The sequence below is a fragment of the Hemicordylus capensis genome, chromosome 4, assembly GCF_027244095.1.
Source record: "Hemicordylus capensis ecotype Gifberg chromosome 4, rHemCap1.1.pri, whole genome shotgun sequence".
NCBI lineage: Eukaryota > Metazoa > Chordata > Lepidosauria > Squamata > Cordylidae > Hemicordylus > Hemicordylus capensis.
In genome coordinates this window covers 141,907,782-142,049,975 of record NC_069660.1, presented here as the reverse complement: position 1 = coordinate 142,049,975, position 142,194 = coordinate 141,907,782, and the positions used below count along the sequence as shown (strand labels likewise).

General features: G+C 43.3%; 1 long non-coding RNA gene across 3 annotated transcripts; it reads left to right on the top strand.

The window, feature by feature from the left end:
• The first annotated feature begins 43,048 nt into the window (after positions 1 to 43,048).
• On the top strand, positions 43,049 to 134,853 carry LOC128324560 (uncharacterized). 3 transcript variants are annotated; one of them, XR_008306935.1, is made up of 8 exons: positions 43,049 to 43,152; positions 52,250 to 52,425; positions 55,386 to 55,468; positions 62,883 to 63,034; positions 68,230 to 68,691; positions 73,122 to 73,317; positions 106,100 to 106,407; positions 107,000 to 107,193. It is a non-coding gene; the product is annotated as an uncharacterized LOC128324560 (long non-coding RNA). The 3 variants fall into 3 exon arrangements; XR_008306934.1 differs by having other exon boundaries at positions 62,880 to 63,034; XR_008306936.1 differs by lacking the exons at positions 106,100 to 106,407; positions 107,000 to 107,193 and adding an exon at positions 134,782 to 134,853 and having other exon boundaries at positions 62,880 to 63,034.
• Positions 134,854 to 142,194: the final 7,341 nt, after the last annotated feature.

Sequence of the window (142,194 nt, the reverse complement as noted above, 5' to 3'; positions counted from 1 at the left end):
TGTTTCTTTCTTCAAGTTGCCATTCTTAAGCCATTGCCAGGTCTTGGTGATGTCTGATTTTCCTCTTCTATTGTGCAAATATTGACCATGCAGTGGCATATTTTTCCAGTTTTCTGCTCGGTTCTTGGCTTGTTCTTTCTTGTAGGCCTGCTTTGTTTCATTGGTGTTGAATACTTTCTCATTATTGACCATTTGAAGTGCATCTTCTTCACTGTCCTTGATATATTCTTCAAGGCCTCTTTTCTCCTCCTCTTCTGTTTGATGGACTTGCAGCATTCCCCTTCAACCTGAGCTGCGAGGGAGGTATAGCCTATCGACATCACTGCGGGGGTGCAGAGCATGATTGATGGTCATGATTGATGGTCATGATTTTCCTGGTCTTACGATATAGCGTCTCTAGCTCTGCCTGGGTCCAGTCTATTATTCCTGCAGTGTATCTGATAACAGGTATAGCCCAGGCGTTTATGGCTTGTATGGTGTTCCCGCCATTGAGTTTGGACTTGAGGATTTTTCTAACTCTCTTGATGTATTCACTTCCAATTTTTCTTTTAACTTCAGTGTGTGCAATGTTATCACCCTGGAGAATGCCCAAGTATTTGTAAGGTTCTTTCTCTTCCAGGTTCTTGATGTTGCTTCCATTGGGCAATTCTATTCCTTCTGTTTTTCTTATTTTCCCTCTGTTCATTATTAATGCAGCACACTTGTCTAGTCCAAACTCCATTGCTATATCGCTACTGAATATACGGACAGTGCTTAGCAGTGATTCGATTTCTGACTGGGACTTTCCATATAACTTCAGATCGTCCATGTACAACAGATGGTTGATTTTACTGGATGTTTTAGATGTTTGGTATCTGAGGCCTGTTTTGTTTAGTATTTGTGAAAGTGGGGTCATGGCGATTACAAACAACAGAGGGGATAGTGAGTCCCTTTGGAAAATGCCTCTTCTAATACTAACCTGTCCAAGTGTCTCGCCATTGATTGTTAACTGTGTACTCCACATGCTCATTGCTTTTTTTATAAATATCTGAATGTTTTTGCTGACACCAGTTGTTTCTAAACATTTTAGTATCCATGTGTGAGGCAATGAATCGAAGGCTTTCTTGTAGTCAATCCATGCAACACTTAGATTGGTTTTTCTTCTCTTGCAATTTTCTAAAATCATTTTGTCAATCAGCAGCTGGTCTTTTGTGCCTGTGGTGTTCGGGCAATTTCCTTTCTGTTCAGCTGGAAGCTGTTTGTTAGTTAATAAGTGTTGCATCACTTCATCTGCTATTACTCCAGTTAATAATTTGAACATGGTTGGCAGACAGGTGATCGGTCTATAATTACTTGGAACTGCACCTTTGGCTGGGTCTTTCATGATGAGATGAGTTTTCCCAGTTGTTAGCCATTGTTCAATATCACCTCCTTGCAAAATGTGATTGAACTGTTTTGATAGATGTTTATGAAGGCTTGTTAGGTGTTTAAGCCAAAAGCCATGCAGTTCATCATCACCTGGAGCAGTCCAATTTTTAATTTTCTTTCCTCTTTCACTTATTAATTCTGGTGTTATTATTAGATCTTGCATTTGTTGGTTACATTTTTTGACCTCTTTCACCCAGCCTGCTTTTTTATTATAATCTATTGGATTGTCCCATAATTTCCCCCAGAATTGCACTGTTTCTTCTTTATTTGGTGTTTCTAGGTTTCTTGCAGTTTCTCCTTCTATGCTTTGGTAGAAACGTCTCTGATTCGACTGGAATTGGACATTCTGCCTGTGTTGTGTAGTTCTGGCTTCATATCTGCTAATCTTCTTTGACACTGCTGTTATTTGCTGCTTTATTATTTCCAGGACTTCTCTAATTTTCCTTGAATCTAGGTGGTATTTTTGGATCAGATACTGTTTGGTGTTTTCATTCTTCAGCTTCTTGTCTTTCATATCTTTCAATTTACTAGCATCTGATCTAAGCCTGGAGATTTTATTTTCTAATCTAATCTTCCATCTAGGTGATGTACTACTTTCTTTTTTTACAGGTCCATTGATCTTATATCCGAGCTCTTGTGTTGTTATTGTTGCTGCACTGTACATTAGTTGGTTTGTTTCTTGCAAATTCTTGGTTGTTATTTCTGCAAGTGCAGCATTTATATCTTTTAATGCCTGAGCAAGTTGTTTTTTGGCAACTGTTTTTAGAGCTGGAAGTCGAACCCTGGTGGTTGTTTGGTTCATGTGCTCAGTTATTTTTTGCTTTAGTTCTTGTTGTTTTTCTGTTAAATGGCATTTGGGTTTTTGAGGTGAAGGCAAAGGGGCAGTTGCCTTGTTTTGATTTTGAAACAGTTCAGCATCAGTGGCATCCTCGATTTCCAACACCTCCTCCACCTGTGCCTGAGCAACTTCTTCGATTGGTGGTAATTCTTCTTCCATATCTTGAGCCTGTGTTGCTCTTTGCAGTTCTTCCTGCTCAACTCCTGTGAATACTTTATTTCTTATTATAAATCTTCTCTGGTCTGCTAGCCTTTGTTCTGTTATTTCTGTATCTGGATGCTTCTCTTTCCAAATTTGGTACATTCTTTTTAAATAACCTCTTCTAGTTGTACTAGACTTGTAAAAGCAGATCATTATTTCCTTGTTGGCATTTTTTGTATTTTTTTTCCGGTTAAGCGACATTTCTTCCAGTAACTTTGCTGTCTTTAGCCCTGGTTGCTCAACTGAAGATCCTGAGTCCTGTTGCCTACTTGCCACCAGATGTCCAGGGACTCCAGCACCTGGCGTGGTCCTTTTTGACCCGGGCGACGATCGATCCGGTATAGATTTATTAAAGTTACGTCTCACCATATTGTTGATGGGAGAGGCACTCTTTGTCTGGCTCCTCTGGTGAGACCTGTCCAGTATGGTTGGACCTCTGGCATAGCTCTCACCTTCCTCAGAGCATGCAAGCCCCACAACCACGCCAAGGTAGTGCCTCACTGGGGGATTTATTATTATTATTATTATTATTATCATTATTATTATTATTTAAGGATTAATGTAATAAACCAGGCTGCTTTTGCTTTCTGCCATACAGTGTATGCCTCAAATCACCTGTATGGAGAGTCAGCATATTGTAATACTTAGGCCACTTTTAGACATAATGCAAAACCGGAGGCAACTGTACCAGAGATTAACAATGTTGGTCATCTGAATGTGGGAACCTGCAGTTTCATCACTGACCCGTGGGTCAGTTTTAGCCCCCTTACCTGAACTTCAACCTTTTGGTTCCAACCTTCAACTTTTGGTTCCAATTAAGTTTCACCACCAAATCCTTGGGTCCAAAAGTGTCATCATGTCATCCAAATTCTGCCGGCGGGTCCAACTGGAATTGAGGGTAGGAAGCTCTTCTCTTCCTCCTACTCAATTGACTGCCACGGTTTTCCTTCCTATGTCAAAGGAAGCCCAGGTAGCTAATGCTTCCCTCTTTGCAGTCTCCCAGATTGCAAACCAAGCTCTTCTGGGAGCTCACAGGGGGAATGGAGGCAAACTGCGTCTCCATTGGACCTGCGGTTTCCCATGATGCCCGAAGGCAGATTCACTGTCTGATCTGAACTGGGGAGACCTGGGTTAAAATATCCAATTGGCTATGAAGCCCTCTGAGTAACCTTGGATGAATTACTATTACTTAGCCTAACCTCACATTGTTGTGGTAAACATAAAATGCAGGGGGGGGGCAGTAATTATGTATTCTACCCTAAGTTCCTTGAAGTAAGGGTGGGATCCAAAATGTACAGGGAGAGGCGTATGTAGCAGCTGGTGCCCCACAGAGCTTCATGTTTTCCAGTCAATGAACAAGCTTGCCCTTAGTGTAAGATGTTCTGTCTTAACATTATTGAATATTGTTGGCATAATATATGGCTTGCCTGAGGAAATTATCTGTAGTCCATAGTTTGACAAGATATTGGGTTTAAACACAACAATGTATGACACTGTCACTTCATTTCAGCTAGCACTCAATGGGCAATGGGACACTGGGAATGAATTATTAATAAGTCGATATAGCTAACGGCAACTAAGCAGGAACTTTGAATTTTATTCTTTGAGTAGTTACATTGTACTCCAACCTTTTCTTTCTTTCTTGCTATAAATATAGCTTGTGTTACAACAAATGAAACATCCTCTCAGTGATATTCTAAAGAAGGAATTAAAAAAAACTGTCACTGGAATTGTTTTTACTCAAATGGTGCCTGAACAGTGGCATCTTGGGACTGTTTCATACAATATGTGACAGCAAACCTGGATTTACTACTGAGGGAAACTCAATGAAAAACTGCTATCTATCCTGATTCTCTGTCTAATGTACCTGGTGTGAACATGTGTGCAGAGGTACATTCACTGCATCCATCTGTCATGCTTTTAGGTGGATATGTAAAATGTCTTAGCCATTCACCTACAAATTTAAATGTGTAAATCAAGCCTTGGGGAAGAGAATTTACTGAGATATTACTACTTGATATGGGCATTTTCTTCAAAATGACTATAGGCTTGTGAGTATAAGGGCCTCAAGACACACACCTGCCATGCCTGTATCAGCTATTTTCTTTTGTGTCAGTCTGTGGTGACAAATGGAGCATAAACATGAGGGCAAAGTAGGCCAGCAATTTGAGTGTGAGTAAGTGAACCAATCAATTTGACATGTCAACTCCTCATGAGCAGCTACCAGGTCTAGCACAGCAGTTAAGATAATTGGGTGTGATATGACTTATGTGCATACGCCTCTACATCTGTGTATTTGAGTGAAAATAAACTTGCTCCCACAGTTCTCCTAAAAATGTTCTTGGTGTTGAACCTCACTTGGAAATTCTCTGTATACTTGCCAGATAGTAGTTGTTGGCATGTGACATCCAGTGATATTTAATTTTAAATTATTGAGTTTGATATGAATCTGTGGAGAGCCTCATCTTGAGCTGCATCATCTAAGTCAGTATTGCCACACTGAATGGCAGCAGCATCGAGCATTTCAGACATTCCTTTTCATTATGAATTAGAATGATATTGGTGAAATCCTATTGGTGAACTGCCCAGAACCATCCAAGTGAGGCACTATAAAAATCTAATAATAAATATGAATGGGCCCCATTCACATTCATATCAAAATAAACACACCCTGGAAAAAGGGGGTATCTGTTTTTGAACCTCTGTTAACTTCTGTTTCTGTTTCGGTAAAAAATAACTAAATTCTTCTTAACAGTATTCCATGATGATGCTTCATCATGGGGAATATGCATTAAAAACATGGCCACCATGAGTAGCGGTGTACACGAACGATTTCGTGCCGAACTGGTACACCTCACACGGGGCCAGTTCAGAGGTCGAATTGAGGACTGAACCAGGGGCGTTTCAGTCCATGATTGAAGTGAACCAAGCCTGGTTTGGGCAGACCAGTTCCGTGCCAAATGAGCAGCCGGGGGTGGGGGGAGGGGGAGGAGGTGGCGAGAGAGGTAGTGAGAGTCTGCTTACCCACCCAAGCGCGTTGCCCATTAAGCTGAGATGCATTGGAAACTCTATTTCCCAAACTCTGTTGTTCATCTGGATTCCAAAAGAAACCAGCTATGTGTTGGCCTTACTGATGAGGCATATGCTGCTATTTCAAGCCCTCCATAGCATAATCTGAGTTTTGTTGATCAATGCTGATCAAAATACCATAAAAAGGTAGAGTATTTTCTGCATTTTCTGTTTCTCATGCTCTCTTTTAGCTCTTGTTTTGAGAAGTTGGAATGTATATGTAATCCATGGTAAGCCTCAATAGGTTGGGGGTAATAGGGTTGTTCTTTAATACACCCAAAGTGAAATATCCTGAACCACCCCTTTGGTATCACACAGAGGTGGCTGCTCCCTGCATGCCCATTTCCTCAGAGCCCCATACTGCCCCCTGGTAGGAAGTGTGCATGGGGAGCACTCAGAGGGGTAGACTTTTCTGCATCTAAAACATTCCCAAGTACTTTGTAGGCTCCCTGTGAAAGTACCTTGCATTCAGCTGTCCTCTAACAACCCACCCCACCCCACCCCACCCTACCCTAATATTTACAGAATATTTTATTGTTTGGCTATAAAGGGCTGGCAATAATTCAGCTGACTGATGCAGCTTCTGTGCCTTTACTTTGAGTAGGTCATAACCTGAAACTTAATAATCTGATGAAGATATAGAAACATAAGGGCAGAAGGACAGGGTTTCCGTTCATCCTACAAAGGAAGATATCAATACCTCCTGTCATTCTGCTTCTATGGTGCTTTTCAGTTTCTCTTCTCGTTGTACTTCATTTCTCACTCATAAAAATATTCTAAGAGATACTTCAGTTATTATATAATTCAGCAGCCAGGCTGGTCTCGGGAACAACTCAAGAGACCATATTACACCACTTTTTAAAATGCTGCACTGGCTCCCAATAAGCTTCTGGGCTATGTACAAGTAATTGCCTATGAAGCCCTAAACAGCTTATGCCCAGGGTACTTCAGAAAGCACCTCTTTCTGTATTGACCACAGTGCTTATTACAGGCATCTGAAGATTTCCGTTTACAGATGCTGCCAGCTTGGAAAATGGAGAACTGCATCAATATATTGCATTACACTTTGAAATACGGAGTCAGGCCTTTTCAGTAGTTGCTCTGGGTTTCAGAATGGGCTCCCTGCCTAGATACAAGGTTTGACTTGCTTATCTGTCTGCAGGAGAGTCTTAAATATACTTCTTTATTTGTTTAGACACCTATGCCTTTGGGTGTATTTAATTGTTCAATTTTATTTAAGTTATTAATTTTGGGAATTGCTGTTTGTTCATACACTGCCCAGAGACTAGGTATTTAAGTGGTATGAAATATAATAAATATTCTGCAAAGTAAAAGGTTTCACAATTTGACTAGAAGATGCAAGTTAGCACAAAGATACTTAGTTCAAATAATTTAGTTTTGACCACACACAGTGAAGTTTTTTTGGTGCCGACTTCTCCCTTGAATTCAAAATATGCCTAGCCACAGCTTTTTGCAGGTTCATAAAATAGACTTGGGCATGTGCATACAGACAGCATGTCAGTCACACTGAGCAGACCATGTCAACCTCTGCCATGGTGGTAAGAAGATAGAGGCTTATGGAAATAGCCTTATGAAACAGAGACTATGAAATAGATAGCGGTGTATGAAAATGACAAGGTCAGGCTCTTGCCAACAATGCCTTGCCAACTAGCTGGTACTCTGGAAAAGCCCCTTCATTATGATGGACAGGAGCAGTACTGACAAGTTCTCGGCACCCACAGTTGTGGGATACTTCATGATGCTGCATACAGCAAAAACTGTGCCAGTATATTGGATTACATTTTTATATACAGCGAAAAAGTGTCTGCAGCTCAAAAAGAAGAATCAGTTGTCTGGAAGCAAAGGTACATGTAATGAAAATGAACTTACTGACAAAAAGGACATATCCTGTTCAAGTGACCAAACATGCCCATGCTTCTTATAAGCGGTTTTAAAAACTTGGCATATGTGAACCAGCACTCTATTTCTTGTCTTACCAGATCAGAAGGAGTTGCAGGCTGACCCTGACATGGCTGCCAGTTTAGGCAAGCCCTGTACTCATGAGTCAGGCCTTGACAAATCTTATTTGGCTCTGGGAGTCAGTCCAAAAATTTAGGAGTCAGACAGTCCTCTGCATGGGGGAGATGGACTTGTTGGGGACAGGCCTATAGTTGCTCAACTCTGAGGAATCCAAGGGAAGCTTCTTCAGAAGTGGTCTAATAATTGCCTACTTAAGGCAACTAGGCATCCTGCCCTCTCTCAGAGAAGCATTTATGATCTCTACTAGGCCTTCTACAACAACCTCCCTGCCAGATAGTATTAGCCATTGTCGGGCAAGGGTCAAGAGAACAGGAGATAGGCCGCACTGCTCCAAGCAGCTTGTCTACATCCTCCTGAGTTACAAACTGAAACTGATTCAGCCTAACCACATAAGAGGAGTCACTGGAAACCTCCGATTCAGACACTGCAGTAATTGTGGGGTCTAAATCCAAGTCGGCCCGAATAAGAGACATTTCATCCAGACACACAAAAAATCAATAAACACACCACAGAGGGTAATAGATGGTTCCAAATTCTGATTCAAGGGAGGAGGGGCAGTCACTAGCCCTCTCACAACCCTGAACAACTCTGCTGGACGTGAAGTTACGGATGCAATATAGGCCAAAAAGAATAGCTTCTTTGCTGCCCATATTGCCAGAGCATAGAACTTTAAAAGTGCTCTATGTTGTAATGTGTCGGATTCTAGTCGAGTCTTCCTCCACTTGTGCTCCAGTTGTCTACCTTGCCACTGAAGCCCCCGTAGTTCTTCCTTATACCAAGGGGCCAATTTTGAAGCGGGTTGGAGAGGACACTTAAGTGCAATAATATCTGCTGCTCTGGTGAGCTTGCTGCTCCAGTTCTCCACCAGGGCATCAACAGGATCACCAGCAGAGCCAACACTAAATCCCTCCAAGGCTTCTTGGAATCCTATTGGATCCAATAACCTTCTCAGGCAGACCATTCTAATGGGCCCCTCACCCCTGCAAAGATGGGGTGTGACTGTGAGTCCAACCTTAAGCAGATGGTGGTTCATTCATGACAATGGGGAAATCACAGGAGTACCCACCCATGGAATACCACCCTGATCAGAGTGAAAGACCAGATCAAGCATGTGGCCTGCAATGTTTGTTGGTCCCGAGGCCCCTTGGGATAGGCCCATAGTCATCATGGCTGCTATGAACTCTTGAGCTGCCCCAGACAAATTGGTCCCAAAGTACACATTGAAGTCCCCCAGCACCACAAGCCTGGGAGTCTCCAACGCCAAACCCGAGACCAAGTCTGTCAGCTCAGTTAGGGACTCAATCGGGTAGCAGGGCAATTGGTACACCAACAGAAGTCCCAGTTTATTCCTGGTCCCCAAACTTAGGTACACACATTCAATATGGTCAGACACTTCCACAAGGATCCTGGCAAGGGAGAGGTTATCCTTACACATTGGTTAATCTTACACATTGAACCTTCCCTACCCTTGTACCTTCTCACTTGCTTCCCCTGCCCCCACATTGCTGATTTTAGATGCCAAAGCTTAAATGTCAATGGCCTGCCTGTATTTGGTATGTAAACTGGTATATCATTTGCAGGGAAATCCAACAATAAAGTTTTATTGTACATTGCTGGTTTTCAATCTGTGTTCTAAGTACCCTGCCATTTCTAAGTGAAATGGGGAATGTTGGACATTCTTCCCTGAGTTGCCCAGCAGGGGTGGTTACAACTGAACAATTATCTGCAAAAAAACATGGACTGCCATGGGGGGGGGGGGGGCGGCCTACAACAATTTCTGACAAATAATAATTTCCTCATAAGAATCAATGGGAAAGTCAACAATGTTAATAACTTGAATGGCTGAGCAGAAAGCTTTGAAATTTCACTAAGGGTGTGCACGAAGTGTTTCAGCAGGGCTGGGAGCAGGACCTTTAAGGACAAGTAAAGCAGGTCCCTACCTGCTCCTTGCCACTTTTCCTGCTGCGGTGCTGTGCCACTTAGGAGTCTCCGTGCATGGTGTTGTTGACCATTCACATGGCCATCACTCAGCGCGCAGGCTGCTGAGTCAGCACAGCAGTCATGCACACTCTTCTGAGCAGTGCAGCAGGAAAACAACAATAACAACAACCACAAAAGCAGTGGGGCAGTGCAGGAGCAGGTAAGAACCTTTACTTTGTTCTTAAAGGTTCTGCTCCCAGCCCTACAAAAATGCTTCGTGCACATCTCTAAATTTCAGATGGTGTTCCTACATAGTTGTTGGATTAAATGTGTGGATGTTAAAGGAGATCAGTCCACTCATTGATTAATGATTTATTTTTAAGCATTTAAACTGGTTGTTAAAATTTCATAAAACATCAACAGGTGGACTGATCTCCTTGAATGTCCACACAGTTAATGCTGCCATCATGTGCTACTGCCATATGAATTTTGAGAACTTTCTGTCCAGCCATTCTGGAAGTATAATATGGGCTGCCAAAAAGGGGGAGGGGGTACTGTTCCTTTTATATGAAGTGGGAAAGCATTTTCCTGCAAATGAGATTTGAATGGACAGAGTGCAGTATTCCATTCTAGATTTTTTTTAAAAAAAACATTCTGCCATGAAACAGTTATGACATTTTTAAAGAGTTATGACATTTTAAATCAATAATTAAAAATCAACAAATATCCTTGAAAGTCCACACAGTCTTCAGTGATTAGTCTGACAAGACCGGTGAGCTAAAAATGGAACCAAGCAGCCACTTCCATTAGCAAGAAATGACTTGCTTCTTAATGGTCTATTTCCATGTTCACATGTCCAGAATCAAAGCAACAGTTTTGATGTTCCTTACTTCACACCAAACTTATTTTGATGAGTTTGATGCTCTTTTAAGCTTGTGGGAAAGCACGAATTGCTTTGTCAGCCAATCCATTTCCTGCAAATAAAGATTTTTCCCCATCCAGTTCTCTGCACAAGTCTGTTCTCATGCAAAGTGTATTTTTACTTATCTTGGGAAAGTATCTTTTTCTCTTGAGAGAACAGATAGATTGCAATTCCTTGTAAACTGGAAAGTTACCTTTGAGTCTTTGTAACAGTAACCAAAATGTTCAGATTAAAGTTTAATCATGATAGATGTCTTCTGTGATTGGCTTGAAAAGACTAGTGGGCCAGAAAAGGAACCAAGTATCCATTTTTTTTGGTAAGAAAGGACTTAGCTCTTAAGAACTTACCTCCATGTTGGTGGTGATGTTAATGGAACTCAGGGACTGATGTTAATGGCTCCCAGGGACCTGGTCGGACTTTGAGCTACATTTTAGGCTTGTGCGGAGGAATTAGGGTAAAAGAACCAAAACCAGCCCACCTGGGAGAAGGCTGCTGCTGGGTCATCCCTCCCTGAGCCTCATGGGCAGGCTAGAAGAATCTCTAGTAACTTAACTAGAAGAATCTCCAGTAGATTGTATCACTGCCACCAACCACTCTGTAGTTAGCGGGGTTTCTCTGACTGAAAGGGAGCAATGAACCTTCTGTCCCCCTTTATATTGCTACCAAATAAATATAAAAACGTGGTTCCACTTATATATGTTTAAGTGGGGAAATAGCAGGCTTTGCAGTCCTGAAGCTTTCCCTCCTCTCCCAGACTAGGTCAAACACACTGAAAGAGCTTGTAAACCAAGACAACAATTTATTGATTCCAAGTGTACCTGTTGCAAATAAGATTAGCTTTTTAGTGGTTACAAGAGTTTTTCCTATCGCCCCAATGTTTATAGGTGGTACTTGAACATAATCATTACTAGGCTGTTGCAGTGAGGTAAATTATAAATTAGATAGAGGGTATTTGCAAAAAAACACACGCAAAAGAAAATAACTTCTAATGCAAGTCCTATTAAAACACTTTCCCCTAAGACTAACCTTTTGAAGCCATAAGCCTTGGCTTTCTTCCCTTGAGCAGGCTCTCGGGGTAACAGTGACCACCTGTGACTTTTTTTAATACTGTCTCCATCTTCAAAAAGTACAATGATTATATAATCTGATGCTTTGTTGTGCATTTGTTGCTTTCTTAAGCTGAAAAACATGTAACAAGCCAAGCCATTTTCTGCTAACTAAGCACATTGTGATGGTGTTGCCCTTCATTTTCTAGGAAAGAAACCAAATGGCTACTTTATCAATAAAGCATTTGCCTCTGTATTGGTGATGTTCATATCTGAAATTTTCTGCTTTCCTTTTTCTGAAACAGTATGACAAGCTACATTCCTTATTTTGTATCATTCCTTACCTTGCTTGATGATCTGTGTTATGATTTGGTGGAATCTATGATTTTTCAACTTTTCCAGATAATTCCCAAAATGAAGATTGTCTTGTTGTCCATTTGTCTGTAGTTTCCTGTTCAAATTGGTCTATTTCTAGGGTGAAGATTCTTCTCCAGGAAATATAGTATCTTTCCCCCTACTGTCTCTAGAATTAAGCCTTGGCAAAGGTTATTTACTGAGACAAACAAAGAAAGGAAAGATTTGGCATTTAGATATGCTGAAATACTTATGTCATCTGTTGGGTTGCTTGATTTTAAACTGCCTCCAGCTATTACAAATTTTTGTTCTAGAACAGAAAGATACTTCTAACCTGGCAGCTTTACCACTCATTTGTGTATTTAAAAGGAGCACAACTGCTTTGCCATGATTATTCCAACTATTCTTAGGATAGTAGGAGAAAAACCAGTCTGCCCCCATGTAATGCTTCTCCTGCATCCACCACACCCTGATGACCAAAGCTTGTTGTTGGAGCTTTAGCCATCACTAAGGAGACAATGAGTGCATCATAACAGAGACACCATAGGCAATATCATAATTGCCATCTGCAGAGGTGGGGGCAAAGCGGCATCCCTCAGCACTAGGGAGAGATGTAGCTTGTGGGTACCTGTTTACATTGCATGTTTTATACAAATTCTATTCTAGTTTGGAGAGAGTGCCGATAATTCTGAGTTATTTATCTTTGAAAAAGATTGCCCATTTATCCCTATGGGGAAATTATCTGATAAGGCCCATGTTCAGTTCTTGCACACAGGCCCCTTCAATGAGCATTGACCATTGAGCACAACCTATCTTGGGAATTAGGCCATAATTCAGTGGTAGAGCATCTAGTTTGCATGCAGAAGGTCACTGGTTCAGTCCCTGTGTCAGGTTGGCCAGGTCATCGGCAGTGATACCAGAGAACGTAGCTGCAGGAGCCAGGACTGGGCGTGACAGGAGCAGGGAGCTGGTGAGGTCAAGGAGTTGGGGCTGTGGGGCAAGACAATAATCTAGAGTCAGTCACATGCAAGGTCAAGCCAGGGAGTCCATCAGAAGGCAGGGGCAAAAGCAGGAAACAAGGTCAAGGAGCAGACAGGAGGATCCAGCTGAAATGAAAGTCCAATCAGCAGATTGAGACAGGAGTCAAAGTCGGAACCATACCAGAGGTCAGTGCTAGATCAGGAATCAGGAGTCATAGCAGGCTAAGGGACACACCAAGAAGTCAGGAGAATTATTCATTCATTCATTCATTCATTCAACACATATTTATACTGCCCCATACACAAGTCCCTGGGTGTTTCGCAATCTAATCTAAAAACACAATTAAAACATTAGCACAATTCAAGATGCAGAAAAACACTGAAATTAAGACTATAAACTAAAAGCCTGACTATTAATTAAGCAGAAGATGCATATCAGACCAGGTGATACTGAGGCAAGGCCTCCTTCATCCAGGAAGCCTCTTATATTTCCTGTTGCAGGGAAAGACCAATGAATGATCCCTTAGGGTGGGGCTTGTTCAGGGCTTCAATCAATGGTCTAAGCATCTGCTACAATATCACAGTTTACCACAGGGGGCAGCAATCACAGAGAGTAAACAGCTCATGACACCCTGGCATGTCCAGGTAAGGCAGGGAAAGTCTCCCTGAAACCTTGGAGAGCCACGGCAAGTTAGTGTAGATAAAACTTGAGCTAGGTTGACCAGTGGGGCCAGTGTTCCTTCTAACAAGGAATCCCAGCTGTTTCTGGGATTCTCTGTTAGAGAATGGATGAGTGTCCCCTCTAAGAGCTCCCATATTTCCCAGCCAAAGGCCATCACACCTGGGGATGCTGGGAGTCGTAGTCAACAACATCTGGAATTCCCTGTTAAGAGGGAATGCTGCAATGGACTTACTTTGCGTTAAGGAGCTTCCTATGTTCCTGTGTCCTCTCCTGAAAAGCAGATCTACGGGATAATGTTGGATGTGATTTAGAGCTCTTTCTTGGTCCATGTAAGATGACAGTAAGTCTCAAGAGACCTGTGTGCTCTGTAAACTGATTGTGAACATAATCCCTAAGACCCTCTCCTGAATCCCATACCGTGTGTTGAGGAGCAAGAAGATCTTGGTTAATAACTTGATATAGAAAAGAGTACCTTAAAGGTAGAAGTCTAAACACATCTGGTATAGGTGGGAGCGAGAGCATAGTAACATGTAATCATAAATCATCTCCATTAACAGACCCCAGGCTCCTTCTCCTTGGTTACATAACAAATTGCATTTTCTTCTAAAATCTCAAGATAAATTTTTCAATATTGTGGTCCACTCTAAACTGTAAAACCTACAAGCGGTGACAGAGTGAATTGAGGAGCGATTGGGAGGAGGAAGGGGATATACTTGCAGCACTATCTGAAAAGATGCTTTGCACCTGTGCAGAGTTATTGGCATGATTTCAAAAAATGTCTCCCCAGGACATAAACAGCATGGCAATGAAGATGGGCATTTCAGAAAGGATTTCATAACCATTGATAATCTTGGAAGGGCGTGGTAAGATCTAGTTTGCCTTCCCCCCAGATGAGCAAGGTCCACGTGTGGGGTGTGTGGTTCATGCACCCACATGATCCACACTGCACCAGGTAGTGTGGAGTTCTGGAGGCCGCGAAAATGTATCCTGGCCTCCAGGTATCCCACAACAAAGGGATGCATCCTGGCCTCCAGGTATCCCACTGCAACAAGCACAGTGCATTGGGGGACTCCCCCATCACTAGCCCTATGGTTGAGGGCACACTTGAGCCCTCAAAGCCCAGTTAAGGGCTGGGGTAAAAATTTGGGCTAGCAGGGGCAGAAGTGCTGGGGTTGGGAGCTCCACACAAGTAGCCCAACCCAGGCTAGGCTGCCCTAGCCTGGGTTGGGCTACTCATGTGAATAGCCATATTGAATGGTGATTCTTGTTAGAGTGTGTGCCAGGCATGTCCAATGCTCGCTGGAGCAGTTTGGGGTTGGGGGGGTTGGGAGGGAGGGAGAGTATGACTTTTAAAATTGCCAAAATTGGTGCCATTGCCCATCAGCATCCCACAGGCCCAACTTACTCCCTGCCCTGCCACTCAGCCGGCAGATGCGTATGCTGTTTTGGTTATTTTTTCAAGTCAAACTCTCCCACCTTCATAGCTCCCCACCTCAGCAACCACCAGCCATGTCTGGTGCGGACATATACTGTGATAATGCATTAGGGCGTGGCACAAGGGTAGTTGCTGCTTTGTAATGTAGTACATGTGTGTGCTGAAATGGTGGGCATTGTAATAGCAAATGCATTAGGGGGAGGTGGCATAGCTCACAAATGCTGCCAGAATAGACACTGGATAATGCTGACCTAGATGGACAAATGGTCTGACCCAACAGAAGACAGCGTCACACATGTTTCTTTGTCCATACATGCACACTGTGCTGACACATGGGGCTATGCGCCTCACTAAGACTGGAAGGTAGCTGGTGTCATTTTACTGAGTCCATTTGGCAAAGTTTGTTTGTCTATATCCCTCCACTGTGCAAGGAAACAGCAAAGTTGGGGCAGAACTCAAACCTCTTCTGCTCAGTGGCATGGTTGCCTGCCATCTCTCTGCAGATGATCCCTTGGGCAGCCCAGCATCTGTATGGTGTCTGCCAATGCTGGAAATTCAAAGCATTTTAGAAGTTTAATTTTGAGCATTTTAACTGTGTTTACTGCTGGCTTTTATCAGTTCTCTGTTTCTTTTTATATCAAATTGATTTTATGTTGTATGTAATTATACACTGCTTCAACATTTTTATCTTAATAGAAAGGCCCTTCGTAAAGGGGGGGAAACCCCTCTACACATACTCAGAGGCACTCTATCCTAACAATTTTTTTTTTTAAGCAAAATGTGGCAAATTTTCCCTAGGTGGTGTTAATTGGATGTATCTGGTCCCATTTCCATAATCTGAGCATCTGACCTATGGGCATTAACCAGGGCTTAGAAGGAATAATAATCAATGCATCCCATTCAGCAAGCAATCTGAAACTTGAACTGATGATCATGCATGGCACTTGTGCTGCAAGGAAAAAGTCTGTATATTTTATGCAGCTGATAAGGACAAATTGAGATTATTGTGTTTGACAGTCAAATATTATACCACTGCACTGCTCAAGATATCCCTTGTAGAGATGTTGATAACAGTTCAAGGGAGCAGTTTTATATCAAGGAAAAGTTATATTTGAGTTAAAAGTAGGCAGTATCCCTCTTCTCATATTTACTGAATATGGATTGCCCAGGGTCCTTGTTTATGTGGAGTATGCAGGTAGAGTCCCTTTCTCACCAAAGCTGGGTACTGGCAGTGTAGACAGCTGGTCTAACTCTGCTTCCCACATCCAATAACTGTTTTGGGGATTATATAAGAAGAAGGCTATTATTGTCCATGAATGTTTTCAACGGCCTCCCTTACTTCTGATTTCCCCCCCAATAATTGCTTCAAAAGACATTACTCCCTTGTAATGTAGTCTAAATTGAATGTAGCCCCTTACAGAGCATAAAAGTGGGTTTAATGAATGTGTGTGGGGAGCATTGGCAACAATGGCAGAAGGCACTCTACCCTCTACCTACATAGATTCATATAAATCTCCGGAGAGAGGGGCCTTGTTCACACAGTCATTTGAATCTAGATTTAATGTGGGTTACCACTTAATGTGGGTTACCACTTGATTGTGTGAACCCATATCAAGGTGGGAATCTCGTGTTATAATCCACCTTGGCAAAGGTTCACACATTCATTTCAATGTTAGTAACCCACATTAAACCTAGATTCAGATGATTGTGTGAACATAAGAGCAGCCCTGCTGGATCAGGCCCAAGGCCCATCTAGTCCAGCATCCTGTTTCTCACAGTGGCCCACCAGATGCTGCTGGAAGCCACAGGCAGGAGTTGAGGGCATGCAAGGCCAGAGAGTCCTGCATTTCCCTTTGATATTTTAAATGAATGTATACTGGTTGGGGCAGAGCCTGTTATTGCAATGCTCATCTCTCACACATGTTGGTTGTGTCAACTTTGAATATACATCTGTAAAGGGGATACAGCTTGCCCTCATCATGATGCTATAGTGAGCCTAATAACATCTCATTCGCTAAGGCATCTCTGATTGGCTGGGATCATTCATGTGAGTACAGGAAGGGGAGAAAACCTCATAAGAAAAAAGTAGCAGTGCTGCAAATAGAAAACCAATATCACGGAGTAGAATGGGGGTGGGGTGTGTGAAGGAGCATATTTATTTATTTTTTAAAATTTATTTAAAATATTTCTATACCACCCTAAACTTGCATCTCTGGGCAATTAGCAATTAAAATAATTTAAAACATTTATCAATTAACAATTAAAATAATTTAAAAGATTAAAAACATTTAAAACCCACTATTAAAATTATTTAAAACTATAAATCTAATTAAAAGCCTGGGTGAATAAATGTGTCTTCCATGAGCATAGCTAGGGGAGAGGGGGCCTGTGTTCACCCCCCTTCCCAGTGGACCCTCAGAGTGAAGAAGATAATGAAGAAAACAGGGAGGGGTGGAGTTGGGGGGCCCTCAGGAGCTTGGGGTCCCAGGTTCTTTGAACCCATCCACTCAATTATAGCTATGCTCCTGGTGTCTTCAGTGCCCTTTAAAAAGTTGCCAGAGATAGGGAGGCTCTTATTTCAACAGGGAGTGCATTCCAAAGTCCAGGGGCTGCAATGGAGAAGGCCTATTCTTGAGTAGCCACCAGGCAAGTTGGCGGGAGCCTCAGGCAAACCTCTCCAGATGATCTTAGCAGGTGGTGGGGCTCATGGTGAAACATATTCTCACTATTAAAGTGAGTTTAGGGAATAATTTCTACCCTGCTTCTTGAAATAGTTAATATCCGCTCAGCCTCTGAAGTGGGAGAATCTTTGGTGTGGAGTCCTAGTTAAAAGAGTGACCTCGGGCAACATCTATGACTTTGCAGTGCAGTACTAACAGACAGCAGGTCATGTTTCCTTTATTATGGAATTCTAAGGGTTTGTTTCAGGACTCCTTGCATAGAGACAACTTATTGAAGAGTTGAGCAGCTTTTTCCTTCACTCTGGTTTCCTTCTATAGAACACTGTGTGCTATTTAGCAGGAGCCCCTTTTTAACCGGCACACTGTGGGTTTTTCTGAAAGCTTTGAAAAGCCATAAATAATGAAGTTTGAAACATTTCCGATTTTAGTCTTAAGATTCATTATCTCTAACCTTTATAAAAATAAAAAAAAAGCTATACCAGTGTGGAATAGCACAGTGTGTTCTGGATCTAGGTCAAACGTTTGTCAGATTTATATGGTTGGGAGGTTAGACTGTGTCAGCTCTTTATGTTATTAAAAAATACAAATGAGGCCCCTTCACTGAATGGATGGTAGCAAATAAGGCCCTGGGAATGAAACATGGAAATATGAAAATGCTCCCACTGCACTGTAACATCTTCTTTTGTGTTATGGTTGAAAGGCTGCAGAGCAGCAATGCAAAGATGCTGGATGGATTATAAATGGCAAGCTTATAGAGCGCGAATGTGTTTCAAGCAGTCCTAGAAATGACCCTGATGCTTCAATACATTGATCTGGTTTTTCAGAAAGCAAAATGCTTAGCAGGCTCATTTTTAATAAGGCAAACTGCAGTTTACAAGGGCTGGAAAAATAACTAAGAAATATTAAGGAGATGAGAGTAATTCAGGATACGGTAATACCAAAGGAGAAAAGAGGAGTGGAGAAAATTAAGGTCTAAAGGCACATATTCCTCAACAGTTGTATGGAGTGTCTCTAGTTTGATTAGTGGCTTAATTAGTTAGGAGCATATGGTGATCTCTCTCTTTTTTAAAAAAAGCTCCTTGGTTTCTGAACTGTGAGATGTCATACATCAGGGTTTTTTCTCTCCCACAGCATTAAAAGGGAAGAAGTTAACTTCTGAAGTACCGGCAATATATTAAATATAGCAGTTGTATAAAACTCCCTAAGAAGTGTTTGCCAATCTTACAGATTTTTAATTTCCCTCAAAAATCCTACATGTATTTCTCCTCAGCAGGAGCCCTGAAATTCACTTTTGGTGGTATCTTGGGATTGGTTCACTCACATGTGCTTGAGCATAATTTGATTTCTCTGTACAATTACTATACACTTGTCTGGCATATGAATGTGTGAACAGACCTCAGTGAAATAAGTTGTTTGATATATCTGCATTGCTCCACTTGCACATGCATCCCATGAAGGGATGACTGTGAACCAATCCTTATGTGAACCAATATATGTGAACCAATATATGTGAACCAATCCTTAGAGCTGTGTGAAAGAAAATTGCTCAACAATTTCATTTACCTGAGTGTAGGGTGTTATTTTTTTAGTTTCCTCATCAAATTCTTTCAGATTCTTTGTGTTCATGATAATAGTAATAGCAATAATAATAGAGAGCCGGCGTGGTGTAGTGGTTAGAGTGCTGGACTAGGACCAGGGAGACCCAAGATCAAATCCCCATTCAGCCATGAAACTAGCTGGGTGACTCTGGGCCAGTCACTTCTCTCTCAGCCTAACCTACTTCACAGGGTTGTTGTGAGGAGAAACCTAAGTATGTAGTACACCACTCTGGGCTCCTTGGAGGAAGAGCGGGATATAAAATGTAAAATAATAATAACAACAATAATAATAAATATCCTGAAATTTACCTCAGTCTTCATCTTAGTAGCAACTTGATGCTCAGCTGAACATACTAGCAGTAGAGCATATGTTTAAACTTGGATACACCACATTATGAGGGAAATTGAGGAGCGGGTCCTAATTTTATGAGCAAATGGAACACATGGGTGACAAGTGCTGAACTTTCCCTTAGCCAGATGCTAATAAATATGTTAACCCACCTGGGAGAAAGGCATTTAGAGATGGGGGCAGCAGAGAGGTAAGTGGTGGAAGAAGGAAGCTTATGTACTCCCCAGCTGTACATACTTTTGCTTTTGACCCGCCCCACCCCCACCTCCTCCCCCTCGACAATACTTATAGGATCATAGCAGATCCAGGTTTAATCATACACACACTTTCCACTGTCATGTGGGTGGGTCCTGCCTTACCAGCTGGCAGTGCCAATGATGTAGACATTGGAGCTGTCATAACAGCACTATTGTCATCACCTCTGCAGCTGGAGGCTCACACACTGTTTGAATTAGTTTTCTCTTCCTCACATTTCCCAGTGTTAGTGTCACGAAGAGTGACACGAAGAGGTTGGGCATCATTTGTGAGAAAGGCTGGAGAAACCAACTGAAATGGCGTATGTGCTTCCAGCTGCATGGATGCTGCCACCACCCTCATCATTGCTGCTTTTACCACTGCCCAGTATGCCAGGAGCCACACTGGGAGCAGAGGGGCCCCCACTTAGATACCTCCTGGGGGCTGGACCTTCTATGTGCACTACCTATATCCCCATCCAACCCTCCCCATGCTGTCAGGCAAGGAATGCTAGCTCAGTGCATAAATCAGGAAGGGCTGGATGAGAATATGGGAGGTGTCCACAGACTTCCAACTCCCTGTAATGGCCTGGGATGCTGAATGCTTGGGCATGAGCATATGGGGTGGGGTGTGTGGACGGGTTAGGGCTCTTTTATCCCTCTGTGTGTGGAGATGCCATGCACCTGTGTGGGGAAGGATTTTGCCCAATGTTTCTTTTCTTTTCTTTTTTTAACAAGCAGGAATGTAGTTATTAGTAGTGGCCTTATCTTTCTGCCAGCAGATGACTTTACTTGTGTTTGAAATAAATTGGGACATGAAGAAAAAAATAGAATTCCATTATGAGGTGCCAGTGCTCACCTTAGAAGGTTATTTTAATACAGCAACTGCAGCCACATTTCAAGTCAAAACACAGCTTAATGAAATGCCAGCATTCATTTATTTCCCTTCAAAATTATAACCAGTAAATATGGATATATATTTTTTTGCCAAGAAAACAATGAAATGTTCATAGAACTAAAGAAAAAACAGTCAATTCAGGCCTAAATTTCTCATGCCCAGCCTAGGCAACATTTCCACCACATGTTCTCCAGCTTAGGTCTGTTTAGCTGAACTGCAGCCTGTTCTTTAGCTTTCCTGCTGACCTCAGCTCTGCCCAGCTGATGTCATCACCTCCCAGCTGGGCTTTGTTGGAAAGGGTGAAACACAGCTTTGGCTTCCATTTTGGCCTCTGCAATCTCAGGTGGCTGCCTCAGCCACCAGTTGAAATGTACTGTCTATTTGGTGGTTGTTTATGACCAAGCCACTCTTCTTGTTAAACTCTGCCTCTTGATGTCTGCCCTGCTGCCCAATTCTTCAACTTCTCATGCCTGCTGCCCTGACCTCTTTCTCAGCTTTTTGGTAGTTTCAGCATTGTGGTGCTCTCTCTTCCCCCAAACCCATTCCTGATCATTGCCTGCACCCACCCCCCTTCTCCTGTTCCTCTGGAACTGCTGCTTTCTCATCTAGAAAACTGTCACCATCCATGACCTTTTTCTTTTCTTGGTCATTCCAGTTATTTATCCTCAGTGAAACCACTGTCGCCTTTGACACTGCCACAGTTACAGCCCTCTTCTTTAGCGGTCTCTGTTTCTCACACTCAACTCTCCTGAAAGTTGTGGTTGCAGTGTTTTCATGCATTTTCAGATTCCACTGTTCCAGCTCCAGCCTACTCCTCCCTTCACACTGGTTCTTCTCTTCTGAAGATCATTCTGTTAGATGCTCTACCTTCTGCACCTCTGTGTTGCCATAGTATATCACTGTATTGGCTTCCTCTCCAGCTTAATTTCAGACCTAGATGCCTTGGCTTACCTTGTCCCCTCAGATAACGAGGCCCCTCTGCCTTGCTCCATGGCAATGTCAATATCTGTGTGGTGTGAACATGCCTTTTTGGAATGGCCCACCCATCCTCAGCAGGGAAAGGACATTTAAATCCCTTTAAATGCCATGCAAGCCCTTCATCTGACAGCTATTGAATCGCTGCCCTCATAAAAGCCCTGTCAAAACCAGTCTCACACAAGCACAATTTTTGGCAGCAGTGGGATGCTGAAGGGCACTATTTTTTCTGTTACTTAGCAAGGAGAAGGGAATATTATGACTTCCGTGGAGGAAGATATATATATATCTTATATATATATATATATATATATATATATATATATATATATATATATATATATGTAGAGAGAGAGAGAGAGAGAAGGGGAAAGGATCCTGGGGTCCATCCCAAAGATGCTCTTCCGATTGCTCACCCTGGCAAAACAGTCCACAGAACCGAACCACACTCCTGCCCCCCTGATGGCCGCTACAGGGCTAGCACTCTCATAAGAGGGTCTGTCTACTGGGGAGGACCTTGGGCTTGAAAACCTTCAGTCTTCCATTGGACTGCATGCTCATGAATTGAGCTAACAAAAAAAGAGGGGGGCTCTGATTGTGTGGGGCCCTCGTTCTTTCTGGTTAATGATAGAATGTTTGCACCATGACCCCCTCCTCTCCAGGAAAGCCTTTGATGCACCCAAAGGAGATTTTGATGTTCCATGTGTCTGAGTGTGGCTGGGTGGGCAGATTGGGGAAACACAGGGACCGGGGACAGATCTTTACTCTCATTCGAATTTCCTGGGTTTTGACTCGTGTTGCACCACATGCAGATCTGCCACCGCAGGGAATTATGAAAGAGGGCAGCCCCAGTTATCTGTGACCCCAGGAGTTACTGTTCTAGGCAAAAATAAAGATGGACATATTCGAATGGGTGGACAGGCTGGCAGAGACAACTTCTTTGACAACTTCTTCATGGCAGTCACCAAGGAAGGGAGAGCTATTGCTGGGGTACCTGTCCTTGTGGCTTGCTTATATAGGCCAACCAGGTTGACAGGCCTTGAAGCTTGGGATGTGACATGCCGACATCCCTGTTGCCGGGCAACGGCTTTCTTGGATCGGAGACAGGGGGTGGGGCATGTCCTCGGAGAGGCAACCAGTGAGAACCAGCACAGGGATGGAACAGGAGTGCTGCCAGGTGGGTCTGTGGTGCCCTCTCTATGATCACGGTTCCAGAAACTGCACAAAACTGCTGTTATGGCAGCATCCATGTTCAGACGTAACACTGCTACTGAAAAACCTTAGGTTGTAGTGGCAAAACTCACTACAAACAGAAGGTTCAAACTGGAGTTTAGCAAGGCAAACCGCAGGTCGCTTTTGCGGTTGCACACTTTCAGATGTTCACAAATTCAAATTTCTGCCCCTTTTAACTGGTTTTGCATTACATACAAATGAGGCCATTGTCTTTGTTCAAAGCCTTGTCTTCTCCTGTCTTCTTTGTTACCTCTACATACTTCTTAGACTCTGAAGTTTCCACCTTCAATTTTTCCCTGTCTTCGAACCTTGGCATTTTTGTCTCCCTCTCCACAGGGCCTAAAAGCCCCATTCATCTCCATGTCTGCCTTGTTTTCTCTGATATCTTTGTTTTATGCTTTCATGCAGCTAAATGCCTTTGGAAGAGATTTAAACAGTTAGCTAATAGAATCCGTTGTCAATTCATCCTCTCCTTCTCCTCACTTGCCATCCATCTGGCCAATCACTATTATGCTTTCCTGAGCCACACGAGCTCTAGGAATTCTCAGTGCCTCTTATTAACTTTACTGCCTTACGAATAGGCATCACTCTATCTTTGTCCTTTTCACTCACTGACTCGAAACTCTAATTTATGCAATGGTCATCTCTCATCTTGACTACTAGAACCAACTTGCTGGTCTTCCATTGGTTCATCTCAGTCCTTTCACTTCCTTCTAGCATGTTGTTGATAAAACAATTCACCACTTTTGTCTCTTTCTGACTGTCACTCATTGCCTTCATTGTATCCACACAAGTTTCTTGTCATTGGCTTCAAAGTCCTCCATGACCTTGCTTCTCCCTAGCTCTCAGCTCTCATATTCTGACTCTTGCTTCTTCAGCTCTATCACTCTCAACCATCCAAAGATCTCCTGCTCCTTCAAATGTCTCCACCCTTGCTGCCCCGTGCTTGAAACTGCCTCCTAGAACACTTGCACAATGCCTCCTCTCATATTTCCCTCTTAAAACCAACCTTTTCATGCAGCCTGTGGCCTACAGTTTGGACCCTAATCTCTGCTGTAATCAAGCTCAAGTACATGTAACAGAAACATTTACTTATTATTCTCTGCTTACTTCTGCCCATTTCCCTTCCCGTCACCTCTCTCTTTTTCCTCCCCAATATTTACTGTAGGTCAATATTTACTGTAGGTTATAAGCCCCATAGGGCAGGGACCTGTCTTTTCCTTCTGTATACAGCCTACCATGTGGATGGTTGGCAACAGATGAATAAAATATCACCATCATGATGGGAGCTGCTATTTTTAGTTATGGCTGCCACTGTGTCCCCCAGAATGCCCTGGAATGTCAGTTTGCTGGTGGTGGGAAAATGGCTCCTGGTTCTGGCTGCTGATGTACATTTTGTTGCAGCTGCTGTGACTGCAGGTGGTGGCCATGGCAAAAAAAAAAAAAACTAAAATACTCAGCCATCTCCCATCAAAAAAGTTGCTGCCATTGCCAGTAAGTCTCCCTGAACCTGTCAATGAAATTATCTTCCCCCACTGAAATTTCAGTAGGGAAAAATTTGCTTCCCCCCCCCCCCGCCCCCTAAAAAAAAATCTCAAGCAAAACTTCTTTCTTGACAACTTTTGGCTCAGCTGTAGTTTTTACAGCAAGCACTGCTGTTTAACTTGTCAAATTATGGACATTGTGCTATTAAAAGTCTGTGAAGGAAATTGAATATGGCATCAAGGGGGGTATTATAATTATTACAGATATAGCCACTCTCCTTTTTTTTTTTAAATTAAGGGAGAAAACTTTCCTAACTAACAGTGCTGCATGGAAGCAACATGAGGCTGACATTGGTATAGACTCTACACTATGCTGATAAAGGTCAACAAGTTTCAAAATTCTCCTTGGAAGGAACCCTGAAATTCAGAGAGAATTTCCATGTTTGAGAAATTTCTCCATAGCCATAAGAAATCACAAATTAATGGTGAATAGGCTGATAGATTTAGTCACAATAGTTACACAGAACCTCCATGTTCAGAGGTGGTATACCACTAGGAACAAACAAGGAATGACTACCCCCATCATCATACTCTGCTTGCAAGTCTCTGCAAGACTAATTGCCCTGCTGCATCAGAGCAAGCTTCCTAGTAGGCTTGTGCATTTCGATTCGGGTACAAAACGTATTGTGCCCCAAAATGGCAATTTTGGAGGTTTTGTAATCAAAACAAAATCAAGAATTAAAAAACAGAGATTTTTGTTTCCAAATCGAAATGACTGTGTTTCGGACAGAATGCTTTGTTCTTTGGGAAAGCATTGCAATTCAAATTGACTTCTCTGACTCTCTCCACTCCAGCTGAGGCACTGAGTGATTAGCAGAAGATAAGATATGCAAAAAGCTGTTGAGCTTGAATGGTTTAGTTAAGTATGTGTTGTATTCAGTGTGATTGAAATGCAAACTGACCTTGCAAAGGGATTTGGAAGACAGCATTTTGAGACAGAAATACCCAAATATCTTTGGGAGCTCAATGCAATTCCAAAGTTCTTGCTAAAAGCCATGGTATAAATTGTGTGGAGAAGCTTTTCGAGAAGCTGGTTAGGAAAGTTCTGCAATTACACAGGTTTTTCTTTCCAAAGGTTTAGAAAGAATCTCTTGACTTGTTCAGGGGTCTTTTGAAGAGCTATTTTGTTTTTCTTCTGATTTTTATGAATTACAGTGGTGTCTAAGTTTTGTTTCCCAAGTTGAGCAGTCTAATGTAATTTAGGCCACCATGAAATTTGGTGGGACATGATGTCTAAGCCAGTGGTTCACAACTTTTGCAATTACAGAGACAGGTAATCCACATGGGACTACAAGAGACAAAAGGGGGGGGGGATATCCCTGTCAATTTATTGACATCCCCAGGAATCTTAGTTTCTTCTCTCTTTCTTGTAACCATGATCCATGGTTTTGCACTTTCTTAAATGCAGTGATGATAAATCTCAACAATTCTGAACAGTAGGCTGATTTGTTTGGGCTATGGCTCACTCCACTTCAGTTAAATGAACATTTGAAGCTGTTCCATAGTACCAAGGCAGTTTTATTTTATTTTTATTTTTTACATGTTATATCCCGCCCTTCCTCCAAGGAGCCCAGAGCAGTGTACTACATACTTAGGTTTATCCCCACAACAACCCTTTGAAGTAGGTTAGGCTGAGAGAAGTGAATGGCCCAGAGTCACCCAGCTAGTATCATGGCTAAATGGTGATTAGTGTACATGGGTCTCCCTGGTCCTAGTCCAGCACTCTAAACACTACACCACGCTGGCTCATTGGTCTATCTTGCTATCTCAAATGACCTGTGATCACTGTTCCATGGCGAGGGAGTGTTTTTATTGAAAGATTGCTTGAATCCACAAATGGGTTGTGCTGCTGTGCTAGTGCCACAGGGACAGGCTCACACCTGCTGCAAAATTCTCAAATAACTGTGCCAAAAAATTAAGTGTCGTTGTTGTTCATCATTCTCTTCACTCTTTCAACTTGTTTATGTGGGGCTTCAGGGGCAAAACAGTGGGTTGGGTGGCAGTGCCCCAAGGGTGGTGCACCCAGATTACAAATAGGGCAAAGGGCTGATTTCTTAGGCATTTTTGAGGTTTACGTGTCTTTAAGATTTTTTCCCATAGGGAATAATGGAGGTTTCAGCAGCCCCATAACTCCACCTGGGGGTCACTGGGATGGCCCGAAGCGAGTGGTGGTGTAGTGCACAGAGGGTGCCAACCACCCCCCTAGATTGCTAACCCATTGGGGTACTAGACTTTGTTGTTTCTGAGGTGTTGAGTTTAGATTCTCTGGTAGCAAATGAGAATTTTAATGAAAAACCATGAATCTACTCTCATATGGTACCAGAGAATCTACTCTTAGAATGCCTCTATAACAACAAAACCTTGTACTTCATGGGTTGGCAACCCATGTGGGTGGGTGGCACCCTATGTGCAGTACACCGCCACTTGCTCTGGGCCTCTCCAGTGCCCCTCAAGTGGAGTTATGGGACTGCAGAAACCTCCATTATACCCTACGAGAAAAATCTGAAAGACCCGTAACTTCATTAATTCTTCAAAAATCAGCCCTTTGCCAAATTCCTCTTAAAAAATTGTGGTTGCTTCCTTGTATCAACTGGTCACTGCCACCAACCACACTCCACTCTGGGCCACCCCTCCCCCCTCCCCACGTGAAACTATACTTTTCCTCAAACCTCCATCATACCCTATGGGGAAAATCTGAAAGACGCTCAAACTTCAAAAATTCACCAAAAATCAGCAGTTTGCCCAATTCCTTTGAAATTTTTGTGGTAGCTTCCACTCATTGAGCACTATAACCCCCACCCACTCTTTTGACCATGTGACCCATTTTTAATCTGAATTAATTTGGATTCAGATTCAGATTAATTCAGATACAAAACAAAACTGGGGTGATTTGGAAGGCTTAATTTTGGCCAAAATACAAAATGGGGTTGATTCAGATTTGATACAAATCAAAACAAAAAGAATACAAAACGCGCAACCCTACTTCCTAGTTCTTATGACAGAAGGAATCATATTTTGATAGGTCTTTAAATTGAATTGACAACAGCACCTATAATTATGACAGGGCAGAAGGGAGAAAATTGCTCAAGGACTGGATAAAGGTGAATGTTACAGTATATATTATTGGAAACTTGTAGCTGTACATGTGCTTAACAGCATGTGGTAAGTGAGAAATCATTATTACACCCTATGCTCTCTAAGCTGAAAATCATATCACACATATGAACCCTAGCTGGCAAGCACGGTCTTTGTTGTTCGCTTTCACAGATCAATACTTCACTCAGGTGTTTGACGGTGGTTCAGGTTTATGAAGCTCCTTTTGCCAATGTTACTGAAATATTTAGTCATTTTTTTGTGAGTGCCTTCAGTTTTCCACCTCCCACCACCGCCATTCTCCTGAGGGAAGAAGACCTGCTAATTAGTTCAGATTTAGTTTGCATTGCCCTCTTGAAATCTTGATTAGAATGAAAAGGTAGACTTTCCAGCAAGTATTAGCACATGAAAGAGAAGTGTTGCACCCATTTTTAGCATCTACACCCTAAGCATATTTTTTGTCTTTCGGTATTCAAGGTTTAATTTGAGCTTAGATAACGATTCTTTTTAAAATGTATATATATAATTTGTAAGTTTTGTGTGTGTGTGTGTGTGTGTGTGTGTGTATTTTCTCACAAGCATACTAACAAAATAGATGCTATAATGAACTACAAAAATGTGTGGAATTATTTGAGATGACAGTTGGATGTATGGCAAAAAAAAAGATTCCTTCTGTTTTGGAGTCAAGATAAAATTGCATTTTTAATATACATTTTAAAAGAAGCATATTGCTCAATATTTAAGCAGATAATTGTTATATCCTCATAGAATATTCTGGAGCTCATGCTACTTCCATTGAAAATCTGACATGGGGTGATTTTCCTCCTCTAGTTGCTATATCCCAAATCTTCAATATGTGTTCTCTTACTTTTCCATTATTTTTTGTTTCTCAATTTGTATTCCATTTTCTTGCAGAAACCTCAAGACTGTGAAAAATAAACAGTGCAATAAAGAAAATAATAATCCATTTTTGTGAAAGGTTAGAGTTTCTGATAGTCAATAAGTGTGCTACAAGTTCTGTGTGGCTCTTACAGTGCTTTTCAAGGTCACCAGCATTCAATAACATCAGTACAGGGGTAAATACACTCCTTGCAATGTCTTTAGCTGTACTGCTTTTTTTTTTGGTTTTTTGGCTATTCTTGTTCATAACCGTGTGTGTGTGTGTGTGTGTCTTTCTCATATACATCTCTTCCAACATTAATCTATAAGACTAAGGCCTATTTTTTAAAAAAATCAGAGTGGTATAGAGTACTACCTATTTTAGTATCTTTAAAATATATGTGTCGAATGTCTGTTTTGGAGACTTCGGCCATGATGGCTCCAAGAAGAGTGAAAGTATCCTATCCTTACCTGACATGGAGAGGTTGGAATGGGAGGAGAATTGAGCAGACACCAGGGCAAGGGAAAATCCAGTGGGGAATCAGTGAAGAAACCAGAGGGGGTGGGGCCAAAAATCTGAGGAAACCCGTAGCAGTAACTCCCATGGGTGGATGGGGGACTCTTGAGAAGACTGCAGAGAGCTTTTCAGAGTAGAGCAAGGAAGAGATGAGGAAGCAGCAAATGAAGCCTATCATGATGGCTGGAACTCCCAGAGAAGTGTCTAGCAAAGGAATAGGCTCAGAGGAGGACTACTAAGGTGTTTGTTAAGCCCCTCCCTTCCCTGACTGAAACACTTCGTGGATAAGGAATGGTGCCAGATGATAACAGTCTGGTGAAGAAGTCTCTTTTACTAGGCTTTACTGGGAAGATAAGGGCCAGGTAAAATGTAAGGACAAAATTAATGACAACGGGCACAGCAACCAGCCTCAGAATTGATAATGAAGACATTGAAGAGGTGGATAGCTTCTGCCTTTTAGGATCGACAATCAACAGTAAAGAATCCAGAAGTCAAGAAATACGCCACAGACTAGCACTTGGTAGGGTTGTAATGAAGGCCTTGGAAAAGATATCTAGATGCCATGATGTGTCTGTACCTACAAAGATTAGAATAGTTCAGACAATGGTTTTTCCCATGGCACTCTATGGATGTGAAAGCTGGACTTTGAAGAAGCAAGATGGGAAAAGTATTGCCACTTTTGAACTTTGGTGCTGGAGAAGACTTTTGAAGATATCATGGACAGCCAGGAAAACAAACAAATGGATCATAGAACAAATCAATCCAGAATTTTCACTTGAGGCACAAATGACCAGGCTCGCCTCAAACTATCATACTTTGAACACATTATGTGAAAACCCAGCTCCCTTGAGAAGTCCATAATGCTGGGAAATGTTGAAGAATAGAGAAGAAGAGGACGACCAGCAGCAAGGTGGATGGACTCGATTATGAGAGCAATGGATGAAGCACTGAGAGACCTTAAAGGCCAAGTTGAAGACAGATTATCCTGGAGAGAATCAATCTATGTGGTTGCTAAGAATCGACACAGACTTAACGGCACTTAATCAATCAATCAACATCATATAGGCCCTCCATCACATAGATGTCAATAGAAATTGTAGACCTTTGTTCTTTGAACATGGGGAGGGGAGTAGGATCACTCGAATCCAACCTCCTTGAGTTTGGTATAAACTCTGGAAAAGCTTCTGCATGTATAGCTATGTGCAGAGTACTTCCTTCATACCACTGGGAATTGCATTCTCAGGATTCCTAAACAAATGGAGAAAGTTTTATATGCAGCGTCTTTTCCCGACTTTATACCACATGGGTGGAGACTGGATACCTGTGATCCTTCTCTCTTCCACATATTCAGATAACCTTGCAGTTGTTATGCCCAGGGATCAAGAAATGTTGACTTAGTTCACAAGCCAGACAAAAATCTTACTGGTCAGATGGTTCCTCAAGCTATGTCAGTACATGTGGGATGTTGGAAAGAAGATACACTAGCCTGCCATGTTGCACAAACACAATCATTTCTGTTTACCTGGGAGTAAGCCCTATTTAATTCAGTGGGACTTAATTCTGAGTAGAGATGCATAAGATTGCACTGTAATTTAAATACTATTTTTCAATGAGTCTGCTGTAAACAAGACGCACACACACACACACATATACCACTTCGAAGCAATCATGGTACAATCCTCCAATCAGTGATGCTGTTGTTGGTTTGTGTGGGGAATGTTGTCATTTTTTGTGGGGTTCATGCAGCCATGGAGGAAAGCAGAGGGAGAGAGGAGGTTGCCTCTGCCACAGGGCTCTGCCTACCTGGGAAGCCCAGTTGCCAAGGCAAGGGCCCACTCCGCAGACTGCTTTCTCTGTAGCACATAACCCCCATGGAGGAAAGGCAGTCAGATGCACTTGTCCTGGCAACGGGGAGGAACTGGCAGAGCCAACTGGCAGAGTCCAGTTACAGAGGCAGCCCCTCTCAGCCTCCATTTTGAGCTTGTTGCAGAGGCAGTTGCAGAGGCAGCCCCTTCTTTCCTGCTGCTTCCCTTTCTCACAGCTTGAATTTCTCCATTGTGGTTTGTATCCAATAAGGATGTGCAAACTGGCTCGAGGTTGAGCTGGTTCGCCATAGAACTGGGTCAGCTTGAGGGCTTGTACTCAAGCTGGACAAGGCTCGGTTTGGTTCAACCTTGAGTTGAACGCCACACCCCCCAACCTAGCTCAGAGCTGGTTCAGGGGTTCAAAGTTTTTTAAAAAATTAACCAGACTCACTGATGAGTCTGGGTCGGTGATGGCAGCCACTGGGGTGTGTGTGTCTTTGCCATCTCCCCCTCCCTCATTAGACATCTCCTGCTCGATAAAAGGCTCCCCCATTTTTGAGCTGTTCCAATCCTTCCTCCAGTGGTGGTGGCCATTTTGGAGGCCACTGTGCATGCCAAACCGACCACTGCATGGCCTGGGCCATGACCCGCTCATACAGATGCCCATTGGGCATGCACAGCAGCCTCCCAAATGTGACTGCCACCAAAAAAACGGCTCCAAAACGGGCCTAACCAGCCCTTTTTAGAACAGGAGAAGGCCGGCAGGGGAATGGGGAGATGGCAGGCCCCCACCCCACCCCATGGCTGCCACCACTGACCTAGACCCAGCAGTGAGCCTGGTTAAAAAAAAATTAACTTAGAACTCCCCAAACTGGCCCAATTTGAGCCAAGCCTGAGGCACAAAGCCAAACATGCCTGGTTCAGTTCAAGTCCAGTCCAGACCTGAACTGAACCAAACCAGACAACTAGTTATGTGCACACCCCTAGTATCCAAGCCATGGAAGAAAGCAGTGGGGCAGCTGCCTCTGTGAATAACTGGGCTCCCCACTCCCCATGATAGTAAGATGATTGAGGCTGTGAGGTAGTGGGGGGAAGGCTGCATTTACACTTATCTGACTTCATTTGCACTTGTCACTGATGAGCAGATGAGTGCACTTCCCAAGCCCTGGTTAGGTTATGACTAACCTGTCTGTGTTTCTGCCTGAAAAACACTCAGCTTACAGAGCTCCAGCTGTATGGTATGGGGGTTGTAAGTCAGTATTAGAGTGTAATTTGACATATAGATATTGGAGCATGATTTGGCATGTAGAGGGTTCCAGGTTCAGTCTCCAGCATCTCCAGGTACTGCTATGAAAAATCCCTGACCATTACCCTCAGCAGCTGCTGCCAGCCATTGCAGACAATACTCACCTAAATAGACTACCAGTAATCTGATTCTGTATAAGGCCAATTCATATATAATTTGTATTCATTTCACTGAGAGCTAATGTTTTGGAGATTAGGCTGCCTATATCTCCAATTCATGTTGGCTTTTGAATTTTATTTTAGGACATTTTTTTCTTGTTTTTAAAAAACTTTAAAAAAAATGTGCTGCCTTCTCATATGAAGCTTCCCCTCCCCCATTTGTTCCACATCTCTGTTGCCATAAGTGAATGCTTTGAGCTTGCATGCACAGATCTACTTAATTTAATGCAATCAGGAGTGTTCGATTATAGTTACTCTATTCTGAAGGCACTGAGGCAGTGCAAAAGAGTTATATGTTGAGAAGGTGAACTGTGCAATGATCTCTATAATGACAGTGACTGAAAGTAGGAAGCAAAGTGTAGCGAAGAAGTGACTGAAAGTAGGAAGCAAAGTGTAGTAAAGAAGCGGCTGTTGCTAGAGTAGCAGTTCAGGGGTAGACCCCATAAACATAGAGTCCTAGAGCAGCAGCCATTCCAGATATTGTACTGGGAGAGCTGCACAATTCCAGTAAACTGTGCTTACTCCAGGCCTAAATCTGCATCACTTACAAAACTTGCAGCAGCAAATATTATGGTCCCCTTCATTCCAGTGGTAACACAAAGCAGCTACCTGGGCTTTGGGGCTGGGGAGCGGCAACAGATGAAAGTCTTGACTCTCATGTAATACCTGCTTAGGGGAGGAAGAGAGGGTGGGTGAAGGAGAACTGGGGTCCAGAAAACAGATGGTGGATGGCAGCAAGAAGGTGAGAGCCAGCATAGCATAGTGGTTAGAGTGTTGTCCTAGGACCAGGAAGACCCGAGTTCAAATCCCCATTTAGCCATGATACTAGCTGGGTGACTCTAGGCCAGTCATGTATCTCTCAGTCTAACCTACCTCACAGGGTTGTTGTGAGGAAAAAAGTAAGCATGTACACCGCTCTGAGCTCCTCGGAGGAAGTGCGGGATATAATTTTTTTTAAAAAAGATATGAGCAAGGAGTCTTGCCTACCTGGCCTAGACGCAAGGTGTGCATAGATGAGCAGTCAATTATGACAGTTTCTCTCAAACCTTTTGAAGCAATGGGGGAAACACTTCAGTTCTAGCATTGAGGCCCCCTAAACCAAGTGCCAACCGTATGCCTGGTAGAGAGGGGTAGAGTTCATGGCTATGTTTGTGTCTGGCCTTAAAGATTACTATATAGACTTGGTCAAGTCACCAATTTGGATTCACCTACTTAACAAGGTTATTGTGATGCTATAATGTGTGGGAGAACCATGTACACTGCCCTGCGTTTCTTGGAGGAAGGAGGGAATAAAAACTTAATAAATAAATAGGTACTATAATATGTGTTTTATTATTTATTTGTTTGTCATATGTTTATACCGCCTGATATGTATATCTCTAGGCAGTGTACAAAATGTAAAACAATATTTAAAAATCAGCACAGATTAAAATACACGAAACAATTCAAACAGTAGCATAAAACAATTATTAAAACAAATTATTAAAAGTAATTCTAATTAAAAGCCTGTGAGAACAGGTGAGTCTTGAGGGTCTTGCCCATTGATACTTTTCTACACAGTTTGTCTATTAAACTTGCAGAAATTGAGATAGATATTTGACTGTCTAAAGGTCAAGCATGAGCTTTGGATCTGACTCCTGAGACCTGAATCGACTTCTACAGTGGGTATAGGAAAGAATCACCCCCTTTGATAGACCTTAAATTCTGGTTCCCTTACATCCTGAAATGAAAACACAAAGAAAATTCCCTTCACCAGCTGTACTTATCCAATGCAACCTATAACATCCAACTGAAAAACATCACAATTACAGTCCAGAAAAAGTGTCAGAAATAAAAAACAAGAATTACTGAGATTGAAAAAGGATCCCCCCCCCCACAATGTCAATATTTTGTTGAACCACCTTTTGCTTTAATAACAGCCTTGAGTCTGTTGGGATACTTCTCTATCAACCTTGCACATCTAGACGGAGCAATATTTGCCCACTCCTCCATACAGAACTGTTCAAGTTCGGTCACATTGGATGGTAGGTGTTGGTGGACTGCTATCTTCCTTGGATCCGGTCGCCCCTCCAAACTGGATGGAAGAGCAAGGAGGAAACTGGTAAGAGAGGTTACCAAGAGGCCAATGGCCACTCTGAAGGAGTTAAAGGACTTCATGGCAAAGGGTGGTTGTTCTGTGCATGTGACAACAATTTCACGAGCGCTCCACAGATGTGGCTTGTTCGGGAGGGTCGCAAGGAAAAAGCCACTTCTCAAGAAAGGCCACATTAAAGCTCGTTTGAGCTTTGCCAGAAGGCACCTTGAAGATTCTGCTGCCAAATGGAAAAAGGTCTTATGGTCAGATGAGACCAAGATTGAACTATTTGGCCTCAACAACACCAAACAGTACACCTGGCGTAAATCCAACGCAGCTCACCATCCACAACACACCATACCTACAGTGAAGCATGGAGGTGGCAGCATCCTGTTGTGGGGGTGTTTCTCTGCCTCAGGGACTGGGGCTCTCGTTAGGGTAGAAGGAAAAATGGATGGGGCAAAATACCATCAGATTCTGGAAGAAAACCTGCTACCCTCTGCCAGACAGTTGAGGATGGGCAGAAGATTCACCTTTCAATATGACAACGATCCGAAGCACACAGCAAAATTGACCACACAGTGGCTGAAGGAGAAAAAAGTGAACGTCCTCATGTGGCCCAGTCAGAGCCCAGACCTAAATCCCATAGGAAATCTGTGGAGAGATTTGAAGATAGCAGTCCACCAACACGTACCATCCAATGTGACCGAACTTGAACAGTTCTGTATGGAGGAGTGGGCAAATATTGCTCCGTCTAGATGTGCAAGGTTGATAGAGAAGTATCCCAACAGACTCAAGGCTGTTATTAAAGCAAAAGGTGGTTCAACAAAATATTGACATTGGGGGGGTGATCCTTTTTCAATCTCAGTAATTCTTGTTTTTTATTTCTGACACTTTTTCTGGACTGTAATTGTGATGTTTTTCAGTTGGATGTTATAGGTTGCATTGGATAAGTACAGCTGGTGAAGGGAATTTTCTTTGTGTTTTCATTTCAGGATGTAAGGGAACCAGAATTTAAGGTCTATCAAAGGGGGTGATTCTTTCCTATACCCACTGTATCTGCCTAGTACTCCCCTGAGAGAGGAAACAGCTGATAACTATTAGTAGCCACCATTCAAAGTACAGCTCTTCAGTTTACTGTCAAGTAACTGCTCTGGGAATAGCATAACAAGAATCTGATAGAGAATAGAGCACTGCTGCTTTAAAAAGAACGCCCAGCTGGCTTGAAGAAAAAGAAGCAAGACATTTAAAACAAGTAAAATCAAATTCATTTTTTAAAAGTGAAAGCTGATCCTATTTTTATAACAGACTATCAGTTCTTGTGTTAAAATTTAAACTGCTTCTAAATTAAGAACTAGATGTAGTTTCACTGCACTTGCAAATCCAGCAGCCATTCATTTTACAATACCGAAAAAACGTCCAAGGGATTGATATTGCAGTGGGGGGAAAGGAATGTGAGCATGTTCCAACCAAAATCCACCCTTTTCAAGTGTTCAGCAAGCTAAGACTAGAAGAAAGAGCCACTCAGTTCTATCTGAGTTGCCAGTCAAGTGGAGGAAGAACAGAAATCCAGTTCAGCTGCTATTGGTTAAAGAAAAACTGAGTCCAATGGGGATAATAACACTTTAAACAACACATGTAATTTTTGTCCTCAAGAAGCTTATTCAAACAGTAAGTGCCCAATGTATCTGAAGCACTGTTCTTCATCAGGGAAATCAATATGAAATCCTTCCATTTTCTAACTTGAGAAGAAGTATCCTCTAGCAGATCTATGAATAAAGTGATTCCCAACGTGTAGGTCATAGAAGCCCTCTTTAGTAATGCTGTTCCCAGTTATGCTATCCCTAGCAGGGACAGATCATGCATCTTTTTTCAGTATTTAGTATTCACATTACTTAGGGCTACTCTCATTCAACACACGTGTAGCTGCTCCATACACAGATGAGAGTTTGAATCCAACCATGTGTGACACTAAATGCATCACTGGCCCTGACATGCTACCAGGGGTGTAGCTTGGGGAGAGGGGGCCTGTGTTCACCCCTCTCCCCTACAGCCCCTTGGAGTGAGGGAGATAATGAAGAAAACAGGGAGGGGTGGAGCTGGGGGGCCATCAGGAAGTGGCGGCCCGGGTTCTCTGAACCCATCCGCTCAGTTATAGCTACACCCTTGGTCCCTAGGCAGATGACTAGTGGGAATGTACTGACTAGCCATGCCTCCACCGCAGCAATGCTATGCTCTGTGGCCATATATCCCTGAGTCTCCAGGTACAGCTTTTGTTTGAGGAGAGCAGTGCTGAAGCTCCCCATCAGGTTGGAGCTGAGAGAAGTTGGTAGTCTGCAAGTCTCTCATGTTGTGGCTGCCTCCTCCCACCTGCCTCTCTACTGGCAAATGGGAATGTCCCCAGAGATATTTGGTTCTCTGAATATAAGCAAAAGGTTCCAAGTTCCCTCCCTGGCTTCTCCAAGATAGGGCTGAGGGTTCCTGCCTGCAACCTTGGAGAAGCCGCTGCCAGTCTGTGAAGACAATACTGAGCTAGATAGACCAATGGTCTGACTCAGTATATGGCAGCTTCCTATGTTCCACTGTGCAGGGTGAGGTGGGGGGGGCAACAGTGCTGTGAGATGTACAGTACTGCTGCCTTATCCTGCTCCTCCCTTTGAAGGAAAGGGCCACTGCCCCCACCCCTGACCCCATGAGACCCCAAAGGGGGCTGTGGGAGCAAGATAAACTGTTGTCAAATCTTACAGTTGTTCCTTTTCCCTTTCACACCCACCTGGGTGCTTTCCAGATTACACCCTGCAATGGGGTCACGGTGAATCTCTGAAGTGTGCTTCCACACTTCCTGTGTGATGACACCACAGTCCCTATGCTGACAGCAGGCTGCCATACAGATTTCCAATGCCTTGTTTCAAATTTAATTGCTTCACTATAGTGCTATGACACTATATCTGGCATAAAGAGGTTGCTGTTTCTTCAGGTTGTCAGTTTTCATGAGACTGCTCCCCCTGCTGTTTATGCTTTGAAAGCGATTTGCCTGAACAGAAGCATTTCTGCTGTTGAGTGGCTAACTGGGAAGCACCCTGATGAATCAGCTTTCCTCCCATTGTCCCCTTTTGTGAATTGGAGGGGCACATTCAAAAGATTTGACATTTTCAGAACTTAACTAAATAATGAACACCACTGAAGTGTGGGGAAATTCACTGAAGTACGGGGAAAGTCATCTCATGAGACCCCCCTCCTGATGGTCACAGTGGCTGATTGCACTAGAAATGCTTAGGGATTACTTTCTTGAAACTATTACTATGGCATAGCCCTGCCTGTTTTGATGAATAATTTTGGCTTTGGTGGTAAGAGTCTCTAAATGAATGAGGGTATTTGGCTTCTAACTGTGCTACAACAATATACCGTGTTTCCCCGAAAATAAGACAGTGTCTTATATTAATTTTAGCCCCCAAAAATGCACTAGGGCAATTAGCAGTACATCAGAAATTACTGCTAGGTCTTACTTTCGGGGTAGGTCTTACTTTCGGGGAAACAGGGTAGCACAACAACATACAGCCATTTCATAAAAGTTTGGTTGATATGTGGTTGTGACAATACAGTGCAGACAATAAACTGAATCTTAGTTATTGAGATATTGGTGGAATTCTCATTGTTTGATTTCAAAAATACTGACCCTTGAGATAAAGATGCATCCAGAATCTGGCACCAGATGTGCTGGAGATTAGCTCTGGTAGCTAAGTGGCTGGATTCAATTGGAAGCTTTTGGTTCATGGGTGGAACCATTGTGAAGCTGGGAGATTATGGGTGGAGCCTGGCAGAATCTAGTTGATTATAATAGAGATGGAAAAAGAATGTCTCGCTTGCTGAAATTAGTGGTGGAATGCATGATTCTAGAGTTCTCCCAATCCCTAGAGGATCTGATTTTATAAAATATGGACCTGCAGGAAAATATGTAGTCAAGTGCATACTTTGAAATGTATTATTACACCAGCTGCTTGGGTAGGAAGTGCCTGAAAAAACTTTGGGGGGAAAAGTATTTCCCCCTCCCCGCCCCACCATGACAGAAACAAAAGTTTAAATAATTGTAGCAGAAATAATCGGGATAGAAATCAAAGGGAAATGGGTAACGTCACAACAAAATATAAATGGAGATATCTGCCCATCCCTAATTGTGAGCTAGTAATCAAGAGCAAAAAGGAAAAATCTTTGAGCTGGCTTCAAAGTTTATTGGCTTATCAGTTCCTGATACCAAATAGCTATCAAAGTGTTATTTTGCTAGGAGGTTTAATAAAATAATGGCTGTTGGTAATGCCAGTTACTATATGGGGCATGGTGTCCCCCATGGACTTTACCTCTAACTCTGCTGCAGAGAAGCATGAACTCTAGATAAGTTTGCATTGGTCTCTCTTTCCCCTCTGCTCATCTGTAGCTTCTTAGCTTTATGTATCACCTTTCTGCCAAAACTTACAACTCAAGACCATTAAAAATAAACAATTTAAAACACAGTATACAGGATTTTAAACCAAAAATACATAACTGACCACAACAGAAAATACATGAAGCACAACAAAAGCCCAGAAATATTTCCAGTTAAAAACACGAAATGGAACAGCAGCATCTTAACTTGTCTGTGAAAGGACAAAAGAATGTGAGGGCGAGGGCTGATGAAATGGTGAAGGAATTTCAAAGCATAGACACTACCACTGAAAAGGTCCTATCATAGGTCACTCCAAGTTGCACCTGAAGCAAGCTCTCCAGAAGATCTCAATGACTGGGCAAGGATATTTGAGAGGAGGTAGTACTGAAGGAACCCAGGTCCCAAGCTTTGTTCTGTCTCTTGGCATCAGTCCTTACTCTAGTATACTGGTTTCCAACTAGGGGTTGAGATCACAATCCTACCTTTTGATTATAAAAGGTAGGATAAAGTGTAGGGTTTTTTAAAAAAAGACCATTCTACAAACTTTTAAAAACATTGCTGAAAATGCACTACCTTCGAGGTTTCCTTCATCATCCAGCATGCAAATACAACGTGTAGGTGGGAAGGTTTCTTTTCTCAACAAAATGTGGGACAACATATGGCATTCTGTAAATACATAAACACTTTCCCCTGAAGCATCTCACTTTTAAAGGTCTGGATATTCTTCTATTTATGCTGCTCTTAATCATTCCAATGCAAATTTTAATTGCCTTGCAGAGAGGTTGTTGCTATGAAATCTCTATTTGTTCCGGAACAAATCTGTAATGCCACCCACAGAGGCTTAAACAAAAGTACTGCATGGTCTTTACCTCATCTCCAGAATGTAAATGCATAGATTTAGATCTGCATCTAACATCTTATCTCTAACCTAATTATGCTATTGGCATATTTTTGTGCTTTCTACTTAGAAATTTGTAGGGGACAATTATATGCATGGTCAGATCTATATTGGAGATAATTTTATTGCTATATATTGTAAAGAGCTGGGCACTGCCACATAACCTTATGACTGGGTAAGTTGCTTTCTTCTTTTGATTTTTCTCCTGATTTTCCTTTTGATTTTTGTGTTGTAATTAGTCATTTGGTGGGTGGACTTTTTATCTTTAAAAATATGCATATTATGTATGACTATGATTATTTGTACCCGAATCGAATCACCCCCAATTTGTTTTGGGTCCAAAACTGGCCAGCAAGCACAGGGGCGATTGGTTTTTCCACAAGTCTCCTGAAACAGGTAGATTTGGGTACAAATTGTATTGTACCCAAATCGATTTGCACAGACAACAGGCACAGGCAGTGATTCTCTCAGCAGCAGGAAGGGGATGAAAAAAAATTCTCTTCTCTTTTCTTCAATCAGGAAAGCAGGAACAAAAAGCAGAGGATCCACTCCAGGCAGCAGGCAGGCAAAGTTCCTTCCCCCCGCCCCATCTCCCATGAGGCAGAATGGCAAAATGGTGGCTGGCTGCCTCAGGTACATTTGAAAATACTCCTCCTACCCTTGCCCCTTCTTTTACCCTTCCCCTAGCCAATGCTGGGTCAGTCACCCCTGGCAACACAAGATTTGAATGGAAATGAGCCAAACTGAAACCAGGGTGGAATCGCCAGCCAGTCATTGCACGCTGTAAGTCACCAATCTGAAGCTTGGGAGGGTGAGATTTTCAAAACCTTCCTGACACAAAATGGAGACAACAAGCGAGATCACCACAAAATGGAGGTCTGAATCTATGAATTGTTCAGGTCCGAAATCTGGGCAGTTTGTTTTTGACCCAAATCTGGCCAGCTAGCACAGTGGCAATTTGTTTTGTCCACAAATTGCCCCAAACAGGTAGATTTGGGTACAAATAATTTTGTATCCTAATTGATTCGCACATCCTTAATTGTTTTCTCAAGGAGTAGAGCGGCGGGCAAAGCCTGTATCAGTGTCTCTGTCTTGGAACACAAGCTGTTTGTGACAACAAAGAACAACTCGAGTGTCAAGGCAACCTCAGAAATGAGTTTCCAGTCTGCACTGGGCAGGTCACACACATCCAAGCCATGCTGCCTTGCCAGGCTGTGGATGGCAGCCTCTTGCTCCTGCAGGCGCTGTACTTACCTAAGATTCCCTCCCACAAACTAAGCCCTATTTAAAAGAAAGAACTCTGACCTAACCAAGGATGTGTTTGTGTGTGTAGTTGTCAGGCTCACTAGTCTGAAGTTTTCTCCTTTTCCAGTTTTCACTTGGAGTCTCTGACCAGGAGCTGCAGGCAATCAGGCCAAAGAGCACACACTGGTACTCAACAGTTTGGGGGAGGGTAGCTGGGCACCATGGGGTGGGCACACACACACCCAAAATATTGGAAAATCAAAGGCTATGTGGGAGGGAACCAATAGATAAAGGAATTTTTTTAAATTAAAAAAAAACAGAACCCACAGCACCTAGTTAACTCACTAGGTGCTGGTAGTATTTAAAAAATTTTAAAGCAGTTGACACTGCAAAAGGGAGTGACAGGCAGGCACAGGCTCTCTGTTTCCAGCAGTCCATACAGACCTGGACAGGCACAGCAAGCACACAGGTAGTATGCTGCAGTGATCAACTCAGTGACTTAGCAGTGATTTCAGCTCAGTTCAGGCCGAAGAATCCTTAGACTGAGCAGGCAGCAGAATCTGGCGGCGGCGGCAGCAGCAGCAGTCCTCTCCCTCCTCCTCCGAGGCAGAATAGGCAATGCCAGGCTGCCTCAGAGAGTCCCCTTACACACATTTTGAAACCCCTTCCTTCTGTCTCCCCCTCTCTTGTCCCTCTCCCCAGCCAATGGGAGCATAGTTGCCCACTGATAACACTTGATTTGAATCACAACAAGCCAACCAAGAAGCAAGGAGATCATCAGCCAATTGTAAGTCAGCACCAAAAAACCAATCAGAATGTGATAATTGAGGCAAACAACATGGCAATGAAAATCTTCTGGTTGATTTGATTTTGAGTTGGGGTCAATTCAATTTGACCTGATATAGCACCATTGATTTCAATGGCAATTCAATTTGAAGTCAAATCACTCAGATCAATTCAATGTTGAGTCAAACTGCACATCCCTTCTTTCTTAGAGTGGTTCCTCCAATTGCTGCTGCTTCCTCCTTTTCAGTTCAGTGAAAATGACATTTACTATATTATGTAGTCAGTCAGATTTGCCATTGTGATGACATCAATGAGGGCAAGAAAAGGCAATATAAATGAATAAGTAACATTTTTGCAAGGAGTTGTGGGAATGGTGGGTTTTACCAGTTTTTCACAAACAACTATGAATCAATGAAGTACAGTACCTACCCTCTGTTTCCTGTCCTTCAATCCACACATGAACCTGTCTCCTTTTCCAATGACTGCTATGTTTTCTCAAGAGTTTTTGATTACGATGTGTGCTGAAAGCTTTTTGAAAGTCCAGGTATTCTATGTCAACAGAATTACTTTGATCCACATGACTGGTGACACTCTCAAAGAACTCCAAAAGGTTGGAGAGGCAAGATTTACCTTTGCAGAAGCCATGCTTGTTCTCCTTCACGTGTTCCTCTATATGCTTAACATTTTTAGCCTTGAGAATGCTTCCCATCAATTTGCCCAGAACAGACGTTAAGCTAACCAGCCTGTAATTTCCCAGATATCCCCTAGATCCCTTTTTGAAAACTGATGTTGCGTTGGCTACTTTCCAGTCCTCTGGTACAGAGCCTGATTGTAGAGATGTTATATATTTTTGCAAGGAGGTTGCCAATTTCACATTTGAGTTCTTTAAGGAGTTTTGGATGCCATCTGACCCTGGCAATTTGTTAATTTTTATTTTGTTTTAATTTTTAATTTTCCCAGACAGTTTAGAATGTCATCTCTCGTCACCTCTATCTGATTCAGTTCCTTAGCCTCTGTCCCTGAGAATAGGGATGTGCAACCTGGTTCGAATTCAAACTGGTTCAAATTCAGACCGGTCCAGTTTGAAGGTTCAAACTCAGACTGAGCAGGGCACTGAACTGGCAATGCCAGTCCGAGTTTGAACCAAGCAGAGCCTGGTTCTATTACAAACGGTTTATAGAGGCTCGAAGGCTTGAGCCTCCATTTTAAGTTCTGTTGGCCATTTTGTGACACTTATGTCACTTGCTGTGATTTGCCAAGCTCCTGCTTCCCTGATTGGACAGCTGTGTCTGGCCCTCTGGTAGGCTTTTAAGTGCTGCCAGTCCTGGAGAACTGGCACCCTATTGGCCCTGGGGGAGGGCAAGAGTGGGGGGCTCCAAGGAGTGAGATGCAACTTCTATATAAAGGCAAGCCCTGTGGCCTTGAAATCACTCTGCTATGCTGGGGTGGAGGGGGGGGGAGAGATGCCTGGCTGCTGCTGCTGCTGCTGCTGCTGCTGCTGCTTTTTTGGCTGTGGAATTGCTGCCTCTCTGTGACTCTGGTCTGGACTACGCTGCTGCCATGTTGGTGAGGTTTCTCCTGCCTGCCCTGCTTCATCTTCTTCTTTTGCTCCCCCCCCAACTCCCCTTCTTTTAAAAAGTAATTGTTCCTGCCTTTGTTTGGCGGCTGTGTGCTTTCCATTTTTCATATTTCTTTCTGCAGTGAATAAATGTCTCCTCCTGCTCTGCCAAGCTTGCCACTGCTGGGGTGGGGTGGGGGGCACAGGCCCTTGGCCTGAGGCCTCTAGCCTATTTTTGTATCACCCCCATGCCCACCTTTCATTTTTGCTGACTGACTGGCCGCTTTCATTTTTCTGGGCTGGATTGACTCTGTCCCCAACCTCAGCCCCTTCCCTTCATTCTAATTTGTTTGTTAGGGCTGGTGGGTAGCCCACAGATGCCCATCCACACACACACACACCTGCCACAGGTGATTGTGCTGCTCCCACTGGTCAGGTTCCCCCCCCCCGGCTTTTTATTAGGTTGCTTCTTGTTTTTGCAGGTTCCCCTTAGTTGCCCCCCCCCCATTTTATTGTGTAGTTGTTGTGGGTGGGTAGGTTTTTGGGGTAAGTTTTTTCAGTTAGGGTTTTTTAGCCCCCCCTTTAAAAAAATCTAGAAAAAATTAAAAGCCCCTGGGGATTGGGTAGATGTCTGAACGCTGTGTTGTGAGCAAGGCTCATAGCAGGGCGGTAGGCAGAGAAGGGAGGGGTCTCCTAGCTGGTGTGGGAGGGCAGGGGGGGAAGAGAAGATGGCACAGGGACCCACAGGTCCCCATTGGTGAATTCTTTGCCCCCAGCTAGGTGGTGGTTCGAAGGCTCTCCTATCCGGAGGAGCCTACTGCCACTGAGACAGGTCCGTGTGCACTGCCAGTGCTGCCGCCCTGCCGCATGGCAGTGTGGAGGCCCCTCCTGCCAGGGCAACTGCTTCTGTGGTGGGATGGAGGGCATGGGATTGATAGCTAGGAGTGCAGCCCGATTGTCCCTCTCTCTCGCAGGCCCCCCACCACTCCTCTCGCCACTCAGAGTATGCCCCTTTAATGATGCCTAGATCATGGCGGAATCCAGACTCTGAGAAGGAAAGTTCTACTGCGGAGGCAGAGATGCCCCTCAACTGAAGACAGGCATTTCTTCTGATAAGCAGGGTGGAAGGGGGGTGGGTGATGGTGGTGGGTGACCACCAGCATCTCCAGTACAGCTGCCTCCACCAAATGGCCCCAAACTGCATCCAGGACATCAGAGGCCACCCCCCCTTCTTTCTTCAGCCACACCATGTCACAGCATGCCACTAGTGTTGTGACATGACATCTGGACAAACACACCCACTGGCGTAACCCATGTTGCTGAGCATACCCTGATTCCACCTGACCACAGCACTCGGGGGTGGGACACACACATAAACACTAGGAGGTGTGTGTGTGTGTGTGTGTGTGTGTAAGTGTGGCATTGTGTATATTTGTAAATGTGTATATTTGTAAATATGTAAATTTTTGAATGTGTACATAGGTGACCTGGGGGTGGGTAGCATGGACTGTAAAAATGTGGATTTGTGAAAAATGTCAAACTGCACTACAAATGTATAAAAGTGTGAATATGTGAATATGCTTTGTAAATTAAGGATGTGCACGAATCAATTTTCGTTATTGGATTTGTGCCCAAATCAAATCACCCCTGATTTGTTTTGTGTCCAAATCTGTCCCTCCGAATCACTGCAGATTTGATTTTGATTTGATTCAGATTTGGATTGATTCAGAACACTTATAAAGGTCCTAGGGGCACCAAATTTGGGAGGTGGGTAGGTCCCCATGGGTGCCACCTGCCATCCAAATTTCAAGGCAGTGGGGAACTTGGATGATTTTTGATGGGGTTTTTTTAGTTTTTACTAAAAGAAAAAAACCCCTAAAACTAAAAAACTGTTTAAGAGAAGCAGGCAACATTTAGAACAGAAAAAATTTGTGTTACATACAGTGGAGCACCCCACCAACTGAAGGGTGGGGCAAGCATGTTCATTCTAGGCATCCCCAGACCACGTCCTACCATGCTTTCAGAGGCTCCATCATTATTAACCATTGTGTCATTGCTGCAATGATGAACTTCTCTTCACATTCAGAAAACAATAAAAGGAGGAGAAAAACTTATTTAATACAGTTTTCCGACATGAAAGTTTGTCTAATCAGTCTCATTTCCTGAGCTATCACTATCAGCAGTTTCAACTTCTGATCCTTAGCATCTTAATGCTAAAAGCCTCTCTACCTTTTCACATGTTGGTTTATTTCTTGATCTGGTATATTTGCAAACATAGACCAATTTCTTTCACATGCTGCAGAAGATGGAGGAATCTGAAGCAAGCAAGAAACTTGGGAGAGTAAAGGCCAGAACAGTTTTCCTTATATGAATATTTTTGATCAGCTTTTCTTAAATATTTTATTCACAATTCCAAAAGAAAATATTTTGTAATCCAATTTGTTTTCAATTCTTTGGAAGAAGAAGAAGAGGAAGAGGAAGAGGAAGAGGAAGAAGAAGAAAGTCCTTTGAGGGAAAATTAGGGTGGGTTCCCCCCCCCATACTTTCATGTCTCCATCCCTGCACACTAGAAAACCTATAAGTCTATACCAGTTTTCAACCCTGCAAGGCATGCAAGCAGCTACTGCTGGGTTTCTGGATGCCTCTACCACTTGTAGCAACCCCAGTTTTAGTCTAACCTGTAGCCTGGTTGGTCATTATGTTCTTGCAAATAAGAAGGTGGATTGTGATTACCTAATCACCTCCTGGTCAGTCCTGGCAATCTTCCTTTGTCATTTCAAGGATCTGTCCAGGTTGTTTATTCTCTGAGCTAGTCCTGTTCTTTGTGGTTAAAATATGGAATTCAAATTTCAAGATGGTGGACTTGAACTAGTGTTGCCAACAAACACTGCTGATGGCACTGTTGTTTATTATAGTTCCCTTTTTAAATTGCAGACTGGAATTGTAATTATCCTGTTTCCCTATCAAAGCCTAAAGCAGCTAGTTATCTCTAGGCACAAAATCAATTTCTTATCCTATTTCTCCTTTCGCTTGATGACCTAATAGTTATTGTTCTTCATTCTGGGCAATTGGTGATTGTTTTAAGTGCATGCTATCTTGGATAGGGATGGGATGAGTACTCAAATGTGTGGTGTATGAAATCTGGGAAAAATTATCCTCATATTTGTGACCCATTTTAAATGTTATCCAGTTCCATGCAAGGCTGGATTGGGCTTCAGAGGTGCTTGCTTTCTATTCCTCAACTCCCCTGCAAGTTTCTCTGTCTTCACAGGCACACACGCACACAAAACCCCTTTTGTTAAGGGAGGAGAACCAATGGCAGGAAGGAGTGCTGGCTTACTACCCTAGACAGACCAGCTGATTAGCCATCCTACTTACCCAGCCAACCCTGGAAGTTGAAATAATCCTATATAATTTCCTGTCATGATCAAGGGATCTGTATTTTCTCTGTCCAGTGAAAGCTTCATATCCCTTGATCCTGGGAGGTAATCTCAGCATCATTTCAACTTCTGGAGCCAGCTAGACTCCTTCTGGCCAGGTTGCTGGGACAGTAAGCCACCTGGGTAGTGACTACCCTATCCCTGATCACACGTCCCTTTCACAAAAGTAAGTGTTGTGTTTACTTATGGAGAGGGCACTACCATCTCTGTTTGGGAAGCATTCCTTGTGGATACTAACCATGCCAGGTTTTTTGTGTCTTGATGAGGAATGCTTGCAAAATCCATAAGATTTTTGGAGGTGAACAGTAGAGAGTTTGCCCGCCTCTAATCTTGACATCTCACAGGTTTTGTTGTTCTTGTATCCACAGTAACTTTTTGGAAACCTGTTGCTATATTCATGATGCTCATCTGCAGCTATGAATAGGCAATGTTCTATCCACATGAAAATTGTGGATATTCACTACTTCCCTAGAAATAGCAGTGAGAGTTTTGGAACATTGTAAGAGCAATACAGAGATGTAGTGCTCACGCACGCTCTCTCTTTTTGCTAGACTTCATCATTAATATTTCACTGCAAAGACAAAGTGTTATATGCAAGGTTCAGATAATTTATTGTATACACTCAGTGGCCTTGCTTCTCTTTTCTTATATCATTTACTTTTCTTATGAGTTAAGCAAGTGAAATATTACCAGGAGACAAAGCTTGCTATACATTTCCACCTATTTACATATTTGGGGGGGGGGGAGTCAAACTCTTCCACCAAAACAGTTCAGTTTAATGTGACGAGTATGTTTCTATTTTGCCTGTGACTGCAGGTTGTCAGATGCCCTAATCAGTGTTGCTTTGGTATCTATAATGCAGCATCATCCTGCCTACTAATAATAATAATAATTCTGCTAAAGACACTCCTTTAGGGAAAAGCTGAAGAACAATTAGATTCATCAAATATTAGATAAATAATATAGGAGAAATAAAGTATAGTATAGGACCCTTCAGATTCACCTTTTGCTCTAGATGAAATGCAGCAGCCTTTCAGATGTGTAAAATACCACCACTACCATCTCAAAATATCCCCCAAATTGTGTCAGAATTCTTTTAACATTGATAATTTTTGTGGATGCATATTTCCCTCAAATTTGTGGAGAATTCAAACAGGAGCCCTTCTGAATTAAGCTCTAAAAGTGTACAGAACGTTGGTCTCAAAAAACAGAAAGAATAGGTGATGTGTTGTCCATGGTTCTCTGCAGAGAGCACACATATTGTATTATAGGCTACTGTAGGCACATGGTAGGTGGGAGGAGTGCCATTCTTCCACCATTCAAAGCCTATTGCTGCTCAGTAAATGTCTGTGCTAGGTCTAGGATTCCCTTAATTTCTTTTCAGAAACGATGGTTTGATGCCTCCAATATGTAACACAGGACCAGCTACAGTTTTTCATGGTTTCTTGAGTGGATATTTGCATCATATAGCAACAGTAATAAGCTTTTCCTTATAAAGCAGAAAATGAGAATAAGCAGACTGATTGAGGGTTTTAAAAGATGCCCAATGGAATATGGATAATATATATCCCGTTTGGCAGTGATAGCATAATCTCTGCCCTCTGCTTTTTCCAATCTTCCTTGACCACTGCAAACCTGTAGAGCTTCATGGTGGCAAAAATCCAAGACTTCCTGCATCCATTCACAGCACCCATGAAGCAATAACTGCCAAATCTGGTCTACAGAAAGCTTTCTGTTTCACAAGATACTTGCCCTTAAAACATGCATGCTTTCAGCAGCCCACCAACTCCACAAGTGAATATGTGGCAGAACCAAAGGAGCTAAAACAATATCGTGAACTTTTGAATATTTGTGAGTCGTGCTTTTAAAGGATTGTTGTGAGTTCAGCCTCAACTACAAAGGTCGGCATGGATATTTGTCAACAGAAGTTGACCTTTCATGGTCCTGAGCTGTGAGTATTGCTTTCAACAGAAAATGAAGGGGACTCCCCCTGCCCCCCACCCAAGCATTAACTCAAAGTAATCAGTGGTGTACATTAAATAATTGCCATGTTGGTGAAATGGTATATTAAATTAAATTAAAGTCACTGAGAAAAACATATAGGATTGGTAGTTTCAGCCTCTGGACTTAAGGCTGTGGATTTAAGATTAGGGATGTGCACGGACCTGTTCAGAGGCCCTTTCCCCTCCCTGGCATCTCCAAGATAGGGCTGAGAGAGATTCCAGCCTGCAACCTTGGAGAAGCTACTGCCAGTCTGTGTAGACAATACTGAGCGAGATGGACCTATGGTCTGACTCAGTATATGGCAGCTTCCTATGTTCCTAAGTTACGGGCCACCGAACAGGTTCAGACAGTTTGAAGGGGGGGTACCGTTAAGGGTGGGGGAGGATGCTCTTACTCCTCCCACCGTGTTTCCCCCTGCCAGTGCTGCAAGTTAAAAGGGTCCGGTGGGATGGCGTATCTCCATGCCACCCCATTCCCTCATTGGACCAGAAGTAACCAGAAGTATCCAGTGCATGTGCACACATCACTGCATTTGTGTGCACATTGGTGTGTGCATGTGCACATTGTGCTTGCTCACATGCACGTCAGGCACATGCTAGGTACTTCTGGTTCCTTCCAGTCCGACAAGGGACTGGGGCGGCAGTGAGGTATGCTGCCTCTTTGCCGGACCCTTTTAATGTGCAGCGCCGGCAGGGGAAACATGGCAGGAGGGTTAAGAGCACCCTCCCCCACCTTTAAATGTATCCCCCCAACTTCGAGCCACCCCCCTTCCTGTTCCATGCACATCCCTACTTAAGATGTCACAGATGTGCAAAAGTCATGCAAAATGGTAATAGAATAGAGATGAACCAACTCCCCGCCCTGCTTTTCTGTTGCCCCATTTGCAGGTGGGAAAAATGGAGGGGTGGGGTGCATTTCAGCAATTCTTTTGAGGGTCAGGAAGTGAAATTAAGGCACAAAATTTACCAGTAGTGGTGTTCCACCTAATGTTACCAGTAGTGGTGCTCCCTGTCCCCCAGAACCTTTCTCAGAATGACATAGCATCACTCAAAGGAGGGTTCTGGGGAATTAAAATAATGGCCACCAATCACCAGAAGGAGCTCCATCCCACCATTGCAAAGCAGGCAGCAGTGGAAAAGACAGCAATAGGAACGCTGACTCTTCCCCCCCACCCTACCCTCATAATTTAAGCTGAATTTTTTATGAGAGAACTTGTGGCTCTGCCCTAAAGATGTGGGGATAAGAAATTGCAGATACACACACACACAGACACAGACACACACACACGGGCCCATCTCACTTTGCAATGGCAGAATTGTCCTTGATCTAAAGCAGTGGTAGTTCACCCATTAGTCATAAAAAGCTCATAAGAAGAGTAGATTCTAAGAACGGATAGGCACAAAGCTGCCAGCATGTGAAGAACACTTGAAGAATTACTACATGTGGGCCGTAAGTTGAGGAAAAACAAAAGGAAATCCTACTTTTACATAACAAAGTCATCCGCACAACCAGTAACTATGGTACAGAGGGAGGGCTGACGATCAATATGGGTACATGATCAAATTTATTTCCAAGGCACTGCCGCTTGTGCAGCACATGAGCTGTGTCACAGTGAGCAGCAGAGCACGGAGCTGGAGGAGGAAGTCTTCTGGCATCCCACAATGCACTGAGGCCTTCTCCCTCAGCTGGGCGCTATTGCCACCCAGCTCTGTGTATGCACAGGCTTCCTGTGCCCCCCCCCCACACACACACAGCCGGGTAACTGGACAGAAGGGCTCCCTCATGCCCTTCTAACTGGATAATAGCCCGGGTAAAATTCCGCCTCACTCCTGCAACTTCACCCGGTAGGCCTACACAAGCCTGGGTACTGCTGCTTGTGTGAATAGCCTTAGCGTGTAGTTAACATGTTGAATTCACTACTGAAAAGACAGCTTAGGGGGCCTTTAAAAGCTATCTATCTATCTATCTATCCATCCCACTCTTCCTCCATGTAGCCCAGAGCGGTGTACTACATACTTAAGTTTCTCCTCACAACAACCCTGTGAAGTAGGTTAGGCTGAGAGAGAAATGACTGGCCCAGAGTCACCCAGCAAGTATCATGGCTGAATGGGGATTTGAACACGGGTCTCCCCAGTCCTAACCCAGCACTCTAACCACTACACCATGCTGGCTATTAACAATGATTGCTTTCAAAAATTAGACAAATTTACAATTGCCCATTGATAGCTATTGGCTTTGACAAGCAGAGATGCACAATAATTCACTGAAGGGAGGGGACAGAAGGACGACCACATGCATGAACATACACACACTTTCTCACATGTGTGCACATACACTCAAATACATGTAGATGTGTCACATATATACATGTGTGCCTGCGTGGTCCTGTACACTGCATTGCACATCTTTCAAAAAGAGCAGGGAATAGGAAATACTTCCTTTGACTCTCCCCCATAACCTCTTTCTGCCCAGAATTGTTACTGTATGTCATTTTTGGAAGTCTCTTGATTAGTGACTGTCGTTACTCTTGTTTTGTGCCATTCAGCTGTATGCTAGTAGGATTCTTTGTGCTTAACTTTGTGGCTACATTCTTCAGAGACCTAGGTGTTCTTACCAAGGAAATTAATGGAACGGGCTGATCTGAAATGGGAGAGTGGTTTTCTGAACATTCATACCCCATGAAAATTGACCACCTGTTTTAGGCATTTCTCAAGACTGCCAACCAGATAAAATCCTCATAGTGTAGCTTTCTTCTTAGCACCCATTCAGACTTAATGATTTTGCCATATAACCATTTATACTTGTAATAAACAATAAAATGTAGCCAAGCAGTACAATGATTCCTTTTATTACATGATCCCTAATTTACTGGGATCACCCAGAGAAGGAGAATAACCAGGAAAAAATAATGGCAGAAAAGAAAAACCACTGTTGTACACAATTACACCCCAAAACCAAATGGTATAGTGAAGGCTTTGTGGGGGTAACATTTCAAACCCCCCAGCCCATTTTCACCCTGAAAATATCAATTGCAGATCTGAGTGTGCCTGTCTCTTTGATAAATGTGTATATAGTGTATCAGTTCTCGTATTGGGTGATTATAACTTTTCCATTCATTTTTCCAATCCATGCTTGATTTTCTATCCTATCCTATATCCCCTTAGCTATATCTTTTCTGCAATAGAAACCCTAAGGTGATCTCTAAGTAATTAGCAATCTGGGTCTAGCTGACCTGGAGCATGTTGTGGAAACAGAGCATTCCCTTTGCACATCAAGTAATTGTGCAAAAAGCGTTCTACCTGACCCAGGCTGTGCACCTGGTCAACAAAAGGTAATAGCATTTCCTTTAGTTGACCTAGCATGCATCAGAGGCCAACATAAGTCTATGGGGACCAATTACTTGACCCAATGGTAAATCACTGTGCTTATTCATCATACACATCTCCCAGCCCAGCAATTGTGTTGTTGTGACCCATGCAATCTGAATGACTTCTCATCCCAAATGGGGCCATTCCATAGCGTTGAATGTCATTGTACTTCTCTGTATTTTTCTTTAAGAATGGTACTTTCACATTAAAAGTATCATATTCATCAATGTGTGTGGTGCTTTCTAAAGCAGCCTCAACATCACAAATAAATATGTCCCTCTTATTTACAGCAGATTTGGATTCCAGGCTCCCATGAAATAAAGTGTTGATTATTACACCATATGATACAATGCAATTGTCATCTCTGGGGCCATCTGAGGACTGGTGACATCTCTCATTGTGTTTGGACCCAGCTCCATCTGTGAACCATCCCTTTCCTCAGAAACAGTTATCACTGAGGCCTTTGGAGGTAGGAGAAGTAGCAGCCAAGAATCTTTCCATTGTGCCTGAACCCTTTTCTCTACCCAATTCTCTCTGTATAATGTCTCCTATTTAGTGGAGTATGCAGAACAGTATGCACACTTCAGTCTGAATTTGGACTACAGTCAGACTGGATTGTGGTTTGCGAACTGGTTCACTCGAACTGATGGACTGATCCGGTTCGTCTGACTGAACCAGCTCGAACCAGTTTGCTGGTTTGAGTTCATGTAAAGGGTAATCCGGTGAGGATTCCCCTTTGCTTCCGAAGGTAATAAAAGGGGGGGGGAGCGGTGAGAAAAAGGCACTCTCCTCACTTTCTCAATGGTGGTGGCAGCATGCAAATGGCCTCTGTTGCTGCACATGCACAGAGGCCATTTGCATGCCACTGCCATAGCTGAGAATGTGGGGGGAGTGTTGTGCAGGCCTGCAGTGCTGGCCAGCACCTTCTCTTTCAGTTTTAAAGGTGTCTCTCCCTTGCCACTCCCCCGGGTTCAGTCCAGTTTAATTGTGGACTGGACCCCTTTTGCTGGGGCTGGTTTGGTCCACGATCAAATTGGTCACACTAGCTTGGTTCCCTGTAGACTGGTTCTATTGTGGACCAGTTCGGTACACCCCTACTCCTTTCCCCACTTATAACAGGCGTAGGCATGGCAACCTTGGCTCTCCAGTTGTTGTGGAACAACAACTCCCATAATCCTCAGCTACAAGAAACTGTGTCTGGGGATGATGGGAATTGTAGTTGTACAACAGCTGGAGAGCCAAGGTTGCCTATCCCTGCCTTTTACTGTAAGAGTGTAGAGTGTCTATTTTTAAAATATCTGTAACATATCTAGTAAAGTCATTTTAAATGTTCAGTGAAACAAGATGTGTGCCATTCTTCCTTTTCCTGACTTACTGAACTGAACAAATGTGAAACTCTCTGTACAGTTCTGTATATGGAGAACAGAAAGCTGATAAAAGTTTAAAATGTCACCACTTGCTTCTGTGTGTCATAGTAAAATCATAACTGTTTGCCATTAAGTTTACTTGGATATAAATAAGACAGTCTCAGAGTTGTGAAATGCAGATATCGCTGCTGCCCACAGAATCATTCTTCATACTCCGGTGTCCTTGAAACTGTAGATGCTCAAATGTCCACAGTAGCGCTTATGCACTTCCAGCCCATGTTGTGATCTGTTTCCTTCCCAGATCTCTTCCAGTCATCTAGCCTTTTTTTTTTTTTTTTTTGCCTACACAGGTTATATTTGTTTATATATGTTAACAGAGCACTTGGGCTGCTTCACAACCCAGAAACACATGGGGGAGGGGGAGGAGTGGGAAAATGTTAATCGTCTTCTCTTATTCAACATAGTATTTCTTCAACGTAAGGCAGCACAGGCACACTTTATTCTGGAGGCACACTTTACTTTTACACAAAGAAAGGTATGTGTTTAGAGTGTGTAAGAATAACCTCCTCTTGGAGAACTCCCACTCACCCACCCCAACCTGGATTTCTATCGTTTGACATGTCTCCACGAAAGGATGGAGATTCTGCTGAGTCTCTTCAGTGACAGAATTCTGCTCCTTCTTCACCCCTCAATGTAGTGAGTATGGAAGGGGAAGCATTGTGGGTGGTGGCAAAGGACAGAAGGGTGATGGCCATGTGGCCAGGCTAATAGGAGATAGATCAAGTGCTCCTTGACATCAGTTTAGAACACCTCAACAACTGCCCACCCTCCTTCAGCAGCAGTGCAGTTTGGGGTTGTGGTCCAAGCAGGGTCCCCCCCCTTTCATTTTTACCCACTTTAGTCCTGTTTCCCCCCTTCACCTACTCTGCATTGGTACCAGGGAGTGGCAATGCACCAAGTATGGTGGTGTCTTTTTATTAGAGCCCCTGGTGGCACAGTGGTAAAACTGCCACCCTGTAACCAGAAGGTTACAAGTTCGATCCTGACCAGGGGCTCAAGGTTGACTCAGCCTTCCATCCTTCCGAGGTCGGTAAAATGAGTACCCAGAATGTTGGGGGCAATATGCTAAATCATTGTAAACCGCTTAGAGAGCTCCGGCTATAAAGCGGTATATAAATGTAAGTGCTATTGCTATTGCGACACTATTATTGATCACAGCTAGCAGGGCCAATGTACATAAGAAGGAAGAGACATTGGTGATCACCTGAGACATCACTACATTTTAGTCACTGCTTTCTAGTTTTTGTTTTAACCATTATTCATTGGGGTATGGTTATTCCATTGTGTATTTTTTTGTTTATTAAATGTCCACAAACTCTTCAGGGAGAGGGAGCCCACCAGCTGAGTGACAGCTTGTTCTGTAGTCTTCCCCTCCCACATTTCCAAAGAAGAAGGCAGGGGACAAGGGCCCATCTTTATTTTTTGTCTCAGGGCCCATTCTAACCTTGCTATGGCCCTGATTGGAAACCTCTTGGGGCTTGCCTGACTCACCCATTCAGAGTTCCTGGGCTCAGGAGGGGGTAACTCAGGCAAGCCTCCCTCAACATAGCCATTATGGTGTGGCAGTGAATACTCAGCCGTAGTTATGACAACTGCTCCTGGGTTCAGTGTCAGGATGGGGTTGGCCCAGACTGGGGAGGATTATATCTGAGGTCTATACCAGCACTGAATGTGTGTGTGTGTGTGTGTGATTGGAGAAAAGCTTCCTGCAGATCCTCATATACATAGGCCCATGCACACATTATGTTCAACACTTCTACAACGAGTGTACAGTGTACACAGGTACAGATCTGTACACAGTTATAGTCATACACATTATGCTGAATGCAGGTACAGAAGAACACTTCCTATTTGCACCATGCATTTGAAGGGCCTGTATCCAGATTCACTTTTGAAATGAACACAGGTAAAGTCATTCATACAAAGACTTGTACATATGTACAGACATCTGTACACTCATACAGCATAATGTCTGAATCAGGCTTATTATTCCTTGGTCCAGGTGCAATTTACAATTCCCAGCAGAAGGAAGCAGAGCAGTGTGCATCATACAGAGATGAAATGAGCAACCTTCTCCGTGAGCAGGTACTTGAGCTCACAGGAGCCGTTTGTTTGTTTATGCTGATACACTTATTAGCCCTTGCAGCCAATTAGAAATGGCTGATCTAACAAACCCAGTGTTCAAAAAGTAGTTCATTTGGTTTTACTCTCACTCCGTAGCCAAGGTCCTCATTTCTCACCAGTTACCTCATTGTAGCATCGGCGTCATATGGAACAGACAATCGTTTGTGACTGTGTGCTTCAGTTGAGCCCACAAATAGCCATCTGTTCAAGCTTCTCAGCTATCATATCTATTCCTCACCCCTAGTCGAATCTTTTCAAAATTCTATCTGCCGAGGTACTGGCACTCCAATGAGTTGTGATGTCAACTTGTTTCCCCTTCAGGAGACCATTATCTAAAGTAGCCTGTCATGCTGCATTATGGGACATCCCTTGAATTTCTTTTATCAATAACTATTGTTGCTCATTCCCTTCCCACTTCATTCACATCAGTCGAGGCAACTGAAAGCGAGCAATCAAGGGGTTATAAAATTAGACAAGACTTTCATTACTGGCTGACAGAAATGAAAATGAAGGGCCCCATGGCAGCTGTAAAATCTGATATCTATCACACTGCATGCTCAAATGATCTTCAGTGCTTTTTCACTCCTAATTATTTTGCCCTAGTTTAACACCTGACAAATTGCTCCATATGGCCAGTGTTATGAGCAGGCCTGTCAAGGCTTTTCTTGTGGGGGGCATTGGAAAGAGAAATCTAGAGATCTTCCCAACCACTGTTCCCCAGGCAGTAACCGGCCCTATCAAGAATATTTTCCTTTGTGGTGGCACTCTCTATCATTTTGATGGTTTAGTCTGCAGTCTTCTGAACACTTCCTCTCATATAGTCTTTACCTTACCGAGGGGTACTCTAAAATAAGTGATTTCTTCTGAAGAATATACCTTAGGCCTTACTTAAACATGCGGATGACCTGGATAAACAATTTTCTGTGTAAGTGTTTCACACAGTTGCTGTCTTGTTCAGATGTCTGTATTGTTTGTGCTGGCCTATCCAAAGGCAGAGTTAGGAAGCTAGCAATATTTCTTTTTGGATCATAAGTACTATTGTGTTACTGCATCCACATATGACTGGTAAGCACCTAAAAATTTGAGTGTGGTGTCTAGATTAGCAGAAGTAGGTTCATTTGATTATAATATTTAGTTGTCCCAGTCCTTTTTCAGTTCTAAGTATGTTACTTGTGAGAGGATAAAAACTTGGCAAAGAGGCACCTTTTAATGTGGCAATTCTCTTTATCTAGCAGGGATAGAGTAACTGGCCCTATCCACCCCCAGCACAGTACCTCCAGTGACTGTTGCTGGTGTCTATCTTATGTTTCATTTTAGATTGTGAGCCCTTAGGAGACAGGGATAGATCTTATTTATATATTATTTCTCTGTGTAAACCACTCTGAGCCATTTTTGGAAGGGCAATATAGAAATTGAGATGATAATAATAATAATAATAATAATAATAATAATAATAATAATAATAATTATTATTATTATTATTATTATTAATTTACACAGTCAGACAGGTGTTATTGACTGGTTTGTTTTATCCAGACATCAAGTCCTTCCCAAGGACCTGGGATGGCTGAATTTTATTGTCAATGTTGTTGCTGTTGTTATAGATATCGACGCAGAATATAGGCTGTTCCCAGTAAAGCTGCTTTTTGTAATTGGCTGATGGTGATTTCTGTGGACCCTAGGGGGTTGAGGTGCTCTTCAAGGTCTTCTGGAACTGCAGCCAGGGCGCCAATTACCACTGGGATTATTTTGGTCTTTTTCTGCCACAGCCTTTCAATTTCAATTTATAGATCTTTGTATTTTGTGATTTTTTCCTATTTCTTTTTCTTCTATTCTGCTATCCCCTGGTATTGCTATGTTGATTATTTTAACTTGTTTTTCTTTCTTCTTGATTACAGTTATATCTGGTGTATTGGGGGGCAGATGTTTGCCTGTTTGTAGTCAGAAGTCCCATAATATTTTTGCATCTTCATTTTCTATCACTTTTTCAGTTTTATGGTCCCACCCATTTTTGGCTACAGGTAGCTTGTATTTTTTGCTATTATTATTATTATTATTATTATTATTATTATTATTATTATTACTCAAGATCTTCAGTTGAGCAACCAGGGCTGGAGACTGCAAGGTTACTGGAAGAAACGTTGCTTAACCGGAAAAAATATACAAAAAATGCCAAGGAAATAATGATCTGCTATTACAAGTCTAGTCCAACTAGAAGAGGTTTTTTTAAAAAGAATGTACCAGATTTGGAAAGAGAAGCATCCAGAGACAGAACTAACAGAACAGAGGCTTGCAGACCAGAGAAGATTCATAATAAGAAATAAAGTATTTACAGAAGTTGAGCTGGAAGAATTGCAAAGAGCAAAACAGGCTCAAGAAATGGAAGAAGAATTACCACCAACTAAAGAAGTTGCTCAGGCGCAGGTGGAGGAGGTGTCGGATATCGAGGGTGCCACTGTTATTGAACTGTTTCAAAATCAAAACCAGGCAACCTCCCCTTTGCCTTCACCTCAAAAACCTGAATGCCATTTAACAGAAAAGCAACAAGAACTAAAGCAAAATATAACTGAGCACATGAACCAAACAACCACCAGGGTTTGACTTCCAGCTCTAAAAACAGTTGCCAAAAAACAACTTGCCCAGGCATTAAAAGATGCCAATGCTGCACTTGCAGAAATAACAACCAATAATTTGCAAGAAACAAACCAGCTAATGTACAGTGCAGCAACAATAACAACACAAGAGCTCGGATATAAGATCAGTGGACGTGTAAAAAAAGAAAGTAGTACATCGCCTAAATGGAAGATTAGATTAGAAAATAAAATCGCCAGGCTTAGATCAGATGCTAGTAAATTGAAAGATATGAAAGACAAGAAGCTGAAGAATGAAAACACCAAACAATATCTGATCCAAAAATACTACCTAGATTCAAGGAAAATTAGAGAAGTCCTGGAAATCATAAAGCAGCAAATAACAACAGTATCAAAGAAGGTTAGCAGATACGAAGCTAGAATTACACAACACAGGCATAATCTCCAATTCCAGTCGAATCAGAGAAGTTTCTACCAAAGCATAGAAAGAGAAACTGCAAGAAACGTAGAAACACCAAATAAAGAAGAGGCAGTGCAATTCTGGGGGAAACTATGGGACAATCCAATAGATTGTAATAAAAAAGCAGGCTGGGTGAAAGAGGTCGAAAAATAGAACGGAAAAATGCAAGATCTAATAATAACACGAGAATTAATAAGTGAAAGAGCAAAGAAAATTAAAAATTGGACTGCACCAGGCAACGATGAACTACATGGCTTTTGGCTTAAACACCTAACAAGCCTCCATAAACAACTATCAAAACAATTCAATCACATGTTCAAATTATTAACTGGAATAATAGCAGATGAAGTAAGGCAACACTTATTAACTAATAAGTAGCTTCCAGTTGAACCGAAAAGAAATTGCCCGAACACCAGAGGCACAAAAGACCAGCTGCTGATAGACAAAATGATTTTAGAAAACTGCAAGAGAAGAAAAACAAACCTAAGTGTTGCATGGATTGACTACAAGAAGGCCTTCGACTCATTGCCTTACATATGGATACTAAAATGTTTAGAAACAACTGGTGTCAGCAAAAACATTGAGATATTTATTTAAAAAGCATTGAGCATGTGGAGTACACAGTTAACAATCAATGGCGAGACACTTGGACAGGTTAGCATTAGAAGAGGTATTTTCCAATGGGACTCACTATCCCCTCTGTTGTTAGTAATCGCCATGACTCCACTTTCACAAATACTAAACAGAACAAGCCTTGGATACCAAACATCTAAAACATCAAGTAAAATCAACCATCTGCTGTACATGGACGATCTGAAGTTGTATGGAAAGTCCCAATCAGAAATCAAATCACTGCTAAACACTGTCCGTATACTCAGTAGCGATGTAGCAATGGAGTTTGGAATAGACACGTGTGCTGCATTAATAATGAACAGAGGAAAAATAAGAAAAACAGAAGGAATAGAACTGCCCAATAGAAGCAACATCAAGTACCTGGAAGAGAAAGAACATTCCAAATACATGGTCATTCTCCAGGCTGATAACATCACACACACTTAAGTTAAAAGAAAAATTGGAAGTGAATACATCAGGAGAGTTAGAAAAATCCTCAAGTCTAAACTCAATGGCAGGAACACCATACAAGCCATAAACACCTGGGCTATACCTGTTATCAGATACACTGCAGGAATAATAGGCTGGACCCAGGCAGTATATTCTGTGACGATATCTATAATAACAGCAACAACATTGATAATAAAATCCAGCCATCCCAGGTCCTTGGGAAGGACTCAATGTCTGTATAAAACAAACCAGTCAATAACACCTTTCTGATGGTGTAAATAATAATAATAAATAATGAAGCACATTTACCCCTCCACCTTCTACAATGTCCATAACTAAGTCCAGTAATTTTGTCAAGAGTCTGCTGTCTGGCTCCCAAATTTTTGATCTGGCTCCTAGATCTAAAGAAAATTTCTCAAGGCCTGGTCTGATGTCATATAAGACAGTTTCATTGGTTATAACATAGGTATATCAGATAAAACATGTATCTATGGAGAGCTACGAGCCGCAGGATTTTTACACAAGAATTTCTGAGCAGGAACAATCCATCTGGGGAGTAAAACCTTGGGTTTTCAGCAACCATATAATGTAAAGTTCTCAGTCATTCTGAATTCCCTTCCTGTTAGTGGGGGAGAGAATTGGAAATTTGTCCTGATGTCAGGGATCCCCTAGATTGGGTCCCAAGGAGGAGGTTGTCAGAGGAGGAGCCTGTAAACAGCAATCACCCCTGCTATCTGGAGCCAGAAATCTTGCCACTGCTCAACCTTACCTCTCATGGCACTGCAGAACACACAAGCAAGATCACACCTGAGGAAGGCCACATGCCAGAGCCTCTTGGCCCAGTCCATGCTATGGAACCACCAGTGCTGACTCCCCGCCCCCCACCGCCGCCAATTCCCTGTTCAATGTCACCATCTAACCTAGTCTCAGATGTGGCATTGAGGGCAGAGCATTTAACTGGAAGCGCACAGACTGCTTCAGGAAAGACCTCCTTGTGAGACAAAGGGGTCACCTTGGGAGGAGAAGTACAAGCATACACATCTGTGCAGGTGATGAGAGTGAATAGGACCAGGAAGAGCATGGAGGCCTGGGATTCTTCTTAAATAACTCAGTTGCAGCCTTGTGGTTCTGGTGTAATAGTCCTTTCAGGCCTTGCTCTTCCCACTCTGTATCCCAGTACCTATTCCACACTTTGTTGAGCCTAACATGCTCCCTAACTTTTCCTCTCTTCAGCACCTGTGTAGACTCTGCCATCCTAGGCCTACCATGATTCAGACACCTGAGCATAGAAATGAAAAGCTACAGTACTATAATCTAGCTATAGTGACCTGTGCACTGAAAGAAAAGAGTTTGGTGTGGTATGCACAGTTGTCATTGCTGGATTTCACCATCCAGCACAGTATAGTTATGTGCAATTGCCCCTGCTAGATCTCCATGCACATCTCATGACAGACAGTCCCAGCTTTGAGTGGAGACATACTCATATGCAAGGATCTGCCCTTGAAGAAACCACACGCTGTGAGAAGTTAATATGCTAACTGCTTAACTTCACTGCTAAGGTGGGTTGTTTTTTTAGGTGTTTTTATAGTTTCTACCAATTAGATTTGATTTGTACCACTTCCCCTTTCCATTATACTCTTTAGCAAAGAGAAAGAAACATGCATAAAGCTTGTAATTCATTGCACTCTAGGAGAAAGACATTATTATCTTTTCCACTGGAAGGACTGAGATTGCACTAATTTTGCCTGTGGACTGTTCCACCTCATCCTCCCAGTTTGCAGTGACTTTAAAAGGAAGTGAAATATATAGAAAAGATTCAAATCACAGAATGTTTTTTAAAAAGCCACGGTAGCACAAATTACTGTTATCTTCTCACTAATGTATGTGGCATTTAAAATTAGGCTCCATCTCAGGCAAGATAAGAAATGCTGAACAAAAGAAGCAACTGCATAACTGTGATTTATTATTGTGTTTATGATGTTAATGGAATCCTGCTGATATTTTAAACTGCCAAAGAAAGGAATCCCATAGGAATGTGATGGGAGATGATAGTGTTTGCAAAAGGTGCTTATACCTTGCAACACCTGGGGGGCACAAGTGAGAAATGACCCCTATTTCCCAAAACACCTTGCTGACAGTTGCAACCTTTGATCCAGAAATATGTTGTGCTAGTTCTTATGTGCAGCCCTAGGTAAAATATGTTATGAATGTGGTAGAAAGTTCACTGAAAACATCAACTCGAGCTGGACCTAGGTGTTAATGGAGGATGCATTTTCTCCTCCTTTTCTTTTCCTTGCTAAAATCAATACAAAATACATGATATGATGCCATTGTATCCTGAACATCACTACCATACAAGTGGCAGTCACTGAAGTGGAGAAGCTTACAGTGTGCTGAAGTCATGTCAGATTTTTGTACTACTAGGTGTTACAGATGCGTAATTTATTTTATTGTCTGTTTGTTTATCTACGTACTAACTTACCTAATTTCTATACTGCCCTTCCAAAAATGGCTCAGGGCAGTTTACACAGAGAAATAACATATAAATAAGATGTTTGGGAACAACTACGGTTCCTCTGTTACATCTCCTCCTGGCTTCAGTGTACTACAGCAGTGTAAAAGGCACACTCGGAGATGAGAATTTATTAATAAAGGGATTGATTTACAAATCTAGATTTTGTAGGTAACTAGAAGCAAAGAAAATTACATAACATGATTCAAATCTGTGATGCAGCCACATTTGGAGTACCAGCGTACCGATCTGGTCACCTCATTTCAGAAAAGGTATCATGGATAAGAAGGATATGTTTGTTTAGAAGATATGGCCAAGAAATACTTTTTTCTTTTGTTGTGATCTAGGACTGTACATTTGTGGATGTATTTCTTTTTTAAAATTACGTATTTTTAAAGTTCATCCAGTTTCACAGAAATCAGTAAAAGTTTCACAAAGGATAAAGGCAGTGGTGGATTAACATAGAGGCAGAGTAGGCATTTGCCTACGGCGGCAGAATTTGAGGAGCAGCAAATTTTGCCCCTCCTCAAATTTCGCCACCCCTCTCTGTGGGCAGCGGCAGCTGCAGCAAGGGTGGAGTGGGCAAGGAGAAAGTCCCCCTTTTTACCTTATATATAAAAAGGCAAACCTTTTTTGCTTAAGGTAAAAGGGCGGCAAAAGCCTTTTTGCCTATGGGCAGCATAAAGCTTAATCAGCCCCTGGTTAAAGGCTTAACCTTGAAATGCTTCTATACTTAACTTTACAAAGCAGCTGACTGTGTGTCTAGATTACTCAAGAACAGCTGCACATGCACACAGTATCTTCTAGTATTCTGAGTCAGAGAAGAACATCTGGGGAAAATGGCCCTCATTCCTGAATACAGCCAAGCATTTCAAGTTCTGCCAGTTTGTATACTGAAACAGGTAATTATGAACTTTGTTATCATTACCAAAAAGAAATATCACACATTTCATGATGGTTGTCCACAAAAGTAATGTTTGCAAGAGCAGGCTTTTCTAAATGTATAGTTTGCATCCTAGAATAAGTGTGCACTGTTCCCAGTTCAAAATGCTGACCAGCTTGTTATTGCAGTGGTGCCAGATCATTGCTTATTGTTGCTCTCCATCAAAATGCTGACAGGCTTGCTGTTGCTTACTGTTGTTTCTTGCCAGAGTGTTGATTGCCTTGCTATTTTGCAAGGTGCTGGGTTGTTGCTTCTCGTTGTTCCCCATCAAATTGTTGATCAGCTTGCTATTTTGCACAGTGCCAAGCTGTTGCTCAAAAGACTGGACTGTTTAGCACCCTGCTTCATTCTGTGAAATTGGCTTATTCGCAAAAATATCTTGGATAACGAGTTCCTGCTTTCTTTTTTCATGGATATGTGATAATTGTTCAGAAAGCTGTTGCTTTAGTTTTAACATCTTATTTGTAACTTCCAATATGTGTTTTTTGCTTTGGCAATCAAAAATGGCTGCATCTCATGCTACTAAGGTGGATGGGACCAAAGGTGGAGGGAGTTGACAAGATTTGATAAAGTCACTGCCATGGAGAGGAAAAGGTGGGGGTTAATTTATCAAACTGTGGTCATGGTGACCGTGAATGACAGCAAAAGTAGTAAATGGATTCTGAGGAGATATTTAATGCAGAGGGAGTTGGCTTGATGGATGAGAAGAAGGAAGCAGATCCAGACATATGGAAGACATGACAGCATTCAATTTGTCATACAATGGATTTTGTCCCTTCTTCTCTCTGAAAAGCAAAACCTTTGAGCTCAGGTTGTACATTACTCCTGTGATGAGGCTTGATTAAGGACTTCAGTTATTTAGTTCTTTTCCACCATATGCGATTCAGAGTACTTACTTCTTTAAACATCTTGCAGCTTGCATCTTATCACAGATTGACACTGTTTATGTCACCATCTGCCTCATTTTCATCAACTGGCCCCTGCACAGGGGGAACTTCACTAATCTTTCAAACTTAGTAGCAATAGCTGCAGAAAAAGCAGCAGGGTGCCATTTAATCGGAATGACTACTGGAAAAAATGTCACCATTTACCTATTGATTAACTTGTTGCTTCCTAAGAAGAAGAAAAGGATAGAGCAGCGAAACTTCATCATTTCTCCTGCTGCCCTATGTTAGACAGGGGTCCTCTCTAAATCCTAGATATGTTCTCCAATGGCTCTTTGAGAAGTGGCTAATGAATCTTGGGGGCTTTCTGAAAAAGCCACTCCAAGACAGCTCCCACATTTCCTAAGCCCCTTCTCAAAGAGCCATTGGAGAACACATCAAAATTAAAGAGGCTGTTGAAGCTGATGGGACTTCAGGAAGATTGGAGTTAAGCATCTTCTCCTCTTCTCTCTCTCCTGGATAAGATGGGATGGGAGCATTGTTTTACATGGGATGGGAGCATTGTTTCACATCCTAGAATCCCTAGCAGGATTTGCTAAGCATATTTCTGTTCCCTGGGGTTGATTTGTGTGGGTGTAGGAAATAAGTCTTGGTGTCATTTCTCCAACACCACAGAATACCTTTGGTAATTATGCTAATGATTTCCCTTCTTTAATCCTCAGAGCCAGGTCAGCAACCTCCATTTAGCCTTTTTGGAGGCTTATTTTTCTGTAAAACGTAGCTCTATATCTTTCTGCACATGTCCAGATTATCTCTCTCTTTAAAAAAAATATTTAGAGAGGACATTGGAGAGTATCCTGACATGGAATTTCTGTGTCTGTTTGGAAGCAGGATATAAAGAAGGAGCATCACAAAAACATGAAAATTGCATGAAATCTGGCTGACATCTGACTACTGACATATCCACGCTTCATGCAACTGCCAGGACAAAATGAAAGCCCCTGTACTGCTATGTTGTGTTCTGAATTATGAGCACAATTGCACAAGGGTGCTAATATTTCTGAGTGCTCTTCTGTGTTCTGGAAGGGCTCTGTAGAAGTCAGAAAATGACAAGACAGTTTCTGCTTCCACATATATTAGTGCTCTTGCCTAATTGTGCTCATAATTCAGAACACAACAGAACAGTGTGCAGGCTCTCACTGTGTCTCCCTGGCTGCTTGAGGCGTGGATGTTTCTATTGTCAGAATGTCAGCCAGTATCCTGTATTGCTCAAAAAAACAACATGCACCTATGAACAAAAGAAGACCTATCCTCCCATTTCTGTCTCAAAATTGCACCCCAGTACTAAGCATTACTGATTGCTTACAAATTGCTTATTATGGAGTGTGGAATCACTGCAATTCGGAACTTAAGTAGCATTGTGAAAATGGCATTAGTCCAGTCTGGTCCAAAATGGATATGATCTGGTGCAGGGCCGTCAAATTTCCATGGATCCCATCAATTATGGCCGCCTTCGGACGGAATGCGGAACTGTAGGTCCAACAGACATGGGTTCCACTCCTCCTCCCCCTGCTTAATGCTTATTATGGAGTGTGAACTGGAGGTCCAAGGGGTGGACCTCACTACAAACTAAAGGTAGAAATCTCTGTCCAGAGAAGGAAACCATGGGTCCATTTTTTTATTTTTTATTTTTGGCCAAAACTGCAGTTGTCTGCAATCGGACAAGCAGTTTCTGAAACTGGAGGTGAAGTGACCTTTGGTTTCATGTTATGTGCAAATGCGGCCTCTGTCTTTACTACATGCAAGCATATGTTACAGTGGCCAAGATCTGACTGCAGCTGTCAGTATAGCTAATAATACAACCCTTCTTCACACACACACGAATGCACACACCCTAATTCATTTCATACTATTTACCTGCAACTGGAGAACATGGTGCAAGAAGGCTACGAGAAGTCTGCAACTGAACTTCAAATCCTGGATTCTAAAAACGATGGGAAATGTTTTGGGTGGATTTGCTTGTTGCTAGTTTTAAATTTATTCTCAAGTCATTTATTAATGCCATACAAGGAGGCAACTATCAATAATATTTGCTGACTGTTTCCTCTCGCTAACATCCACACAAAGATACTGATTTTCCTGAGGGTTATCACTACAGTTGCAGAAGAAGAGGTGGAGGGAAGGATTCATCTAATCCTAGTTAAAGGAAAAGAAGAAACTGGGAACAACATAGTCTGGCCAGCAATAAATCAATAGCTAATTAATAGCAAAATGAAAAAGGTCCAGAGCTTCTGTCAGTGTTGGCAAAATAAAGGTCATCTCCCCCTTCCTAAATCTGCTTAGTGTTGTGAATGCTGGCAGGTTTATTGCCAGCTAGGCAAGGGCAGATGATTCAGCAGGCGAGATTAGCCAATAGATTTAATGTCTATGCTTCAAAATAGGACTAGAAATCCACTTCAGGAACAATGTCTTTATAAGGGGATTGATGTAAATAGGAAACCAAGCTTGTGGTCGCACATTTGACCATGTAACAATGTTAATTCTTGGATGACCAAGGAATAACTTAGGAGGTAAGGATGTTTATTGGCTAGTAGCGGATGCTGGAAACAGGTAAATCACTCTCAACACAATCTGGATGAATTTGAGTGGCTTACATGATTGTTAAGTGTTTGTTGTGTCTCATTAATACCAAGTAGAGACCTACAAGGTGTGGCAGAGGGAGAACGAAAGGAGATATCTACCTACCTACCTCTCCCTCCACCATGACAATGCATTACCCCACATTCCTCTCAAAGCATGGAGTAGGCCGTAAGACAAGAAGTGAATCAGGCCCCTGATTCTCCCCCCGCCCCGCTATTCCTCCTCTCCTCTCCTCTCCTCATGTCTTTGCTGCAGAAGAACTCTAAGGACATGATGAAAAACAAAACATTGTCCATATGTCTTGTCTCTTGCGCCTATATAAATAATATGCATGGGGAGTGGGAGCCCATGGACATTTTTTCCACCTTGTTCAATTATAGCTACACCCCTGGGGTTATGCAAGGTTATCTGCTCTCTGAGCTATTGCTGGCGGAGCTCATGGGGCTTGGACCTGGAACCCAGCCTCTGGGCTAGTGCTTGGCCTCTGTCATGTATTAAAAGACACCAGATTCATCTAGCAATGGCACTCTGGCTGTGATGAGAGATGGGATGGAGGATGAAGACCAGTCACGTTTGGGAAAATTTTATTTCCTAAGTGCCATTGTGGCTTGTGCAGTACACCAGGAGCTGGCCAGAAAGGCAGAAGAGGAAGAGAGACACTTCTCAGTGAGGCTGGAGTCAGAGGTGTAGCTGCAGTTGATCAAGGTGGGAGACAAAGCATCCCTGGGCCCCTGGGAGCGGGACTTGGCTGGGTGACAGCTTGCTCTTTGCTCTCTCCCTTGTGCCTCTCTGATGTAGAAGGTGTGGCAGGGGTCCATCTTCACCACCCCCCAGGGCCCACTGCAACCTTGCTATGCCTCTGATTGGAATGCTGCTGCTGACCCCAGTGCTAGGATATGTGGTTTAATGGGGGAGTTTGGGGGGATTGAGAGGCTGGACGGCTAGGAAGAAAGGGACAGGCAACTTCTGAATTGAGGTCAGTTCACAATTAAGCTGTGCTATTTCGAGGTTTTGTTTTTTTTAGGAAACACCATGATGTCTTGTCCTAAGGGACATTGTCTAGCTGATCTGTTCTTGGTCCACCCAGCTTGGCTGACATCTGCCAATGAACCTATTATAGGGGCTTGACTTGACCATGGGGGAGGAACTCGTGGCGTGTCATTCCTCTCATCATGCCCAGCCCAATGGAACCCTTGATGATCACTTCACAGCGAGGATTTTCAGAGTGCCTGGGCATCCTGCCCCAGAAGGGACTGCAGAAATTTTTCTTGGCAACTAGGGCAAACTACACATTACAAAGTATCTGTCATTAGGAAATGAACTTAACCTTGGAAATTTCTCTTTTGACAAAGAGCAGCTGCAGGGGCTTGATTCATATAAGGTACACAGGAAGAGGCCAAAAATCTCTCCCCTCCAAATTGTTATTTGCATCTGAAACACCTCTTTGCGGAAAATAATGGATTAAATAATGGAGAGAAGGGGAATACATGCTTCTGAGAAGCTATGAAATGTTATGGAAGATTTGGGAGATTGGTTTGATCATTCACTCATTTTCTACAAAGGTAGAAAACATTTCCTGTCTTGCCTGAACCCCCAGTTTCTATTCCTGGTCATTTGCATTCACATATAGGACAACTCAGGACCTGCAAGTACCTGGTGAAAGCAGGAGTATGGTAAAGGAAGCTATCTGGACATCATGGCCTGGAGGGAAAATCAGGCAGCAGGCCAATGCATGATGGGGGAGAAGAGGAGCTGGAGCAGGTGGACTAGGGGTGCACAGGTCTAGCAAAGGAAAGGCAAACCAATCCAATGGAGGTAATAAATAATTGAGTAACAAGGAAGGGTGAGGTTTGGAATGGTTGTGGGGGCTGTTCTTCTCTATTTAACAGTAGCAGTGGCCAGTGATGAGGAGGACATGTCAGAGGGAAGATCCTCCTGTGAGAAGCCAAGCAAAGTGAAGACATGTCCAGCAGGAGGCGTCCAGAAATGAAGTAACTCCACCCCCTTCCACCGCATCTCTGAGGCCCTATCAGGAAGGCCCAAGGTGGCCCCGGGATCCAAATATGCTGCAAGGTTGCCATAGAAGCAAAAAGTAATTTGTTCCTCCCCTTCCCTTCTTCCATGCCCATTTGTCTCACCTAACCTCTGCTGTCTCCATCTATCCCTTCTCCTACAACAAATGTAGAAAAGGTTTCTTGGCAGTATAACATCATAAAAACACTAGTTTACATATTCAAAGGTGAATCAACCTTAAAATGAACAGAAGGTCAGCAGACTATCCCAAATCTTTAATTTGTCTCTTTGATCCTGAACCACCCATCATGGGCTGCTTCACACCTTATTGGCACTGTTCAGCAAAAAGTTAGTAATCAAGGGGCCCTTTCAGATGGCAATATATTTCAACTTCAGGGCAAATTATGATGATTAATAAAATGAGAAGCCCACACAACCACATGGATGTCATGCAGTATTGTTATCACCATCTGCCAGCAATCTACATTATCTGTGAATAAACTGTGCCTTTTCAAACTCTTTTTAATTTTAATTGGGGAGGGGGGGCTATAGTTTATTCACAGATTTATGCAGATTGCCGGCAGATGGTGCCAAGAACAGTATGTAATATTCTTGAACATTCTGTGGATGTCTTGTTTTATTTATGCTAGTCATAATTTGTGCTGAAGTTAGAATATATCACCATGAGGAGGAGCCCATTAAACCCCATGGAATGCAATGGAATGGGATTTAGAGGCTTGTTACAGCTTCAGTGCATTCTTTTAGGTTCAAAATAGGCATTTCTCTCAATTTTTGAATTCCACAGGCAGTGATTTGAAGAGCAGAAGCAAAGTATAGACAAAGCAACTCCTTTGCCTACCACTGCGCTTCTACTCAAAATCCCCCTGTGCCCCATAAGCTGGTTTTCGTACACACACGCCCCATTCATATGTTATGTTCAACACTCACTCACACAATGAGTGTACAGTATACACAGTCACAGATCTGTATGCCGGCACAGTTGTTCACACATTCTGTTGTACACAGGTACAGCTGTACACTTCATAAGAACAGCCCTGCTGGATCAGGCCCAAGGCCCATCTAGTCCAGCACCCTGTTTCGCACAGTAGCCCACCAGATGCTGCTGGAAGCCACAGGCAGGAGCTGAGGGCATGCCTATCTATAACATGTGTCTGAGGGACCTGTACTCGGCTTCCTTTTTAAAATGAATGAAGGTACAATTGTTCACACAAACAAATGTACCTGTGTACAGATATATGTACCCTCAAACAACATATCACCTGAATAGGGTTTCTATTTCACACATTTGTGTAATATGTACTTGGCTCTTGAGTAGCAATCAACAAGTCTCATTGATTTCAATGGGGCTTCCTCACAACAACTACCTTTTGCTGGATTGTTCTAGCTGTACATCAAATATGGTTTTATACGTACATCTGAAAAAAGTTAAATGTAGAATTAACAAACACATGTCCACACAAAACAATTGCATTATACATATACTCATGTGGGGGATACAAAACTGGCTATGAGCAGAACTACATGAAAATAGCCCAGTCTTATGTTCTTTTTCGCCCAACATTAGTCAATGATGTGGAAGAGAGAGTGGGGAAACACAAATCATGATACCAGAAGACAGGGGAAGTTGAACTAAGTATTTTGGAGGTGGAATTTGACATAGGGGTTGCTCTTTCAGCAGCATCTCTTTGTTCTTTATGACATGTAGGTTCACTCTCTGTCTCCCTATTCAACATATTATTGGGGGTGAACTCAGGTTTGCCACTACATAATGAGGCTGTTCTCATGAGCATCCAAGGGCAGGCTAAGGCAGCCAAGCCTGCTCTTGGCTGCTCGTGAGAAACAGCGGGAGGCAAGCAGCTGCCAGCACCGCCGCTGCGGCAAACCCGCCTGCGGAGCCCGCAGCTTAAATGGGGTAAAGAAAGCAAGGGCTCCCATAGGCCAGCCCCGGCTGCTTCCCAGCCAGCGCTGGGGGATACCCACAATGCACTGCACACTTGCATGGTGCATTATTGGAGTTCCAGAGGTGGGGAGGAACAGTGCATTCTAGCCCCCAACCGGAGATAGTGGAGGATTGTCTGGGAGCATGATCCGCACATTCAGCACCCTCCATGGATCGTCTGTGAGGAAGGTAAGGCAATGAAACCTTCCTCCCCACCTGCCCACCAAGCCCTTCTCACAGATCGTGAGAATGGGCTCAGTGTGTAAAATGGCCCAGGCTGTATCAGGGGAATGAAGAAGGATGGGTTATCAATGATCTGCTTATATGGCATCCTAAGAGAGGATAGAGACTGTCTTTTGTCCCCTTTTGCACTATCAAATGCTGAGATTGTTCTTGACTATGGCATCATGATGCTAGGCCCATCGAGCTCATCAAATCTAAGATGTTGCTTTTTGTGAGTACTAAATGATGCTTACATTCTGGGTGTATGATGTTTAAGTGCTTCACAGTATTCATCTGGAATGATTTCAGGTCTAGCGAGCTTTTTTCACATTAAGCAAAATGAAGTGCAATAATGTAAGTATTAGCTGTGGCCATAAAATTAAAACTACTCAGCTCCAATAAGAGGACTCGTGATGGTGTGTGATAATTCACTCTCTGGACCTCGTTAGGTTCATTTGGTCTTATGGATCTAAGAGCTCATTGCAGCTTGGCTAGACCCACAGTCAGCCAAGTGAAAACAAAACTGCATGAAAATGAAAGCTAGCTCATTATAATCTAATTTTTTAAAACAAAACATTAATAATGTTAACATATATTACGTTCAGGTTATTGCTGTGCTTCAGTGACTCCAATCAGGTAGTTCTTTTTTAGCTGCATTTTAAACTTCAGAATAGTCTTATTTGGTCCTTAAAATTCTCAGCAATACTTTCAATCATTTTTTTTTAAAAAAATCCTACTGTTTCATAGCTCTGGATTCTCCCTCCCCACTAAAAATGAACCATGTGCTAAGATGCTTTAGTCACAGATCACAAATCTTTTTTCAGTATTTAGTATTCACATTACTTAGGGCTACTCTCATTCAGCACACGTGTAGCTACTCCATACACAGATGAGTGTTTGAATCTAACCATGTGTGACACTAAATGCATCACTGGCCCTCATGTGCTACCAGGGGTGTAGCTAGGGGAGAGGGGGCCTATGTTTGCCCCTCTCACCAGCAGCCTCTCAGAGTGAGGGAGATAATGAAGAAATAGGGAGGCGTGGGGCTGGAGGGCCCTCAGGAGCTGGGGGGCCTGGGTTCTTTAAACCCATCCATTCAATTATAGGTACACCCCCTGTGTGCTACAATTTTCTTTGGCAAATAGCAAGCAGTGGCACTGATAGGAGCTTGCTTTCCTTGGCAAATAGAAACCATGGGGAGGAATCTGGGTTGGGCCTGTGGCAGGGGTAGGGTTAAATTTCATTGCTGCCTGCAGTCCTGACCTGTGTGAGGACTCAGTCTGACGGATGTTTCCTAAGAGGGAGAAAATGAAGGATGTCAGGGCCAGTGATGCATTTCATGAAATTTGTAGTTTGGACCTAACCAGCACCCACCCACCCCCATCAACATTTTCAAAGTCAGTTATTATAGCAGAGATTAATGCTACCTGATAGGTTTGTGTTGCTGTTTTTAGGCATGTGTTCCTAATATCCTATGTGTACACCTAAAAATATGTGCCCTGATCCAGCTGAGAGCAACATATATTAAGCCTGCTAATGTGTGCATATTACAGGCAGAAATCAATGGACATCCTTATTGAATGTGCACCCGATGAAGGATGCAGCCTATCTGAATTGCATTGTTTTGAGTGAGATTCACATTGCAAACTGCATTCAGTGTGAACCCCCATGCAACTAGTTATACCAGCACTAGCTCAAGCACTGTTATTTAGTCAAGTGACTCTGGGCCAGTCACTTCTCTCTCAGCCTAACCTACTTCACAGGGTTGTTGTGAAAGAGAAACTCAAGTATGTAGTACACTGCTCTGGGCTCCTTGGAGGAAGAGCGGGATATAAATGTAAAAATACATACATACATACACTGACACTACTTGAGGCGACGCCATACTGCTTGATGCCCACACCCCTGATGCCCCACCCTGCCTGACTCTAGAAGCTTGATGCTTTCGTAGTGTGCACAGTCAGGTTACCTACCATCACAGAGCCAGTAGGGGTGGCAGGGATCGGGGGCCACGTGGCCCCCGGAAGCTCCAGAATGCCCCATGTGAGTGTGCGGGGCATTCTGGGGAGACCACTGATACCGGGAGGCTTGTTTTTGCCTCCATGTCAGAGGTCTCCTAGTGAGTCGCCACGGCGCAGACCCACGCTGTGGCAACTCACAATCAAAGAAATGGGGTTGGCTGTCATGAGCTTGTCTGTCCAAGGCTTGGTCCAAGGTCACCATCGAAGAAGCCTTTAGCACAAGGGATCCTCCTGCGTCTGAAACAAAGCACAAGAGAAACAACTCACTATCAAGTATCAAGTTCACCCTGTCTCCCCCATACCTAGGTCGCTCACCAGATCCCAAGAATCCTGAACCCAAGGTCCACGACGTGTCCAAGGGAGGTCTTAAGCTGAGGTGAAGCAGTCCAATGTCTGGCTCAGGAATCAAGTCTCAAGTAGCAGGAATCAGGGTCTTAGCCCAGTTTTCCTCCATCGTGTGAATAGCCTCATAGTCTGGAAACTACAACTGGTCCAAAATGTGGTTAGTTCCTGCTGTCTTTTGAGTTTGCACTAAATAGCAAACTGGCTTTGTCTATGTGCAGTGTGCAAAATGACCCATCATTCAGGGAGCAGTATGATATAGCTGAGGGCATCCACTTGATTGTGAGCTATCACTATAACATGTAAGAGATTACTTTGTCCAGATCTGTGCACAGAGTAGTTCAGTCCACAGGAAGCCCAGGAGTGGTATAAGAGGGAGCGGAGGGGAGGGGAAGTGTTCAAATGCCATGGTTCAACTGCCATGTCATATTATGATACCAGAAATGTGATATTAACATATCCCACCTATTTGGCATTGGTATCCTTGATGCACACACACTTTGTAATGATCCCCTTGATGATCCATTTGCCAAATCAGCTCTTTATCAGTGAATTCCCCAGCAAAGCCTCATTGTCTTTGCACTGACTTAATGAAATTTCTGCAAGTCGTGCTGTGTGGGGGACTTTTTCTTCTTCTTCTCTAGCTTAATATTATTACTTGTGATTACAGCAATGTGAATAATTCACCAGAATCGTTTATTCAACAAATTGAATCTCTCTTTCTGTTTGTGCAGTGTCTGTAAACAGAGCTAAATTATTTGCAAATTTAATCACTGAATAATTCTTTGTCTGCAGATCTATAGACTGTCGTCTGGTTTGCAATTTAATATGCAACGAGCTTTTCTCCCTCCTTTTCAAATGAATATTCAAGAATGACTTTTAAAAATAACTTTTGATTAGGGATGTGCAAATACTCACAGTGAAATTTTGATAGTTTTTTCGAAACTCATTTGATTTCTCTCAAAAGTTTAGTTCCCCACCCCCACCAATTGACTTTAAGATTTACTTTAGGTAATATCACTGAATATGTGAACACAGACACATCCCAAGGAAACTTCACGTGAATTTCACTTTAGGTAAAGTAGTGGTTCAGTATTAGCATACTTTGACACTAAAAACAAGTTGAGAATCATCACAGCTAATATCAGCACAGATCAGACAGATAGTGGACTATGCACACACAAAAAGTGCCCTTGAGTGGTGAAAATATTGTTTAGCCTACTTTCCAGTGGGCTTATGAGATTATCCAGCATTCTGTGAATGTGTGTCTGTGTGTCCTCCCCATCAACATTGCGATGCCTCGACCAATATGAACCAAATTGGGTATAGTTGTACCCATAGGGACACCTCAACACATAGGGACACCTCAACAGTACAGTGTGTGATGATGTCACCCACCCCAATCCATGTAGGTGGATGCGTAAACTTTTGAGGCACAAGTTGGCTAACTTGTGAACCGCCTAACTGATTTGAACCAAATTTGCTACAGCTGTAGGGACATATAGGGGCCCAAATGGTATGGTGTGTGATGATGTCATCTACTCCAAGATGGAAGCCACATGAACATCTGAGGTGCTAGTGGGCTAATTTGTGGACTGTCTAACCAATGTAAACCAAATAAGGTACAGCTGCAGTGAACGACACACAGGAACACCTCAACAGCATAGTTTGTGATGATGTCATCCACACCAATTCAAGATGGTGGATGCATAAACTTTTGAGGCATATGTGGGCTAACTTGTGAAATGCTTAACTGATTGGAACCAAAATTGCTGCAGCTGTAGGAACACATAGGGACACCTCAATGGCGTAGTTTGTGATGATGTTATCCACCCCAATTATTTATTATTATTGTTGTTCTTGTTGTTCTTGTTGTCATTGTTATTATTATTTTATTAATTTGATTTCTATACCACCCTTCCAAAAATGGTGCAGGACAGTTTACACAGAGAAATAATAAATAAATAAAATAAGATGGATCTCTATCCCTAAAGGGCTCACAATCTAAAAAGAAACATAAGATAGACACCAGCAACAGTCACTGGAGGTACTGTGCTGGAGGTAGATAGGGCCAATTCAAGATAGCAGACACATAATAAACCTTTGAGGTGCAAGTGGGCTAACTTGTGAACTGGTTAACTGATTTTAACCAAATTTGTTACAGTTGTAGGGACACATAGGGACACCTCAACGGTATCGATTGCGATGATGTCATCCAACCCAAATCAAGTTGGCAGATACAGAAACTTTTGAGATGCAAGAGATCATACTTGTGGACTTCAATTTGAACCAAATTTAGTCCAGTTGTAGAGAGTGAAAGGAAAGTAGGCTGATTAGTTCTTATTAGAACAACTTGTTCGTTTATTTATTTTTGTACTGCTTTTCAGGTGAACCTCCTATAGCTGTTTACATAAAAACATTACATCCACAATTGGCAATAAAATAAAACCCAAGGAGGACAGAAGAGAGATTTAAATGGCAGATAAAGCCATCAGTTAAAGCTGTGCACTCAAAAGCTTGAGTGAATAAAACCAAAGAAGTCTTCATATAGTGCTGAAAGGATTACCATTGTCACAAAGAAAGCCTGCCTGGGTTGGAAGGTAGAAAAGAAAAGGCCCCGTCCTGGGTTACTCCCTGCCTCCCCTCAGACGACAGGGAAGGGCCTCTAGTATGAAATATGGAGCACACTGTGTAGACACTCTTACTAAACAAAATTCTAATGGTGCCCTCAGCAAAACTGAGGTGGAGGGCTGATGGTATGAGGAGGAGGAAAGGCCGTTCATATCCGAGTAGACAGAGGGATCAGACAGTGTCCAGTAGATTAGGTGTAAAGAATGGTTGAGCAGCAGCTGGCAGTGCTCACTGCCAAGCATGATATTGGGGAAAATAGTTTAAAATTTCCATCACTTTGTGGCTCCTTTTTGGCCCTAGCAAGTGTGACACCTTCCACATGAACCATGGTACAAGTGTCTGACTTAGCAGGTCCCCTGCTAAATGGGTAAGGGGCACCTTTTAAAGTACGTTTCTATTTAGCAACAGTCCCGATTCAATCCAGCACGATCTCTTTCCTTTGACTGTTACTCAAATCTCCCGTTCTTTTTAAATTGCCAGTCATTTTGGGACAGGCAATATTTTCTTATTCATTTCCCTCATTTTATCATTCCTTTTGCTATGTAAAATGCTTTGTGAACGTTTTTTGGGGGGTTAAAGCAGTATATAAACATTTCTTAATAATTACCTCCCCTCACAGGAGCATTTGTTTAATTTCTCATGGCATAACAGCGCTTCTCTCATTAGTGGGTCCCAGCACACAGTTTGGGAGCCATTATGATATATCAAGTCATGTTATGCTTAAATGTGTGGTTTATTGTGGTTAAGATATCTACACTTCTTAAAGAAATAGTATATATTATGATTCTCCATTAATTCTGTATTGAGAATAAGACTCTGTACACCATGGACAACAATGATTCTGTCATGCCACCAATTCTCTTAAAACCCATTAGCTCTCTCCTGCCCGACTTTCCATAAACTAATGATCTAAGGAATCCTATTCTTTACATTTACCTGGCTCCCAATCAATAGCAGAAGAATAAAGATTTCCCCCCACCCCATACATTATTCATTTACTATGGGGAAAGCCAAGGGTAAAATAAATTGATGTTTCATTGTCTGGGTGATGAAGTGGAATAAGTAGAGTTCCTGTTTGGTGATCAGCAAGGGCAAAGCTTAAGCCCATGTGGTTAACCAATAATCCATTACACAAACCAGGTGCACTTTAGACAATTCAAAAAGTCCCTAAGGGTATAGTAAATGTCATCCAGTACAATGTTTGGTCTCTAATTGCGTTGTTGGTGACATTTGTGGTCTCAGAGCTGCTAAAGGAGCCGTTTTTCTTCTTCTATAGTTTTAAATTACACCAGCAAAATCAATAGAGCAGGATTCTTCTTTGCAACAGTTAGTTTAAGCCTTTCTATTATTTATTATTGAATAACCTGTTACAGGTACAATTTTAAGGAAACAGTTGATGTCAAACTGATATTCACATAAAGATTGCTTGCCCAATGGCTAATTACATCATCCAAAGTGTTTCTGTACACTCAGGGCTATAAGCATTTAGTTTCCATTTCTTATGAATAGTACGCACATGCCCCTTCATTAATGGGCCTCATTAACTGCATTTTCCAAGGTCCTGAAAAGGAAGATTGAGTCTTCTGAAAAACACTTTGCCCAGCCTTCTCATTCCTATGGGAATTGCTGCAAGGAAAATATGAAGACTACTTGGAAATTCAGTCAGTCCAGAATACTGCTGTGATATCTGAATAGGTCAGCTGAATGCAGGTTTAATATTGCATCAGTTCTTGAAACAACTTCATTGGCTACCAGTCTGTTTCTGAGCACAATTCAAAATGCTGGCTGTAACCTTTAAAGCTCCATACAGTTTGGGACCTGGATAACTTAAGGACCATCTTTGCTCACAGAAACCTGCCTGAGTATTGAGATCAGCTCCTGAGGCACTTCTCCAGGTGCCCTGCCTTCTGAGGTGAGGCAGATGGAAATAGGGAAAGGGGCAAACCTTCTGCAATTCTTTCCTCAGCAAGGCATCCTTGGCACAAAGTCCTTGAGCCCTTTCTCACGAGCAGAGAAAGGGATCCGACAGGGTGAGGGGAGGAAGCCTCAACAAGCATCTCTCCTTCACAGATGATCACGTCCTTACCTCTGGGTGGGCAGATTGCCTGCCCAGATGATCACTGGCTGCTGCACCAGAACTCTAATAATGTACCGTGTAAGTGTGCAGGGCATTATGGGGATCCCCCCTCCCCGAGTCTACTAGCCACGGTTGCTTGCAGCTGTGGCTGACAGACAATTAAAAAAATGAGGTTAGGAAAGTGCTCACTCAACAAACCTTGTTTTGGAGGGAGGCTCCACAAGTGGATTTGCCAGTGCAGTACCACACATGCAAAACTGGGCTGGGCTCCCTTAGCCCAGTTTTGTAAACATGTGTGAACAGCCTCCTTCTATTCTTTCACAACCAGGAAAAGATCTTTTTATTTACCTAGGCCTTTAATTCCTTCATCAGCTTTCAGTGGTAAATTGCAACAGCTTTTAGTTTTTTGCCATTTTTAGTGCTATATTGCAGTGTGATGTGTGTGTGTTTTGTTTTAAATGCTGTTCAGTTATTTTGAAGTATTAAGCCACCTTAAGAGCTCCAATTGAGTTGGACAGGATATTAAATATAAATAAATGGTTCAATCAATCAATCAATCAATCAAGCTTTATTACGGTCAGATACCAGCATAAAATTACCCATTAAATGAAGGTAATACTGGAGAAAGGTTACATGTTAACAGAGGTGATTGCAAATATGATGATAGCTATTATAAAAAGGCTAAAATTTAAAATAATTTACAATTTTTGTAAAAGGAGACAAGCTACTAAAAGACTATAACTGTTAAAAATACTTTTCCATAATAAAATGCACAGAAAAGGTAGAAGGGGAATTTAAATAGTGGTAGTAATACTATAGTAATATAGCTGGAAATGATTTCATATGTGGTAAAATGCTAGAATTAAAATTAGAAATGGTTAAAACTATAATGGTTACCATAAGTTGGACTATTACTAAAAATGGTAGAGTTACACGGAATTACACTGAATGATAAAATACACTAAAATACACTAAGTGCTGAAGTTACACTGCATTAATCTAATAAAACATTATGTATTGCCATGGCACAATTAATAAGGTATGAGGAATATGGAGGCAAGTGTTGACAGGACTTAAATTAGGGGATCCCATCAGCTATCATCTTTCGCCGGATGCCAATCGCAGCCGCATAGAACTTGGCAACAATCTTTGTGGTGGTGGGGGTTGAGTCAGATAGCAGCAGTTGAGTATAGAAGTGGTTCGTACGTCCTGGAAGCTTGTTCAACAGTGGAGACATAAGGGCGGCATGAATGTCTCTGTAGAACAAGCAGTATAAAAGGACATGCTCAGTGGTTTCAATTTGCTCTGAGCCACAGGGGCATAATCGCTCTGCGTACGGGATCTTTCTGTTTCATTCCTTTATTACTGCTGAGGGAAGACCATGGCAGCGGGCCAGAGTGAATGCCCTTCTGTGGTTTGGGGCCTCCAGTTGAGAAGGGTATGCTGCCGGAGAGGCTATATATCTAAGCTCCTCACTTATACAAAACTTTGGGACACTGCTGAGATCCGCTTGACGCTCAGTGTCTGTGATGCGCTGCTTGATTATAGCTTTTGCCTGATCATATCCCATGTTGATCAGGGACAGGGGGGTGAGGCCCAGGGTAGCTAATTTCATCTCAATTGCCTGAGCCCATATAGAATGGTAATCATCATGAAGGCTTAGAGGGGCAAGACCAATTGGACTGAGGGATAGTTTAAGCCAATAGGAGAGAGTGGCCACCCATACCCTAGCCTCAATCTTGATCAGGCCTGTCTCCAGGCGCAATGTAGCATTGGAAACACATCTTGGTACACGTAGCGCTGCCCTGAGGAACTTGGATTGTACCCGTTCCAAAGTCACGATATTGGGAAAAGGACCCAACTGAGCGCCATAGAGTAGTTGGGCTAGTGACTTGGCTTGGAACAATTCAAGAGCTGCAGGGACATAGTGGCCTCCTCTTGTGCACATAAATTGAAGAATAGCAGAGAAGCTTCTCTGAGCATTTAAGGCCACATGATCTCCGTGGGCTTTTCTGGAGCCATTTGAATGAAAGACTATGTCCAGGTATTTAAAATGGGTCATTTGTTCAATTTTATGTCCCTCGGTCTTCCAGGAACGGATCTTGGGCCTCCTAGCAAAGGCCATTATTTTAGTTTTGTTGTAATTGATTTCCAGACTGTCTTCCTTGCAGTGCAGTGTCAGAGCTCTCAACGCTCTTCTAAGACCAATGGGAGTTCTTGAGAGGATGAGCGCGTCATCTGCGTATAGTAGGGTGGCTAGGTGTCTCCTGGCGAGCTTAGGAGGATGGAAGTCAATGTTGCTGAGCTGGTCCACCATTGAGTTGATGTAAAAGTTAAATAGGAGTGGGGCCAGAATGAAACCTTGCTTGACGCACTTCTGCATTAGGATAGCACTTGTAAGATGACCTTGTGGGCTACACCTCACCTTGAGTGAGGTGTTAAGATGCAGGGTTCAAATGAGATGCAGCAGGCGCTGATCAATAGTGGAAGCCTCCAGCTTCTCCCACAGTTTTACACATGAGATGGAGTCAAAAGCTGCCTTTAGGTTGATGAAGGGAGCATAAAGGGAGGTCGTCCTACAGGAGGAATAGTTTCTGATGAGGTGCTGTAGGACTATACATTGATCAATTGTGGAGCACTCCTCTCTGAATCCTGCTTGTTCCTCAGCAAGAAGCTTTTCCTGCTCCAGCCAGTCCCTGAGTTTCCCATGTAGGTGTCTTGCATAAAGTTTACTGATGGTATTAAGTAGACTGATAGGTCTACAGTTGCCCGGGTCATCTTTCTTCCCCCTTTTAAAGATGGGGACAATAATTGCTACCCCCCAGTCCTTGGGGATTTGGCCACTCACATCGATGAAGGTAAAGAGCGATGCCAAGATTGGGGCCCACCAGTCCAGATTGTTTTTGATAGCCTCCGGGGGAATAAGGTCCTCACCTGGAGCCTTTCTTGGTTTCAGTTGGGCAACAAGGCTGTGGATCTCCGAGATGGATACCGGAGCCCATGCTGGAGTGTCCTCTATGGCACTAGGAGGGTCTCTGCCAGCAGCAGTGGGATCTTTATATAGATCATAAAAGTGTTTCTCCCAGGTTCCCGGATGAATGTGGCAGTCCAGGTGGCTTGGACCATAGCTGGAAGAGGATTTTGCGAGACACCAAAACATGGCCAAGTCCTTGGATCTAGAGGCCTGGATTAGTCTTGTCCAGGCCTCTTTCATGGCCTCTTTTTTCTTGCGGACCAGCAGGAGTTTATATTGCTTTTTCTGCTGAAGTAGATCCTGAGCTGCCCTCAAACCAGGGGTATGTTTGTAGATTTGATCGGTGTTGGCGAGGGCTTTTTTGGTGTTAACGCAATCCTTGTCAAACCACTGCTTGGAGGGCGGTTGGTGCAGAGCACGTGGAGCACGGGAGAGAAGCTGCTGTAGTTCCCGAGCAAGTGCTTTGTATGATTCCAAAGACATAGAGGTAGGATCATTATTTAGCAGTGATGAGTGGATTAACTGCAAATGATCAGAGGCAAGTAGCTCGTGCAGCTCTTGATCTAGCTGTGGTGACCAATTGGTACGGCAGTGTACTCCCTCCACTGCAGATATAGTGGGTCCGTAGTTGTTCTCAATGTGAGACTGATAGATAAATGGTTTTAGGAGTAGCATGATAGGAAGATTGTCACTATCAAATTTAGGAATAACCTCCAATCCCTCCACTAGCAGTAGCAGGCTCCCTGATGTAATGAAGTAGTCGATCAGACTCATTCTGGTGCCGGCGAGAAAGGTGAATTCAGCCGGGTGGTCACTTCAAATGAGCCATTCAAGATAGAAAGGTCAAGTCTTGTGGCCTGTTGGCTCAAGCGGAGACCCGTGTAGTTTGACTTTTGATCCTTAGAGAGGCGGCTAAGAGGGAGTCCATCAGCTCTAGGGCTGGGTGGATAGGCCCTTTGTTGGGAGTATAAGGTAGAGTCATCCGGACCCATCCTAGCATTGAAGTCACCACCCAGCACCACATAGGCGTTGGGGTTGGAGTGGATGAGATCTGCGACATAGTTTTCTAGCTCAGTCCACAATGTTCTGCTGACACATATTTTTCTGCGTTGGGGCGGGAGATAAATGTTAACTATCAACAATTCACATCGAGTGAATTGGACTAGGATGGCCATTGCATATTTTTTGACTGGTGGGAGCAGTCTGGAGGTTGCATGAAGGGCAGTAGCAATGAATACACCCAGACCTCCTTTTTCATCTGCCACGACCTGCCCCAGGTAAGGCTTCGATGGTATGTGAGTGGAAGCCATTGAGCAGTAGCTCCCCAGTAGTCCAAGTTTCTTGTATCAGTATGATATCGTGAGAGGCTAAATAGTCAGTGATGGAGGGGTCCGAAATGGATGCGTGCAAGCCATTTACATTCCATGTTAGGACTGCAATTTTACGCTGGTCTGCTGAATATCATTGGGCATTTGGTGTTGGACTATCAGCAACTTGGGTGCCTGGTGTCTCTTGCAGCCTATCGGCCAGGTGATCTGGATCCAGCCCAGGCAGACTGGAGGGAGAGGCCACCTTGTTCTCCACCTCTGATGGGATGGCTTGATTGTCTTGCTCACCATTGTCTGGGGTGGTACCGGGCCTTTCATCCCATGTGCTGATGTCTTCTTCAGCATCTGGGGAGGACTGAGGGCCTGGGTCTTGAGAGGCATCTGTAGTGACTTCCACGTTGTCTGGATGAGCCTCAGTGGCCGGGGGTAAATCAGTTCCCTGTTCCACTTCTGTGGGAGGCGCTTCTCCTATGAAGGGTTGTTGTGTTGTCTCTGGATATTGGGTTACCACTGGGGGGGGGACTCCCCTTCCCTCTCCTGGGTTTCCTCCATCCCCATTGTAATTTCCACAGCATCCGTAGCAGGGGAGGGCTCTGCAATGCTACGAGAGCTACGAGGTGCTACGAGGTGTAAGCAGGCTGTCTAGGACAAGAAGGGCAGTGACACTGTCAAAGTGTGGGTCTGTAGACAACATCAATTCATCCTTTTAGCGGCCTCTGCATTTGCTGTGCTAGGCTGTGTGTTAGGAGGGGGGAGCGCAGGTGGATTGATCACAGTCACTCTCCACCCCTAAGTCGATGGCGAAATCAGCTGGATTAACCCTTAGGAGTGTTTTGATTGGAGATCTTAACTGGGTTTCCATAGGGTCAGTGATATCTAGATCAGCATCTGTGTCTGAAGCTGTTCTGAGATGACCATCATCATCATGTCTATCTGGATACAGTCTTTGGAGGAGGGCAGCCAGTTTAGTTTTAAGTTGCATCAGGTCATCTTGCTTGCATGTTTGGCAGTTAGCCAATTCAGCAGGGAGAGTTGGCATCATCTTATCAGAAGTAGCAAGCTGGGTATGTGGCCTTGGTGTTGTAATTGAGGAGGTGGTGCCATAATCCTTGCGTTTGATTGTACTGGAGCCGTTGAATAAGTCTCTAGTGCCAAAATCTTTGAATACACACTGGGGAGTAATCTTATAAGTTCTCAAAAGGTGTTTAATATGAAGTAACTGGGTAGGCACTCTGGATGTTTTAAACTCTAAAAGTAGTCTTTTGTGATCCAGCTGAGATGGCAGAAAATAGAAGTGTTCGATCTCTGAAGAAGAAACTTGGAAGTTTAAAATTTGGGAAAGTGAGGTAAGAATCCTTTTTCTAGTAGCCCATAGAAAGGCATCGCATCTAGGATAACAAATTAGGATTTGTTTATGTTGAAGGACTTTTTGCACCCGATAAGGAGTTTCAGTTGCCGAGGAGGAGGAGGGGAGGGCTGTGATGACGTCCTCAGAGTTGTTAACCCCTTGCTGGGACTTGGCTGTGAGTTGGGCGAAAGCCTGGATTAGAGTCTCTATTTGCCCCCAAATTTGGTTTAGACGCCCTAGAACCAGGATAAGAGATTCGGCAGCAATCAGACAGACATCACTCAGCTGTTGGGTGATGGCATCTGGCTGGGGACAAGTTGCTTGGTCAGCATTAGTGCTGTGTGGGTTCTGTCTTGGAAGGGTTCCCTTCCCCCTTCTTCTCTGCTTTGATTTGGGAGTGGGAGGGTTGCTATTAACCTCCTGGGGAGCTGGTCTGTCAGAGGGGTCATGGTCAGGGCTGCAAATCTGTTTGAGGTACTTACAGCAAATGAAATACTCGGCGCTGCCTCGGCTGGTGGAAGGAAATTTTCGATTCTCAGCTGTTTAGTCTTCCTCTCCTTCCCTGCTCCCTCTTCAGGGGGGGACTTGCTGGTGGGAATATTTCGCAGTCTTTTCTTCCCTGTGGATGGTGTCAGCCCCTTATTTTGCATGCCTGGGATGGAGAAATGTCCAGGCTCGGGCAGGAGCTGGGAAGATAGGCTGTTAGTTCATCGCCATCTTGTCCCGCCCCCAATAAATGGTTCAGTGAGTGTCGCAGGTAGTTCTTCCATACCATTTGTGATACGAAAAATCATCAAGGGCATAATCTGTTGGAAAGTTTATTCCCACAAGTCCCTTTAACAAAAAAACACACAGGAGAAATCTTGAACACCTTTTGCATCAAAAGAGCTTGCATGGGAGAACTTGCAGGTGGAATGAGCATTTTTAAAAATACAATTTGTGAATGATTTTGCTCCCCGAAATTTTGTAAACCAGTGAAGCTTTTCGTTTATGTCTCTCTTTTTAAAGGATTTTGTTGAGGGGGAAGTATTCATTCAGCATTTTTTAAAAAAAGAAAGCAGTGACTGGCAGCAAGGTTACTCCACTCTACAGCAATTCCTGCCAAGAAGATAATAAAGCTAGTCTTTGTAGGACCCATTCTACTCCAGCCAAAGTGTAGCAAGGAGTGAAAACTCATCACATTCCAAGACTACTAGGGTTGCCACTAACATTCCAGTGGCAGTGAAATTCAGAGTAAACCTAGGGCTTCTTTCTCAACTGAAGCATTTGAGACACGTCAAGCAAAGCCAAAAAGGGTTTTCATCAAACTAGTGAAATTGTGGTTTCTCACATTCCCAGGCCTAACATATATTTATTTTGCTAGTGTTTTTGTTTGTTGCAAAACATTAGATTTGAGATGGCAATTATCTGCCAAGATACTTTTCATATTTCTCCCCCCAACAATACTACAATGATAACCTCAATGATAGGATATTAGATGAAGTGCTTGAACTCATATGGCAATTTACCTCTGAATGCATGATAATAGGGGTTACAAATGAAATCAGGAATGATATTATTTGTCCAAAAAGTGGCTTTGATGGCATAATTTGTTTGAGATGAAACTGCTTTGATGAAAAGTATTACACAGTAAATTAAACAGCTATCCGCATGACTCATATTAAGGACAACTACAATACATTGGGTATTGCATGTGAATACAAAGACTCAACAGGTGTGAGTCAGTAACACTGCTGATAAATAGTCTACTTGTGGTGCAATAATGAGGATTTAATCCTTACAAAGACTTCACCTTGATCTTATGCATTACTAGTACTATTGAACTTTCTCCCTGCCCAAGTACACATGGTAGTGGATTTGTGTTTGTGTATTCATTTGATCCACTGGTTCCAAGGAATTTGCCAGATGGTTTTAAATCCAAATTTTAACCAATATTGATCTCCATGTTTGAATAACCTGCAGCTTTTTGCTCTATGTCCATTCTGCTTGTGACCCGCTGTGATCTGGATTATACAGGTTAATATGGTGTGGGTGAAGCTGATACTCCCTGGTAGCAAGGAATGGATTGTTGGGGATCTGTTGAGGTCCATAGCAAAGGACCCACTGCTGACCCTTGTGAGCTCTCCAATCTTCTTGCTCCTTCTCCTTGATGATTTTTCCTGTTCACCTGCCTGTCTGAGTGAGCAAGAATGAGCAGCAACCTCCACTTGCATTGCATTCTCTCTGTGGTCAGGGGTGTAGTTTAGGACCAGAGAAAGATGGAAAGCAATGAGGATGAGGTGGGCCCACCCAAGAAGAGGGACTACAGAGGCCATCTTGCCCAATATCTCTCCAATGCCTGGATCCAACATTGCTAACATTTCATAACTTTCAATGTGCCCTGAACATGTAAGAGAAAAACTTACCTTTTTGAGAACATGTGCATATTCAACCACTAATGAATCTCTCCTTCAAAAGTATTTAATACTTTATTCTGTACGAGCTGGCCCGGGCGCAGCACTTCTGCACCTCTAGTTCTCTCCCATCCCTCTCAGCTCTCCCTGTTCTCAGCCCTCCATGGCCACCACCACTTTCTCTCCCCCCATTGCTGTTTTCTCCCCTGCTGCCACCTCCATCTCCCCCCCCACCGCCGCCGCCACTTTTTCTCCCCCCCACTGCTGCTGTTTTCTCCCCTACCCCGCCACTGCAATTGTTTTCTTTTTTCCACCACCTGCATGCCTTTCTGCCACCAATTTCCTCTGTCCCTCCCAGCAGCTCACTCACAAACTCTTATGAGAACTGCCACACATAGGATTAGTGACAGGTACATCTTAGAGAATTATATAGAGAGAAGAAGATGGGATATAGAATTTTGTAATGGGCATAGATCACAAGAGGGATACCAACAAGATGTTACCAGTCCAAATGCAGCTCACATTGTTGGATCTTTGTTAACTTCTTGGCTTTACAGGTCCAGGCAAGCAGCAAAAACAGGGTGTTTATGGTGTGTTGCTATACATTGTAAATAGTCTGTGACCTCAGTGGGACACAAACCTCATCAGTGAAAATATTAGTTTAAGCAGTTGGTTGGTGGTTTTGTCCAATGACTAAGTGCTACTGATTTAGAATAGGACAGATACTTCTTTTTTTAAACTGGTCCTCCCCTGTTATGGAAATTGGTGAGGTTTAGTGCTCCTGGATGGTGCAGCCACATGCTTTGTTTGAGATCACCATCATAAATTATATCATGGCCAAGTGTGATAGGGAATGATAGATCAATCATGGTTTCTGATGTTCTGTCATGGAATAATTGGTTAATGCATTTCACATATTTCAACCTATCAAGTGATATGAGTAATTGCACGTGAATAATGTAATGTAAGTTTGCCCTAAAAGGTGGATGGACTTGATTATAACAGCAATGGATGCACCACTGAGAGACTTTAAAGGCCAAGTTGCAAACAGATAATCCTGGAGAGAATCTTTCTATGTGGTTCCTAAGAGTTGACACTGACTTGACAGCACTTAATCAAACAATCAATCAATCATGACCATAATAAAGATTGATTGGTTGATTGATTGATCAGATAAACCAGATTGGGACAGAGTAGAAAAAGGGGTAGAGCAGATAGAAACACATGACAGCTGTTCAAAAAGGTCAAGTGGCTGTAAGGGAGATAGTACACACCAATGCCAGATAAGAGACAACGCATATGTGCTTATATGCCAGTGCCAGAAGCCTCCAAGCCAAAATAGGCAATCTGGAATGCTTGGTTGCTAATGAAAATATAGATATAGTAAGCATAACAGAAACCCAGTGGAATGGTGAGAACCAGTGGAGCACTATTATTCCTGGATACAAACTCTACAGAAAGGACAGGGAGGGGAGGATGGGGGTGGAGTAGCACTGCATACTAAAGAAGAGATAGCATCAAACAAGCTGGAAAACCTAGGAGGACCGGAGACCTCCATAGAATCATTACGGGTGACATTACAAGGACTGAAAGGAAATGTGTTACTAGGGATGTGCTATCGTCCTCCAGATTAAAACACTAAAAATGACCTGGAATTGGAGAAGCAAATCAGAGAGGCATCGAAGAGAGACAGATCTGTAATAATGGATGACTTCAATTACTAGGGATGTGCACGAAAGGTTGTTCGGCACGGCGGGGGTAGGGCTTTAAGGGCGGGGGAGAGTGTACTCACCCCCCCGCCGCATTTCCCCCGCCGGCGCTCTCGGAATTAGAAGCCCCTCGGGACGGCAGCGTTCCTCCCTGCCGTCCCGTTGCCCCCATCGGCCGGAAGTGGCCGGAAGTCCCATTTGCGCGTGCGCCCGTCATCCGCGCACGTACGGCCGCGCGCGCGCACGACGGGCGCACGCGCGAACGGAACTTCCGGCCACTTCCGGCCGACAGGGGCAACGGGACGGCAGGGAGGAACGCTGCCGTCCCGAGGGGCTTCTAATTCCGAGAGCGCCGGCGGGGGAAATGCGGCGGGGGGGGTGAGTACACTCTCCCCCGCCCTTAAAGCCCTACCCCCGCCGGCGCCGAAACGCCGAATCGCCCCCACCACCCGAAACGTTTCGGCGGCCTTTTCAATGGCCGCTGAAATGTTTCGGGCTCAAGCCTATCAATTACCCTCTCATAGACTGGGCAAATTCACATTTGGGTATTGACAGAGAGGCCAAATTTCTAGAAATCCTGAATGACTGTACTTCAGATCAATTGGTCGCAGGACCAACCAGAGAGAAGGTGACCTTGGATTTAATCCTGAGTGGTACCCAGGACCTGGTGTGAGATGTCAGAGTTGTAGAACACTGGGGAACAGTGACCATAGTGTGATTCTTTTCAGCTTATATGTGAGTGGCGCAACCTCACATATACACTGATGAGCTGTCAGTGATGGACCAGGAGAGAGATCTTGGGGTCATGGTGAACAGCTCATTAAAAGTACCAACTCAGTGCACAGCAGCTGTGAAAAAGGCAAATTCCATGCTAGGGATCATTAGGAAGGGGATTGAAAATAAAAATGCTAATATTATAAAGCCCTTATACAAATTTATGGTGTGGTCACATTTGGAGTACTCTGTACAGTTCTGGTCACCATATCTTAAGAAGGACATTGTAGAACTGAAAAAGGTGCAGAAAAGGGCAACCAAGATTATCAGGGGTCTGGAGCCATATACTGAGTCAGACCATTGGTCCATCTAGCTCAGTATTATCTTCACAGACTGGCAGCGGCTTCTCCAAGGATAGGAACATAGGAACCTAGGAAGCTGCCATATACTGAGTCAGACCATAGGTCCATCTAGCTCAGTATTGCCTTCAGAGACTGGCAGAAGCTTCTCCAAGTTTGCAGGCAGAAATCTTTCTCAGCCCTGTTTTGGAGAAGCCAGGGAGGGAACTTGAAACCTTCTGCTCTTCTCAGAGCAGCTCCATTCCCTGAGGGGAATATCTTGCAGTGCTCACATATCAAGTCTCCCATTCATATACAACCAGGGTGGACTCTGCTTAGCTAAGGGGGCAAGTCATGCTTGCTACCACAAGCTCTCCTTCTTAGAGGAATCTGGTGGACCACTGTGTGAAACAGGTTGCTGGACTGGATGGGCCTTGGGCCTGATCCAGCGGGGCTGTTCTTATGTTCTTAAGGAATCTTTATTGTCTGTGACCTGCCTTGTAGAAAAGCCTGTGTAAGAAATACCCAATTTTAGGACTGTCCATCATTTTCTAATTTTTATATTTCCCGAATAATAGCTGTTCTCCATATTTTTATAAGTCTCAGCAGCTGTCATTCAGAGTTACACCAGTTTCACAACCTTTGCCATGTCTGCTGACATCCTCAATTTATCCTCAGTTGAGCTGCTGGTTATTACTTAGGATGTTTTCTGAACATACACTTTGCCAACACACATTCAGTAAAGAATGTGATGTTTTGAAAGTGGGGATGGGGTGTGTGTGTTTGTTTGCTTCAAACTGTTCCTGTCAGATGTATAGCCTCCATCATGTTGTTGGGTTTTTTTCAATTAGATAGCATTTCACAAAGTCCAGACTTGTCAGTTTCAGAGTTCCTTTCCCTTGTCACTTTGATGAAACATGAAGACACACTTTAAAAAAGAAAGAAGAAACCCTTCTACTAAAACTTCCCACATGCTTGTCTTGTCACTTATTTTGGTTGGTTTCTAATGCCATAGGCTGTCAAATTGTGCCAGAATAGCTGAACAAAAAGACAACAGAGATGTTCTGATCCATATGCAAGAATAATGTCTCATAGAGTTTGAAGGAAATTGATGGCCAACTGTGTAGGAAAGGACTATCCTCCTGCAGGTCCACATGCATGATCTCAGGGTGAAGGCAGACTTATGTTCTAAAGTGTGACATATGTTCTTAAGTGTGGCTTCAGTACACATCTCTGACCTGGAAACAAAACCCTCAGAATTCAGCAAACCTATCAGACCTACTTCCACTAAACTTGAGTGGGTGTGGGCCAGTTGGGACAACACTGCCTGTCCACCATGTGACCATGTGACATGAGGGAGCACATGTCTTCTCCCACCCCATGCAGCAAGCCATTTTGCTCTGCATAACACACGGAGAACAGAACATCCAAACCATGCCCTATTTGCAAAGTTTCAGTAGTGCTTTGAAGTAGTACTGGAACTGTGGAATTGGTGGCAGTTAAAACATTCTGACCCAGACATGAATTAGCAGGGTAGAATGGAATGCTGGATGAGGGGTTGGTGGAATAGGCTTACCCTTACTTTTGATCACATGGTAGGTGGGCCAGTCAGGTGATGGCATCTAAACCATATCAGAGTCTTCACTCTGAGAGGCCCAAAACAGGCCCCAACCGGGCCTGCCTGCTCTGGCAGGGGTGGGGGAACTGCTGCAGCCACCCCTGCCCACCCTCATGGCCGCTGCAGCTGCTGTCACAGCCACAACTGCTGGCAGCACCTTTAAGATAAATCTTGACTACCCTCCCACCCCAACTATGTTTAACAATGCCCATGCCCCCCCTTACTTGTAAAATGGAATCCTTACTTGAATTCCCCTTTACCATTGAGGTTCAAGCGGGCTTGAGTTGAACGGGGCCCGATTTGGCTTGACCTGAAACCCTTGGAGCCAAATAGTTTGAAGTCAAGCCAGCTTGCACACCCCTACCATAACCATCCTAATCCTGCCTTGCTAGATCCTGCAGAAACCACAGCTCTGATCACCGGACAAGTCTACAGAGGAAGAAACAAATAAATATGGATTAAATTCTGCATACAAAAAATTATTGCATACGCCCAAAGTTCCATATAGCTCAAACACAGGGCATATGCAAATGATAAGTAAACAATTGCAGTTTACTGAGAAGCCTCTCATGCATGAAAGAATAGGCTGGGTTCACACAAGCATCAAAATCAGGGTAGGAAGCAGGCTCCCCTGGTTTGCATGACTGCATGAACTCACTCAGACGCTCCCAGCCCCCTGACTCTCCACACTGCCTGAGGAGGGAGCCACACATCTGGGCACATGATCTCCGTGCCCAGACTCTGTGAGCAGATTGTCTGCAGGGAAGGAAAGTTTTTGAAGGCTTCCTCCACCCACCCCTTTTGAGCCCTTTCTCCAGTCGTGAGAAAGGGCTCACTATATGCAAAGGACTGGTGTGACTGACTCCATGAATGCCTTAAACACAGCCAAGGAGACACAAGCACTTTAGCAAAAAAGCAAAGCACAAAGCTTGTGCTACAGTTCACAGTACTCCTTTGGGTATGAGCATTTTCAAGCTGACTATCAATGCAGCAATATTTGGGGATCTTTGAGAGTTAAAGATTCCTCCAGAGCAATTCTGCACTCCATTGGAGTTCCATTTAGAATTCCACTAAGAATTCTAAATTTCTTTATTTATAAAGTCCATCTACTCTACGCAAAAGTTTAAACTATGCTGACACTTGCTGGACAGATGGGTGAGATGGATTACAAGAAATATATGGGGATTACAGAGTGTGTGGAGCATGGCAAATGGATGAGAAAGGAGCAGGTGATTGACAGAATGACTAGAGGGCAACAAGGAACCAGGGGAGATAAGTGAGAGAGAAGGATGAAATAATTTGAGGACTCTTGTGTAAGGCTTAAGGTACGGAAAGGCTTGCGTTTCCCCTTCGCATATATTTGTACTCGGTTTCACCGTTTGTGAGATTCTGTCCTGTACTTCCTCAAAGACACAGACTGAGAAAGAATGTGGCAAAACTTGCTTTAGGCTATCAAACTTTGCATTTTGCCTCAGGGCGCAAAATGGCCTCTGGATAAATTACAGCAACACCTGTAGGAATTTAAGGTAGCAGTTGCCTTACAATTCAGTGTGCAGAGCAGCTCATAGAGAGGTGTAAGATTCTTCTTTTCTCCAGTGTCCTATAATTAGACAATTGAATGTTGAGAAAATAAATTCACAGTTGCCTATTCTAATTGTACTGCATAGATTTTCAAAAATTAGTATATTCAAAAGCTGTTCCATTTATGTTTGTCCATAAAATTTAACTTTCATGGGATGTTTTGGACAGATCCTCACAAGGAATAATTCAGGCTTTGCCATCTCAAACCACATTATAGTTGTCTAAAACTGAAATTCGAAAGATATGAAGCTACTCTGAAAATTTCCTTAAAGCAATCATTGATTTGATGTACTTCCCTCACAATATTTAATGTTGCAATTTGAGACATTCTTGATTATCACAACATTCAGTCCTGTCACAGATAATAATTGTTTTAATAACACATGCCATATTGCAAAGTGCCACTATACTTTCAGAAGACATAACAGAATAACTAACAGATCAAATGGAAGGTCAGAACCCATAATATCTTTGCGCTGGTTCAGATGAGCACTGCCTGGCACACTCAATAATATTGCACTGAGAGCACACCTGTCCCTCCTGGTATGTCCCTGACCATATCGTTTGCCAGGTAGTGCTCATCTGAACCAGCCCTTTTGTGAGACAAATAGGCCTACATTAGGATCCTTTAATCATAGAGAACAGCTACAACATGTGCTACATTTTGATGGTTTATTTTATATTGATGCTGCTTATAAGGTTTACAAGGGTCTCATCTTCAATAAACAATGGAATTACTTGTGGCATGAATGGATATCTTGGCTTGGAAGTCTGGCTACAGAATTGGTCCCAGAACTCTTTTCAATGTGAAAACAAAGTTCAAGACTCTTAAGTGGCAGTTGGACTACCTCTAGTTTTGCTTCTCACCATTTGTTGAAGTGTATCCATTTCAAAGAACGGTTAAAAGGAGCAACTTATTTCTACCTATCAATATCTCATGAGAAGAGTTTTAAAATACAATTGCAACTTCTTTTTTTGTGATCAGTCTTAACATTTTGATTCTATGGATTAGTCAGAAGGCAAATCTAGATGCATGGAAAACTAGCACTCCAATGCACAGAAAAACACAACAGATATAGGGAAGCAATGTGGTTTTGTTTTTTATGCTAGTGCATTTATCTAAATGATATCTATACTATTAAGACCATTTATTATTTCTTTAGGAAGTCAATGAAGGGGAAAGGGCCTGTATGCCACAATCTTCAAGAGATTGGCAGTATCAATGAGAGCAATTTGTTCACAAAGATGAACAGTCTAGCACAAGAGAGCAAAACGTCTGTTTTTACATAATGACATGAATCAAATGTACAAAGGTTTGCAGAGATCTTTGCAATATTCTCATACACAGTTCATAACCAAAGTCATACATATATCATATATAGTATATATTCCATTTTCCAAGATTCTGTCACAGTCAAACCGAGTGTGACCAAAAAATAAATAAATTCTGAATTGCAGAGGCATAGCTGGGAAAGGGGGCCTAGGTTTGCCCCCCTCCCTGGTGGCTGCGCTGGTGTCTTTTTGTGTACACATGCCAGCCATGCCCCTGCGTGTGATATCGCATGCAAGGGGGTGTGGCCAGAGCCCCAGAAGACCTGCGTGAGAATTCCAGAACTTGTTTCCCAGCTGGCGCTTCATTGCCAGCTGGATGCTTTTTCCTTTCTCTCCCTTGAGCTCCAGAGAGAGAAAGCGGGGGGCGGGGGCACCCAGCTGGCAATGAAGAGCCATCTGGGAATGAGTTCCTGAGGGCTTGCATGGCCTTTCCAAGGGGTCATGGCCAGAGGCCTTCCAAGGGAGCATGGCCAGAGCCTTGGAAGGACTGTGCAAGCCTTCCAGTGCTCATTTCTCAGTTGTGCTCGTTGCTGGATGCATCATGTTTTGTTCATTTTGTTCTCCAAGTGAGGAGAAAAGGAACAAAATACATGCAGCTGGCAACAAACACCACTGGGAAATTAGGGCTGGCCAGAGCTGGGGGGGAGGGGCGAGGAGTGAGGCAGGTGGCCTCCAGGAGCTGGGCAGCTCGGGTTCTTTGAACCTGTCTGCCCTGTTGTAGCTCCACCCCTGCTGAATGGGATTTTGCTGATGAAGAAGTGGGGCTGCGCAGGTAGAAACAACCTTCAGTTAACAACTATTGGACCAAGTAAACAGGCTGAGATATGGTCAAGAGGGGGCTACACCTGATCCTTGCCCTGCACAATGAGGCTCTCAATTGTGATCCTAGATATACTTATATCCTTTATATACTTCGGAACCAAATAGCCGCCATTTGCTCCTAGGGACAAAATGAAATGCTGCATCGGGGGCAAAACCCAGGCAGGCACCATCCTAACAGCACAGCTTGAAGAGGAGGAATTGTGTTAATCAGGTTTCCATGTGTACATTCCTTTAGAGGAAAGCCTGTATCATAATAATGTGCCTTGGATCAGCCAGCCATGGAAGTATCTGAATTGGGGCCTTTGTCTCATGTTATTGTCCAGGCTCATTTCATCCACTCTTTAAATGTGTGCAGGCAAGTTACAGTGTGAGTTTTCTTATTTGTGAATTGTACAATGCATTTTAACTTTATATTGTGGACAAACCCCTGATGTAGATTTCTGAGACCTGGCTATTCACAAACACACACACACACACACACACACACCCCAAATGCAACATAGCCAAACTAGCTCTGTGCAATATCGGAGATGTTTCCTTCCAGGCCATGAGATGATTTGATGCAATGAAGCCAAGAGAGCCTCAAGGCAGAAACAAAGGAACCCAGCTTTAATTTACTCAGAATAGTCAGCTCTTTGGCTCCCTGGGTCAGCAAAATGTCACATACACACATGTTATATAAAATGGCAATTATGTCAAATGTGTTGTCTAACTGAAATATGCAGCTTTTCTATTATGTCTCTGAAACAAGCTGCAAGTAGGCTTGCCTGTGGCACAAAAAACATATTCCCTACTTGTCTTAAAAATAGATGCCTATAGGGCAAAACCCTTGAAATGATTCTGGAATTTGCATACCTCACCCTGTGGAAGTCCCTACTGATTGCATTAACAATTCTAGCAACCATTTGTGTCAACGAGGGCTCTTTTTAATGCCACAAGTCATGTCTGAACATTTTTAGGAGCAAGGTATGAGGCAAAGATCCTTTCTCTTTCAGTATTCATCCAGAAGATTGATAAACTCTTGGAAATGGTACTGAATTAGATTAAACCAGTTTCTTATAATGGGAACTGTATCAAATTCTTCTCGCTGTATAATACAGCACATTACCCAAATTTACATACATGTGTTTAGTGACATATTTTTTACTTGTCACATTCAAAACCTTAGGTTATTTCTTATTGATTCCAAATTTGCATTTCACCAAATTGAGGTGGGTTTCTACCAGACAATTGATCATGTCCAAATGCTGCACTGAGGTGGTGGTGGTGATCAGGTCACTCATATAATGCCATCAATTTACTTGGCATTTTCCAGAGCAGCATAAGAAAGGAAGCAGAAATTCCTTGAGGAACTTACCATCTAAGTTCCGACAGTAGGGGAAAACAGCAAAGGGCATGGAAGGGATGGACTGAGATGAGAAGGTACGAATGTTTCCAAGTTGTAGATTCTGATCCCTATTCACCACAACATTTCTTAGAATGTCCTGAACAGGTGCCTTAAATTGGTAAGCTGGGTGAGGGCTAATAGAATGGAACTTAATCCATACAAGGTGGCGTAGTTGATTCATTGACCTATGTAGTAGATAGTCCTGGATGGGTTTGCACTAATAAGAACATAAGAACAGCCCTGCTGGATCAGGCCCAAGGCCTATCTAGTCCAGAATCCTGTTTCACACACTGGCCCACCAGATGCCTCTGGGAAGCCCACAGGCAAGAGCTGAGGGCATGCCCTCTCTCCTGCAGTTGCTCCCCTGCAACTGGTACATAAGAACAGCCCTGCTGGTTCAGGAATCCCACAAACAAGAGCTGAAGGCATGCTCTTTCCTACTGTTGCTCACTTGCAACTGGTATTTAGAGGCATTGTGCTCTGAAGCGGGAGGTGTCCTATAGCTGCCAGTCTCTCCCTCTTAAGGATCAGGTTTGCTGCACGGGGGGCGGGGGACACTTCTGGCTCAAGATATACATATGGAGTGGCATTCATAGCATAAAACACTTTGTATTAATGTTGGAACAGGTAAGGCAAGCAATTGAGTTTGAAACACTGGATAGCTCCCAGTGAGCAACTTGCTCTGACAAGGGTCAGAGACAGAATGAGGTATTTTCAGGCATCCTCCAGGCACCTCCTTGCCTGGAGAGAAGAGAGATTTAAAGGGATAGTCCTGTGGCCTGTAGTATAGCATTTCTCCCCTGCTCTTGGTCTTGTGCAGGTTTTGGGTAGTGTGAGGCATGGGATGTTGAAAAGTCCAGTTCATTAGGGAGCTCAGGCCCAGGCTTTGCATGCTGGTTCTGGGGTCTCTCAGCTGGCAGGCTCAGGCTTGGGGTTGACACTGGCTCCTCCCGTCCAACTACTCTCTCCTCTTTAGGATCAGACTGTGTGCCACTGCTCAGGGCTTTGATGGCATCCTTGCAGTGGAATTCCTTCTCTGTCCTCTGTCCGACATTAGCCTGGTACCAACATTAATATATTTTAGATGCCAGACGAGTTGCCCAAGTGTTTAATACTAGCTTTTGGTGATATCATCTATTCTGTTTTTTCTCTATTCTTTAATTTGGATTTGTGTTGGTTTTTGTTTATATGTTGTTGATAATTTATGTATATTGTTTTAAGTGGTATTGGAGGTGTCAGTTTGGGGTGGGATATAAATATGTCAAATAAATAAATTTGTTAGTGGTCTTGAAGTTTGCTATATTGGGAGTGATATATATATTTCAAAGCAAATAAATAAATCTTACTGCTTCACTGATACATTGACCCAGTGAATGTGATTGTTGCATTTCTGAAGCTGGAGGAGCACAACTTTTACCAAGTCATGTCTAAATAATGGCTGATATCCAAACTAACACTGCACTGGCACTATCAATCAATCAATCAATCAATCTTTATTACGGACACAGACCAGCATAAAGTACATTTTAAAAATGAAGTAGCAATAGATTTTACACTCTAAGACTATCATAAGATGATTTAAAATATAAAAATAGGCATGTGACTGCACTAAAAATCTAGATATGGCTCTAATAAGAGACATAGTAAACTCTGGGCTACATTTTGATTTATCTACAGTAGTAATAAGAAGCTGAGCAAAGCACATGGCAGCGTGCCAGTGTAACGGCCCTCCTATGTTTTGGGACCTCCAATTGGGTTAGGTATGGCAAGGGGACGATGACATAGCTGAGTCCTTCACTTACAGGGAAGTTAGGAGCCTTGCCTATGTCAGATTGGAGCTCTATATCCATAATACATTGTTTGATGAGTGCCTTGGCCGGGTCGTACCCCAAGTTAACTAAGTAAAGTGGGGATAAGCCCAGGGACTTACTTAATTTTATTCATAGCTGTCTGTTTCCAACTGGATTGAAAGACATCACATAGCATTAGTGGGGCTAGGCCTGAGGGGGAAAGGGAGAGCTTTAGCCAGTAATTCAGTATGGTCATCCATACCCTTGCCTCCACTTTCAATAGGCCTGTCTCTAGTCACAGGATAGCATTAGATACACATATTGGTACTTGAATAACTGCTCTTAGGAACTTTGATTGCACGCATTCCGGCATGGAAAAGTTGGGGAAGGGGCCGAGCTGGGCACTGTAGAGTAACTGCTCTATTGGCTTGGCTTCATACAATTTTAGCACTGCGGGTGTATAGTGGCTTGTTCGGAGGAACTTAAGAATAGCGGAGGAGCTCCCCTGTGCATTTAGTGCTGCATACTCCCCATGTGTCTTCCTAGAGCTGGAGGAATGCAGGACTTTCCCCAGATATTTAAAGCAAAGGACCTGTTTTATCTTGTGCCAGGAGTGGGTTTGGGGCCTTTTAGCAAAGGCCATGATTTTGGTTTTGTGGTAATTAAGCTCCAGCAGATCGTCCTTGCAATACTGGGCCAATGCCTTCAGTCCTCATTTAAGGCCAATTGGGGTCCTTGAGAGTAGGGATGTGCACGGAACTGGCTGGCCCAGTTCGGTTCGAATGTGAACTGCACTCAAACCCTGTCAGCCAGTTTGGTCCGGCTTCCTGGCAAACCCCCTCAAGTTTGATTTGGCTCGAGGGGATTCGCGAAGTACTTAATTTTAAAAAAAAATCAAAAACCCATTTTTTAACCTTTTGCAGCCCTCCGTGGAGGTGGCAGGGGGGTCTGCTGCCCTTCTATATGCCCCCCAAGAGAGATTCGGGGAGTTAACTAAAGTTTGAATTGTTCTTAAAAAAATTTTTTTTTACTATTTCAGCCTTCCGCGGGGTTCGAGAGGTGGCGGGAGGGTCCGGGGGGCCCTCCCCCACCATCCTTCTTCATTACCCCCAAGAGCCTGTTCAGCTGGCTCTGCACGTTCAGTCACTCTTCTCCTGGTGGGGCTGCAGCCATGTTAGAAGCCTCATCGAGCCTGCTCAGTTGCCTCTCTGTGGCCGGGCGAGAGAGGCTGATGCTACGATCATGCTCAGTGCTGGAGTGCTTCCGTTCCAATCACTGCTATGATGAATCTAGATTGCTGGTAGATGTACTTTCCATTAAAAAAAATACAGTGAAAAAGTTTGCTTTTGAAATAAGGCACTGAAGTTTCAGCCCTGAAGGGCAAGGCAAGTGAAAGAACTTCAGAAAAGGGCTTCTGCTCACTTTCTCTCTCTCTCCTCAGTAATTCCCTTTCTCATGGGAGAAGCAATTTTAAAGACACAGCTGCCTTTTAAAGACTCAGCAAGAACAGCAGCAACTTTGCTGGAGAAACCCAAAGGCAGCTGTGCCTTTAAAATTGCTTCTTGATTGCCAAACTGGCTCTTGGGGGTAATGAAGAAGGTCGGTGGGGGGAGGGGGACCACCCAGAACACTCCCCCCCGCCACCTCCAGGAACCCCACGGAGGGCTGCAAGAGTAAAAAAAAAAATTAAAGAACAATTTAAACTTTAGCAACCCCCCTGAACCTCTCTTGGTGGGCACGTAGAAGGCTGGCGGGGGAGGGGGATTCCTGTGGACACACAAACACCCCGCCGCCTTCAGGAACCCCATGGAGGGCTGCAAAAGGTTAAAAAATGATTTTTTAAAAAAATAATAATTAAGTACTTTAAAGGTTCACAGACCTCTGAACCTTTGGATAGTGTTTGGTCCAGGGTTGGGCCGAAAAGGGTGTGGTTTGGCTCAACACTGGACCATTGAACCAAACTGGTTTGACGTCGAACTGGTTCGACGTCGAACCAGTTTGCACATCTGTACTTGAGAGTATTGCTGCATCATCCACATATAATGGGGTGGAGATGTGGGCTCCTGCGAGTTTAGGGGGATGGAAGTCTAAGTTGCTAATTTGCCCCACCATTGTATTGCTGTAGAAGTTGAATAATAACAGTGCCAGAATGTAACCTTGTTGTACACCCTTTCGTGTAATGATGGCACTAGTGAGATGTCCCTGCTGGTTGCAACTTACCTTGAGCGATGTGTCAGTATGTAGCATACGTATTAAGTATAATGATCGCTGGTCGATTAAGGAGGCCTCTAGCTTCTCCCATAATTTAACTCTTCAGGTGGAGTTAAAAGCTGCTTTAAAGTCAATGAAGGCTACATACAGAGAGGATGTGTTGGAGGAAGAGTACTTTTCAGCAAGGTGCTGGAGTACTAGGCACTGGTCGATAGCAGATCAGCGCTTACAGAAGCCAGCCTGCTCTTCCACCAGCAGACCTTCTTGCTCCAACCAGTCCCATAATTTCCAGTGCAGGTGTCTTGCATAAAGTTTGCTGATTGTGTTGAACAGGCTAATAGGCCTGTAGTTGGCGGGGTCATTTTTTCCTGCCCTTTTAAAAGATGGGGACAATTATTATGGTCCCCCAGTCCTTGGGGACGTGGCCAATAAAGGTAAATAGTGAGGCCAGAATGGGGACCCACCATTTCAGGTTGTTTTTAATGGCCTCAGGTGGAATCAAGTCTTCCCCAGGGGCCTTCCTGGCTCAGTTGGGTGACCAGGTTCTTGATCTCAGTTGGTGTCACTGGTGTCCACATGGCCGTGTCCTTTACATCTTACCCAGGGTGTCCACTTAATGCATAGAAGTCCTCATAGAGCTCTGGAAATGTTTTTCCTATTTCCCTGGGGAAATATAGCAATGTAGTAGATTCATATTGTTGCTATAGTTGCACGTAGTGATGCACCAGAAGGCAGCTGAGTCGTTGGAACGGGCTGCATGGATGAGTCGTGAACAGTTGTCTTTCATGGCTTCTTTTTTCTTACATGCCACTAGTAATTTGTAATGCCTCTTCTTCAGCAGCATGTCCATTGCTGCCTTTGGTTCACTTCTCGCTTTGTATTCCTGATAGTAGAAAATGAGGGCTTTCCTGGCATTTATGCAGTCCTTGTCAAACCATGATTTGGAGTGATGATGCTGCCACTGTACTATTCAGCTTCCCCTTTTTAGGTGCTGTTGTAGCTCCTCAACCAGAGTTGCAGGCCTCCAGGAGTGTGCCAGGGTGCTCGACTGTTACCAGGGCCCGTTGGAGATGCTGAAATCACTCCGAGGCAAGCAGCACAGCTATAGCATAGTCTAATTGGGAAGTCCATTTGGCACGGCAGTTGGTTCTCCCTGTTGCGGATATTGGGGATTGGTAGTGATCCTCAATGTGGATTAGGTAGGGAAGAGACTTTAGAAGGAGGGAGATTTGTAGATGATCGCTTTCAAATTCTGGGACAACCTCTATGCTCTCTACAAGAGGGATCAGATCCCTGGAAACCATACCATAATCAAAAGTATTCATTCTTGAGCCTGATAGCTAAGTGTATTCTCCTGGCTGATCTCCCCTGAATGCACCATTTTTAGTAGTTGTTTGTGCCAAGCAGAATCCCACAAAGTTTGAGCTCTAGTCCTTTGCAATTCAGTTGGGAAGGAGTCCCTCATCATCACAGTTGAGCGGGAGGCATTGATGTTTCATGTATTGAGTATGATCATCAGGGCCCAGTTTAGCATTGAAGTCACCAGTAGTGGTGTGCACGGACCAGTCCGGAGCCATACAAAAGGCCTCCGGACCGGTCTGGAATTCAGCCGGTCCGGTGGTTTGGTGGGGGGGAGTGTCACTTTAAGGGTGGGGGGTAGTACTTACCCCTCCCGCCACTCTTCCCCCTCCGGCGCTCATCTTTAAGCAAACGTTTTTTGGGTGGCAGGGTTGCCCCTACCCCCATCGTTGGCTGAAAACTCAGAAACAAGCAGATGCTGGTGCCATGCATGTGCCCATCGCGGCGCACGAGCCTGTCGCTGCTGCCGTCACGTGCGCACCGCATAAATCACACGCAAACGTGTGACGTATGTGGCACGTGCACAGGGAGGAACCCTGCCGCCCCAAAAACGTTTGCTTAAAGACGAGCACCAGAGGGGGAAGAGCAGTGGGAGGGGTAAGTACTCCCCCCGCCCTTAAAGTGACATCCCCCCCAGTGCCGGACCATGCTTCCGTGGTTTCGTGCACATCCATAGTCACCAGCCAGGACCACCAGTGCGTCAGGGTGAGAGAGACAGGTCCACAGCGTAGGTTTCCAATTCAGCCCAGATTATTCTTAGCTGGGATTTCTGCTGTTGTGGAGGGAAGTAAGTATTAATTATCAGGAAGCAGCAAAGACTGAGTTGGATTAAAACTGTCATGGCATAGTGCTTGAGAGGGGGAAGAGCTCTTGATGCAGTAAGAGCAGTGGAGACTAGTATCCCCAAACCGCCTTTTGATCTTCCTCATCCCCTTGCTGTTTCAGCCCTAACTGAGAATGAAAGGAATCGATTAAGTGATGTCTATTGCCTCCATTGTCCATGTTTCTTGTATTAGGATGACGTCATGGGTGGCCAGGAAATCAGAGAAGCGGGCATCTCTTACTGATGATCCACACCCAGCCACATTCCAGCTGAGTAATTTTGCCTTATGCTGGTCTTCTGGATGCCATGAGGCTATAGGGTGTGCAGAGAGGCTGTGAGGGAGTGGGTGTGTTTGTGTGTCTTCCAGGCTCTGGCCATCTATTACCGGTGACCCTGGTGTTGCCTTCAGTTTGTCTATCGCTTCTGCCCCTTCGACAACCTGGCCTGGGTCCAGGCAGGATGGTAGGAGAGTCCAGCATGCTCCCAATCTCTGGTGGACTATCTTGGGTATTCAGCTCAGCGTTGTTTGATGAGGTTCCTGACCCTATATCCTGTGTGTTGATGTCTTCTGGGACTTCCGAGATGGTCTGGGATTTCCTATCAGGGAGGACAGCAGTAGGGACCTGGGTACATGTTGGTCCTTGGGGGTTGTCCAACACGTCCACGATCACCAGTTGGACATCACTGGACAAGGGCATGACACTTTCCAGCTCTTGTACTTTGGGTGATGCATCCCTTGAATTAGCAGAAGGGTAATATGATGGCTCTGTGAGTAGGGGTAATGCTAGGGAGCTCTGTCCCTGTCACTCTCATTGGTTGCCAAGATATTTGTGGAGATTGGGGCTTCCATCTCCGAGGCCAACTCCTCAGGTTCAAGAGAGGGTATTGCAAGAAGGGCCAGGGAAATCCATAACGTAAGCAGCCTGTCTGGGGCGAGGAGGGCAGTGACACTATCAAAGTGTGGGTCTGTGGCTAGCATCACTCCTGGGTGTATGTCATTGGTTCTGGGAGTCGGACCTCTGCCCTAAATATCCTCAGATATTTGTTAGAGACAGGGAGAAGCCTGGGGGATCAGTCTTGATCACAGTCACTTTCCAGATCCATTTCAGATCCTGATTCAGCTGCAATATCAGCTATGTTCACTTTTAAAAGGCATTTATAGGGTGATTTTAGCTGGACTTCCATTGATAATTCCTGATCGGTTTCAGAGTCTGTGGTAGGGTCTGTGGTAGCCAGCTCTGTGTCTTTTGGGGCTCTTTTCAAAAGTGCAGCAAGTTTACTCTTTAATTGTAGCAGGCCATCTTATGTGCAGGGTTGGGAGTCAACCAATTCTGTGGAGAGAGTTGGTTGTGGCTTATCTTGGCTGGAAGGCTTGTTTTGGATTTGTGATCATTCTGAGCCTCAGCTAGTGAGGCACTGCTATGGCTCAGAGGGGGCAGTATATTGTTAATGTAGGAGTCAGGATTCTTGCTGCTGATGTTTATGAGGCCCTTAATTAATGATCTGGAGCTGAGATCTTTAAAAACACAGTGCAAAGTAATGTGGAATTGTCTCAGGCTAAAAATATTAGCTGTGTGGGCAACCTCGCTGCCTTAAAAGTTATGAATAGCCTTATCATAGTCCAGCTGTGTCGGCAGAAAGTGAAAGTGCTCCATATCTAAGGGGTGATTTGTTGGTTTAAGAGCTCCGAAAGGGAGGTGAGTACCTTTTTTTTTGCTTGCCCATAAATATGAATCCTTTCTGGGAAAATGGATACGAGTGATGGGTTTGCAAGATTCTTTGCAGCTTCCCCCTGTTATTTCCAACTGCTTCTGGGAATATCCAGTGCAATGAGTCAGATGCTGAGGCAGAGGAGAGGGCTGGCCCGGATCTGTTGACATCAGTTGAGCTGTTAACCCATTGCTGGGTCCTAGCTGAGGAATGGTCAAAAGTCTTTGTTAAACTCTCTCTTTGTCCCCCAATTTGGTTCATACACCCTAAAATTAAAATCAGACTTTCTACTGAGATCAGACAAGCATCGCTTAGCTGCTGGGTAACAAGGTCAGACTGGAAGTGAGGTACTTGTCCAGCTATAGAGCTTCGAACCCCTTGTCTTGGGGAGTTTCCCTCCTCATCCCTCTGATGAGACAATTTTAAGGTGGATTGTTTGAGATCTGCAAATCTGTTCTTGGTACCCAACTCTGCCTCAGTGGGTCACCCAACTCTGCCTCAGTGGGCGGGGGGAGGAAGTTTCCGATCTTTAGCTGTTTTTTCTTCCTTATTTTCCCCCCTTCTTTTTTGGGGGGGAAGTCTTCTGCAATCTTTTTCTCTCCCGGGGGGGGTCAGCCCCTTGGATGGCATGCCTGGGGTGGGGGAATGTCCAAATACAGGCAAGAGCTTGGAAATTAGGTTGTTTGCTGGTAGCCATCTTGCCCCTCCTCTCACTGGCACTACTTCTCTTCCCTTTGAAGCCCACTGAGCCTCCTGAAAATGGGACCCTGAGGGCTGTGCGTAGTGCCAGCACAGTATCAGTCTGGATGTCAACCAGTATTCTTTCATTTATATAGGTTTGTGGTGTGGCAAACCCCCCCCCCCCAGATTTTCTAGACACTTGATTGATTGCTAGATTTCTATACCATCTTTCATAAATGTATCTCAAGGCAGTTTACAAAGTTAAAATAACAGTTAAATCTGTAAAATCACACTAAAACAACCAAAACTAAAATATAGGCCATAAAATACATAGACATAGCAGGAAGAAAGCAGATAAATCTTCACTCCCTAGGTGGTAAAAGGCCTGAACAAAGAGCAAGATCTATAATTTCTTCTGAAAGGTAGTAAGGGAATCCAACATCCATGGGAATAGCATTCCAAGCCCTAGGGCCAGTAACCAAGAAGGACACATGTGCACCATGTTAACAGTAAATGAACTATTCTCAGTGTTGGCACAGAGAGCAATACCTTTCCATGTCAGGAGGGCAGAACTATTCAGGAACAGGCTGTCCTTCATGTATCCAGGATCCAAAGCGTTAAGGCAGGGCTGCCCTCCAGCTGTGGTTGGGCTATGACTCCCATCATCCCTGACTCAGCTGCTGTGGCTAGGATGATGGGAGCTTTAGTCCAGCAACAGATGAAGGGCCAAAGTTGTGCTCCACTGCATTAAGGTCTATCAAGATGAAAAACAGCACCTTTAATTGGATCCAGAAACCAACTGACAGCCAGTGCAGCTCTTTCTAAATGAGCGCAATATGCTCCCAATGAGTGGTTCCAGACATAAAACTCTAGCCACTGCATTGTGCACCAACTGAAGTTTCCAAATATTCTTCATAGGCAACTGCACCAAGAGTGCATTGAAATAATCAAGTCGTGATGTGACTAAGGCATGGGTAATCATGGCCAGATCTGCCTTCTCAAGAAAGTAGCACAGATGGTGTACCAGCTGAATCAGTGCAAAGGCATCCATGGCCACCACCTCTACCTGGTCATCCAAAGGCAGCTCTGGATCCAACAGCACCTCCAGACTGCACACCTGCCCTTTTAAGGGGTGTGTAATCCCATTAAGGGTTGGCTGAATCACACTTGGTTTTGGTATGGCAGATCATATGATAAATGTATACACAAGACCACTTTCCATGTAAATCTTCATCATGAAACGATCACAGGAAGATACTATAGACTGGAAAAGTGTATGTGAATCTCCTTCCACTTTTTGATTGAATAATAGTATTATAATATCAGACCAGTAGCCCAATCAATACAGTGTCCGTTTAGTACTACTAATGTTAGTAAGATGCATAAGGATTTGTTTAGGAAAGGAAGTGATTGGGCAATAGGGATGTGCACAAAACCAGTTTGCCCGGTTCAGTTCGAATTCGGACTGGCTTCTAACCAGGGTGCACAGGTTCAGTTTTGGTTTTGCTCGAACCCCTCTTTGGTTCAGTTCAAATTCGAACCCAACTCGAACCAGTTCCAGAAGGTTCTACATAGGGTATAATGGGGACTCAAACTGGCCCATTATTCCCTATGTAGAGCACCTAGGGGCACAAAAGTGGGTGGGTGGTAGGCAGGGGTGCCTACCACCCACCAAACCCCAAGGCAATCAGAGACTTCTGTGATTATTGGTGAATTTCTGGATATTTTTCCAATTTTTCTATTCCTCCCATAGGGAATAATGGGGATTTGAGGCAGCCCCATTCCCCCTTGGGGGGGTTGCCAGGGCACCCCAAAGTGGGTCTGGGGCACAGCAGGTATGTCCTCAACTCTCTCCAGGCACCCTCAAGTTCATAGAATTTATTGTTCTTTATTCAGGGATTGTTATTTTTTTTAAAAATGCCCAGTACATTGAGAAGCATTGACTACAGCCTTCATTCACAGAGTGTTCTTTCACCTTAATTATTTGAACTGCTCAGAGTTCACAGCAAATTAAGGTCATAGTAGATAAGAGTACACACTCTGTCCTCTGTGAATGAAGGCTCTAGTCTCAATGCATTCAATGTACTGAAAAAAATCTATATAATTATTTCTCCAGGACGGGATGTGTGGGATCGTGGAAGAAAGGAGGCGATTGGCTGACAGAGGGGGAGGAGATGATTGGCTGACAGAGGGGGAGACACACACAAGAGTTCCAGCCACGCATCCTGAGAGCACTGGCAACTGCTGCCACCCTGGGAAGGAGGACAGCTAGTGGGTAAAGCCCCACCACCCTGAGGAGGAGGACAGGCAGTGGGCAAAGCTCCGCAGCCCTCAGTAGGAGGAGGATGGTCCACCAGTTGCGTGGCAGTGAGGCGGCAGCGGCAGAGGGCCCAGCTGTGGTGAGGAGGCGGTGGCAACAGCAAGGTGAGGAGGCGGCAGCAGGCACTGGCAGCAGCGGTGGGCCCTGGTGGTGGTGGTGGGCCCTGGCAGTGATGGCAGGCCCTGGCAGGAGATCGGGAAAGAGAGCTGCCAAGGAGGGAAGGAGAGAGACCGAGGAGGAGGAAGTGCCACCATTGCAAGCTCCCAAGGATGGCTGAGCATGCAGCGAAAATGGGGGCGCTGGCCTCCTCACAATGAGGATAAGAGCTAGTGGGGAGAGGGAGCCAGGGGAGGTTGAGGAGAAGGTGGTGGTGCCCCTGCAAATGGCCGAGCAGCAAACAAAAACGGGCCGCCGGGCTCCTGGTGAGGAGGATGAGAGCTGGCAGGGGGAGGGACACGAAGGAGATGCCATTGCAAGCACGTGAAGCACGTGCCTGGACTTCTCACACTGGTGGAAATGGGTCGCGAACTTGTGGGACTTTTCCACAAGTGTGGCCATGGAAGCAACAGCACCTGTCAAGGGGTGGGCCTGTTCCCTGAATGCCTTCAGCTCCCTAAGGCCGAGATCATCATTGACAGCCAGGTGGAGTGTGTGCACCATACACCGTATATTGACACACTCCATTATTGACTCTAGGGTTGCAGTCACATTGGAGCCATTGCCCATGACAATGAAGCCTGAGGAGAGGTGTGGAAACCTGCCTATCGAAACCTGCAATGTCGGCATAGGGAGAAGACCACTTTCCAGCTGAACATGGTTCTTGAGGGGGTCGTGTAGTCGGGTGCTAGCAGCTGGAGAATCTGGTGCAAGCCAGAGTTCTCAACCACCTGGAAAGGTTGGTTGTCAGTGGCCATCATCTCCCCAATGAGGAGGGTGAGGAGATGTGGCACCATGTGACCAGGCTGCTTGGTGCCCAATGACTGTGCCCACCACTTGACTGGTAGCGTACTCAGCCTGTTTAGAGCTGGCATGCCACCCTTGTCAGCACTAGTTTCAGGCACAGAAGGTGCACTAGTGCTGCCAGCAGAGTCAAGGACACCTGGATGACACTGTCACATGTGCTGCCACATGGAGGTTGTACCCAGGTGCTTGGGAACCTTGCCCTGACTGACCTGTGCCCTGCAGTGGACACAGCGAGCAGTGGTTTGGGCACCTTGAGGTACCTCAAAGTGCTTCCAAATCTCACTGCTCTGGGTGGCTTCAGATGCCCCGGGCGCTGTCTTAGGCTTCTTGAGTGATGGTGGACTTACGCCTATGAGGGCTGCTGCCACTGCTTTCCACCACTGTCACCCACCCTCCTTCTGTCCTGTGTGGAAGAAGTGCTCAGTTTCACTGGTGGTGGAGGGGCCTGCAGCAGCAGACCCTTTCTCCTCAGCAGCAGACCCTTCCTCCACAGAGCCAGACTGAAGGACCCAGCACTGGACTCCACATGACCTGGACGTCATTAGGGGGGGCCCCCACTGAGTGGTGAAATACATGTTGGAGGGGCCACAAGAAGGAGGGAAAATCTGGCTGTACTACCTGCCATCACGTACTCCCTACCCTCTGTCTCCTCCCATATGATATGATATGAAATGATAAAATTAAATTAAATTAAATTAAATTAAATGCTGGTGGCAAGGCTGCGGGAATGGGGAAGGGGTGGGGGTTAAAAGGACAGGGAGAAACAGAGAAACACTGTCAGGCAGGTACAGGACAGGTGTGGGGTGGACTGGGTTTGGAGAAAGAAATGGAGGATGGGCCAGAGGCCTCAGGCCAAAAGGTCTCGGTGGGCCTTCCTGGCCCAGAGTGGAGACAGAGAGACACACACGCAGGGGATAAAAAACACAGAACAGACACACAGTGGGAAAAGAAGGTTTAAAGCAGGGGGCAGGGCAGAGAGAGAAGGCAAGGGAACAGGGGATGGGAACAAATAAGCAGCACAGCTATCTGCAAGGCAGACTCACCAGCACACAGCTACAGAGCAGAGGCCAGAAGAAAGCTAAGCAGCAACTGCAGCCAGAGTGATTTGCCAGGTCAGAGGCTTGGTTTTAAATAGGATTTGAAACTCCCTCCTTTGGGAACCCCCACCCTGGTCCTCCCCCCGGCCAATAGGGTGCCAACTCTCAAGCACTGGCACAGTGCACAGCCTACCACAGAGCCAGACTCATCTGGCCAATCACAGCAGCAGTAGCTCAGACAATGCAAACAAGCAAAACAATTATTGCAAATTGGAGGACAAGACCTAAAATGGAGCCTAGAGGCTTCGAACCGGCTTGAGCCCATTCAAACCAGCTCGAACTGAATCAGGCTCGATAGGTTCAAACTCAGACCAGCATTGCAAACCAGATGCCTGCTTTGGTCTGTGTTTGAACCGTTGAACCAAACCAGTTCGAATTCAAACTGGTTTGAACTCAAGCCAGTTTGCACATCCCTATTGGGCAATTTTTATCAAAAGCTCCAGTCATTTCCTGATTTTGTATGTGCTAAATCCAGGAGTTCTCACATATGAATCTCCTCCCCACTGCCAGATTCATTCAGCCCCCTCCTTAGTTGCTTCTAAAGTCCTTCTTAAGACCTACCTGTTTCACCAGGCTTTTGCCCTTTAATTTTTTTTTTTAATTGTTGTTGTTCACTGCCTAGGGTCTTTTGAGGAGGTGGTATTCCAGAAATTTTTAATAATAAACAAATAAATAAATTTCTTATAGCAAATAATCTTTATCATAAACTGAAGGTCTTATTTTAAAACACTGAATTGAGGCACATCCTGGCCTTACTTGGAGGCTAGCTGTTTGCTTGTTGAAATTGCATCCCAATAGGAGAATACTGGTTAATTGCTCTAATGCTGAAACCTAGATATTACCTTGATGAAATTTTGGGAATGGTAGAAACATGCTATTAGGGCTAGGGAGGGAGGAATCTCTCAGTTCTGTGTGGATTTTACTATCTTCTTCTCAGTTCCGTTCTACTTTCTTTAACAAAAATCCGTGGCTTCTTTCTCCCATCATCAAAATAAAATAAAACCCACATGTAAAAATATATTTAAATGCATATTTTTACATGTCTTGGCAAGGGAAGAACAGCAAGCAGTTCATACTTATACTAGATCTGATCAAACTAGAGATGTCATCCTGCCTAATAATTGCACACCTCTGTTAGTTACCCTTTGCATCTACAACCCATGGTAGCTTGATAAGCTAGACCCCCAGATCCCATGCTACCCCTGTTCCCTAGCATAATTTTACAAATCTGCCGAATATAATTTCAGAATTTACAAAACTGAATCTCTCTGGCATTTTTAATTTTACACCAACTTGTACCATATTGCTTTAGTTTTTGATTAGCATTTCTGAATGCTTGCTATCATTCATTTTTATGGTTAAGAGGTCCTGGAAAATATTTAGCATTTTTTGTATGAATGAACAGTGTGTTTTGGAGATATGTCTGTAGGTATTCTGCAGTTAAGAAGCTAAGTGTTGAGGCTATTCCCTGTAATTAGAATTTTCCCATTAGATTTTGCAGTCCAATACTATTGTTCAGTAATAACATAATTAGCTAGCTGGGATTTCAGAAGGAATAGGATAAAAAATAAAGTGGGCACATTAATATCTCATTATTAATTCAGCATTCACTGAACATTATATTGCAAACAGTATGCACTTTTGCAAAAGATGAACTCTAGTAATTAAAAGACCTCCCAAGTTTTCAGATGATTTCTTTTTGCCATAAACCAGGTGCAGGCAGATGAAAATGTAGTGCAGTAGTGCCATTTATTTATTTGACCTGAGGCCACAGCAAACGACATACAAAGCAGCCAAAAAGAATTAAAATTAGCAATAAAACAGAGTCTGTTAGAGATTGGAGGAGCTAGGGGCTCCTTCCCCATGTGTCTTGCATCTTTCTGAATGAGCTAAAGATGGCAACCCCTCTGGGAAAGGCCTCAGTGAGGACTGGAGTGAGTGTTTCCCCATCCTTGGGAGGAAAAATCCATTCTCATGATAAGAAATCACCAGACCTGGGCTCTTCCAAGAAGAGGGATCTTGTGAGAAGGGAGTTCTTCTGCTTGCCAAGATTGTGAAGTATGTTAGGCCCTGTTTAAGGTTGGCAGGACTGCTGATCAGGAAGGCAAAGAGGAGGGAGGAGCCATCTGAAGAGGCATGAAACCATTGATTTCCCCTTTGCCACCTCCAAAAGAGATGGGGAAGACAGGTGCAGAAACCTTCCCCCTCTCTATATTTAACTCTGAGTCTGTATGGGGTTACACTTCCTCTGAAAGATCAGGTACGTCACTTGGGAGTACGTCTGGACCCAAAGCTCACCCTGATCTCTCAGGTTGAGGCAATGACCAGGAGTGTTTTTTATCAGCTTCAGCTGATACGCCAGCTACATCCATTTCTCAAGACAACAGATCTTAGAACATTGATGCATATGCCGGTAACATCCAGGCAAGACATTCTACATTTGGTTGCCTTTGTATGTAGTATGGAAACTACAACTGATACAGAATGCGACAGCCAGATTGGTCTACAGGGTCATCCGTAGATACCACTTTACTCCTATTTCAAAAGAACTACACTGGCTGCCAATTAGTTTCCAGGCAAAATTCAAAGTGCTGGTTATTACCTATAAAGCCCTGAAAGACTTGGGCCCAGGGTATTTAAGAGAGCACCATCTTTTTCATGAACCCTGCCACCTACTAAGATTATTGGGGGAGGTCTGGTTGGAGTTGTCACTGGCTCACTTGGTGGCGATCCAAAAGTGGGCATTCTCTAGAGTTGCTCAAAGGCTCTGGAACACCTTCCCAAATGAAATCAGAATTTTGCCATCTCTGGTAGTTTTTAAATGACTTTTGAAAACACATTTGTTTTATCAGGTTTTTAGTTTAGGATGCTTTACATTTATTTATGGCAATTTCAATCTGTTTTATATGATGTTTATTTTTAGTTTCTGTTTGTGTAAATTGTAAACTATCTTGAGATATAAGGCAGTATATAAATAGCATAAATGAATGAATGAATGAATGAATGAGCAAGCCAGCAAGCCAACCAACCAACCAACCAACCAACCAAGAGTACTGGTGAAGGAAGGAGAGGAGAGCTAGTCTTGTGGTAGCAAGCATGACTTGTCCCCTTAGCTAAGCAATGTCCACCCTGTTTGCATATGAATGGGAGACTAGAAGTGTGAGCACTGTAAGATATTCCCCTCAGGGGATGGAGCCGCTCTGGGAAGAGCAGAAGATTTCAAGTTCCCTCCCTGGCTTCTCCAAGATAGGGCTGAGAGAAATTCCTGCCTACAACCTTAGAGAAGCCGCTGCCAGTCTATGAAGACAATACTGAGCTAGATAGACCAATGATCTGACTCAGTATCTCACAGCCTCCTATGTTCCTATGAGATCAAACAGTCGAAACAGTAAAGCCAGGGGGCACCCCACTCAATGCAACCAAAAGACATATTGGAACATGTGTGTTAAACAAATGCCACAACACAAAAAGGGATGCAGCAGCATGAACCCCTGGAGGGAGGGAGCTCCAGAGCCTGGGTGCAACCACAAAGAAAGCCCTGTTCTGTATCCTCACCAACCAAATCTCAGCAGGTGGTGGAACTCAGAGCAGAGCCTTTCCCCAAAATCACAACAGACGGGTAGGATCATTGTGGAACAGGCAGTCCTTAAGACAGCTAGGCAGATCTTCAGCTATCTTGGACTCATACTATTGGTAGTGTGCTGGACTTGAACACGACAGGTCCAAATTCAAATTACGTCTCAAGGATTACTCTAACCGGGTGTTTTAGAGCTAGTTGAGCTCTTTCAGCCTAACTTTCTTCACAGTGGCAATGAGGTAAAGAGAAAGAATTGTGTATCTGTCCTGGACCCCAGATGTCTTGGACATTGATTCCAAAGCAAATGGAATCTCTATGGATCTGGACCAGTGGAATTCTGCAACAGGAATTATACAGACCTCAAATCAACCTAGACACCAGGGGCGTAGTTAGGGGAGAGAGGCCCCATGTTCGCTCCTCTCCCCAGTGGCCTCTCAGAGTGAGGGAGATAATGAAGAAAATAGGGAGAGGTGGAGCGGGGGGGGGGCTCAAGAACTGGGGGGTCCAGGTTCTTTGAACCCACCCACTCAATTATAGCTACACCCCTGCTAGACCCTGTTCAAAGAACAGCATATTTCAAGTCACTAAGATTGACTGATTGACTGTATTGTGGTGGCTTGACATACGTATATGAACTTGCGTGTAGATACTAACAGCAGCTTTGGGTCTAATGTAAAGTGCTTAGAGCCTAAAAATCACTTGCCTGGCATGGAAAGTAGGGTTGTGCATTTTGTATTTTTTCTGTTTTGATTTGTACCAAGTACGAATCCACCCCATTTTGTATTTTGTCTGAAATTAAGCCTTCCGAATCACCCTAGTTTTGTTTTGGATCCGAATTAATCCGAATCTGAATTAATTCAGATTTTAAAATGGGTTGTGTGGTCAAAAGAGTGGGTGGGGGTTATAGTGCCCAATGAGTGGAAGCTACCACAAAAATTTCAAAGGAATTGGGCGAACTGCTGATGTTTGGTTAATTTTTGAAGTTTGCGCGTCTTTCAGATTTTCCCCATAGGGCATGATGGAGGTTTCAGGAAAAGTATAGCTTCATGCGGGGTGGGGGGAAGGGGTGGCCCAGAGTGGAGTGTGGTTGGTGGTAGTGCCCAGTTGGTACAAGGAAGCTGCCACAATTTTTTCAGAGGAATTTGGCAAAGGGCTGATTTTTAAAGAATGAATGAAGTTACGTGTCTTTCAGATTTTCCTCATAGGGTATAATGCTAGGTGGCCAGATTTGGCTTTTAAAAAGCCAAATTCTGGCTTACAGCCCATTTGACCCATGAGTATACCCCTTACGTTCTGGCAACTCTGAAATGGAGGTTTCTTCAGTCCCATAACTCCGCTTAAGGGGCACTGGGGTAGCCCAGAGCAAGTGGCGGTGTAATGCACATAGGATGCCAACCACCCACATGGGTTGCCAACCCATGAAGTACAGGGTTTTGTTGTTCCAGAGGTGTTCTGAGAGTAGATTCTCTAGTAGCATATGAGAGTGGATTCATGATTTTTCATGAAAATTCTCATTTGCTACCAGAGAATCTAAACTCAACACCTCAGAAACAACAAAGCCCAGTACCCCAATGGGTTAGCAATCCAGGGGGGTGGTTGGCACCCTCTGTGCACTACACCACCACTTGCTTCGGGCTATCCCAGTGCCCCCCAGGTGGAGTTATGGGGCTGCTGAATCCCTCCATTATTCCCTATGGGGGAAAATCTTAAAGATGCGTAAACCTCAAAAATTCCTAAGAAACCAGCCCTTTCCCCTATTTGGAATCTGGGTGCACCACCCTTGGGGAACTGCCACCCAACCCACTGTTTTGCCCCTGAAGCCCCACATAAGCAAGTTGAAAGAGTGAAGAGAATGATGAACAACAACAACACTTAATTTTTTGGCACAGTTATTTGAGAATTTTGTAGCAGGTGGGAGCCTGTCTCTGTGGCACTAGCACAGCAGCACAACCCATTTGTGGATTCAAGCAATCTTGAATCCTGGGGATGTCAATAGATTGACAGGTGTATTCCCACCCCCCTCCTTTTGTCTCCTATAGTCCCATGTGGATGACCTGTCCCTGCAATGGCAAAATTTGTGAACCCCTGGCTTAGACATCATGTCTCACCAAATTACATTGTGGCCTAAATTACATTAGACTGTTCAACTTGGACAACAAAACTTAGACACCACTATAACTCATAAAAATCAGAAAAAATACAAAATAGCTCTTCAAAAGACCGCTGAACAAGTCGAGAGATTCTTTCTAAACCTTTAGAAAGAAAAACCTGTGTAATTTCAGAACTTTCCTGACCAGCTTCTTGAAAAGCTTCTCCACACAATTTATACCATGGCTTTTAGCAAGAGCTTTGGAATCGCATTGAGCTCCCAAAGATATTTGGGTATTTCTGTCACAAAATGCTGTCTTCCAAGTCCCTTTGCAAGGTCAGTTTGCATTTCAATCACACTGAATACAACACTTAACTAAACTATTCGTGCTAAACAGCTTTTTGCATATCTTATCTTCTGCTAATCACTCAGTGCCTCAGCTGGAGGGGAGAGTCAGAGAAGTCAATTTCAATTGCAATGCTTTTCCAAAGAACAAAGCATTCTGTCCGAAACACAGTCATTTTTATTTGGAAAACAAAAATATCTGGTTTTTAATTCTTGATTTTGTTTTGGTTACAAAACCTCCAAAATTGCCATTTTCGGGCACAAAACATTTTGTACCCAACTTGAAATGCACAAGCCTAATGGAAAGTCCCCAAAAGCTGCTAACAGGCACTCCTTACAGAAGCAGAAAGAAAGGGGATATAGAAAGTAAAAGGCTCAAATCAGCATTACGTAAAGATAATTTTGCTTGGCTAGGGGGAATTAAGAAGAAGGGACTTTTCCAGTTTGTGCATGCACCTTGTTAGCAAATGTGTCTAATTTTGATGTTACAGTTCCAGTGTATGACCATGTATGGAGGCATGTCTCCACTGTGTCTCTAATTCCCTATTTTCTGTCTTTAAAAGGCTGTGTACCTGAAGATTGGAGCCATTTGTGCCAACCTTGTTTCAAGATGCCCATAGGCGAAAGCCTGCTTCGCATAGTGGGAAGCTCTGTGGTCCTTACTGCTGCTTTAGTGCTGCTGCACTTGGTAATAAAAAGCAACTCAAGGTATTCAAACTGAGAGTGAAGCCTTGTTTCTTCCCCAGTATACATACAGCAGCAGCAGTGTACATGCCACATTATGGTATTGCATAGCCCAAATAGACACTAGCCCTAAGAAACTTAAAATCAAAGATAGACAAAGGGGAAAATAGCAGAGGGAGGGAGAAAAGGGTAAGGAGGAAAGAAAGGAAGAATCAACACCAAACTCAGCTCCTGAGTGTGTGGGGGTGGGGTGGGGGTGGGATAGTCTTGTTCTGTCTCTTCAAGTGAAGAACCAGAATGCACAGCTTTATCAACACCCAAAGCTGTTCACTTCCCTTTAATGTCCCAGCAGAAAAAGCAAAGGATGCAGCTGGAAAACCCACTCAATGAAAGTGGAGCACAGCATTCTACACTGGCTCTACCTATTTAAATTCCTGCCATGTCTGAGCTAAGGGGCGAGGGATGACATCTGTCATCCTATGCACTGGGAACTGTCCCAGGAATTATTACATGGTCTGACCAGACTGGAATTCTTGCCTTGCACTTGCTTCTGGGCTCTCAGTACAACTCAAATGCCGATAAGTTTTGTTGAACACCTGCAAGTAGAACTTACTTTTAACATGCTATACAAAACCACAATTAATAAAACTGGGATTAACATAGCCAATTTTTTTCACTCAAGTATGAAGATTCCCGTTTGTTTTTTTGTGTGATTGCAGCTGCTTACAGTGCAAGAGAGGCCATGCCTAAATGACTTCCAAGTTTGAGGAAATAGAGTTGTCTGGAACAAAATTCAACAATAGCGGCGAGGTAGACGACTGGAGCGCAGGTAGAGAAAGACTCAGCTTGAATCCGACAGATTGCAACATAGAGCTCATTTGAAGACCTATGTTCAAGCAATACGTGCAGCAAAGAAGCGATTCTTTTCTGCCCGTATTGCATCCGCAAGTTCACATCCAGCAGAGTTGTCCAGGGTTGTGAGAGGGCTAATATGTGCCCCTCCTCCCTTGAATCAGAATTTGGAACCATCGATTACCCGCTGTGATGTGTTTAATTAATTCTTTGTGGGGAAAATCTCTCGTATTCGGGCCGACTTGGATTTCGTCTCCGCACTTACTTCAGTATCTGATGTGGAGGTATCCAGTGACTTCTCTTATGTGGTTAGGTTGGATCAGTTCCAGTTTGTGACTCCTGAGGATGTGGACAAGCTGATTGGAATGGTGTGGCCCACCACCTGTCCTCTTGACCCTTGCTCGACATGGCTTGTTCGATCTAGCAGGGAGGTTGTTGTAGAAGGCCAGGTAGAGATCATAAATGCATCTCTGAGGGAAGGTAAGATGCCTCCTAGTCTTAAGGAGGCAATTATTAGACCACTTCTAAAGAAGCCTACCTTGGATCCCTCGGAGCTGAGTAACTATAGGCCTGTCTCCAACCTTCCATGGCTGGGCAAGGTAATTGAGAGGGTGGTGGCCTCCCAGCTCCAGACAGTCTTGGAGGAAACTGATTATCTAGACCCATTTCAAATTGGCTTCCGGGCTGGCTATGGGGTGGAGACTGCCTTGGTCGGCCTGATGGATGATCTCCAACTGGGAATGGACAGAGGAAGTGTGACTCTGTTGGTCCTTCTGGACCTCTCGGCGGCTTTCAATACTATCAACCGTAGCATCCTTCTGGAGCATTTGAGGGGGTTGGGGTGGGAGGTACTGCTTTGCAGTGGTTCCGCTCCTACCTCTCAGGCAGGTTCCAGATGGTGTCCCTTGGATACTGCTGTTCTTCAACATCAGAACTTTTGTATCGTATCCCTCAAGCTCCGTATTGTCTCCAATGTTGTTTAACATCTACATGAAACCGCTGGGAGAGATCATCAGGAGATTTGGTGCAGGGTGCTATCAGTATGCTGATGACACCCAAATCTATTTTTCCATGTCAGCAGCATCAGGAGAGGGCATAACCTCCCTAAATGCCTGCCTGGAGTCAGTAATGGATTGGATGAGGGATAACAAATTGAGACTGAATCCAGATAAGACGGAGGTACTCATTGTGCGGGGTCGGAACTCGAGAAACGATTTTGATCTGCCTGTTCTGGATGGATCACACTTCCCCAGAAGGAACCGGTATGCAGTCTAGGGTTGCTTCTGGATCCAAGTCTCTCCTTGGTGTCCCAGGTTGAGACAGTGGCCAGAAGTGCCTTCTATCAGCTTTGGCTGATATGCCAGCTATGTCTGTTTCTTGTCTTAGACAACCTCAAAACTGTGGTACATCTGCTGGTAGCCTCTAGACTGGATTACTGCAATGCACTCTATGTGGGGCTGCCCTTGTATGTAGTCCGGAAACTACTGTTGGTCCAGAATGCAGCAGCCAGGCTGGTCTCTGGGTCATTCAGGAGAGACCATATTACTCCAGTATTGAAGGAGTTACACTGGCTGCCAATATGTTTCCAGGCAAAATACAAGGTGTTCATCATAACCTATAAAGCCCTAAACAGCTTGGGCCCTGGGTTTTTAAGAGAACGTCTTCTTCGTAATGAACCCCGCCGCCCATTGAGATCATCAGGAGAGGTCCGTCTGCATTTGCCACCGGCTCGTCTGATGGCTACTCAGGGACAGGCCTTCTCCATTGCTGTCCCGAGGCTTTGGAATGCGCTCCCTAGTGAAATAAGAGCCTCCCCATCTCTGACATCTTTTAAAAAGTATCTAAAGATGCATTTCTTCACCCAGACATTTAACTGATATTGTTTTGATTGTTTTAATGTTGTTTTTAGAATATTGTTTTAAAATTTTAAATTGTGTTTTAAATTTCTTGCTTTTAAATTTGTTGTTTTTGTTTTTAATTAATGTTTTACTTTTAATCTTGTTGTAAACCGCCCAGAGATGTAAGTTTTGGGCGGTGTAAAAATATGATAGATAGACAGATAGATAGATAACAATAAAAACTTGATCCTACCCATGGTGAATTTTCATGGGTCATAGGAACATAGGAAGCTGCCATATACCAAGTCAGACCATTGGTCTACCTAGCTCAGTATTGTCTTCACAGACTGGCAGTGGCTTCTCCAAGGCTGCAGGCAGGAATCTCTCTCAGCCCTATCATGGAGAAGCCAGGGAGGGAACTTGAAATCTTCTGCTCTTCCCAGAGCGGCTCCATCCCCTGAGGGGAATATCCTACAGTGCTCACATATCAAGTCCCTGCTTAACATGGGAAAATCTAATCTTCAGATAAGCTGTTAGGGTACTTTTGGCAATCTATATTAATGAGGTATGAATTAAAGTATATAGCTTATAAATATACAGAAAAATAGTGGTTTTGTCCATTTGCTAGAAATCCACATTTAAGCATAGCCTGCAATTTTTGAAAGCTTCCTCAGTATTGGCTCCTTTAGGTTTATTGAAAGAGACAGTGCTGCGGTATCATGAAATACTGTCAAGAATTAAAATTGCCAGCACACAAGCCTAATAATTGTTAGACCACTATACCATGCCATAAGCATGTTTGTTGGTCAGAAGAGAGTGAGTGACGTGGGGTTTCCTCCAGCTTTCCTTGCTCTAAACATGAACACTGCTGATAATGTCTGAAGAGAACTATTTACCAAATACTAAATTGATACTAATTACATTTAAAAAAATAATACTGTCCAAAAATCTACTGAAAATAGACCTCCTTCAGAAGCTACCTCATAAGTTGGATATGATTTATGGATCCAGCATTTGCTCAGTTGTAAACATCATTTGGAATTTTGTGCTGTGACAATGTGGTCTGCTGTTCTGAGAAACAAGCAATTAAAAAAAATCTCATTAAGTATGTCTCTAATGCTTTGATCCTGGCCCTTCTTGGCTTTCTAGATTTTGTTCTCCACTAGATAGATAGATAGATAGATAGATAGATAGATAGATAGATAGATTCGGAAGCTGAAAGATAAAAAACTTGTTCAGGTGTCCATTCAGGTCAAAATGAGCTTGTCGACAGGGAGCGTCATGGGGTCATGCTTATAGCCCTGCCACATAGTTCAATAGTTTAAATGTCCTGTGTGCACAAACCCTCACTTGTCCAGTACACAAATTGTATACAAACTGTGTATCAATGAATGTAGACAGTGTGCATAGATTTAGGCGAACATTTGAATATTATAGTAGGAGCAGCATTTGCATCCCCCTGCTCCATGCATTTTTCTACTCATAATAAATGCTTAAACGGGGCTAAAATAAACTCTGCTTGTGAGTAGCAAGTCCTTCCAAACTCAGTGGGATTGGTTGCCACCTAGTTATATGTAGAATTACAGTACATTGAGATTACTGGTAAACTGACATAGGGTCCAGCTGTGTGTGTGTCGTTGCTGTTTTTATTTTTTCTTTGAAGCCTCCATTGCAGAAATGTTAAGATTCTTGACTGGCTTCCTATAGCTCATCAGTTGTAGAATGCCCTCCCCAAAGAGCTGTGATAGGGCCCCTCATTGTAAGTATTTTTGTGGGCCAAAACCATCTTACTTAAATGGGTAGTTTGGATAAGGCTGTTTTCTAGCTGCTTCCCTCACAAACACAAAGTAATCTTATATAGATTTAGGAAAGGAAAGGTTGTGCTGTCGAGTTGGTGTCGACTCCTGGTGACCACAGAGCCATGTGGTTTTCTTGGTAGAATACAGGAGGGGTTTACTATTGCCATCTCTTGTGTAGTATGAGATGATGCCTTTCAGAAGAGTTTATTCATAAAAAACTCCATTTTTTCCTTCTCCTCCCCCCACCTTTTCCTTTCTGACTCTACCCTCCCTATAGGATTCCCCTGCCACAAACCACTCAATTGTTTTGTTTTATATGATTTTTATGCTTATGCTTTTTATGATTCTGGTGATTTGGTACTCTCTCTCTCTCTCTCTCTCTCTCTCTCTCTCTCTCTCTCTCTAAAATGTGCATGCATAGTCCATGCTATATTTTCATCATAGTCCATGATATATATTTTATTAAAATATAAATAAACCTGAAAACCATGTATTTGCAAGTTCCTGACAAATAATTTAGTGAAGTTTTAAATTTCATTGCTTGCTCAGGGATTAAGTTGTGTAATTTATATAATCTCTGCAGCAAGGAGTTATGGGAATTTCTTATTTTCTCTCCAAGCATTGGTCATGAACTGATAAATAAGCATAAATCAGTAAGAATGTGCAAAAATCAATTAACTAAACAAACCATGCATAGAAGCCCACAGATGGAAATCCAAAATATTGCCAATGCAGTCAGCTATATGTCTAGCAATGTTTCTTGCGATAAGGAAAGTTATTTTACATGCTGCACACTTGCCAAATAAGTGTAAAGTTGGGTTGCTGTCAGAGAATTGTGATTTGCAATTACTCTTGTACATTCTGATTAGCGAAGAGTGTAACACTTCATTGTATTAACACCTGCAATAATGCATATTACTAGGTTTCCAAATACATTCAGAAAAATCTAATTAGAGATTATTTTGGATGACACTGATTGAATAGCTTGCATGCACTACCTGATTTCCAAACTACAGGAACTGAAGATCTATTTGTTCAAACAGTGTTTTTAATTTTGTGGCAAATTCAGCAACAGAAATTGCCCCAACCTAATATAATATATATTCATTATACACAATAATACTGAAAGTAAGATTTACTGAGCAACATAAATATGATATATATGTGGTATCAGAGGGAAATTACAGACCCTAGTGGATGAATGAACTGTTGGTTAAGGCTTCTGAGCAAGTATCCAGAAGTCTGACCCTCACCTAATTAATGTAGAATGAAGTCTGATGAAGGAGCCGTAGATACAGGAGAAGTTCTGTGGACACCTTGGGAAATATTATAGGTCATTATCTGAAGTTGTATCTTCCTTAAAAAAAAAAAAAAAAGGGTAACACTAGGTGAAACCCTGGTTTTTTGGTGTGTGTTTTAGTCAAGAAAACAATTGGCAAAATTGGATTTCCCCCATCATCTGACTTTTTAAAATCATCTGTTCATCTTAAATGAATGGACAGTTTTTCCACTGGGCTTCATCACTGGACTTTCCAAAACTGGGTTGGTAGTTCTGCTGAAAGCAGCACACCCTAAATCAGAGAACTATACCCACCCAGGAACCAACTTTTTTTAAAAAAATAATAATAATGAGTTGGCAACTCTAATTAGAACTGGAGTAACGCTCCAGCTCATTATTTTCATTGCTGCCTGTGAAGGAACAAGGCTTAAGCCTCTTTTTGTAGATATGATTTTGGAACTCTTCTCATGATCGGTGAGAAGAGCTCCGGGGCAGTCTGCAGGAAAGGCAAGTTTAACTTACCTTCCCACAGACTATCTCCGTGTCTTCCCTGGGCGGATGGATCACCCGCCCAGATGACTGGCAGCTTGCCCAGCAGCTCTGGGGGTTGGGGTGCCAGGATATGCCTCTGTGTATTGCCCCACCCACCAGAGCTCTAATAATGCACCATGCGAGTACATAACACATTTTTTAAAAAATGAAGTTAAGAGAGCACTCCCTCCCTTAACCGCATTTTAGAGAGAGGCTCCTTTGGCAGGTTTGCCACTGTGTAGCCACCAGGATCAGGCCTGATCCCAGCAATTCACATGCACATGCAAAACCAGGCTGGGCTGCCTTAGCCCAGTTTTGCACGCATGTGTGAACAGCTTCTTTATGATGCAATTGCCTTGGTTATTCCGTGTGATAAGAAAGCAGTTCAGGGGTCAAAAGTTGGGATGTGCACAAAACCGGCTTGGCCTGTCTGGTTCAAATTTGAACCAGCTTTGAATCAGGGTGGGTAGGTTTGGTTTTGCTCAACCTCCTCACCCCCCGGGTTTGGTTCAAATTCAAACCAGTTCTAAAAGGTTCTACATAGGGTACAATGGGAACTCGAACCGGCCCATTATTCCTTATGTGGAGCATCTAGGGGCACAAAACCGGGGTGGGTGGTAGGTACACAGGGGTATATTTATACCCCTCCCCTCCAGTGCACTACCACTCGGGGCGGCTCACAACAATAAGATAGACACAAGATACAATAAAAGTAATAAAATTAACTAAATTAAACAAACAAACAAAAGGTGTCAGATTAAAAATCACAATCATTATTAGGTTCAAATTAAAACTGAAAATTCTATACAGCTAAAGAAACTAAAGAACCTACCAGATATAGCAAAAAAATAATAATGGAGCATTAGAAAGCCTACTTTAAAAGGTGCATTTTAAGATGTTTTTTAAAATTACTGAGGAAGGGAGCATGGTGAAGCTCTTCAGGGAGAGCATTCCAAAGCTGAGGAGCCACAACTGAAAAGGCCCTGTCTCTAGTCCCCTCCAACAGGATCTCTGTTAGTGGCGGGGTCATGAGCAGGGCCTGAGCTGATGAGTGGAGGGCCTTGGCAGATTCATTTAGGTGAATGCGGTCTGACAGGTATCCCAAGCCGTGTAGGGCTTTAAAGATCAGTACCAGCACCTTGAATCTAGCCCGGAAGTGGACTGGTAGCCACTGAAGCTTACGCAGCATGGGTGTAATACTCATCAAGCAACTTGCACCCACGAGCATCCTAGTGGCAGCATTCTGAACCAGCTGAATCTTCCAAACAGTCTTCAAGGGCAGCCCCGCGTAGAGCACATTGCAGTAGTCCAATCTGGATGTTACCAACGCATGAGTGACTGAGGTCAGGTCTGACTTCTCCAAGTAGGGTCGCAGCTGGCGTACCAGCCATAGTTGGTAAAAGGCACTTCTACACACTGCCGCCACCTGCGCCTCCAAGGACAGTGTTGGGTCCAAAAGCACCCCCAAACTGTGGATTTTGTATTTCAGAGGGAGTGTGACCCCATTCCAAGACTAGATTATTTATTTATTATTTATTTATTGGATTTTTATACTGAGTAATGAGACTTACCTCATTACTCAGATGATCAGTTCTACCAACACCGAGCATTTCCTCCTTATCTGGATGGAATTTCAGCTTGTTTGTCCCCATCCAGTCCAGAACAGCCTCCAAGTCCCACCTCCCTGGTGGCTGCTGACTTAAAAGGTAAGTAGAGCTGGGTTTCATCAGCATATTGATGGCACCACAGCCCACACCTATGGATGACTTCTCCCAGGGTCTTCATGTAATTGTTACACAACATGGGGGGCAGAATAGATCCTTGTGGCACCCCATAGGCCAAAGACCAAGGGGTGGAGCAGACCTCCTCCAGCACTACCTTCTGAGTACGGCCCCCTAGGTAGGAAGGGAGCCACCGTATAACTGTGCCCCCCAAGTCTCAACCCAGAGAGACATCCCAGAAGGATACCATGGTTGATGGTATCGTAAGCAGCTGAGAGTTCCAGGAGGATCAACAGAGTCACACTCCCTCTGTTTATCTCCCAGTGTAGGTCATCCACCAGGGTGACCAAGGCAGTTTCAGTCCCATATCCAGGTCCTTTGTTGGTAGGGAGGACTATCAAAAGCAAAGATTCTGAAAGTTCAGGAGAGCCTCTTTGCATTTCAAAAAAAGGAGGAAGAGAACCCAGTAAACTAGTTAAATGCCTCACCACTTATTTCACTCTAGCCTTTTTGTTACTTTATATATATCCTTTCTTCTAGCTTAACATAATGAAGCTCTTCTCATGATTGGGGCTAACTGCCCTAGCCCCAGTTTTCGCTGCTCATGGAATAACTTCATAGTCTTTTAAGGACTGGTTATATCCACCCCCTTTTTCTTTGTTTCTTGTTTTTCATGCAGACTTCTGAAGAATAGTAATTTAGATCAAGAATAGGTGTGTGTGTGTATGTGCACAAAGTATTAAGGATAAAGCAAATCACTGTATTCCTTTTGTGGTGCCACAGGTTCCACACACACACCCCCGAGTTCAATGTTAATGTTACTGTTGATGTATTAGCATAAAAGCTTTCAAGCTGTCTTATCCTTAGACAATAGTACTTTTCTCATGAAATTCAAATTAATGTTAAATGTTTTATAAGGTGCCAGGAACTGGAAGAGTAATTTCCTTATTTTTAGCCTACGTTCCAGCAGGCTTATTAGATCACCCGGCATTCCATGTGTCCGTGTGTTTGTCTCCACCATCAACGTCGTAATGCCTGGACCAATATGAAGCAAATCAGGTACAATTGTAGGGACACATAGGGACATCTCAATGGCGTAGTTTGTAATGATGTCATCCGCCCTGATTCAAGCTGGCATATGCATGAACTTTTTAGGCTAACTTGTGAACCACTTAACTGATTTGAATCAAATTTGCCACAGCTGTATGGACACATAGGGATTCCCCAATGGTGTAGTTTGTGATGATGCCATCCACCCTGATCCAAGATGGCAGACGCGTGAACATTCATTCATTCATTCATTTATTACATTTATAAACCGCCCCATCCAGAGATTCTGGGTGGTGTACAACAACTTTTAAAAAGACATAAAAACACACAATTCAAAACACAGTGCTAAAAACAATATAAAAACAATTCAAAAACAATTAAAACCATTTAAAGCCAATTAAAATACTTAAAAAAAAACAACACTTTACAAGCATTGGAAGCCCAGGCCAAACAGGCTCTCTTAAAGGCCGACAGCGAACCTAAACTGTGGATATCTGCTGGGAGTGCATTCCATAGACCAGGAGCAGCTACAAAAAAGGCCTGGTTCCAAGTTGCCATCAGACGTACTGGTGGTAACTGGAGACAGACCTCTCCAGATGACCTCAACGAGTGATGGGGATCATACCGAAGAAGGCGCTCTCTAAGGTAACCCGGACACAAGGCGTTCAGAGCTTTAAAGGTAATAACCAGCACTTTGTATTTCGCCTGGAAACATATCAACAGCAGCTGTTTTAAGACAGGTATAATATGGTCTCTCTGGGTTACTCTAGAGACCAATCTGGCTGCTGCATTTTGAACTAACTGAAGTTTCTGAACTACATACAAAGGCAGCCCCACATAGAGCGCATTGCAGTAGTTGATCCTGGAGGTTACCAACTGATGCACCACTGTTTTGAGATTGTGCTCTTCAAGGAATGGATGCAGCTGTCAAATCAGCCAAAGCTGATAGAAAGCACTCCTGGCTATAGCCTCCACTTGAGATACCATGATGAGGCCTGGATCCAAGAGCACTCCCAAGCTGTGTACCTGAGGTCCAAATGCACTAACTTGAGGACTTTCTAACCAATCTGAAACAAATTTGTTACAGTTCTAGTGAGTGATACACAGGGACACCTCAATGGTGTTGTTTGTAATGATGTCATCCACCCTGATCCAAGATGGTGGATGCATGAACATTTGAGGCACAAGAGATCTAACTTGTGGACCTCGATTTGAACCAAATTCAGTCCAGTTGTAGAGACAGTGAAAAGAAAGTAGGCAGATTAGTTCGTACTAGAACAACCTGTTTTTAAAAGTCCACAGCTGATGAGAGGCAGAAATTGAAAAGTTGGTGCAGATGAAGAAATCCTATAGCTTAAAATAAAAGAATGATGGCACAATTTTCCATGATGCTTAGCTTCTTATTTGAAAATAAATAAATAAATAGAACCCTGCATTTTTCCTGTTTTGGCTACACATTCCAGATGGGCAGCAGCTCTGAGAATATTATCAGAGGATCTGTGGAAAAAGCAATGACTAGATGTACAAACTGTTTGCACAATAGAACTGTGGATGCAGTGTGTAACAGTGATTTAGAGATGTTTTAAGTTTTATAAAAAGGGAACATGACGTATCAGTAAGGCAATTGTGGATGACAATGCACATTCAATGTGCAACAATGATTTGGATGTATTTATTTATTTATTTAGCACATTTTTATACCGGATTGGATTGCAAAAACTACATACCTGCTCTTGTGAATACGTGTCCCAGACTTGTACCGCCAGAATAAGAATAGAAGAAGAGCTCTGCTGAATCAGACCCACATGGTCCAGCATCCTGTTTCCCACAGTTCCCAACCAGTTATATCTGGGGATAAACCGGCCAATTCATTTCTCTCACATGAATTGGCCTTGCAGTCCGTTCAACCTTGACAGAAGTTCAGTTGGTGGACATTAGAAGCAAGGGGCTGGTTCATGTATCATGCAGAATATAATTTTTATTTGGTTTATTTTAAGTATTTATTTACTGATTTAAAATATTTATACCCTACCCCTCCAGTACTCTGCAATATAAAACAATATAAAATAATAAAATTAAACAAAAGACCAAGCTAAAACCAAATTAAAAGTTACAAGTTATGATAGTTTCAAATAAAAAGCTATAAGTAAAACCTAAAAACTAAAGACTGAAAAAAACCTTTAAGCGGCAGATGAAACATTGAAAGGCTTCTCTAAAAAGATGCTTGTTTTAACTGTTTTTTAAAAAGCAATTATAGAGAATGTGGGAAGGAGCATGGCAAAGCTATTTCAGGTAGGTGTTCAAAAGCCAAGGGGCCATACTCACACATTAAGCATGGGATATTATTGACATTCAATATTGCTATTGTATATACAAAGAACATTCTAACTACAACCCATCACTATACAGTTCTACCAATAGGAAATCAAAGTTGAGAGATAATGGCTAGTCCAAGTATCTTCATGGCTGAGCAAAGATTTGATTCCAGATCTTTCAAATCTGGATCCAAGTTTCTAGGACTATACCACAGGCTGGAATGGAACGGAAAGGGAAGGCGAAACGAGCCAAACAGGGCTATCATGAGAGTGGAGGTGGGTCTTGGGGAGAGCCAGAAGCCTGTCGTGAAATTCTGTGGGCTCCATGGCTTTATTTAATGAGGCTAGAGTGCCGATGATGAGCAGAGAGGGACATGGAGAATGAGATAGAGATAGAGATATATCTTATCTCACACCACTAATTTCCTTCTCTCTCAATATGATGTTGAACCAAAGCCCTCCAAACATTTGCTGGGTGTAAGCAATAGCTGTCCAGGAAGCGCATTCTAAATTCCTGATGGTGAAAGCCTGGATATATTTTTTAAAAAACATATCTATCTATCTATCTATCTATCTGAACATGGGGCCAGTTCAAATGATACTTTATTTATCTGAATCCAAGATTAGGTTTTTCCCCAGTTTCTTTTATGTTAGAAATCAGGGGGTCATCTTAAGGTTGGAGCCTCTTCCTTTTGGGTAAATGCAGATATAACTGTGTTGTTTTTAAGAGGGTCATCTTAAATTCAGTCATCTTTGATTTAGTTAAATACGGTACATTTGACCAGGCCTGCATGCCCTGCAATAAGGGACATGAGTGTGAAGTTCCTGCTCCCCCTCCCACTTCTCCGAATTATTCATGTGCGGGATGGGATTCATCCAATCTGCTCCTTCACATACAATGTAAATGTTACTTTGGTATAGTTTTAAATCACTTGTTAGAGAGCTTTCAGATAGTCTTGCCCTCTGCGTGATTAGAAGTTGAATTACATGCTAGGAGCTAGGGATGTGTGAAATGTTTCGGAAACAAAATGTTTTGTACCCAAAACAGCCCATTTTGAGTGTTTTGTAGACAAGACAAAACACTCGTTTCCAGATCCAAAAGTTTGTACAGAAAATAAAATGTCCCTGTTTCATCTACAAAACGTTTTCTTGTTTCGGACCTCCATTTTGTGGTAATATCTGAGTCAGTCTCCATTTCGTGTGACATCTCTTTGAATTTCCCGCCCTTCCAGCCTTCCAATCGGTGACCTAAAGCATGGGCTGACCTGCTGACAATTCCCTCCTTGTTCCCCATTGGCTCTTTTGCTTCTTGCCACTCTTTACTGAACCCACATTGGCCAGGGGAAGGGTCGAAGAAAAGGCAAGGGTGGGAGTTCGGGGGGGGGGGGTTCAATTCACTCTGCAAGTTAGTAGTCGCCATTCTGCCTTTCTGCCTCATTGAAGAGAGAGAAAACTAGTTTGCAGCATTGTATCCCTCAAGTTGCCATGATGCCATGTCACTGCCTATGCCTGTCTTGTTGCCATCCTGAGCTGAGCCTGCTATGGCTACTGCATGTCAGCCTGGGAATGGATTCAGGGGCAGAAGAGTGGATTGGGTGGTAGTGCCCCAATGGGTGCCTGCCAGTCTGCCACCACCCAGATTCCAAAGGAATTGGGCAAAGGGCTGATTATTTGTGATTTGTTAAAATTTAAGTGTCTTTAAGATTTTTCCTCATAGAGAATAATGGAGGTTTCAGCAGCCCCATAACTCCACTTGGGGGGCACTGGGGTGGCCCAGAGTGAGTGGTGGTGGTAGTGCACATAGGGTGCCAACCATCCTCATGGGGTGCTAGGTGCTGATGCTTCTCTGGTGTTCTGAGTGTAGATTCTCGTGTAGCATATGAGAGTAGATTCTTGTTTTTCACTGAAAATCTCATATGCTACCAGAGAATCTACACTCAGAACACCACAGAAACAACAAAACACAGTACCCCACGGGCTTGTGGGTATGGGGGGTGGTTGGCACCCTATGTGCACTACACAACCACTCGGTCTTGGCAACCCCAGTGCCCCCCAATTGGAATTATGGGGCTGCTGAAACCTCCATTATTCCCTATGGGAGAAATCTTAAAGACACACAAACTTCAACAAATCACAAAAAAATCAGCCCATTGCCCAATTCCTTTGAAATAATTCTAGTAGCTTCCTTGCCCCCATTGGGCACTACCACCCACCACACTCTGCTCTGGGCCACCCCTTTCTCCTCTATGTGAAGCGATACATTTGCTGGAATCCCCATCATTCCCTATCGGAAAAGCCTTAAAGACATGTAAACTTAAAACATTCACACAAAAATCAGCCTTTGCCCAATTCCATTGAAATTTGGGTGGTAGCTTCCACCCATTGGACACTACCACCACCACCCACTCTTTTTGCCCTGGGACCCTTTTTAAAAATCCAAATCGATTCAGATTCAGATTCTGAAAATTCAGCTACAAAACAAAACAGGGGTGATTCAGATTCAGAAAATTTGGCTACAAAACAAAATGGGGGTGTTTTGATTCAGATACAAATCGAAACAAGAAAATTCCAAAATGCACGACCCTACTAGGAGCAGAACGTGTACACTCACATTCCTTTATCACATGGTAGGCAGGGCCAGTTGGATGTAACAACAGCCAGTGTTTTAGTTCCAAACAAAATTTCAAGGAATATCCATTTGTTTAGAAATTCATTAGTAAATATAGTGAATTTACCCTGGCATAATTTTTTCATTATCTGTATTATCTGTGAACAAGTCACTATTATATTTTGTGAACTGTTAGTCACCTTTACATAATGAAAGGGAAATAAGTTGAAAAGTGTGATAATATCACACATAAAGGTGGGAACTATTACTATGAAACTATTTAAAATATTTATATGCTGCTTTTCAACAGTTCTCCTGCTGTTGACCACCTGGAATTGATATTCAGAGGCATCCTTTCTTTGAACCTGGAGGTAGATTAAAGCCATAAAGATTAGTAGCCACTGATTAGACATGTCCTGCATGAATTTGCCTAAGCCCTTTTTAGAGCAATCCAAGTTTGTGACCATCATCACATGTCCTGTGACAGAGAATTCCATAGATAATGCTCTGTGTGAAAAATCACTTCCTGTTATCAGTTCAAAATTACCTGACAATCAGTTTCTTGGGATGATCCCTGACTCTAGTGTTGTGAAAGAGTTGTAATTTTTTCTCTTTATCCATTCTCTACACACCATGCATAATTTTATAAACCTCTATCATGTCTCCCTTTGCTTGTGTTATTTCTAAACTAAAAGGTTCCACATGCTGTAGTCACAGAGAAAGCACTGTGAAAGGTGGAAAAAGTACTAAACCTCCCGTCAGATTGATGATAATAACTTCAGATACCATTGTGGAGATTTGCTTTCCTTTAAAAAGGGTGATATGTGATATATTGTTGTCAAATTCAGACATAACACAGAACCAACATTCCATGGACCTCTGGTCCCCCCCCCCCCAACACCATTCACTTACCTGTCTGAATTTAGATGTAAGCGCTGGCCTCCTCTCTGCAGTCTGCGGGGCTGCAGAGAGAAGGGGGAAGTGGCTGCCGGGCTTCCTCCTTTGGTTGATGGACAGCCATTGCAGCCAATCAGGACACAGAGACGGAGGAGCTTCCTTCCCTCAACTCTGGTTCCAGGGAAGGCTGCCTTTATTTCTGAATTTGGACATAATAGAGGCAGTCACAAACCGCAGGCCTGAGCAGCAGATCTCACTTCAAACTGAGGTTTCAAATTGGAGTTTGGTGAGTGAACCCTCAGTTTGAGTTAGGGTCCAAACTGTGGTTCCATGCATTCGTACATGCAGTTACATGAACCCCAGTCACGTGCCACTCTGGTTTCATGTGATTTCCGAATGCAGCCAGTGTCTCAGCCAAAGTTGACTAGGTGAGGAACACATTCATTCAATCATTTTGTTTGTATCTTACCTGCCCTCCAAGGAGGTAAGGACTACATATGTGAGATATGCCTATATTATATTTATACTGGCCCATAGTGTCAGGTAGGCTGAGAAAATGGCTTCCCCGAGGATAGCTAGTGGACTTTGTTCCCTAAGCAGATGTTCAAGCCCATGTTTTCCAATCCATATTGCAATTGCACAAAGACATGGCTCTAAAGTGCAGCAGTTATCACATTTGTCACACACACAAGAGACCTCCAGGCAGAAATGTTATTTTCCTACCTCTCGTCTGGCAGGCGTAAGTGTGAGGCTTGCTACTTTCTTCATGGGGAGGGGCCATAGCTCACTTTGAAACAGTAGGTCCTAGACTTCTTCCTGGCATCTCCAGGTAGAGCTGGGAAGAAGAAACTTTTTCTGAAACCATGGAGACCACGACAAGTCCATGTAAATAATGCTGACTTAGATTGACAAATTGTCTGGTTCAGCATAAATCAGCTTCATATGGTTAAATGATTAGTGTGCCAGTGTTAATGTAAATGCATATAAAGCATCCTGTGCATACTAACTTCAAAGTCAAACCTATTGAATACAGAAAAACATACTTCCTAGGGGTGTGCACAAAACTGGAAAACCCGGTTTGGTTCAAGTACAACCGGACTCGAACCGAATTGGGTCCAGTCTGGTTTTGTGCACACTAGAGCCGGGCCCGATCTGGCTTGAGTCCAAACTTGTTTGGGCCCGGCTCGTGGGAGGAGGGGGAATGAAAAACTATATTTAATGGGGAAATGGCAGACTTGGTGCCATTGCAGAGCTTCAGGGGGATGCTGCAACAGCCAGGGGTGGGGTTTTCATGAGGTTTCCCCTCCTCCCGCTGGCCTTCCCCTGCTCTCAAATTGCCCGTTTTGGACCATTTTTTGGCATATTCTGAGCCTCTCTGTGCTAGCAATGTTCATTTTGGAGGCTGCCATGCATGCACACTGGCCATTTGTGTGCGGAAGCTGGAGAGTGAACCTCAGGAGATGCCCCCTGTGGCAGCATCCCCAAAGCCCCACAATGGAGGTAAGTCTGCAATTTTTTTTTCAGGAGAGTGGAACAAACCAGCCCCAGACCAGACTGGTGGGTTTAGCTCAACCACAAGCTGAACAGGGCCCAGTCCAGCTCGAGGGTGAACCCTCAAGCCAAGCCAGTTCAAGTGCGAGCAGGCTCGACCTTGAACTGGCGCACCCATCTCTATTTCTTCCATGTATGTGCAAGGTTAGATGCATGCTGTTGCCATAAAATTTTCTAGTAATAGAACTGATAATGAATGCAGTGATGTGCTACCATCACAAGTGACATATATATTGTTGGGGTTTTCCCCAATTATTTGAGACTGTTCAGAGACATGATTATAACTCCTACCCCTTTTCTGTTTCATCAGTGTTCTTAGGAGTGATTTGTAAGTATCAGGGAGGAAAAGAACTGGTTTTTGCCTATACAAAAGTAATAAAAACACCTAGCTTGCTACCTATGAATAATAAGGGGGGTTGTTGAATTGTTGGCAGCAAAGTGGAGAAGCTATATAAGTATGGAATGGAATCTTTATTTCAGACATTGAGCAGACAAAAATACAACACAATAGATAAGTAGTAACCTCCAGCAATCATGATTCTGCCAGTACTTTCTTACAAAACACCATTTACAATATAACAATATATAGTACAGTCGACATTCATGATTTTACCAATTGCTTCCTTACATAGCTTGCAATGTGGCAAACTTTTGTCACCTTGGTGGAAACATTGATATCACAGTCAGACAAAAGGATAGACATATAAAAGGCTATTGGCCTACCTGGGAATCTAGACAAAATATGTGACAAAAGTGCTAGCCAAATATCTCTATAAAATAAACAGTGATGCAACATATCACTATCTTATTTATTTATTATTTCTCTGTGTAAACTCCCATTAGCCATTTTTGGAAGGGCGGTGTATAAATTGAATTATTATCATCATTATCATCATCATTATCATCATCATCATCATCATCATCATCAATTGCCTCAACCACTCCTGACTGACACGGGCATAATCTTTGAGCAAAAGGAATACTGAGATAGCAACCCTTTAAGAGAGCTGAGCGCAGGGCATTCAAGCATGCCAAAGCAAATGCTCTTCTCAATCTGGCAAGAACAAGCTCATGTAAATATTTAGCTGGTCTATGAGGGTGAGTTGCATGGCCAAAGAAAGGTAAATGTCTCTCTCGGGCCTTGTCTTCCTGAATCACGATGTCCCAAATCTGCTGCCTAATTATCTCCTTGGCTTTTAAGATCCCTAAGAAGACCAACATGGGGATATTTAGCCCATAACTTTCTAATTTCTTCTCAACTCCCTCTTTCCATTTTAATGCAAAGTTGTCCTTCAGCAGCAGAGGTGCGAGGCCTGCTTGACCAAGATTTAATTTCAAATAATAAGAGATCTTTGTAACCCAGACATGTGCTTCGTTTGGTACTTAACCATAGTTCCAGCCTTAAAGCTGCGTTCGGAGTCCCTCTTGGCACCCCAAGGATTGTTCTAATAAATTTGGTTTGTACCAACTCTAGGGGGTGGAAATCCTTATAATTGCTTAGCTGGGCTCCATATAGTAGTTGGGCTAAAAAGTTTTCCCTTTGAAGATTTGAATTGCAGTGGGGACGTAACTGCCTCCCTTCCTGAAAAAAGAATCTAATGAGTGACATTGCCCTCTATTGTGCCTCGTGTGTAACATGGAGTAGATATGCTCTCCAATAACCATTAAATTGGAAAACCAAGCCTAAATACTTATAGAGCTTGACTTCTTCCATATCTTGGCCATCAATTTGCCACTTATGCTGCACAAATTTCTTCTGGATCACCATAATTTTGGTCATCAGATAGTTAATTTCTAGTTCTTCCTCTTGGCACTATGTAGCAAATTTTTGAAGGGCTATTGAGTATTCAAAAAGTAACTGCATGCATTGTTACTAACAGTGGATGATGCATATGTGAATTGACAGCTGATTCCAGCAGCTGTCATTAAGAGAAAATTAGACTGTACAATGGACAATCTTATTGGTTGCACCAAGAGAAAAATGAGGTCTAATTCTATGAGTCCTTGTGGTATGAGTTTGAGATAATGGCTGACATCCAAACTCAATAGTCTACTAGGGATGTGCAAAACAATTTGGGTACAAAATGATTTGTATCCAAATCTGGCTGACTCAGGTGATTTGTAGACAGAACAAGTCACCGCTGTGCTCACTTGCCCAGTTTTGGGTACAAAACAAATCACCTCAGATTCAGACCTGAGAAAAATGGAGATTTGGACCCCCATTTTGTGGCCAAAGTGGGTTGGGTGGTAGTGCCCAATGGGTGGAAGCTACCACCCAAATTTCAAAGAAATTGGGCAAAGGAGTGATGTTTAAAGAATTTTTGAAGTTGGCGTGTCTTTAAGCTTTTCCCCATAGGGAATAATGTGGATTCCAGCAAACTTATAGCTCCACATTAGGGGCACCGGGCTGGCCCAGAGCAGGTTGCGGTGGGTGGTAGTGCTCAATGGGCGCAAGGAAGCTACTACCCATATTTCAAAGAAATTGGGCAAAGGGGTATTTTTAAAAGATTTTTGAAGTTCACATGTCTTTAAGCTTTTTCCCATAGGGAATAATGGGGATTTCATCAACCTTAGTTATAACTCCCTGGGGGGGGGTGGCACCAGGCTGGCCCAGAGTGGGTTGTGGTGGGTGGTCATGCCCAATGGGTGCAAGGAAGCACCGATTTGGAAAATTTGGGTACAAATAGAATCTGGGGTGATTCGGGGTGGCAGATTTGGACCCAAAACAAATCAGGGGTGATTTGATTCAGTTACAAATCAAATAAAAAATAATTGAATCATATATAGTCTATACACAACAGTAGTATTCAGGAGTTACTTGTCTGCACTACCACTTAATTTCAGTAGGATTTCCATTGAGTAATTTAGTCAGGATGTCAGTCCCTGAGTTACAATATTGACATGGAGGTATAATAATTCTTGAACCCAGCCTTAGCCCTGCTACAAAGCAGAGTGGTTTCAGATGAACTTGTACTGATGTGGGGTCATGTGGTGATTTTTGCTTTGTTGTTGCAATCATGTGTCTGAAGCTCTGTTGGTCCTCCTTGTAGTTAGGAATTCATATATTTTTAGGTGGTGGTGGGGAATGAACAGCTTCCCTATTCACTATGGACTGAACGCGACCCATTTGGTACTTTATAGTAGCATTATATATTATTGACTTTAGGATTTGGCAACCATTATAATTTCGTTGAGCTTTTTACCAGCTTCAAGTCTATGCCTGAAATCCAAACTGCTTTATGCATGCACCTAAAGTATTTCTATATTGATTTTCCCTTGTAGCTGTGGCCTCCTCATTCTCATCAAATGCTGCTCTGGAAGGCCCCTGAAGTAATGGGTGGTGAAAAGAGCTCAGACCTTTACCTGCACCCTTTGAGAGGTTTTACTCATAAGAACAGAGGGTACTGGTCTAGAGGGGCAAGTAAACTCAATTACAATAAGGCAGCTTCATGTGCTTAATTTTGATTGATTCCATTATTATTATTATTATTATTATTATTATTATTATTATTATTATTATTATTCCTTTACAGTTTGTGTGAAGGGGGGGGCAGCTATACTTTTGTGAGTTGAGGATTCCAAGGGCTCTGAATGTTTTTAAAACAGTTATGTAGGGGTGGGGGGAGGAAAGAGATCCAAAGTGCCTTCTGTATAGTCATATAGAATTCTGTACAGGCATAGTACTTTATACATCCAACTAAGTTCTCTAAGGAAAGATTATGCCATATTTTAATGAGATTACAAAGGTTCATTAGAAAGTCTCAATTTTCATGTCTCTCATTGTCATGGAATAACTGTTCCATATTTTCCAGCCATGATAATGCCATGAATTAATTATTCATATAATTCCAGCATTAGCTGAAATTTTAAGGGTGATTAGCCATGGTGTAGAGGGGGAAATATCACAACCTAGTTCACAAAAGTGTGAGTTTTGAAGAATATATCGTGAAAAGGGGTGCATGATGGTGGCAAAAAGGGGTGCTCCTTGTGGGACCTTATAAGCAAGGTGATAAAACAAGCAGTTTCCCAAGAACATCACAGCCACAGATTTAAAGATGCAAATAAAAATATATTTTATTGAGTACAAAGTAGAGGACTGGTTATGATATTAAGATGTGGGAATTCCCATGTGACACAGACTTGCTAGATAATCATGTATCTGGGCTTGGTACTTTACCTCCACTATAATGTTACTGAAGGACCCTTCCTCCAACATATGCTATTTAACAAAGAAAACCTTAGCATATAGCTACCTAGCATATGCTTATGTCTAGTTTGATCCTAAATAATAAATATACATTGTCCCCCATTGGGGAAAAAACAGAATCAGGTTGATATAACAAGATGTCTTCAGGTACAAATTCTGGTTTAGGGATATCATTGTATTTGCTCAAACAAATGTATCCAGAGGTAGATTGTATCCAGGCCAATCATACAGTGATTGGGTCAAGTGGCTTAGTGTAGATCATGTGAAGACAATGATTATATGAACCAGTGCCTCCACATAAGGGCAATATAGATGGCTGCCACAGCTTATACAATCACAATGGCTCAAAAATGGTGACTATCTCTCTATATAATTCACTTAGATCCTGCCCCCGCTGCAGCACCGACCAATGAAAATGTGGGCGTGGGGCTTTCACGGAAACTTGGCGGGCCCATGGAAGGAGCTTTCACCACCATCTCTGTTGGGGACATCTTGACCCCAAAATTAAACCCAGAGTTACCAACCCAGAATTATATGGAATCCAGGCCTGGGTCTGGTTGCATTTTATTAAGGAATCAGTTGATGCCTGAATTCAGATAAACTGACTAGTACAATGACACCCAGGTCTCATGACTGCCCCTGGGACAGACGGTATTTGCTTTGTAAAGGAAGGAGTAATCTAGCATTGTTTATCAGTGTTTGTGAAACTCACAAGAGACATAATGGAAAGGCCTGTCTCACATGTATCCAAATGCTAAAATTAACTTGCTCTCAGGTTGCCCTTACCTCCACTGACAGGATGACTCTGCCTTAGTCAAATGTATTGATTAACTAGCCTCAAACATTCACCCCTTTGCTGTTACTTTAAACATTCTTCTGTTATAATTATACACTAGGTAGATGTACACAAGAAGTAATTTAATTGCTGTCTCACACATATAGATCTGATTCTTACCTAACATCTTTTGACTTTTAACATTCTTGGGACCAGGTGGCAGAAAGATTTGCTTTGGGGAATGTCAATAGAACTCAGACCCTGTTTACCCTGGACTGACCCCAGAAGGATGATGAAAGTTTGAATAGACTCTATGGAGATCAAAGGATGGAACAACTATAAGAAGGGAATCTCTGGACATGATCAATCAGCAAGCTTTGCCTAACCAGCAGATCTTTTGCTCATGTGCGCATCCCAAATGCCTGCTGCCTAGCTGCGTAGCGAAGCAAAGGCCTGAAACCCGCAGACAAGAGGTTGCTCAGTGATTCTTGCCGTGGGGCAAAGAATCAAGGGCTGACTCTGTCTGTGAAATCCAGCACTAGCCTTTTCCCATCTGAAGCCTGAATCACTCACAAGCCCCAGCAATGAACAAGCCCTTTGAAGCCTTCTTCGTGAACCTGGTGAGATGCCTAGTCAACGCACAGCCCAACCTGCTCCCATCTTCCTCCCTCCCTACTAATCACTGCCACCCCTTTTCCTAAGCCCTCCCTTCCTTCTTCTCTCTCTGTTTCTCTCTAAATACTTTATTAGGATTTGTTAGACAGCTGTAATTATTGATTGCACACACATATGATAGCAAGGCACATCACACTACACCTTGAATCAGAAACATGTTTGATTTGGATGACCTGTTTGAATTTTATCCTGATGAGCAACTTTCTATAATAAAGCCCATTGAATTGTTTGAAGTATTTTGGGTCCAGACTTCAGGCCCAGACTATACATCAGGCACCCCCAAACTGCGGCCCTCCAGATGTTGCTGAACTACAACTTCCAGCATACCCAACCACAAAAAAATTGTGTCTAGGGATGCTGGGAGTTGTAGTTCAGCAACATCTGGAGGGCCACAGTTTGGGGATGCCTGCTATACATAGTCACCATATAAAGAACTGGTCACTTTGTGATACTGGTGAAGCTAGCCTAATTTCATAAGCTAGCTCCAGAGCATATCTAGTAGGGATGTGCGAAATGTTTCGGGTACAGAACGATCTGTACCCGAAACAGCCAATTTTGGGTGATTCGGATCCGAACCGAATCATCCTTCTAGCCCTCAGAAATTTTTCGGAGCCGAAATGAATCACCCCCGTTTCGGCTCCGAAATATCTGTTGTTTTGGCCCTCCATTTTGTGGCCAATAAATGCCTTCTTCTTCCCCCTCCATTTTGAGCAATGACGTCTATTTGAATTTCCTTTTTGCCTCCCACTGACTTCACTTCAATGCAAAAAGGTCTGATGTCTACTTGAATTTTGGGTCCCAAGGGCAAAATAGTGAGGTGGGGTGGTAGTGCCTAATGGGTGGAGGTTACCATCCCAATTGCAGAGGGATTGGGCAGAGGGCTGATTTTTAGTGAATATTTGATGTTTTAGTGTCTTTGTGGCATATTTGGGGCATAACATGGGATCGGGGGCAGAAGAGTGGCGTGGGGTGGTAGCACCTAATGGGTGGAGTTTACCATCCCAATTGCAGAGGGATTGGGCAAAGGGCTGATTTTTGGTGAATTGTCAAAATGTACGTGTCTTTAAGGTTTTTCCTCATAAGGTGTAATGGAGGTTTCAGCAGCCCCATAAGTTCACTTGGGGGGTGCTGGGCTGGCCCAGAGTGAGTGGTGGTGTATTGCACATAGGGTCCCAACCACCCCCATGGGTTGCTATCCCATGGCGTACAGGGTTATGTTGTTTCTGAGGTGTTCTGAGTGTGGATTCTATGATAGCAAATGAGATTTTCAGTGTGACACCATGAATCCACTCTCAGTAGTAGTAATGAGCAATAATCATGCATGTGTGAAATGACACATAAATTGTTCACATGAAATGTGCAAATTAAAACCAAAAATGGCAGCTCCATCGATGAAAAATCACTCTGGGTGAGGGCAGTGAACAAGCAATTGGGGAAGGTGCCTAACACTCCTTCCCTGCTACCTCCTCCCTGCTACTTCATGTTATATGGAAGTGTGACCTGAGCTTTAATGCACCCACCTATATGCTCACTAGCCACATATAGTGACCCACTATGGACTCAACACACTTCTTATTTTTGTTACTTGGTTGGGGCTACAGGAATGAAGGGAGCAGTTAAGTGACTGGCCGACCACAATGCATGGCCAGTGTTTTCTCATTGAGTCACAAGTTGTGCAGGCCTGATGCAGAGCATTTTTTTCCAAATGTTCTTCAGCTTCTGCCTTTTCTGTTTCTGCCTTTGTTTATGGACCTTCAACTGCTTCTCCTTTTTCTTCTGTTTTCCTCCTCCTTCAACAATCTTCATCTCCAATCCATCCATCCATCCATTCTCGGGGAGCTAATACTTGGGCAACTTAACAGATTTTGCTGATTTTGCCTCCTTCTCTCTCTTTTGAACTGTCCCAGTGCCATATTTGAGGGGCTCATGCACCAGATGTGGCTGCCAAGATGTTATCTGGCAACCATTGCTATCAGTTGATTAGCTCTACAGCTGGCATCTGTGACACCATCAGTGGCACCATATTGGTAAAATTGAAACATGGGGAATAAAATGATTGCAGGAGTTTGAAACAGCTTGAAAGATTTATTGTGGGTGCAGCTGGAAGTGTTACATCATGTCAGATGATAATTTGGCAATATAAATTATGACTTGCAGGAGAATGTTAATTAAGAATTACTAACTGCAAAGGAAATCATTATGTCTGACAGTGAGCAACTTCATGTATCAGCATTTTGATTTTTTTGTATGTAAGAGCCAATGTTGTGGCTTAGGGAAGAAAAAATAATAATTAGTAGTTGAAGGCAATAATTTAACATTAGGAAGAATTAACACGTATCCTGGTAAAATACTTAAAATACCTGATCTTCACTAAAGATGTTAACAGACAACTTCGGTGTAACATTGTATCAACAGGATAGCAGAGGTTTCTGAGGTGGCTTGCCAAAACAAAGCAAGTGTTAAGTGAATACTTTTGAGGAGGGCATTGCACAGCTAGGGCATCAAAATGGAAAGGGCCCTCTGTTTGGTGACTACCTCAGAAGGTAGGGAGACCCAGTGAGGGGTCTCTGGAGAAGATCTAACTGGACAGGTACATCTGGAAGTAAGTGGTCCTCTTTCCAGCCACAGACTAATCTTATGCACTCTGGAGAAGTACTGAACCAATTTCTCAAGTTTAATTTAGGGGTGTGCACAAAACTGGGTTGCCCGGTTTGGTTCAAGTCTAGATTGCTTGAATCAGACTGGGCATGGTCGAATCGCCCCCCAGTTTGGTTCATAAGGGAGGCTGGCAGGGGAAGGGGGAACTTCTGGAGACCCCCTGCAGCCTCGAAGAAGCCTGTGGAGTGGTGGTGGTGAGTTCTATTTCTCTGTGGGGTTTTTTAAAAAATAAATAAATTTCAGACTTGCAAACCCCAGAACAGGCCAGGGGAGTTCAGCTCTTCTTCTATGGCACAGTTGACTCATTCTGAAGGAACTTATTACTTCATGTAATAGTTTTTACTCCTTCCCTCAGTCCCCACATAAAGGTATTAAAATCAACTGGAAACCATGGCCAAGGAAGCCCTGCTAGCTTGGTTTAGCATATTTTTAACAGACTCTTTGAGGTATATTAATCTATATTGTTATGTTATTTGCCTCAGGAGGCCTCTGGGGAAATGAGCAAATGAGATGAGAAGAAAATTTCCAGCATCCTTGTCCTAGCGAAATAGTAAATCAATACATTGGAATGAGACTTTTTTTTTGTAACCGTATGGTAGAAAGGATGAGGTGTAGAGAGAAATAGAACAGCTGCCCAAGGGTATCCAGTGCTGCAAAGGCTACATACTATGATTGGACTCTAGTTTGTGTACTTTTGTTGTAATCAGGGACTCTATCACAAAATGGGATTTATATTTATATGTTGGTGCCTGGAGTTAATGCATTCCTTTTACATAAACAAGAAAAAGCAAGTTCATCCATCCATAATGGCATCAAACTTCATCATTTATCAATTTTCTAGCTCAAATTTCTTTCTTTCTTTCTTTCTTCCACTGAGACATTTGTTTGTTGTTTGTTTATAAAATGCAATGATTGAATTTTTTTCATTTTTAAAAAATGCAACCCAGAGTGACCTGCTTTATGGAGTGTCTTAAAACCCAAATACTACAACCCAGAAAGCCAAATGTGAGAAGTTTATCATGAGCTGGAGAAATTATGGTAAGTCTATAAACATTAATCTTTCTCATTTTAAAAATCTAATAAATGAATCACTTTTATATTGTTTGTTATTTCTAGAAAATGTATGTTATCTAGGCATGGTACATAAATCAAATTAAAGACACAAGCCTTGCTTGCAGTCTTAAAATCTAAGAGACGAGTCACACAAGGGAAAATAGATAAGGGATCAGTTTGAGAATGCTGAGTGAAAAGGGTAGTTTTTAAACTTATCCTCATTTAAATCCAGTTCCAACCAGTCTGACTTTTCCACTACTGATGAGCTTTTCTAGGAGTCAGGGGTCCAACCTCCCAGCTGTCCTAGGTGACTGTAGCCAGAGTGTCCTTCCCTTTGCTTCTGTAACAAGAGATCACCTGCTGAGTTGGGGCAGAGTTTTCTAGCAATCGTCCTGCAGTAGGGATGTAGTAGTAGTTCTTTATTGCAGTCATAGGCCAAACAAAAACAAAGGTGACAATAACACAGCCGTTCAGAATTACAAGTGGAATAAATATAACAATACTAACACTACCATAAGATCAAACTTATAAAAGACCATGGCAGGATGTCTGCCTCATCGCCCCATAAATAAATTTGGCTACCACTTTGGTGACTTCATCATTGGTATCAGCTAAACAATAATTAAGATAAAAAGGATAGGACCTACCAGGGAATTGCTCTAGTAATGGATGCAGTAATTCATTCCTAGAATCACGATAAAGGGAACAGTATAAAAGAATATGAGTGATTGTTTCCAAACTACGCTCCCCACATAGACACAACCCCGAAACAAGGGGTTCTTTAGAGAACCTCCTTTGAAGCAAGGCTGAAGGTAATACATTCAGCCTAGCCCTAGCAAAGGCTGACCTAAATTTAGCAAAATGAAGGGTAGTTAAATAACTAACAGCATGTTTTCCAGCTGGAAGGGAAATGCCAAGGTACAAAGGGGAACAATATTTGTTTCCAAGGTCAAGTAGGCGTTGGTACTCAATGTCCTTTAGGCGCTGAATGACAATAGCCTTCGCCTTTACAAAACCCAAGGAGAAAATGTGAAAGGGAGAAATCCCCATGCCCAACAATTTGTTGGTGACAACAGACAACCATGGATTAGGGAAGGTGTCTCTCCAGATATGTTGAATATATGAAGGTCTCTGAGGGTCCAAACAGAGTTTAAGCCAGCGTGTCAATGAGGCCTCCCAAGCTAAACAGGAGATTGGATAAGAGCGGGTCTCCAAACATATAGCAGCATAAGATACACATTTGGGAACTCTGAAAATGGCTCTAAGGAATCTAGATTGGATCAATTCGCTATCCGAATGGACCCCTTTGGATCCAGATAGCGACTCC